Source organism: Takifugu rubripes, chromosome 11 (assembly GCF_901000725.2).
Source record: "Takifugu rubripes chromosome 11, fTakRub1.2, whole genome shotgun sequence".
NCBI classification, from domain to species: domain Eukaryota; kingdom Metazoa; phylum Chordata; class Actinopteri; order Tetraodontiformes; family Tetraodontidae; genus Takifugu; species Takifugu rubripes.
Genome location: NC_042295.1, coordinates 10252041 through 10358087, shown reverse-complemented (window position 1 = coordinate 10358087; position 106047 = coordinate 10252041). Strand labels below are relative to the sequence as shown.

The 106047-nt window shown below is 45.1% G+C and overlaps 6 protein-coding genes across 18 annotated transcripts; 4 read left to right on the top strand and 2 right to left on the bottom strand.

Annotated features, from left to right (window-relative positions):
• Window positions 1–2681: 2681 nt before the first annotated feature.
• Window positions 2682–4921, top strand: LOC101069609 (zona pellucida-like domain-containing protein 1). Its single transcript, XM_029844149.1, has 10 exons — window positions 2682–2807; window positions 2892–3115; window positions 3205–3389; window positions 3476–3548; window positions 3621–3718; window positions 3781–3861; window positions 3948–4119; window positions 4204–4306; window positions 4649–4675; window positions 4794–4921. The coding sequence occupies exons 1-10, from the start codon at window positions 2708–2710 to the stop codon at window positions 4919–4921; spliced, it is 1191 nt and encodes a 396-aa protein (XP_029700009.1). The 5' UTR covers window positions 2682–2707.
• Window positions 4922–5334: 413 nt separating this feature from the next.
• LOC101069836 (synaptotagmin-like protein 2) lies at window positions 5335–17222 on the bottom strand. 5 transcript variants are annotated; one of them, XM_029844258.1, is made up of 20 exons: window positions 17060–17222; window positions 15895–16083; window positions 14952–15112; window positions 14689–14800; window positions 13635–13680; window positions 13450–13552; window positions 13052–13370; window positions 12784–12986; window positions 9457–11553; window positions 8695–8784; window positions 8570–8620; window positions 8375–8469; window positions 8192–8296; window positions 7718–7878; window positions 7528–7630; window positions 7295–7456; window positions 7131–7215; window positions 6945–7041; window positions 6658–6863; window positions 5335–6583 (listed from the first exon to the last, which is right to left on the bottom strand). In XM_029844258.1, exons 1-20 carry the CDS (start codon window positions 17218–17220, stop codon window positions 6435–6437), a joined length of 4695 nt encoding a protein of 1564 aa, XP_029700118.1. In that variant the 5' UTR covers window positions 17221–17222; the 3' UTR covers window positions 5335–6434. The 5 variants fall into 5 exon arrangements, with proteins under 5 accessions (XP_029700118.1, XP_029700121.1, XP_029700119.1 ...); XM_029844261.1 differs by having other exon boundaries at window positions 16855–17221; XM_029844259.1 differs by having other exon boundaries at window positions 16948–17221.
• A 709-nt stretch (window positions 17223–17931) lies between these two features.
• Window positions 17932–28230, bottom strand: picalmb (phosphatidylinositol binding clathrin assembly protein b). 6 transcript variants are annotated; one of them, XM_029843825.1, is made up of 24 exons: window positions 27678–28230; window positions 25788–25930; window positions 25631–25706; window positions 25445–25547; window positions 25102–25195; window positions 24896–25007; window positions 24719–24825; window positions 24591–24632; window positions 23898–23909; window positions 23373–23458; window positions 23135–23258; window positions 22922–23055; window positions 22735–22835; window positions 22432–22584; window positions 21976–22059; window positions 21313–21405; window positions 21064–21174; window positions 20719–20832; window positions 20597–20627; window positions 20408–20507; window positions 20264–20323; window positions 20019–20123; window positions 19632–19737; window positions 17932–19299 (listed from the first exon to the last, which is right to left on the bottom strand). In XM_029843825.1, exons 1-23 carry the CDS (start codon window positions 27805–27807, stop codon window positions 19645–19647), a joined length of 2208 nt encoding a protein of 735 aa, XP_029699685.1. In that variant the 5' UTR covers window positions 27808–28230; the 3' UTR covers window positions 17932–19299; window positions 19632–19644. The 6 variants fall into 6 exon arrangements, with proteins under 6 accessions (XP_029699685.1, XP_029699686.1, XP_029699687.1 ...); XM_029843826.1 differs by lacking the exon at window positions 19632–19737; XM_029843827.1 differs by lacking the exon at window positions 21976–22059.
• Window positions 28231–32110: 3880 nt separating this feature from the next.
• On the top strand, window positions 32111–45485 carry zpld1b (zona pellucida-like domain containing 1b). 2 transcript variants are annotated; one of them, XM_029843830.1, is made up of 14 exons: window positions 32111–32387; window positions 36094–36404; window positions 36544–36710; window positions 36967–37042; window positions 40153–40325; window positions 40907–41127; window positions 41211–41392; window positions 41572–41644; window positions 41902–41999; window positions 42275–42355; window positions 42529–42700; window positions 42787–42883; window positions 43840–43869; window positions 44036–45485. In XM_029843830.1, the coding sequence occupies exons 5-14, from the start codon at window positions 40199–40201 to the stop codon at window positions 44206–44208; spliced, it is 1254 nt and encodes a 417-aa protein (XP_029699690.1). In that variant the 5' UTR covers window positions 32111–32387; window positions 36094–36404; window positions 36544–36710; window positions 36967–37042; window positions 40153–40198; the 3' UTR covers window positions 44209–45485. The 2 variants fall into 2 exon arrangements, with proteins under 2 accessions (XP_029699690.1, XP_029699691.1); XM_029843831.1 differs by lacking the exons at window positions 32111–32387; window positions 36094–36404; window positions 36544–36710; window positions 36967–37042 and adding an exon at window positions 39787–40056.
• A 975-nt stretch (window positions 45486–46460) lies between these two features.
• Window positions 46461–50208, top strand: LOC105417072 (zona pellucida-like domain-containing protein 1). The gene is made up of 10 exons (XM_011608515.2): window positions 46461–46576; window positions 46718–46938; window positions 47022–47206; window positions 47277–47349; window positions 47429–47526; window positions 48579–48659; window positions 48740–48908; window positions 48990–49095; window positions 49398–49418; window positions 49596–50208. The coding sequence occupies exons 1-10, from the start codon at window positions 46480–46482 to the stop codon at window positions 49730–49732; spliced, it is 1188 nt and encodes a 395-aa protein (XP_011606817.2). The 5' UTR covers window positions 46461–46479; the 3' UTR covers window positions 49733–50208.
• A 25380-nt stretch (window positions 50209–75588) lies between these two features.
• On the top strand, window positions 75589–104126 carry LOC100049638 (neurolin-b). Of its 3 annotated transcripts, XM_011608492.2 has the most exons (16): window positions 75589–75882; window positions 94262–94368; window positions 94602–94818; window positions 94898–94962; window positions 95367–95454; window positions 95571–95735; window positions 96658–96782; window positions 96883–97015; window positions 97201–97313; window positions 97402–97528; window positions 98396–98517; window positions 100586–100718; window positions 101291–101320; window positions 101744–101852; window positions 102438–102573; window positions 102653–104126. In XM_011608492.2, exons 1-15 carry the CDS (start codon window positions 75822–75824, stop codon window positions 102538–102540), a joined length of 1698 nt encoding a protein of 565 aa, XP_011606794.2. In that variant the 5' UTR covers window positions 75589–75821; the 3' UTR covers window positions 102541–102573; window positions 102653–104126.
• The last annotated feature ends 1921 nt before the right edge of the window (window positions 104127–106047 follow it).

Below are 106047 nucleotides of genomic sequence, written 5' to 3'. Positions count from 1 at the left end.
CAAAAAACAAGACAGCAGTAGAAAGTTAGACATGAGACACATCCAGGCAGAGGGTGTGTAATGCTGGGGGTGGGGGTACTGGGGAAAACAAGTGTTCCGGACTGTCTGCAGCAGAGCAGGTTGCAACATGGAATCCCCCTTCTGATACATATATACATTTGAATGGAATCATTTAAGGTCCATTTAAAAAAGATTCGGTCCTGAAAATGGGAGATGTTTCGCACAACAGAGCCGTGTTGACAGAGAAACAGTTGACGATTCATCCAGTAGTTGGTGAATCTATTTGATCAAGTTTCACTCTGTCTGACGCATGAATGATGTTGTCTGCACCTGTCTTAACTTTCATTTTTTAAATTCTGACCTAAATCTGCTTCAGGCCTTTTATTACTCTTTGTCCCAGGGTCGGCTAAATTCGCTGCCTTTGGGTTCCAAAGAAATATGCCACCGGTGACGCTGATGGCACAGCTCCCAGCACAAAGGAGAGATTAAAACTGGCATTTGACATCGGATGCCTCTGAAGCGATTTATAAGGCAGCTTTATTTCAGGCGGTATCCTCTCGGGGGCTCGCGGGGCTCGCCTTTCGGGGTCCGGCTTTCAAGTGACTGAGCTTCACAAAGGCTCACATGGGTGGGTCTGTAATTCAGCTGCCGCACAAAAAAGACACAGAAATTTACAGTTTACATCCTGAGGCCATCGGACAAAACGGATCTTTCACAAAAGTCGCACCGTGTGGGACAACAGCGAGACTCTTATCACATAAAACGATCTGAAGAAAAGAACATTTCTGATCGGCTCGCTAACCTTTTCTTTCATTGGGATATGAAAAATAAAACACTACTCATGCATCGCAGTTTCCTATGTAATGCTCACCCTGCCGGTGACACAATGGCCACAATTAACACACAATTATCCACATTTAACACCCTGACGTATACAATTACATCATGGCTGCAGGTTGGCGTAAACACCACGTTAATTTTACCACATTTAACTCTAACAGCTACTGGATTCACTTGTTCAGTAATGTTTGACTCAAACCTGAGGTTCGCGTACTCAACTACCTTATATGCCCCCAAAAAACACTATCCAAATTCTTATGTTGCACTCCTCGAAGACAGAAGTCACAATTGAAAGAGAATTAAATAGAAATTCATACAAAAGTCAGCAGTGATGAACAGTAAATTGTGGCCAACAAACAGAATGTCCAGGGTTCAAACAGTTCTTTCTTTTAGGGAATTTCATGGATTAATACAGAGGTGTCAAACTCAAATACCCAGTGGGCCAAAATTCAAAACTGGTCATGGGCCAACATTGACATTTATTGAAAAAAATCTTCCTCCAGCTAACACAGAACCTTTTGATATATATGGACCCAAACTAGTTTTGCTCAACAACTGAACATGGAACAAGCAAAGCTTAACACAATACAATATATAATTTATTACTGCACACATGCAAAATTGAAACACATATCGCTGGCATTCATTTCTTCTCTTTTTATTTTCAGCCTTCTGAATTAAATTTCAATAGTAATCTTTTGCCATTGTAAGTAAATTTTCATCTCTTCTACTTTCAAGATTCAAGAGTACTTTATTGATCCCAAAAAAACGTACAGCACTGTACAAAATTACCCACCACCATTACACACCATTAAACCTATTAAAAATAATAAAAATAGAATAAAATAAGAAATAAAATAGAATAAATTAAAAATAGAATATAAATATAAAATTTATAAAAATGTAAATAAATGAATAGATGGATGAATGAACTGAATGAATGGATTTCTGGCGCCTTTGAGTCATTTCCAGGTGTTTGTACTTGTCTTGGTCCGTCTTTTACATATCTAAACAGATATTCTGCCTCCTACCTGTTCAGAAAGTTCCTATTATCTGCCTTTCTTTTTACCATTTTTCAGTGGGGGTAGTGCGGTGCCAGAATTAGCATTAGCATATAAGGTCGCTTTGACTACTTTCTCTCGCTTGGTGGTTGGCAAGCCAAAAATTGGTGCATTACCACCACCAACTGATGTGGAGTGTGGATTTTAACACAGGAGAGCATTCTGGTATTTGTAGTATTAGCACATACACTTTAAGAGATAATACTGGCGGGCCAGCTCTAATAGTCAATTGGTATTGCTTCACGGGCCAAATATAATCACATTGCAGGCCAAATTTGGCCCACGGGTCAGAGTTTGACACCTATGGATTAATATATAAACAACATCCCGTAGTTATTTTCTGTGATATTAGTCATATATTACATTGTCAGTATAAATAAACAGGTTACACATTAATATGATTGTCCAGAGACTGAATTCATTCAATTTAATGATAATAAAAGTCCCACTAAATGACGTCTGTTGTCAGGAAACTGGAAAGTGTTCGTGTTTGCTTAATTTAGATCATAGAGGGCTTTTATTTAGACGGAACCTGAGAGATAGACAAATGATGATGTTTGTGCAGCTCAGGTTGCGGTATTATCCGAGACGTTTCCTCACACACCCCTGTGGGAGACCAACGTATAAAAGGGGAGATTCGGTGGCCCGTAACAAGACGTCAAATGAAGACATGAAGACTTACAGGTGAGTCTGAACAATGACTTTATAACCAAGAAAACAGGTGCGATCACTGATTAAAGCATTTAAAAATTGGACTTCAACCACCTCCCCATCTGCTGCTTCCTCACAGGTCCACTCTCAGAACCATGAGGCTGGTCCTCCTGGTGTACCAGCTCTGCCTGGTGTTCAGAGCTGAGGCTCAGCTCCCAGACGCTTGCACCAGCAGTAATACCAACAGGGCTCCAGGTCAGTGTTACCTCCAACCCCCTCCCCCCCTTTGGGCCTCCTTTCCTCTGTCTCATTCCTCCTGGTTCCCCGTGTGTCCTGCAGAAAACAGTGACATCAGCGTGGTGTGCGGGACGCAGTACATGGACCTGAGCATCTACATCTGCCCAGTGTATCACGCTCGGTACAACGAGTCTCTGATGGCGGTGAATAACGTGGACAGACCCGAGTGTTACGGCACTGCTGTCTGGAATGTTGACCCCCCTCTCTTAACGTTCAGGTTCCCCATTAATGAGAGTGCCATCGCATCCTGCAACAACACGTTTACGGTATTTCCCAACACTATTTTCAGTGAAGGTGCACTTTTCCTTGAAATATGTTGATTCCATCAACTAACACACGTCTCGATCTCCAACAGACAATCAACAAGGCCGGAACAGGGCAGTTCGCCGACTTCTCCAACGTCCAGTATGTCAACATCTCTGGTGTAATCAACTCCATAGACCCCTCCTCGGGCATGATCACCTACAGCCCGCAGATCCTGTACAAGTTCTCCTGCCTCTACCCGATGCAGTACCTCCTGAACAACACCGAAATGGCAGTGTGAGTACAGGCGTGCTAAACGCCGCCTCCGTCTATGCAGGTCAAAGTTTCCATTAAACTGGGTGACTTTGATTTTCACCGTGCAGGTCAGGCATAAGTCTCGCCATCAAAGACAACAACGGGACCTTCAGCAGCACGCTCAGTATGGAGCTCTACCAAGTAGGTCTCCGTACCCCTTACGCGCTTGCCTTGGATTAGCGCAGTCTGATGTTGTCATTTCTCGAACGACAGGACCAACAGTACCAGCAAATCCTGAGCATCCCACCGACGGGGCTTAACTTGAAGACCAAGATTTACGTTGCGGTCGCAGCGACCAACCTCACAAACAGGTGGGTTAGAATAAGCGCCTGAATCAGACAAGACAACGTCCACCACCTCTCTGTCGCCGAAGGTTCAACGTGCTGCTTGACCGATGCTACGCCACGACGAGTCCGAACCCCAACGACGACAAATACTACGACCTTTTCGTTGGGTGAGTCAGAGGATCGCGATGCTCCTTGCGTTGGGTGGAGCTTCCACGCAGTCACGCTACACCCGCGTCCTTTCTCCCGCCCCCAGATGTACTCGCGATGCGCAGACTAAGCTGGAGCAGAATGGCGAGGCCCAGAGCGCCAACTTCTCCTTTGAGGCCTTCAGATTCGTGGAGCACAAAAATCAGCCCATTTCCACCTTCTACCTGCACTGTATCACCAGGCTGTGCGAGGTGTCCTCGTGCGCCAGCTTAAAGCCGGTGAGTCGCTGCGGCCCTGAGAAAAACCACGCTCGCTTTCACCTCTCGGGTCGGGGGTTGACTCTCGCCATTGATTCCACGCAGAACTGTCCAACGTCCAACAAGAGGAGGAAGAGAGAGGCCGAGGATGTTTCAGCCAACACCACAATCACCTCGCATGTCATCATCGTGGGAAAACGGAGCAGCGGTGAGTGTTGAGGTCTGAAAAAACAGGGTTGTGGATTACAGAAGAGTCCATCAGCCTGATTAAGACTGCAGGGTTTTTCTCATATAAACAGATACATACATGTGGATAAAAGCTTTGTACATACACAATATAGCAGAGCAAACATTCTTTTTGTGGAATGAAGTTGTTCAATAAAAGGATAAACGAGCCCATCATCATAAATAGCATTTTTCAGCACCACACCAGATGTGTGATGAGATTAGTAGCTTTATTAAGACTCCAGGGTTTCAGAAACTTTCCTGGAACATTCTGGAAAATCACTCAAGGTCAAGGACTGACTTTATTGTGATTCACCTGTTTCAGATGTCCAAACCTTCTCGGCCTCTAACGGTAAGGCTCCCGGCTTAATCGTGGTGTTATGTCACTTATGAGTAACTTTTCCATCCATCTGTTGAACCACATAAGAAGCGTCATTTTCTTCAACATATCCTTTTCTTCCCTAACACAGGTGCGTTGGATGAAGGCCAGTACAACAGCCCTTTGGTGGCTGTGATCGTCTGCATCGTGATCCTCACGATCTTCGTCCTTGCCATAGCTGTTTACTTTGGACTGTACGTGAGACGGAGAAAGCTGTAACACGATCGACAGCAGAGCTTCCTCGATGCACCACATCGTCAATTAACACGTTGTTCTTCATTTACAAACCAGCTTTATACACAGGTAGTCAGCACTTAGCTTAGTTTGCTTTCTTGTTGATCATGTCACAGCTGGGATTAGGTAATTGGGATAAAAATATGGTTAAATATTACTATCAGTGAATCTCAGTGAGGACTCGGAATTTGTTGCGTAACTCTGTAGCTGTAACCTAATTACCCAGGGCAACAAAGTTGTGTTTTTTAGGTGTGTGTTTTGTGGGTTGTAGACATCATCACTAAGAAAACATGTCTTAGTTAAGGACCATGCTGTCATAATCATGCTGAAGTATTATTATTATTTATGATTAGCAAAAATGTACATATTTCTAAAATTACGCATCATGACTAATGGATTAAAGACTTTTTTTCTTTTATTAAATTCATCAATAAAACAAAAATTAACTTTCTAACATAGCAAGGCACTGACTCAAAAAATAATATAGCTGGTAAAGGTGAAGTTGCCCGGTGCGCCGACATTGCTCTTTATAATCATGACTTTGTATTTGAAAACATAATTAAAATGCATGAGCAACACTGATAACAGCATGTTTCACTGTGTGTCATCTTTGGACCAACACAATCATACAATCTTCCACTTTGTCCATGTAGCGTGACCAATTAAAACAATGTTAGCCTGAACATACAATATTTACAAATTGGCGAGGTGTTATCTTCATTTGTGTATTGTGGCGTGTTGTTAGCATAGCCGCCATGAGTCAGTTAGGCATTTCGACTCGATCAAACACGTTTTCAACAATTTCCGCACATTTTCAATAAAGAGAGACTAAATTGATATTTGTTGTGACTTGACGTTAGACTATGGGGAACTGCTATTCATCCCAATGAGCTGAGATCTTTCTACACCTTGACTGGAGTCCACCTGTGCTATGTTTTCCTGTTTGGATCTTATTTGGGAGGACACACACCTGTCTATAAAAGGTCTAACAACAGCACAACAGAGCGATGATTTCAAAGTTCAAAGCAGGAGGTGCAGATCTGGGGAAGGTTCCAAAAAAGGTTCTGCTGCAACGAAAGTGAACTGGAAGAAGTGCAGACAAACCAGGACTCGTCCCAGAACTGACCTACTTGCTTTTATTTTTAGCACAATATAAATTAGGGGGGAAAAGTGAGCAGGTTTGGAGACTGCGAGCTAGAGCCAGTTCAATAAAGAAAACAAAATATGACCCAGTGTCTTTGTGCTTAAACACCAACAAAATGCATTGAAGTTTTAGCACAATAATAGAAACAGCGCTTTCACGAAGCTTTCCACGAAAGTTTAAAAAACACACAGAAATTAGTGCTATTATCAGCAGCTTTGTTAAAAGAGGATCCTGATTGTCTATCAGCGGTTAAACCAGTTAATCTGACATGCATATCGGTGGACTTTGGGAAATGGTGAAAGTGGCCAGAGAGAACCTTTAAATGTGCAAAGGTAATGCAAAAAATAAAAAAAATCATTTAAAAGTAGCTCTGGCGGGGTTCAGAATCCTCAGGGGGAGCACATCCTCCACCCACTCGTTCGGGGTGGACTTCATGCGTTCCCAGAGCGCCACCTCGGAGGGAGTGGAGTCCATCCAGTCCACCAAAGCTCCGTAGCTCGTGCCTATGGACAAACACCAGGAATTCAATAAATACTTATATTTCCGGTTCATTTATCCAGGTCAGACAATTCCCGACCTGTGCCGATCCCCAGCCGCAGGCCGCCCAGCAGGTTGGTGGCTAACTTGTCCCGGTCCCACACGGTGAGCTCCACGCAGGCCTCCGTCAGGTCGATGTCCCTGATGCCGTCATAAACCATGGTGTGGTTGAAGACCGGATCCACCGCGCGCCGCACCACACGCGTCTTCTGGCGGCTCTTCCTGCTGGTGTCCGGCAGCACGAAGCTTAGTGGGGAGGGAAGAGTCAGAATCCCGTCAGGAGAGACGATCGGTCGACGTTTTCGGGATTTTTGGAAATCTACCTACCACTTCACGTAAGGGTTAATGGTGGCTCTGATGAGAGGCAGGTCCCTGCACTCCTTCACCCAAATGTGAATCTCTCCGTTAAAAAAATGCGAAACTCCTTCAGATAAGCCATGAAAGGAACGACAGGACAATTTCAACATTGGTTTTGATTGTTATTGAAGCAAGTGGGCTCATTCGAACACAAACCTTCGCTGTGGCTGATCTGCGGGAGGTAACGGATGGCCAGCTTTAATTGTCCTCGACCAGAGGCCGCTGCTAGATTTGGTGGAGTCTAAAACAGACAAAGTCAACGTTAAACGAGACGCCCTTTTGTAATCTGCTGCCTGCCTTGTGTCTGTGAGCGTTTCTACCCGTGATTTCAATGGAAAGTAGTTCATCCGGGTGTGGCCAAAGTCCCACTTGAACAGGTCCACGTCCACCTCGCCCAGGAAGCTGTTCCTGCCAAACGTGTCATGATGCCACACGGACAGAATGAGAGTCTGTGTCCTCAGGTACTCCATGTTAACGCGGTACTGGGGACACAAGAACCACTCAGCTGGTTCTCATGAACGGGAGAAATGAGCCTGTGCGAGCGGATTCTTACTCTAAGGATCTCGTTGAACGTTGGGTTCAATGTCTTCTTTTTTACAGACGTTTTCCTCTTTCCCAGGTTAGATTTGTCAGGAACCAGGTAGCTTTTAACGTATCTTGTAAGGCAAAAAAGAAAGATGTCCTCATGAGAAATACACACCGTAGATGTGTTACAAAGTGTCTCTTTCTGCCGTGTCACTCACGGGTTGGAGCGGCCTTTCTTCAGGTCTGCGGCGGCCAGGTCTTGACACTGAGCCACAAAGATGTGGAACTCTCTCAGCTTCTGTATGTAGTTGATGGAGAACATGATGTTCCCCTGAACCTCCAAATCCCCACCGTACATGGTCATCATACTTCCACTCAGCTTGAGGAGAGATAAGTTTACACATTAATGTTGTCATTATGGATGGTCCGAGTTGTTGTGGGCCATTTATATCAATATTGTATGTGTTTGTGTACTAGATCAGTGCAGAAAATTTAGTATGACCTGGATGTTTTGGATGAATTACGACAGATTTAAGAAAAAGCAAAAGATGGAATTGGTGGTTAAGTTAATAGCAATAATGGTGTTATTTAAAAAACTAAAAAGAAAACCACACATTGCATCAACAACAGATTAATTTTAGATGCCAGCCAGCAGTGCTTGTTAGCAGAGTCGCGTTTGCAAGGTAACATACAGACGACAAGCCAGAGGAGCTGGTGAGGTTAGTCAAAGAGCCGCCTTTGGTTAGTTGCCCGCTGTGGTAACTCTGGTCGCTGTTGGAGTCAGTGAACGCGTCGTCCTGAAAGACAGAAGTCCGCTTTGGGTGCGAGAATGCGGCGGAATCTCAAACGAACGGGAGTGAAAGTTACAGATTTACCTCCTTCTGTAAGAACAGAGGGACCGATTTGCTCATGTTCTTCAGGTGGTCCTTATCTGAGAATAAGGAGGAGGCGGGCGAAGGCATGGACGAAACTGGGGATTGATTGATTAGGGAAACGTGTCACTATCAAACTCGTCACTGCACATTTGAGTGATGAAAGCAGGAGCACGGAATGGGCTGATGGGTTTTTACCATCACTGGCGCCTCTGATGTCAGCAGTGGTGTCCTGCCTTCTTTCTTGTACTGGAACAGACCAAAAGTCGGCTCAAAGCAGCAGTGACACACAATCAAAATGGAGACGTGAAGGACGTGCAGACCTGGTGATGCCGTGAGGTCCTCCAAACTTTTGCTTCGTGTTTCTGCTCGCATAAGTGCTTTCCTTACTGGGCTTAAAGTGTCATCCCCACCTACAGTACATGTAAAAGACAGAAAACACTCAGATTACCTTTTCACAGTTCTTTTAATGGTCGCTTGGTATCAAATATTCACCATTGACCAGAAGCACGTAGGCAGCGATTAGCAACGCTACAGTTTCTACTTGAGCAGCTGCTGAAAGTACCAACTACTCATATACTTGTTAGTGATTCTAAGGAAAGCCCAGAAATTAAACATGGGCAGGTGAACACAGGTGCGCACACTGTTCAGAGACATTTGAACAAATAAGCTGACACGGACGTTGCGTCAAGGACGTGGCCATAAATGAGTCACAAGGATGACAAAAGTCTGCTATCAACAGGTGTTGAATTACCCTACATATGTGAGCACTAGACTTCATTCGCTGCTTTGCTAATGTCGACAATCATTTAAATCTTGCAGTCTGCGTCATTACCACTAGGTGTCAGTAACTATTATTTTATAATTTAAAAAAAAAATCACTTTTGGTATTTTAAATTAACTGTATATGTTCCTTATTTTGTATCCTATATTGTCCAAATTAATACATGTCACTGCATAGAAAACACAATATATACATGAATAAGTATTTCAATCTCACTAATTTGGGGGGGGGGGGGGGGACTTGTATTAGGGCTTCAGTTGTTGCATTATTCTTCCATAAATTACTAAAATTGAATGCTCACGGTCAGAATATTTCTTGGAGTTGGACCAGGAGTCTGATGTGCTGCTCAAAGATGAATCTGGTCCTGTGTCTGAGCTGTAGTTTGCCCACAGGGGGCGCTGCGTCACCTTGGTGCTCTTACGACTGTGCCACCCCTCTGAGCTCACAGGGGTGCTGACATGGACCGGCCTGCCCGGATCAAATCCAAAGCCACCCTTTTCTCCTTCATCCTCGGGATTTGGGGCGAGGGAGGCCTGGAAGCTCGCCTCGTCCGTCATGCCCAGGTAGTGGCGGTAGTCGCTGGGAATGTACGCTCGCGCACGTGGTGTTGGGGTCTCACTCTCCTCTGGTGGCTTTCTTATGGTGACGTTTTTTTGGCTGTACTGCCTCCGATTCCTGCTCTGGGGCTGAGAAGGGCCCGTGTCCATTTGAACTTGATCGTTTTCATCCAAAGCGGACAGAGCGAACATGCTGGCAGCACGGCGAATTGAATTTGCGCGACTGCTGGAGGCCTCATAGCTGTCCTTTCTGCTCCTATGGGGGCGATTCTCTTTTCCTAAAGTGTCTTGTCGAGGGAGATCCCTTGAGCCTTCAACTGTTGACACACCCTGAAGAGTAGGAGACAATTTGGCGGCCACGGGTCTTGTTTTCGGCTGAATCTCTGGCTCTTTGCGCCTAAAATCCTTGGCTGCAAACTGGATCTTTACCGTCTCTTTCCTTGCAGTGCTTTTGGGTTTACCAGAAGTAGCTTCATCCCAGAAGTCCCGCAGGCTGTTGAATTGCGTCCGACTTGTGGTCAGGTTAGCAGATTCTGTCTCCGTGCCAACAACATTTGGATTAATCTCCTCACTGCGGTCACCATTCCCAAGAGCGGTCAGGTCGTACTCGGACTTTGTGAATCTTTTACTGACTTTTGACTGGCTCGGGCCCCGGGTGACATTCCTGCTGTAAAAGGTGGGCTTCCTCTCCTGCTCCCAGAAGGACCTGAGCTGCTTTATCTTATCTGCAGAGCTCTCCTGCTGAGGCAAATCTTGTACGTTTCTCTGAGGACTGTGACCTCTATCGTCGCTATTCCAACTAGCATCTTTATATAGACTTCTAAATGTTTGTGTTTTGGGTTCGATCAATGCGTCATTCCCACCTTGCGGGTTATCCACATACGACTTGTTTCCGGAATAAGAGCCCGGGCTGTATCTCGTTTGGAGATCTGCCTCCGACTTTGGAGTCCTGGAAGATTCATCTCGCAGTTGGATTTCTGTGGATTGGGAAATTCTGTCAGGTCTTGGGTTTGATGTAGACAGACTTTCAGTCTCTACACTCAGTCTAGGATGGAATATTCTCTCCTGTCTAGGTCTGGGTACATTCACACTCCCGGGATCCGAACCTCTTCTGTCGGCCGCTTGGGCACCGGCTTCTAAATCGGAATAGTTGCGATAGTTCCGAGCTGAAGTGTTCGGCCCGTGTGCCTCCTGGCTGCTGCTAGAGGGGGACGTGTATTCCGTATCTGTTTGTGGACGGACAACCGCACGTCGCTCACTCTCACCCTTGTAAATTATCTCCCGGCTGTACCTTCCGGGTTCCGAGGTCATATCCATTTTGTTGCCCTCGTGTCTGTCTGACAGGCGAGCAGGCGTTTGTCCTCGGTTTTTGGACATCATTGACTTGATAATAAGTACTTTAGGACCTATTTTGTGCCTCTCCCAAACTGACCTCAGATGTGGAACGTAGACCTGCTGCTGCGGTTCCTCTATTTCAAGCAGCTCTGAGCTGGCTGACCTATGAGCAGCTCTTAACGCTTTCGCCTCATTGATCTTTTTCTGCAAGAGCTCACTCGTCCCCTCGCCTTCGTTTAGGAACGAATCTTCGCTTCTTGACTTGCTGACCACCACATTGTGGTCAGAGCCCATTCTAACCTTCGCACCACCTGCCGAGTTTAGCCAGTCGCTGCGGTCGGTGCTGCGACTGAACCAGTCCAGCACCTTCGCGATGGACTCCTCGTCACCAGTGGGACTGGTGCTCTGCGTGGTTAGTGTAAACACGTTTTTCTGATTTGATTTCTTCATTTGCTTGTCTGATTTGTCAATGAAGTTGAGATCATAGGATACCGGAGGATCTGGATCTGAAAAGAAAGGCGTAAAAAGAGAATTTGGTACTTGTGCTTGAGCCGTTTACCTGATCTCTCAGGTGCCAAATTTATTTATTAACATTATTTTAAATTTTATTTAAGTGCACATCTGCATGTCAACCTGAAAACAATGGTAATGTTACCATGCTGCAATAGTCTTATAAATTATGATTTATGGACCATTAAAATTCAATCAAAAGCGAGTCAAGGCCCCTATTTTGCATCAAGCTGTAAACACAAATTAGATCTGGGTCGGGCGGAAATAAAATCAATTTTGCAGGGATTACATCAGCAATTAGCGTATCGTTGGACGGAACGTTGAAGTGACACCAGAGATTTCCTAAGTCAAGAATTTCATTTGTTGATTAACTAAATTGGACAAAAAATAAAAAAGAACTGATTTTGTTTAATCTCACTTGGAGGCTGCTCATTGTCCTGTCCTTTATGTCAAAACCTTAGTTTAGATTTGGACAGCAGAGACACGATCCTGGTGAAAGTTCACAAAGGAACATTTAGCATTTGACGCTAAGGTTGCGTTGAATACATTTTGCCTGCGTGCGCCAGTTGCAGTGTCTGCGCACGTGCGTGTTGTTGACAAAGCTCCCAGCCAACTGGTGGCCTGTTAAGAGTTCATTAGTTTTCCACACAGCTGCGACAAAAACATATTTATTTGGCTCTATGTGGCTGAATTCTCCAATGTTTGCTCTGTTGTTTGAGCGGTGTCTTGTAAACACTCATTTCTTATATCCATATCTCTGTTTATTCTGGGACTTTTTCAGTTTGTTGTTTGTGTTTTTCAGTTTCGGGTTTTATTTCAGTCCTCCTCTGTCAATATCGTTTCAAGCCCGTCCCGTTTGTCTGGTTTCAGGCGGTTTCGTCCTCGCCGCGCGCCTTTGCATTTCGGTCTCGTTCCCTCTGTTCGGTGCTGTCCCAACCTGTGTCCCACCTGTGTCCCACCTGTGTCCCACCTGTGTCCCGCTGCCCCTCCGCTGTCTCCGATCAGCTCTGAATAGCCTGTCTCTGTTGTGCGCTCGGTGGAAGGCCATATAAGAACGCCTCAGTCTGTTATTAATTCTCATTTCAAAGCAGGTGAATGCCGCTAGCGTCTGCATTGCAGCTCTAAAGGTTCAGCACATTTTGTAGATTTCTTAAGTTAAAATTTGATGATCAGATGTAACTACGAATATTAAAGTAAACAAAAGTGCTCCTGCATGCGAAACTCACCTGCGGTGCTCTGAGGCAGGCTCAGCTCATCAGGTCTCCCTGCTGGTCCCGCACTGTCTCCTCCTCCGACGGTGTCCTGAATGCTGCCGCTTCGGAGGACGTCACTGCGCAGCGCCGCGCGCTCTCCCAGACGCTCATCCCGTGGTTCTTCCCTCCTTTCTTCGAGGGCCACGTCAGCATCGCTCCCGCTCTCTGTGTCTGAACTGAAATGTCTTTGAGTTAACGAGTCGTCAAAGCTTTCGGGGAGGCGCTCGGAATTTTCACTGACCTGTCCATCTTCTGGGAGGGTGTTCCTCCGTATTTGTCTTCACTGTAAACAGGCTGATCATCATCATTCATAGGCTGCTGGGGGCTCTCCTGGGGGGCAGCTACTCTTTGGGCCAATTGGCGCCTCTGTCCTGGGGAGGGGACAATGGAGGCTGGGCCGACCGGAGCGTCAGGATCGCTGCTTGACGGGTGTCTAGAGAGGAAGGTCCTCTTCCTCGGCACCGGCCTGAATGCCGGGGAGGAACCTTCAGATGTGCTGGAGGTGTCCGAAGTCTGACTGAAGTCCTCTCCAGGGTTGCTCCTCAGCAAGGACGCGTCCGCTGCAGGGAGAGTTATGTTGCACATTCACACGTGTCTCACCGACTGACGACTCTATCTATCGGGAAATTCAGTTCCAACCTGTCTGGGATAATTCCGGCTTCTGACAGGATGTCACGAAGCTGATGTTGTCGGGGGCCTCATAAATAATCATGGAGCCCTGGTTGAAGGGGTTTTTCCTTTGCTTTGAAGGGAAGACGACAATGAACGATGATGCCACAGAGAAAAGGGACCAAAAAAAAAGCACAGAAAAAGACTGATAGTACCATTCTTGGAGAGAAGATGGGACTTTTTTTCTCCTTCTCCAGATCACTGAATGGAGACAGAAATTCACACGTTTAGAGCCGATCAAGCGCTCCGGATCCATGTGACTCGTGCGAGGCAGCCGTGGCGCCACATCACGACTTTCAGCTGCATGTTGGTATTTTCGCCGCCGTGTTACTGGATTATAATTGGCTGATAACTGAACAAATATGTGTCTTATCTGCCCTCCACCCATGTTAAGCCTGTGGGTGTCACCTTTGACAGCACGCCCTCGTCCCAGTCCCGCATCAGTAAAGTCACTCGGTCACCTTTCTTTCAACTTCGTAGCATCTCCCACCTGCCTCCATCTCTCTCTTCTAACAGGTCGCACCCTTACTGCCGCTCCCTTCTCTTTGCCTTATCTGATCCATGAACTTTTGCACTGGTTCAAAATTCTGGCCCCCTCCACCCGCCACATCACCCGTTTGCTGCAGCAGCTCCACTGGCTTCATATCAAACAGCAGATCCATCAACAACCTACAGTAGCTCATTAGCTTAGCCTATCTTACTGACCAAACACCCACCCGTTGTCTCAGATCCTCCCCTTCCTGCCAACCTGCTCCCTTGACCATCATGGGGTCTAGAGCCTTTGGGTGCTCCGTCCCCCCACCTCTGAATGTCTCACCTTCAATCCCACCTCCAAACTGATCTTTTCCACCAAGCTTACAAGAGCTATTTTAACAGGACTTTTTACTCTATCTATTTATTTACTGTCTCTATTTATTTCTTTATATTTATTGTTCATTACTGTTTCAGGTAAAAGAGATAAAAATGACAAATATCCACTCATGGGTACAACCTGAATACAGGCCCCACCTCAGAACGACCTGTTCCTTCCAGAATTGAAACTGTTGCTTCCAATTTGGAAACAAGAATGTTGCATATTGAGTTAAACACTTTTGCTAAACCGCCGCCTCGGCCACATCCTGCATTGTTAGGAGCTGCTCACTTATCGCCGCCTATATTTACACAGGCGAGTCACAAGGCTGTTTGTGAAGCTTTGCAGCGACGGCGTACTTGATCGTGGCCAGCTGCAGGTTTTCCAAAGACCGGGCTGGTTTCGGTGGAGTGCCAACTTTCAGACCCGAGCTGCTGGGTGTTGGTGACCTTTTGCTTAGAGGGGACCCATCTGCATTGGTAAAACAGATTAAAAAAGAGGAAATAAGACGCCTCACACACACATATGGCAGAGTTCAGAGGCAGAATGATACAATGGTGGACCATGACAGGATTATGTACTCTGACATAAGCACTGTGTCAACAGTGCAGAGTAAACACACCAAAAGGAGCCGTCTGTGCTTTCATGGAGGCTAAGATGACTTCCGAGCCGTGGATCTTATCCATGTGCCGGCGGGACTTGGCCTCGTAAAACCACTCTCCGCTCAGATACTTCCACTGGGAGTCCGGCTTGGAGCCAGTGTTGTGCGTTTTCTCCAGTTTGCTGGAGGGGAGAGAACAAAGCAAAACAAAAAGTAATTTTAACTCTTGTCTATTTCCCTTTGATCGGGTGGATTCAAACAACGTCATGCAAATTCTCTCCTCTCTTCTGTTCTTTGAGTTCTTGGTGTTTTTTACACTTCCACAAAATTCTTCAAATTAAGGACAATCATTTTACAATTGGAATCTGTTCTATTATGTGCCAACACACTTATTTCTTGTAATCCTCAATTCCGGATATCAGAGTCACATTATGGAATTAACGGTTGAAATTTGGGATCAAAAACAGGAGGACAGATTGAAATGATAATCTAACTGTTGTGACGTCTAACCAGTGAAAAACAGCACGGGGGCCTCCCCTGTCAGCTTAACGGTGCCCTTTTTGTTGACTTCCAGAGCTGCCAGCAGCTGTTTGGGGATGTTTCGGTCTGAAATTAAGCCTCGAATGGTTCCCATTACTGCCCAGTGTGACCAGTGTGTCTGGAAGAGGCTGGAATTGAATTACGCGGCTCACGTGGAGGCGTCTCGGCGGCGTGTCTGTGCAGCCAAACTGTTATTCTATTATGGCCCGATGCTATTTTGGCCTTCGCATTTGCCGCCACACAAAGGATTCTTTTCAACCAGAAAAAGGAAACAGGCGACATTTGAGCCAATGTCATTAAAATGATGCTCACAACAACAGCGACTTTTTTAAAGGGACTGATGGATTATGGGAAATGCGTGATGCTAATTAGCCGAGCAGGGACACGTCTCTGGTGCCGCTCGCTGGGGGCCCGGTTTTTCTACCTGACTCTGTCGTCCTCGGCCCTCTTCAGCTCGGCGTCCCGCCTCAGCACCGTCATGATGGCCCCCTGCTCCTCCTCGGTCAGGTGGCTCAGGTCGATCATGGCTGCTCGCCCTCGTCCTCCCGCCTCCCTCAGCAGGAACGTGCAATAACGCAGAGCGGCAGTAAACGGCGACCAGCCGAGGTCCTCGCTGTGGGAAGTTAAAAAAAAGAATTTCCCCAGTGGTACATGTCAACAAAAAACCTTCCATTTTTCTGTATCATGTCAAAGAAATCCTGCATTTTTATATAAACACCCAAATTATCTCAGTCTCCACTCGACCTATGACCCCGGAATTCATTTTATTCTGAATTTTATTCTGAATTTCATTGAAAAGCTTCTCGTTCTGTTCCCCGGCAACCCTCTCAGGAAACAATATAACCTGCAAGGGTATTTACTTAATAAGCATTTGTTTTTTGTAGTAGACACATAAAAGCCTGCACAGGAAGTCCTGATATGTATCATGTGGCTTTTGTGTGTTTACTAAAAGATGCGCTTGGTAAATACAGAATTTTTTCCCAGACAGTTTGAGAATTTGTCATGTGGATTTTATTTGGTGTCTTTATGGCATGTTTAAAGGATTCTGGAAATAAACCATGTTGCGTCTATTTTGAAACGCTTTGTCTTTTCTTTCTTTCTTTTTTTGCTGTGATTGATCTTTAAACTTTCATTGTGTCCAAGTTCATATTCACCGACACTTTGTGATCTGTGTATTTATTCAAACAACACCTTGGAAGCACAAAGTCTGTGAAACATAACATCCAGCAGTTAGAGCACGAAAATCATTCAGAAATTCCAAAAACATACATCATAAATTTGACCGCTCTGTATACGTTTCTTTTATTAATTTATTTTATCTTGCACCCTTAGCAATGACTTCCTTTAAATACCCAGGTTATGCAAACGTCATTAAAATCGCTACCTTCCTTGGAGTGACAGCCACTTCCTCCTCTCTTCCTCACAGCTCCTCTTTAACTCCCATTTGCTCCTTGTTTTAAAATGTTTAATGGCCTACCTTCACAGGACTCCTGCAGGCTTCCCAACTAGCGCGCCCATCCCGCTGTGCGGGCGCGTTCTAGGGAGAAAACAAGATGGAGAAAGAACCAGGGGGACAAAAAAGTTTTCACCTCCTCCACAGGTTGGCGGCTGCCGCTGCGGGATGCATTTGCGCAGGTCTTCTCGGGTTAGGGTAAGACGTGAGGAGGGCGGGCTCCGCTGGTGGCGATGCTGCTGCGGCTGCTGCTGCTGCTGAAGACCCTGGTAGGGGAGCAGGACACGGTTTAAGCATCTTTCCATCGCTGGCTTGCTGATTTTGGGCTGGTGCGATGATGCAAAAATCAAAAAGGTGGGATTTTGATATCATATTTTATACAGAGAGCAGCGCCTCATAGGATGCAATGACACGAAATGGCCAGCAGAGGCCACCCGGGAGATGGCTGAGTGTGTTTGACTAAAGGGTGTGAACGGCCCTGCAGGCTCCTCTGCACAGTATCAGGTTAAGGTGCGTGTTTACAGTTCAAATACTGCGTGTGAAGCTGTTTGGAAGACATGTAACGTGGCATTCCGGAACTATGTTCATAATACAGCCTGAATATTTAAATTTACAACCAACTCTAAAGTTTGAATCAGGTTTGTACGATAAATGTCATACATTCTGCAACCAGGATGCTTTATCCAGTATATACGTGACTAAAGATGGTGCTTGAGTAATTCAGATCAGATGCAAAAAACCCTTGTGATCTTTACTCAATTTAGCCAGCAAGAATTACAAACTGCTGATGATTTTAATTATTATTTAATTAAAACACACATGCAGCCGACCAGGCTCACGAAACTGGTGAGTGGATTTTTGTTAGTGACCATTAAGAAAAATAATACATTTCTTTCTTTCTCACTACATCTCATTTATCCTAACCCCACCCTTAAATTTAACAAAAAAAAAATCCCAAAATGAAATAAGAGTGAAAACCCTCTGAGTAAAGAAAAGACGCTGAAGGCTGGTTTGTGGAAGCTGCTCTTTATTTGTAAAAGAAAGAAAAAGACCTCAGCCGTTGCTACACTTTCTAATGACATAAAGAAAAGACCTGCGCAGACGAACGCAGGCGCCATCCTGAATCCGAACTTAGGTAGAGTCAAATTTGAGTGAATTGCTTTCATATTTCAAACATCTTTCGCTTCTGTACTCAAAGAACAGTCTGTTATTTTATATACACGGAGCGCCGATCAACAGCGCTCCTCCGCTCCACAACCTGCGCCTCAGACCGTTTTTTACAAATTAATTTACATCAACCACCCCCCCAACACACGTTACTGTAGCAACACTCCCCCACCTCCACCCCGCTGAGGAGCCGCAGCGTGGAAAGATGTGTGTAACATGAAGACAACTCTCACATTCAGAGTGAAGGCAGCCCCGATCGGTCGGAGGCGTGCCGAGCTTAAAGCAAAGGAGCCCGCCACCCGTGACTTCTGGTTTCGTTGGGCTTTTTTGTCCTTTTTGTATCGACTAGACGGCGAACCGATCCATGGCAGAAAAACTCTAGGCACAGAACCGACTATCGTGACCTCTTGGACTTTGTTACAAAAAAAAAAACTTCCTTTAACACAAAACTTTTGGAATATTTAGTGCTCTACCATTCAGCTTAATAGGTGTTTATATAATAGCTATTTTAAACTCTACCTGTCGGTGATATTCTGAGACCCTTGTTGGTCCTGAAGCACCCCCGCGGGTCCTCAGTGCTGTGTGGATTTTACATTCCCGAACCCCCCACCAGATCTTCGACCATTACTCATAAATAAATACAAATAGCACACAAGGAATGTCTACTGTAAACACGGTAAAAAAGACACAAACTCAACAGGTGTAAACGTCATTAGCATCATTACTTCGTGACAGTTCAGGTGTAGGTGTGTGTGTGTGTGTGGGGGGGGGGGGGGGGCGAATGAAGAGATGGCTGGATCAATAAAGGGAGGAATCGCTCGGCTTTTTCTCTTTATCCCCTCCCAGCTGAACACCCAGATTTTCAATCCAGCCATCGCATGAAGATGGAGTGTCCGAATATATAACATCGACGTTTGCCGGCACCCACGGTGGAAAAGAAAAACCTTTAGAGGAGGGGGGGTTGGACAGCGGCGCCACTCTACAAGTTACACAATTATGGGCACGAGCTCTTTGCCAAGTTTTTAGGACACATTTAGCAGGTTTTGTGACAGCCGGAGCACCGTCGTCCCCTCGATGCTTCTTAATTTTAGGGGGGGGGGGTTTGTGTAAAAGTTGCTCTGAAGAGTTAGACTGCAACCAGGACAAAGCTTTGCTGCTAAGAGCTTCATCTCCCGAGAGACACTTGTCTTCAAATTACATGAACTGCATCTGCAAGAAAGACAGGGACAACATTAGCCGACGGCTAAAATCGTTAGCTGAAGAGGAAAAGTCTAGCTGGAGCTATTTGTTTAAAGCATTATTTAAACAGTCAGGGTGCTTTATTTATAGCTTCATGTGTCATTAAAAGATTAGTAAAAATTAAGTTTAGCTGTCATATCAACTGTAAGAAAATAGAGGCCCAATCAAGTAGCACGGCCAAACAAAGGGGTCAAAAATAAACACAAAGGATGAGGGCAAAACATGTAGCTTACACAAAAAAGAAATTAAAAATAGGTGTGTGACACGTGCACGTTCACCCGCGAGCAAAAAGCATGCTGTACCTAAAGAGACGCTCTACAAGAAATCCTTGAGAGAGAGGTGTGCAAACGGGTCCTGTCCAGGGGCTCGGAGAGGACTCTGGCTGGAAGGACTAGAGGCTGCAGAGGGCTATTTAAGGAAGAGATACAGGAAGGAGGAGGAGCAGAGGAGAAGTCAGACAGTCAGTACGGAGACTGAAGGAAGGCTGAGATTAGTCCGGAGAAGCTGATGTTATGGAAGAAAAGGCCATTCCAGACAAGCTGATGGAAATTCATTCCAAAAACTCCAGGTCAAAAAGAGCAACGTGATCCACAGTTTTAATTGGTTACACACACGTATGCAGATGCCTGAGGCCGTTTGCACAACGGGAAAACTGAAATGGGATGCTGGCGTCGCCCGGTGCCGCTCACCTGAGCACTGGACACGGAGCCGAAGGGGTTGGGCGGCCTCATCACAGGCTGGGAGTACATCATGGTGGGAGGATTCATCATCCCCAGAGAGCTCATTTGTGGAGGCTGGGATGTACAGAGCCAGACATCACATCAGAAATGACCCAATAATTCCATTTATTAAATCATTTAGCTTAAACAAAACACTTTATTTGGTGCTCCAGTAAAATATCTGTACTGGCTGAGGCTAGAGTATTTCCACTGACCAGGCCATATCCCATCATGCCTGTAGGTGTGGTGGCAGGGAAGCTCATGATTGATGGTGGCTGGAGGCAGAAACGGAAGGATTCATATGACGACTTAAAAACAAGCAGTTTTATACATAAAAATGGTAGAAACGCATGAATCACCATGGAGACAGGGTTCCAGGTCGTGGTCGGGGCTGCTTTGGGCTGCCAGTTGGTGCCGCCGGTCATCCTCTTCTCCCCCGGCTGGTTCCAGTGGATGTCGCTGTAGATCAACACATACTGGCGTCAAAAAACTGCAGACCCCAAAAACCTTCAGTGGTTTCAGCAGAACAGCTGAGATTCCTCGCTTACTTTTTCATGGAGCCGTTCCCAATGCCGAGGTCTGGAAAGTAAATAGAGTTACCGGTCTGCTTTTTCAGGCCTCGGTGCCCTAAACAATGTGTGCTTTCATTAAAAACCAGCGTCCAACTCACTGCCGACGAGGTTAGCCAGGGACGAGTCAAGGTCGTCTGACACCAGCTTCTCCGGCTGCCCGGGCGGCTGGTTGGATCCGGCCATGGTCGGTTTCAGGATGCCCCCGGTAATATCTGAATCGTATGGAGAACATGAAACGGTGCTCAGACACAGACACAAAAATATCTGTTATAATATTACTGTCAACAAAAAAAGATCTCCAACTAACGTACTTATATAGGAACATGATACAGACTATATAAGTGCAGATGGTTCCGCGTCTAGCCGATTTAGTTCCTGCTACTGTGCCATTTAGGTTTGGGAAATGATTGGCGGGTCCTGATAAAAACCACTAAATCAGTCACCTTCAGTACTGAGGCAGTTGCTGCCTGAGGCTTTGGCTCCAAACACCGACTCAAAGTCCACCTGGAGTCCCCCAGCAGACTGCTGAGGCGGCGCCTGTGGCGCTGAGTATCCTTCGTGAGGAGAAAATAAAGAAGCTGCTGTCGTTACGGAGCTAAAGAAAGCAGGCTGTTGGAGGAGGCTGGTGCATCTGGCACCGCTGTGTGTGACGTTCAGCAGCCATATTTGGTATTAGGGAGGCAGTTTGGTACCTCTGAATAGACCAGCTACAGTAGAGGGCTCTGTGGGGAAAGGAGCCTGGTGCGGGAGGTGCTGGGCGGTGGACATTGGACCACAGAAGGAGTCTGACACCATGGGAAGGGACGAGAGAGAGAGAGAGAGAGAGAAAAGGGCATTTCAAGGTCATTCTTGAAAACCAGTTGAGATATTATGCCAGTGCAGACAGAAAGAAACTAACATTTGTGTGTTTTAGGTGAAAAGAGTTGCAGAAAAAAAACTTTAAACGACTACCGTAGCTATGAAAAGGAAGGTTTTAAAGGAGCACGTTTGACATTCTGGAGGAGTGTGAGACTGCAGCTAAAAAGGATCCATATCAAACGTCTGCCTATATAAAGCAACGCGGTGATTAGCTTAGCTTAGCTTAATGACTGGATACAGCCTTCCAGGCTCCATCCAAAGCCAGCACACCTCACAGATAGACTTCAAACTCATCTATCACAGGCTGATATATACTGTAAATAACACAGTATACTCCAATCATTTTACAAAATGCCAAACTCTCCCTGTCCACCTAATATTCATCCACGTTTCTTTAAACAGCAAAACAAAAAACAAAGCCCTGGGAGTATCTGACAAGCTCCTATGTTTGCCAGTGGTCAGGAAACATAGGCTGGGATGGTGAGCCATCATAGTACCTGAAATGGAGTGTTCTATCCGCACTGTGCGTTTGTAATTGGCTGAAACTGTTGAGTTTGTGTCAATAAAGGGATTGTAACGATCTGGAGAATCAAAAATAGTGTTGGTAAAAGGAGAACAGGTTTCAACTTTGAAGCTCTGTAGCATATTTGAATTACAACATCAAACTTATTTAAAAAGATGAAGCGGAGCGGTGAAACAAACAAATGAGGCATGGGGTCTAATGTTGAGTCTTGGCTGACACATAGAGGGAATTAAGAAGATTCCTACTGAGAAATGCAAAACACCCTGTTTTGATTATGAGCTACAAATGAGGTGTTAGCTGGGTAAAGAACCTAAGAGGCATCAGCAAAAAACAACACGGCACAGACACACATGCTAATCATGCTAACAGAGAAATGAACAAGGTTCTACGAGGCTATTTTTTTGTGAAAAGAACCAAAATGATCTGTTACCACCAAACATTTCATGAGAAGATGTCCTAGAGGAAAAGCTAACACCGTCTGAAGACACGACAGGTAAGTTAGAGGCATCGACAACGAGTTTTGACAGGAAAGGGTTAAGGTTGGGCATGGAATCGTCCCCGGCCTCGGCAGAGGTGAAAGGATCTACGCAGGCAGAAGAAAAGAGACAGAAAAGAAAAGGGTGGAGAGGAAGAGGTGGGCGTCAGAGTCAGACAACAATGGGAGAAGGGCGAGCATGCAGAACAGGTCACGAGTCCAGAAAGGACAGATGGTCAGAGGTGGCCGCTCTCTTACCTGTCCACGCTGTAGCTGCGGGAAGCCCCGTCGAGCCGGGCTGCATGGAGGCCTGGAAAGTGGACTGCAGGTCGAAAAGGTCGCTCTGCATCTTGACTGCACTGCAGAGCAAAAGAGGGTGAATCTAGAATTCTAAACGCACACGCAGACTATTCTCAGTTATTTGGGACTGATGCTGGATCAGTACCCGTTGGAGCAGCTGGGCGTAGAGAAGAGGTCTATGGCTGGTGCTGTGCTGATGGTGCCCCCGCTGGAAGAGATTGGAGATGTGTCCGTGGTGGAGAAGGAGGGCCTCTTGGAGAGCTCCTTGAGCCTCTTTTCCTTAGAAAACCAAACACAAACGTGCGTTTACCAAATCGCCCTCGGCGTCTTTGGTCCCTGCAGGCAAAACTTAGAGCACCTTCAGCGCTTTGAGTCGAGCCTGCTCCTCCTCCAGGGCTGCCTGCTTCTCCCGTTCATCCACTTTCGTGAAGGACATCCCGGTGCTGGCCAGCGATGACACTGCGTTCGACAAAGTGCTGGCCCTGTAAGGAAGAAGTTCTTACTTTTCCCAGCGTTGCAGAAATAAAAATACAGCCTCTAAGATTCCTGGTGGAGATAAGGGAAATGGTGAACCGGTGACGGAGGGATTAACGAACCTGCTGGCTGCCGTCGAGTCTTTGACCTTCTTGCCCTCTAAAGATGCCAAGTGCTGCTCGAGAGCTTCCAGAAGGCTACTGGGAGCCTGTTGTGACAGAAAACACACTGTCAGCAAATACCTGCGGGGTGGACAATGGAGCTGGAGTCCACACGGAGACCACAGAGGACAGTGGTGGGCAGCAAAGATACAGATGAGGAAATAAGCCTCAAACCCAAGATGTGGGGGTTGAATCTCACAAAGGTGGCTGGCATATTTAAGGGTTTTGCTTCCCTACTGCTGATTTAAGACAACGATTACACTGGATGGAGCATTTGTGTGGGATGATGTAGCGCACCACAGCATATTCACCAAACGTGAATATCGCCGAAGCGGTGGCGTGAGCACAGCAGGGCGGCCGTTTGGGTTCACAGCTCGCGGCGAGTGTTTCTATCCCCGAAGTTTGGGCCACCACAGAGGGGACGGCATGCAAAAGGACAACACTGAAGCAAGTCACGGACAAGAAGAGTGAAAGGAGAGTACTTACACAAACTGTGAACTGATGTGGAAAGATAAAGGGGGGAAATAGAGAATATAAAGGTGGTGACAGTCAGAAGGGGAATGCAATTCAGCGGCAGGTTTTCAGGCGCGGCTTATTCAGAAAACATCTAGCTGTTCCCTGTTTTTAACTGGCTGCTGGGCTGTGGAATTGGCCCCAGACTACCATGACGTGGGGGCTTTAATTGGTGATAAAATCCCTTTGGTGCCAACACCGATGGAAGTTTGTGCCAAAGCCGAGCACACGGACACCACTTTAATTAGAATGTCTTATTCCTGTTTTATTGAGTCTGTCTGGGCCTTTTCTCTCATCTTATCGTTAAATACAGAAACGGGCTGGTGCATGTAATGAAAATGTGCCTCTCATTTGCAGAGAGTCTGAAGATCTGCTTGTATTAGCATACAGATAAGTGTTTTTTTAAAAATCGGTGCATACGTGCCGCTGCTGTCTCCTGTAAATTTGATTTACTATGGAAAGGAGGGGGAAGAGAAGAAGAGAAAGAAACAGGAGACAGGAGACCACCTGTTGTGGCAAACATGCGCATCATGCAGCTTGTGTTATTTCAAAGAACATTCAGGGGACTCTTTTGTTTTGCTGCACAAACAGATAAGAAAAGATTAGAATTGAAAATATGAGGAAGAAGCAGTGGAGGGGGGAAAAAAAGCTTGGATTTGAGCTCACCTGCGAAAGGTCCGGGATGTCTCCCCGATCGATGCCCACCTGCTGTTGAGACAAGAGAGAAACGCTCTTCAGCCGGGGGCGCCGCTGGCGAGCCTGCGCGGCGGCAGGGAGAAATCGACCTAACGTACCTCGGCTACTTTGAGGAACTCCGATATCCGAGTCATTCTGGTGAGGAACTTCTTGTAAATGTCCAGACCCTCTTTACACTGAGTCTTCTTCATGTCAAAGTATTTCTCTGTTCGAGCGACATAAGCCGTCACACAACGTGCGGGAGACAAGCGGAAGATCAAAGGTGGAGGTCCTACCCAACAGGTTGATGATGCCTTCGTTGTAAGCAGCGAAGAGCCTGATGGAGTCTTTGAAGAGGAGCATGAAGGCTGCGTTGATGACTCCGTTGGTCAGCTCGTTGGCATTGACCTGTGAGGGAACATCCAGATATCTAAAGGCTCCTCTCTGGAGATTCTGCTGACAGAAGAGCAGCGAAACGTCTGAAATCCAGCCTCAGACTCACGTTGAAATCGAGGAGCGCGTCCATCTGGTTCTGAATGATGGGGATGGTCTTTAGCAGCTTCTCCGTATTCATGGTCCTCATCACGCCATCCACTCTGCACGGAGAAGAGACACGACTGAGTGATGATGGACGGACAGAGAGGATTAGAACATATGAAACTATTAGCTGTGGCTTAAAAACAGATCCTCAACGCATAAAAGCACCAGAAATGTCAGCATGTTACCGCGGATTTCTGTGCTGATGGATTCCTTCTTCGTTTTGTGTAGCTCGGATATACATGATTTATTTTTTTAGCGTTACTAATTGATCACTTTTATTCACCGTGATGCTGTGAAACACTCACCCACGTTTGACTTTGGTGAAGTCGAAGGCGACCTGTCTGTATGACACAGCCTTCTCATTCAGGTATCGACTGTACCTCCTGATGAACGTGGACATGTCGTAACCTGGCAGAGCAGTGACAACAACTCCTTTCACGCCAGGCTTCTGGATTTAAAGCCACCGTAAGACAGGCCGGTCAAGTATTTACCTTGTAAACCGCTTTTGTCCAGGAAATTACTGAGGTTGAAGAGTGTATTCCTGGAGGCCAAGTACTGGACAAAACGCTACAGAAGGGGAACAACGTTCAACGCAACAGGATGGCGTTAAAAGGCAGAAAAATGTAAATAATGTCTCGGCGGACTCACCTCGTTACCATAGACCATGAGATGGTGCGTGGTGATGAGGGACTTAAACACAACCACCCAGCTGGTGTTGGTGGTCCTCTCGAACAGAGAGTCGGCCAGTTGGGGGATGTTGACGTTCATCTCGTTAGTGCAGTGGATTAAATCTGGAAAGGAAGCGAAGAACAGGAGAGAAATTACGCCATCAGCACCAACGCTTAAGGTTGTTGCCGTTCGCTTCCACTTACACCAAAAAATACATACAACAGTGATCTGTATAATAGTAAAAAACACTACAAGGAAGCGCGCTGACTCCGATTGCGGCCTTTTTCTGAGCACCTGCACGGAAAAAAACCTCAACGTTAAAAAAAAAGCAACAACCGCAGCCTCAGTGGAAACGGATACTCCTCACTTTAATCATTAATGCCAACAAAACACGCTTTTAGGAGTGCAGGATGTTTAGACGCCATCCGTCCCTGGTCTGTCCCACTTCCTCCAGTCATATGCTCAACCACATGACGGTTGAACGACACTGGTGAAAGCGGAGCTAATGACCCGCCATTCACGGCCCCGATCGGGACGACGGGGGTAACTGGGCCTCCCTTTCTGTCCTATATATGACTTTTCAAAAGGCGGGGGACTTTAAGTAGGACAGGACAACCTTCCGGAGCAGCAGCGGCGGTTAGCCTGGGCGGGTGGAGAGCTGGGCAAGAGATGGCGAAGATGACGTCCACGGTGGAGAGGCGAGGAGGGAAGAGGCGGAAGACGAGGGTGGAGAGCATGCTGACAGCGCTGTCATGTTATAATCACCCTGCTGAATATTCAGAGGCCGACATGAATGACTTCTAATTCAATCATTGATGTGACAATGCATTATGGCGCCGAACACCTATTTTAGGTCCTGGGTCCTATTTTCTTTTAAGAAGCCTCCATCGTAGTTTCAGACTGTTAAGAATGACTTTTTCTTCCCTCTTACAAAAAGACACCATCTTTAGTCAATGGATTTACTCCATCACAAAGTCTTGTGTGGGTTCGCCGGGATGCTGTTTAACATTGTTACGATTATTTAAAGGGGGACATCTCGAGCACAAACGTCCCATCAGACATCTGACCAAATGATCCGGCCGTGTTTTACAGCCCACATTTGCGCGAATACAACTAATTCAGATCTTCTTTGATACATCATGTGATGAAAACCTGCGACGTTAACCTGTATTTTGAAGATGCCCCATGACTGCACCCATATGATGGAATCAACTCCTACTGGAATGAGCGGATCGATGCACAGGAATCTGCTGCTGCATCCCCTTAAGTACAGACAGACACAGTCTCCTGGGGCTTCCAGTGCATCAACATTAATGATCGGAGGATTCCTGAGCTTGCATGAGTGATGGCCTGGGAGCAGCCGGCTCTGCCTGAGCCACAGCGGCCTCTCGCTTCGGCATCACCGTCAGAAAACACCCTGAAACAGGCACTCGTGCAGGTGCAGGTGCACACAGTTGTTCCTGGAGCTGCTGGGATGGGGAGCTTTTCCCTTTTGTATGCCAGTGAAATCACTAGCCTGATTGGAGGGACTTGACATTTTTCACTAGAACTGATGGAGGAAAGGGGAAGAACAAAAACCACACCATTAAACACGCTATTTGGGAGCAAACCGTGGTGAGAGATGATAATAACTCCGTGATTAAGAATCAATTACGTCTTTAAACCCCCTACAAAATACACCTACTTGGTGAACCGGGCCTGTCGTCACTGTTAAACAATATAATCTCCCATTAGCATGTTAGCCGAGCCTGAGCTATCATCCAGAGGCTTCGAGGCCTTGTAGCTCCTCCATCGCCATAACGCCGTGATTCTTCCGCCGTTGTAACCCCCCCGAATCTGGAAAACAGCCTTTTAAATAAGGATACTCACAGTCCAAATGCTTCTTTTTCGGGCCCATGACTTCGTGAGTGGTGGCCTTGCACACTGTTTTGGACACGGCGGATCCCGTTACACTGTGCTGGGCAGCGGTGATCCGGTCCGTAATGCTCTGCCCCGACATCTTCTGCTCCCTGGACGCAGCGACAAAGGGGGAATCTACAGCCTCGCCCGGGCTTCTCTTCTGATAATACCCCGAAAAAGCCGAGAATGGAGCCTCCGCTTGGTCCGCGAACGTGTCGGATCCCCCCCCCCTCGTTCCCCCGCCTCGGCGGAGACAATCGTCGGGCTATGCGGGAGCAGCACCGGCGGAGGGCGGAATAAAGAGCCCGGCAACAGCCGCAAAATGTGGGATTGGTTCCGCCGTCAAAGGTGGATCAGATCTCGGGGATGCCGCGATGGCGGAGTCCGCTCGCTGACTCATCCGACCCGGGCGTCTGTGTCGCTCTCATCCCGATGTGGCACACCGGATCCCTGCTCCCTCTGCCTCCTCCTTCGTCTCCTCCTCCCGCTGCTGCCGCTGCCGCCGCCGCCGTGGGAGGAAAAAAAGGGGGGATAAACGGAGGAGGGAAATGGCGGGCCTGCTGGATCAAATATTCAATCACAGGAGTGCAGGGTGGCCTGGATGCGAGGATGAGGGAAGCAGGCCGGAGAGACTGAAGCAATGAACCGCAGCGGTTAAAAAAGAATCAGTATCCATCGGTGCACAGCTGCCATGGAGGTTTCACGGCGCCTTCAAAATTAGAACACTAATTATAACACTGTAATAAAGATTTGACATAAATACTTTATAGCATCCTTCAGTGCGTGAAGGGTTCCAGACACCCTGAATATTCTCAATAGCAGCCCTGTCTCTAAAGGAGCTTTACAGCGATATTAATGTGAACCCACCGAGGCCAGATCTCAAGTTTAATCAGAAAAAAAGAGGTGGCACACACCAGAAATTGCAGCAATTTTCTTTGAGGGACTGCATTCATTTTCAGGGTCTTGGAAGCTTTTGAACTGAATTAAAGTTAGCTGCAAGGCAAATGAGAATAATTCAAGGTCCAGGGTGGATTCCAAGAGTCTGGATCAGGTGTTTAACAGATATTAAAGTGTCAGCATGAAGTCTAATATGTTCTAAATACGTGTGAGGGAGACTGTGGGAGGGAATAAAGAAATCCATGAGATAACAGAAAAGACACGTTCGTGGGGTGGAAAGGTGCAAACCACAGCATGCCAGGCATGATTTAGCACACTTACACTCTTCATCCAAAGAATATTTTCAGTTCATCCAGTTCATTCATTTTCAGTTCAGTCTTTTCTCGCACACCAAAGATGCACATATCAAAAGTCAGGCACACAAATTTAAATGTTGAAGTGAAGTGACAGAAAATTACCCAAACTTTCACGGCGCCAAATCTGGTTTTTCCACTGAATAAACCCACTGTCCCAGTTTAGACTATTTAACACTATTGTATTTCAGTTGTGAATGCAGTCAATTCAAATCTGCACCAAATATACATAATCAAACGCAATATAACTTGCTGGTATTCTCATCCAAATTATCATTTATTTCCAGTAAATTACAGACGTTTATAAAGTCATAATAGTAAATAAATGTACAGCTTCCTCTGTAGTGTAGTTCGCATTGTTGGCCACGCGGGGGCGCTGCACTGCCACGAAAGTCAACTGAGTCATCCTGACGTCAGATCAAGCTCTGCCATGACGTAACAAGACTGACTCATAGTTTGTATTAAAAGTGTGAATCAGTAGCTTAAAATTGTAATCTTACAAACATTTCAAAGCAAAAAAGGCTCACTAACCTTTAGAAATGGCATCATTTTGTCTGAAAATATCTATAATTAAACAATAAAAATGTGTAAAGGGAAATTTGTAGGCTTAAAAAACAACACAACATAAACAATAAACTCTGAAGTAAGCGTTAAGGACATCCTATTTGTTAGTCTGATATTTCCCCTGTAGAGATTCTCAAAACTCGATATTTCTGAACAAACACAGGGTGTTCCTCAATCCGCTGATCTTTTAATCCAGGATCAGGTTTTATTTATGCAAGTGGATCCTTTTATTTCTTTTGTTTTTGTTTAGTTTTATTTTCTCTCACACTTGAGAATTTTCTGGCAGACCATTTCAAGAGAAGCAGGCTTATCTTTGTACCTCTAAAGTGGACTTGTGCATCCGTATATGTAGCATCACTAATCTGTAGACTGCTGCAAATTTAATCCATGGCAACAAATGAACAACTGTTTTCCCTCTGCACGTTTATCCTTGTTTTAAGGGAGAGGGGGGGGGGGGGAAATCAATAGGTTTGTGTTCTTTTGGAAACATTACTCACTAGGGATCAGACTGCAACACGGCTTTTGATGAGGGCTTTGCTTTCCCGCCGGAAAAAAAAAAAAAACCTGGAGTTTCAGATTACTGCTGCACTCCCACGGATTTTGCGGCATGGAACAGATTATGTGATGGGGATGCGTGTTTTTCTGGAGTTGAGACGTTCCTGGTCGATCAGATAAACACGTCTGTATCAGGAAGACCGAAGTGTGCGAGCCGTTAAATGTCTCGGAGAATAATGTCCTGCAGCATCTTGCTAGCAAGCAAGAGCTGCTGCTGCGGGGCCACAAAGGGCGACCACAATGAGGATGATGAAGATTCCAGTAAATAAAAACATTGTGACATTCGAGACACCGAGCATTAAAGATGCACATGTATGAGGGGCCGTCTGGGACATTATTAAGAATTACCATAGACACACACTACTGAAATGGTCTCACAGACACAACTAAGATTTCACTGTAACCAGAAGTCATATCAGTAGAAACAGAGGTCAATTCAGTAGAAACGGGAGTCATTTCAGTAGTTTTAGTAGAAACTGAAGGCGTTTCAGTAGAAAGGGAAGGTGTTTCAGTAGAAAGGGAAGTAATTTCAGTAGAAAGGGAAGGTGTTTCAGTAGAAAGTCATTTCAGTAGAAAGGGAAGTAATTTCAGTAGAAAGGGAAGTCGTTTCAGTAGAAAGGGAAGTCATTTCAGTAGAAAGGGAAGTAATTTAACTAGAAAGGGAAGGTGTTTCAGTAGAAAGTCATTTCAGTAGAAAGGGAAGGTGTTTCAGTAGAAACGGAAGTAATTTCAGTAGAAAGGGAAGTCGTTTCAGTAGAAAGGGAAGTAATTTCAGTAGAAAGGGAAGTCGTTTCAGTAGAAAGGGAAGTAATTTCAGTAGAAAGGGAAGTCGTTTCAGTAGAAAGGGAAGGTGTTTCAGGAGAAAGTAATTTCAGTAGAAAGGGAAGTAATTTCAGTAGAAAGGGAAGTAATTTCAGTAGAAAGGGAAGTCGTTTCAGTAGAAAGGGAAGGTGTTTCAGGAGAAAGTCATTTCAGTAGAAAGGGAAGTAATTTCAGTAGAAAGGGAAGTCGTTTCAGTAGAAAGGGAAGTAATTTCAGTAGAAAGGGAAGGTGTTTCAGTAGAAAGGGAAGTAATTTCAGTAGAAAGGGAAGTCGTTTCAGTAGAAAGGGAAGTAATTTCAGTAGAAAGGGAAGTCGTTTCAGTAGAAAGGGAAGTAATTTCAGTAGAAAGGGAAGTCGTTTCAGTAGAAAGGGAAGGTGTTTCAGGAGAAAGTAATTTCAGTAGAAAGGGAAGTAATTTCAGTAGAAAGGGAAGTAATTTCAGTAGAAAGGGAAGTCGTTTCAGTAGAAAGGGAAGGTGTTTCAGGAGAAAGTCATTTCAGTAGAAAGGGAAGTAATTTCAGTAGAAAGGGAAGTCGTTTCAGTAGAAAGGGAAGTAATTTCAGCAGAAAGGGAAGGTGTTTCAGTAGAAAGGGAAGGTGTTTCAGTAGAAAGGGAAGGTGTTTCAGTAGAAAGGGAAGTAATTTCAGTAGAAAGGGAAGTAATTTAACTAGAAAGGGAAGGTGTTTCAGTAGAAAGTCATTTCAGTAGAAAGGGAAGGTGTTTCAGTAGAAAGGGAAGTTGTTTCAGTAGAAAGGGAAGTAATTTCAGTAGAAAGGGAAGGTGTTTCAGTAGAAAGGGAAGAAATTTCAGTAGAAAGGGAAGTAATTTAACTAGAAAGGGAAGTAATTTCAGTAGAAAGGGAAGTAATTTCAGTAGAAAGGGAAGTTGTTTCAGTAGAAAGGGAAGTAATTTAACTAGAAAGGGAAGTAATTTCAGTAGAAAGGGAAGGTGTTTCAGTAGAAAGTCATTTCAGTAGAAAGGGAAGGTGTTTCAGTAGAAAGGGAAGTTGTTCCAGTAGAAAGGGAAGTAATTTCAGTAGAAAGGGAAGTCGTTTCAGTAGAAAGGGAAGTCATTTCAGTAGAAAGGGAAGTCGTTTCACTAGAAAGGGAAGTCGTTTCACTAGAAAAGGATGGCGTTTTAGTAGAAATGGAAGGCGTTTCAGTGTTGCTGGAAGGCGGGCAGTTCAGAAGAGGAGCTCGAGAGGACATGGCATCTCAGGAGATCTCAGGTGGCTTAAGCGAAGCTGCCGCCCTATTAAACAATATCTTATCATCGGCGGAGACAATTCGAACATTGTCTAATGCAACCACAACCACGCAGCAGTCACATGCTACCTCAGGCTGCGACACGGTGGCAAGTCGCCTGACAACGCTATTTCCATCTCGCAGCAGCCGCTACAGCCAGTTGCTGGCCCGGTCCGGACCTCCATGCCGCCTTATCAAGTTCAGCACAGCTTTGGCACATGGACAACAGGCACAAGGAGAAGAAGGTGAGGTGGATATTTCCCTCTGTATTGCAAGTCCAACTAGCATATTTTGCTGCTATCTGTGACTGAGGAAACATGGACAATGTTTTTTTTTCTTTTTCTCGCTAACATTAAAACACATGCACGCTGCAACCAGGCTAAACTTTTTATAGAATGATAAGCAAAACTCAGGCTAAGGAGATGAATAGCCAAGTGCAACAGCTGGTCTTTGGAGCTGCAACTGAGTCGGCTGGAGAGCGCTGTTTTTTTCTGTCCTTATAGGTGAAGCACATGTGAGGGTGTCAGTGTGGGATACATTTGTTGTCTGACTTGCCCTATTGGGTGTACCTCCCTAGAGGAGGCCACCCTTTGTTATCCTCCTTTTTTCTCCGTCAAAAAGTTTGGTATGTATCTTCTCCTAGACGCTTTGGTGTAGAGACACCAAACTTTCCTGGAACCGGGTTAAATTATGAAAATCGGTGGCTATTACTTTTCTTGTAATTAGTCCTGCAGGGCAAATATATACTTGCTTTCAAGGCCTTAAAATCCCATTGTAACTAATAGGAGAGGTCTGGAAAGGTCATGGAACTTAACCCCCAGTTTGGGGGCATTTCTTTGGCACCTGGAAATGTCTTCTCAACTGCGGGAGACCACGTGACCTAGAGCGGAGCAGCAGAAAAATTGGAAAATCTTTCAAACAAATCTCCATTACTCTGTTCCGGAAGCTCCTACATTGATTAAAAAAAAAAATATATATAAAATACATCATCACAAGCCTTGACTAGCTCGCAAACATCCCTTCACGCCCCATAAAACGAGCTAGAGTGCTAATTGGTCTGCTCAAATCTCCTATTAACTCAATGCAAAACAGAGTGGGGGGAAACGGCTCGGAACCGACAAAAGCTTCATGTTTAACTTGTCTTTTCTCTGTGACCGGGTAGGCTAAAATTATGAAACTTCATATGGATGTATTTCAAAGTCTTGCGGTTCTAACGAGCCCTACCTCGAATAGAATTGGATGGTGTTAAGTGGTCCAAATCGGTGTTTGATACGGGTGGTTCTGATCACGAATCTGCGTGTGGGGGGGGTAAGGGTGGAGCAGCTCACAGCCAGTGGGTATGGGAGGGGGTTCAACAGGCAGACATGGGGTGTGTGCGTTTTTTTTTGGGGGGGGGGGGCAGGGACTGGCCAGAGGGTGCCATAGGCACAAACAACAGTCAGGATCCGTCCCGCCAACCGAAGGCGAAGGGAGGCTACTCTCTCATCCACCGGGGTAAACTCCAATATACAGGCACTGAGCCGGGGAGCAACGAGGATTGCCACCCCTGCCCGTTGCCTCTCACCATCGGCAACTCCAGAGTGGTAGAGAGTCCAACGCCTCTCAAGAAGACTGGTTCCAGAGCCCTTGCTATGCGTTGAGGTGAGGCCGACTATATCTAGTCGGAACTTCTCAACCTCACGCACTAGCTCAGGCTCCTTTCCCATCAGAGAGGTGACATTCCATGTTCCTAGAGCCAGTTTCTGCACCCGGGGATCAGACCGCCAAGGTCCCTACCTTCGGCCGCTACCCAACACACAATGCACCCGACTCCCTTGGCCCCTCCTGCAGATGGTGAGCCCACAGGAAGGGGTTCCCATGTTGCCTCTTCGGGCTGCGCCCGGCCGGACTCCATGGGTAGAGGCCTGGCCACCAGGCGCTCGCCAACGTGCCCCCCCATCCCCCAGGCCTGGCTCCAGGAGGGGGCCCCGGTGACCCGCATCCGGGCAAGGGAAACTTGATACCAATGTTGTTTATCGTGATTAGGGGGTAATGGGCTATGCTTTGTCTGGTCCCTCACCTAGGACCTGTTTGCCATGGGTGGCCCTACCAGGGGCATAAAGCCCCAGACAATCGAGCTCCTAGGATCTTTGGGACACGCAAACCCCTCCCCCACGATAAGGTGGAAGCCCAGGAGGGGTTCTCTATTGTAACTTGTTATTTAAACATTTTCTATGTTCCTCATCTTCCTGTAGCCTCCAGTTCCTCATGGCCTGTGGCAATAAGCTGGTGTGCCCTGAACTCCAAAAGGGTCAGGAGCTGAATGGAATTCTTATCCATAGGATTTATAAAACTAAAGCTCTTTATGTAAAACCATCTAGGATGCTTTTGGTAAGTTTGCCTTATTATTGGTAATGGTAATATATAAAATGTTTACTGTTTATGGGTTTGGCAGAGCCTTTTTTATATTATATATATATATTACACATTACGCTTACACCCCGGAATGAGTAGAACCATTGCCCGGGACAACAAGGTCCGTGTCAGGGGTTGGGGAACCTGATGTCAAATTGGCTACTGGAACAAGGCATTACTACGGGAGTAACCGCAGCGAGAGAGGGTACATGCAGAGGATTTGGGAGAAATGGGTGCTTTGAAACCCCACCCTCACTGACTAAGAAGCAGTTTTCAGCTCAGTGTTCAAATATCCGCAATAAGAAGTTGCTATCACAGCCATAGATTGATGAAGCATGGCGTTGTGCCTTATCCATGGTACAAATATTCTACGGCAAGGGGGAGCCAGGACGCTAGGTCAATGGGGGGTGGTTTCATCATCACCCCCAAATATCGAGATTGGGTACAAAGCCCCAATGACAGACAGACTTAATACAAGGGCAGCTGACCTGAGAGAGAGAATAAAGAAGTCCTGGGACTCAACTACCTCCCTGCCAAAGCTAACAAACAAAGTACCAGACCAATCTCTACTGGAGGACATGAACACGGCACTGTCAACCATCCCTAGCACTATCATCATTGAGACCAATCAGCTGATGTATGCAGCGTTAACAATAATCCTACACAGGTTTGGCTATAAGATGAAGAGCATGAACAGTCAGAAGGAGCAAATGACCCCATGGATGAGAAGGCTAGAGGCAAAAATCATGGTAGATGATGGCATATATATATAGCCTTCTTTTTCTGTTTCAGGATGACAGTGAAGATGCTAACCGACTTTCATCCAACAGTACCCATTCAGCATCAAAAATGAATACAAGGGCTAATAGTTGCATTAGCAGTGATGATGAAGATTGCCCTGGCAAAAGCCCCAACAGCGACGAAAGAAGGGACTGGAATCCTAGCACCAGTGGTCCTAATAGGGTGGGCCTTGCAGGGAGTCATGGTATTCTGCCACAAGTGGTCCTGATGGAGGGGGCTTTTCAGGAAGTGATGGTATTTCTGGCACAAGTGGTCCTGATGGAGGGGGCTATGCAGGAAGTGATGGTATTGCTGGCACAAGTGGTCCTGGCACAAGCAGCACAAGAGGCATGAGTGGTCCAGACTGCTTTGACAGATATAATAAGGAAGCAAGCAGTCTTGATCAGGACAACTACTCTTCTTATTTAACACTTGTGGCTACCATTTCTGAAGATAGTTCTGAGGATGAAGGATTACGGCAGGCAATAGCTGCCAGTATGGAGAGTCACATGTGAGTAGTGCACAAAGATTATGAGTTCGAGAAATAAGAACAACCTGATCATTGAAATATAGACTGTTTAGTCCGTACATGATGTTAGAATATGGGTAATTTAACAATTAATGGCTTAAATATGGGTGGCTAGTTTTATTACTTGTGTAATAAAATGTTTTAAATTAATTGCTTGGTTATAGACAGCAATTTCTCAAAGTACAGGTTGTTAAAAATGATGTCACATCACTGCACTTCTGATAATTGTTTTGTGTTTCTTTTCATAGTGTAGAAAATGTTCCAGTTAAGAAGATACTGATGGAACTGGCTGGCAAAATCAATGCAAAGCAGCAGTGCAGATTTAACATAAATAGATCTGCTGTCTGGGAGGGAGCCATTCGGGGATTCAAGAGGTTGTCTTATGAGCCCAACCTGATGATGTCTGTAAAATTCTCTGATGACATGGGAAAAAATGAGGAAGGAGTTGATTTAGGAGGTCCCAGGAGGGAATTCTTAAGGCTCCTAATGGAGAGCATTGCGAAGTCCCCCATGTTTGAGGGAAAAGAAAACAACAAAAACTTTGCTCTCAACAGCATTGGTACGTATCCCCCCTTTTAAAAAATAATAATAATAAAGCCATTTTTTTTCGATCCGGAGCTTTATATGCATTTTGGACTGATTTATAATCTAAATTGTTATAATACCCTCTGTTCCATTTTTCCTCTGTTGTTTTGTAGCTCTAAGAGAGGACTGGTACTACATAGCAGGCAGAGCCATTGCAGTAAGTTTGGTACATGGTGTTCCCCCCCCAAACTTCCTGTCACCAATAGTATTTTCACAACTGGTTGATGGTTCAGCAAATCCAGTCCTAGCTGATGCAGACCTCTTGGAAAAAGTCAAAAAGGTCAGTTGCAACTCTCTTCCACAATGTCAGGAACAACAGGTCCACTCGAGAGTGACACAGTGCTGAACTCTTGTATTCCATGCTGTAGATCTTTTAATTAGTAGTCAGTTGTCTTGGTTGCTGTTATCTCACTCACTTTTCGAGGACTGCCTGATCCCGTGAGATTTTCTTAATGTTTATGCCACATTCTGTTCATTTCTATTCTGTCCTGAATTTCCCCTCGGGGATCAATAAAGTGTCCTCCTTGTGATGCCAGGTATCTGAAAGCACAACCATTGAGGACCTTGAGAAGTCGGAACACTTAAAGCTCTGTTATTGGATAAGCACTGCAGGTATAAAATAGTCTGGCTGAAGCCATCAACACAGCCATGCATGACAAGATGCCACCTAACTAGCTTGTGGTTTCCATCAAAATGCCTGTAGGGGACAGCATAGATTAAGAATAATATTAAATAATTAATATTATTTTGATATTAGTATTTTCCAGCAGATAGATACTTTATTGATCCCAAGGGGAAATTTAGGTAGCAACATTGATAGCAGGCATAAACGGTATAAACATAGGATACTAAAAAAGGTACTAAAAAATCAAAATCAAAATACATATGCAGAATAGGTGCATAGATGGTGAAGTATTGTCATTGGATGCTTGGTGAAAGCATTAGATGTGCAAGAGTATACACAGGTGCCATATATAATAAAATAACAATATATGGTTATGGCCATGCTGGACTTTATTGTACATTATTTTTTGATAATGTGGCATGGCACCTTTACTTAAAAAATCATATTGGGAAGTCTTTCATCGTGAGCTTACTATAATTGATTGGGGGACCGAACACTGTAGGCCCTCCGCCTTATAGCATGACGACGTCTAAATGATCGCCCAATGGGATCCCCTCAATACAAGCTGTCTCTGACCCGCCAGTGCTGGATCCATAAGTGACGTGATCTCGGGCTTCCAAAGACATACGTTTCCCCTGCATTTGGAGTATTCTGTAATATTACAGTCACAAGGCTATCCAGTTCTTGATTTGATATGACTGCATATCTTGATGGTTCAATTCCCAGTATTACTCTGTGCCTATGCAGAGTTCTTCTACTTATCCCAAAGCAAGATGCAATTCTCTGCCATGTCATGCCAATGGACACACAGTGAGAAATCTCTTCACTGGTTATGGTGTATCTGGGACGGCCGGGGTGACCAGTGAAGGTTATTGGAGGTAACAATATATTTGCATCAGCAGACCTCCGTCTGCCCTCATGTTCATGAAGCAAATTGCGAAAACACCTGTGCAGTGATCCCAGTAGGTGACTGACATCTCTATTCCAAGGATCATATCTGGTCACAGCAGCATGAAGAGCAGATATAGTTCTTGTATGGTCATCAAGCATTCTATAAAGCCTTTCCTGGTCAAAATAATTGGGCTCATTTCTCTGAAGCAATTTAATACATTGCAAAATCTCAGTATTGTGTGTGAGTGTTTCAATAGTGTGTATGAGAGCATTTCAGTAGTGTGTGTGAGAGCGTTTCACTAGTGTGTGTGAGAGCGTTTCACTAGTGTGTATGAGAGCATTTCAGTAGTGTGTATGAGAGCATTTCAGTAGTGTGTATGAGAGCATTTCAGTAGTGTGTGTGAGAGCATTTCACTAGTGTGTGTGAGAGCGTTTCACTAGTGTGTGTGAGGGCATAAGATTTCCGTAGTATGTATGAGAGCGTTTCAGTAGTGTGTGTGAGAGCACAACATTTCAGTAGTGTGTGTGAGGGCGTTTTACTAGTGTGTGTGTATGGTCATTCTGAATAATGTCGGCCCCTCATACACATGCTTCCCACAGCTTGATTCCTAAAGTTATAAACACGTGTCTATACATCAGCTATATAGGTCATTTAATGGGTGGGAGGTGTAAAATAAGCAGCATGGTAACGGGATGTTTTCTTATTGCGTGTGTGGCCATCTGATCCCTTTTCCTCTCAATAGTGCTTGTTTACGTGGAAGGGCTTCATATTTGATTTCGGCTCTACCTCATCAGAGTCGCAGGTGAGCGGAATTGAATAGCGTGCAAAACACCTCCTGTCGGGGGCCCCAAGAGGCCCCGGATCCGGATCTCGGTCTGACACGTGAGGCCTTAAGATCCAGCACAGGTCTGAGTGGAGTAACGCAACCACAGGAGGTGTGTAAGATCCACGTAACTGTATCTGAGATGGGATGAGAAACGGTATACAACCAAGCACATTTCAATATAGAACAGATAAAATGGGTTTACTGTTCGATTGTTTCGACTTTACTTTTTGCAAGATATAACAGGAAAAAATTTAAACAGGTAGTTGAGAAAATAATTTTTGTGTGTGTCCCTGACAGGCTGAGCTGTTTGGCTTTGCAAGCACAGGACGAGAAGTTGAGTTGTGTTTCCTGGTAAATCTCTCATTTCCATCTATTTGGTAAAATCTTGACAGCCCGCTGATGTACTGTTAGTTCCAGAGGTAACATCCTGTCCTGATGAGCTTTAAAATGTTTGGGTAATTGGGGAAGTGTGGAAGACATGAGCCGAAGTTGTAAATCAAAGAAAACACTGATTCGGTGCCACATTAATGATGACTTTGGGTTCAGTTGCTAGCAGAAATCAAACATGTATTTCTCATTAATAACACCTGAAAATGAACAAATGCACTTTTCCCACATTTTTAACACTGAAACACATGCTATTGTTAGCATAGCACAGAACAAATTGGTTGCGTGTAGAATGGTTTATTTTCTGTAAGAAGCCATAAAGCCAGGCTGTATCTGTACCTGTGAATGCAACATGGACCAGTGAATGTCCTCGCTCTAAGTGATGCCTTGTGCATCAGAATTACCCACACACAGCCCTGCATCAGACCCTTTTATGTCCATGTGAATGCGGGCCGCGGCAACAGCTGATGACAGCTTAATTCCCGGGGCGCACCCCCTCAGCCGAGGCCCGCGTTTGTGCGTGCTGACAGACGGAGATCAGGCCGGGGAGAGCCGAGTGGGAACCCTCCGAGCATGCTCAGGTTTCTGGGCGCTGTGAAAAGATTTGTCTGCCCCATTCAGATCTGATAGAGTTTCCCATGTTCTACACTGCAGCCAGTGTTCAGATAAAGATCCACTCTATCTTTCTCATCTGCACACACATGGTGGAGACATAAGGTTGGGACCTCCAGCCGAACCAAGAGCTCAACAGCCAAGTGTGTGCGGCCGATATGAGCTGGTAAGAAGCGGTGATCTCGGTTTAAAAGGGGTTGCATCAACACAAGAGACTGAGGTAAAAGGGTGCGAGGTAAAAAAAAAGCTCTTTTGGAAGGGAAGGTCGAACTACTCTGATAGAGGTCAGAGCTCACAGCTACAGAGAAGCAGATGAACGTTACTGTCGAAGAGGTAATTTGAGATAAATGCTGCTTTTTTTGGGTTGTTTTCCCCACCAGACACACTGCAGAGGAATGTGATTAACACAGCTTCGGACCTCTCGAGATGGCAGCAGAAAAACCCGAGATGACGCGACTGTGCTTCGTCCTCCTGCTGATGAAGAGCCTGGCTTCAGTCTCGTCACAGTTCAACGGATACAACTGCGACGCCAACTATCACAGCAGGTTTCCTGGTGAGAAATATTCACTTTTCAGCCACCCTGCCAGGGTCAAACGATTTAATTAAAAAGCAAATGTCAGGATATTTTCAATATATCCTCAATGAAAACATGTATAAAGTGACTTGTTAATGCCAATTGTATCGACCTTAATGAGGCCTTTGTTGTGCGATTGTGTTCATTCCCTCAATAAATGTTGATTAATGCATTTCAGGGACAGAAATCAAAAGCTTTAACTGCTTCATTGCTCAGAATTTATTAGCATAATTATTTCTGATGAATTGATACGATCAGGAGATATTTTTTTAGGGATTAGGTGCCATGCAAATAGGGTTATTTCGAAATTACAGTGCACATTAACGCCTGTAGAGACAAATCACACATTTTCTGTCATGGTATATATGAAGTGCTAAAATTCACAAAATTGTCATCAAAATTCCAATTTGATCCCAATCATGTAATCAGGAACTTTATTTTCTTCATTTTCTTGTCAATCAAAATGATTAGTCTGCTTCACTTCAGCTGCATTCAAATCAAATCGGAAATTGGAGAGTCCCTGAAAACATTTGTGAGAATCTCCCATGCTTCCCCTCCAGGTGAGAGAGACATCGCTGTGTACTGTGGGGTTCAGACCATCACCTTGAAGATCAACTACTGTCCTGTGCTGTTCTCCGGCTACACCGAGGTGGATTTAGCCCTGAACGGCCGCCACGGCGACACCCAGTGCCGTGGCTTCATAAACAACAACACCTTTCCCACCGCGGTCCTGTTTAGCATCAGCCTGAGCACCCTGGAGGCCTGCGGTAACAGCCTGGTGGTAAAAAAAACAAACACTCACGAACACACAAACATGTTTTTTTTTTTACAGCAGAGCACAGCTGAGGTGTTTTTTTGTCGCAGGTCAGTGCGCCCTATGGGAGCAACGCCTATGGGAACATGTCTCTGGTTCAGATCGGGAACGTGTCAGGATATATAGACACCCCTGACCCGCCGACCCTCATCAGCTACCTGCCTGGTCTGGTATACAAATTCAGCTGCAGCTACCCGCTGGAGTACCTAGTCAACAGCTCCCAGTTGGCCTCGTATGTGGCTGCACGACACACTCATGCATTTTATCAGAGAAACACGGTGATTGCCTTCCTGCTTCATTTACATGCATAAATCTGCTACAGTTTGAAAAGCACGGCTAGGTGACATCTGAATGTGCACTTCAGTTCAGGAGGCAAAGAGCTGAAGCGGGATAAATGTGTTCTCTCCGCAGCTCCTCTGCCGCCGTTTCTGTCAAAGACAGCAACGGCACATTCGTGAGCACGCTGAGCATGATCCTGTATAATGTGAGTATGGAGCTGACTGCCAGCAGCACGTGCGCTAAGCCTGGATGTTAAGATGTGCTGATGCACTCTGACAATTCACGTTTCCACAAAAATGACTCAGGAATGCAGAGAACCTATTGCGTTTAAGGCATCTGCAGTACTGGGAAATTAGCATGCTGCTATGGTCTTTAAATATGGGATTTAATGACAGTCTTTTGAATCTACCCCATCCGTTTTCCTCTCTACCCCCCCACCACCACCTTTCCCGATGCTGACAGGATTCAGCATACGGTCAACCTCTTTCCATTCCAATGGCCGGCCTTGCTCTGAAAACCAGAGTTTTTGCCGCGGTGAGGGCTACAAACCTGGACAAACGGTATGGCAGAAGTTCCAATCATTTTCCGCAGCAACCTGTTGCTACCCACCCATGAGACATCTTATTGTTGTCCTCACTGAAGCAAGTTCAGTAGTCCCACAGACATTTATACAGATCCAGCTCTCTTTTCTATGCTTTGCTGATGTTTATCTTGTCATTATGTTATTATTTTTCAAGGGCGCCAGTCTGCAGCGGAGAAAGCCTCGATCTGAGCTTTTCCCATGTGCAGTTCGACCCTATCCTCCATCCCATCTCACAGTTTTGTCCCTCTGCAGGTGGAACATCTTGATGGACTACTGTTACACAACCCCCTCCGGGAATCCTAATGATGAACTCCGCTACGACCTTTTCTTTCGGTAATCTGCCATTTTGTTCCTTCTTTGAGATTCTGACTCGATAAACCACAAAAGGGACTCATTATCCATTCAGGCTCCTCAAAATGGCTTCTTCCAAATGAATGCGACTGTTTATTCCCCCACCTTCTTAGTACTTAAGCATCACCATGAGCCCATCTGTGTGTTTTCTGCAGTTGCAGTAAAGACCCGCAGACGACCGTCTTGGAGAACGGCGTGAGTCAGACGGGGCGTTTTTCCTTCGAGGTCTTCCGTTTCGTCAAGCACCGACACCAGAAGATGTCAACGGTGTTCCTGCACTGCGTCACCAAACTTTGCCGCGCGGATGACTGCATCCTGCTCATGCCGGTAACCTTTTTTTTTTCTTCAAACCAGCCAAGCTGTGTTGACTTGTGACGTCAGCCTGGACTGACCTGTTATGATGCATCCGGCAGATCTGTGGGCGACGGCGCAGGCGTGAGGAGGCCAGCCCCCCGCCAGGAGCGTCTGGGAACGCCCTCCTCACCGCAGGACCCATCATCACCAGGAGCGGTACGAATAAACGATTCCAAGACCGGTTGCACTCGCCTGAGCACAAACCTGTAGCCCCATTAGTTGGAGGGATCCCTGCCAGCAGATCTGATCCGGTTCTGAGTCACCACGTTGTGGGTGCTGAACAGCCAAATCCAGAATAGTAGAAGTAGTCTGGCAGCGAACTCCAGATTGCTGCAAAGTATCATCACAGATGCTGTTGTGAGCTCCAACGCACGCTTTAAAATTGAGGCTGCGGCACGATGCAGCTCACAAACGTCCTCAGACAACACGCGCGCAGCCAGACGTGCAGCCTGAGCTCTTGCTGAACGTCAACACGGCCCAGGATTGAGAGGGTATCTGCAGATATCTGGAATAAGAACGCAGCTGGAATAATTCTAGCGTGCAAATCCATTTCAAGTCAAAATTGTACCCACAGACGGATGCCTTATAGGGTTTTTTATTTTCCTTTTTTTGACGATATGTTTGAAGAAACGGGCCGTATCATTATTACCGCTTTATAAAGATTAGAGAAACGGTGCTTAATTGATGCATAATTCACAAGTTCAGAACAGGGAAGCACATGAAGATCATTCAATACTTCTTCATGTTTACCAGTAAATTCTAAATAAATTAGCATGTGACCTGTAGAGCTGCTACTCAATTGATATTTAGAATGTCAGAAGACTTTTTTTAATTCATCTCGAGGCATTTACATGACCATTGTCAATTAATCTTGCTTCTTTGCACAGATGATGAAAGTCCAATAATGAATGACCCTTAGATTGGATTAATACGATTTTCTTTCTTTAGATTTTACCCCTTTGGGTGAATGTTCTGGCTTAAGCCACTTTTCTTCTGGCCTGTGCTGCATATGAAGTGGAGTTATAAATAAACTGAAGAGGCTGAATAATTGCATTTAATGCAGCTGCGGAGCCACAAATATGCTAACAAACCTCTGTGAAATCATTTTTCAGACGAAAACCCCGTCAACAATTCTCAGCTTGGTAAGTGTGCGTAAGAATTGTCACTTCACAAGTTTATGATAATTGACAAAATCACCAAGCATGTTAGGAGAAAAAAAAAAACAACAAATGAAAAAAGATGGACGCAAAGTCATGTAATATGATGCCGGCATGATTAAACGTGAACTTTCAACACTACATTTCCCAGCCTCCCCTGCCAGCTCCCAGCCAATGAACCCAGTGACCAGCTCCCTGATCTCAGGTGTGGTCATCCTGGGCGTGGTCGCCGTGGCCTTCTTCCTGTTGTCGCTCCACCTGCTGCGGAAGCCCCGCCTCCAATCAATGACATCATCAGGTCTCTGGAACCCCACCTTTAAGTGATTAAACATCAGTGTGGGTGACATGTTGGGAAAATGTGTCCCAAAATTCAATTAAAAAAAGGTGCATGTGTGCATTTCACCATGCACAAATGATTCAATCTCTGCACTGTACTGAATTAGGTCTTTATTTATTGTTTTAAGATTATAGATGTTGTTTTTTTAGCTTTGCATTTATAGCACTGATATAGACATAACTGTAATAAAATTTAGCATCAGCAGAAAAGAACAATCTTTAGTTAGATAGAATTTGTTTTCTCAAGAACATTTGCTCAGTAAGATTGCTTTATTTCCACTGTATTTATTTTCCCCTTTCACATTAGTGCTTTTGTTTGCAGGCGGGTTTGACTTATTTTTATTTGGTGTTGACAAATGTTGTTTAGAAAAAATGAGAAATATCCAAAATGTGATGTTTGTTTTTACTTGATTGTCATTCTGAGAGTGTGTAGCGCTGTGAAATCATCACATATAGTTTTTATCGTTTCATTCAGCTATGTTAGCTTAGCAGAAGGTCTGATTAACATGAGCTGTGTGATTTTACACCATCTTCAGTCTGTTATTGGGAAAATATCTTAACCTTTTCACAGCACAGCTGCTTTCTCCTCTCCCCCTTCATTATGTTTAATTCAGTTAATTATAGGAGACGCTTCACTTGCTGACTTGGAAAGATTCTGGAACTCTTCCTTAAGTTTGTAATTAAAAGGGCCATAATTGGCAGAGAGCAACATTTTTGTGGTACAAACTGCATAGGTGGAATTTTCTACCTAAAACTCCTCTGAATAAACACAGATTCAACAACAATATGTGCAATTCGAAAGTCCAGCAACCATAATTACAGATGGTGTGTTCTTTTCACAGTCTGGGTAATTGAGTAGATGATATTTAGATTTGGATTTCTCGTGCATGACTCATCAAACTAGACTGGCCGACTTCCTCCTTTGATTTTAGCAATTATCCTTCAAACTTTTCCAAATGTCACGGCTTCGGCAGTTTTCAATCTCCAGGAAAATGAAGAAAACAGCAGGCCCTGCCAAAGCTCGCTTGATGACTGCCAGAATTAATCTTTCAATTTCTGTCACATTGATTTTTGTTCTTGTTAAGATGACCTATATAAATGCCCGCTGGTGGCAGCTTTTCCCTGAGCTTCTGTGTTTTTGTGACCCAACGGGGACCTGCTGCGTTCTGCTCCCTTTATTGCTATAATCCCTCGTTTCAACGGCCATTCAGTCACTCTTGTGTGCATTGAAATGCAGCTGTGAATAGAGGAATAAATCATAAAGCATCACCATTAAGTGATTCCACTTCACTCCCAGTGAAGTCAGACTGATGCGTCTGTGGGCAAGACGACCGAAGGCACCTTTACATGACACCGATATAAAAAAAATAAATCTTATCCGATACTTTTTTGTTTACGTGCTGTATGTCTGAAACCGAGATGCTGAGGCGTCTCTTCCCAGGTGGCTCATTTGACAGGATCAGATTTCCAACTGTATTTTGGTCATTTTCTTTAATTTAAGGCACGACATTAACCTCATTTTAATGGTTTCACAAACTAATGGACACACCCTGGCTCAATGTGCATCTTGCATTATTTGTCCTTAAAAGAATGAGGATTTTAGGTGCGGCAAAACTGTCAATCTTCAAATACCCAAAAATCAATAGATTTCAGCTCATACTTTTCTCGGCCAATTTGTCAGATTAAGAGCAATTAAGGTGACTTTTAACTACTGAAGTCCTCAGTAGACAACAACACCTCCTTCCTTTATTGTTTGTGGTCCGCATTGAAACCCTCATCCTCTCCTTTCTTGAGTTTCATATTATCAGCTGAAGGGATTTCACAGACTTGCTCTCAAAAAGGTGTGTGGTCATTGTTGGAGCATGTCACTTTGAAGAGGCCTGTGTTGAGTTTCCCCATTTGCCTCCAGGAGACGACCACAGAATTCAGCCACAAAAAAGGGAATTAGTTTACCAGCCAAGGGAAGCAGCCCCACTATGGTGGAACTAACTCTCTTTCCGTCCAATCCAGATGCAAGGTGGTGACCACACGCCACTCAGGTCCAATATATATAAGAGGTGTTTTGCTTTCTCACCCTAAACCTGCAAAGAGACGAGGAGGTAAGATCCAGGCAGATCCTTCTGACTGACAGCTGAGATTCAGCTAAATCATCTAGTTGGATATTTTAAATTTTTTTTTTGCAAAAATGGGCAAGTGGATTGGACTTATTTCTGTTGGCTTGTCTCTGTTTAGCTGCTTCACACAGAGCAGAGCAGTGAGATGGCTTTACTCTGCCTCCTCATCCTGACCGCCGTGTGGATTGTGGGCCGAGAGGCCCTCAGCATATCGGACTGTGGGGCTTACGCCAGACGACCAGGTAAGACCGCAGGGGCCAAACAGACTTGTTGAGGTTTGGGTAGGAGAGCCAGACATTTATGGATGCTGTATTGGCTTTTAGGTGAATTAATAACATGCTTGGAAGAGGTTAAAATGTGTCTTTCCATGTCGTCGCCATGAGAATACACCGACATCGCCGTGGTTTGTGGCACGTCCACCATCGACCTGGCCCTTCAGATCTGCCCCGTCATTTACACGGGATACAACGGGAGCCTACTGATCCTCAACCACATCCGGGACGACCCCAACTGTCACGGCACACTGGACACGTCCGTGGCGCCGCCGGTGGTGAGATTCAGCTTTCCCATCAGAGAGGGAAACGCCTGCGGCAGCAACTTCCTGGTTTGTGTGGTAGCAGTCTCGGGGGGGGGGGGGGGTTCTGAGCATGTTGGCTGTAGTCGTATATCTGCTGTCCAACTCTGCAGACCACCAGCGCACCGGGGACGGGAATATTCTCCGACTTCTCCAACATCCAGTCAGTCAACATCAGCGGGGTGATCCGGTCACATGACCCCACCATGGGCACCATCACTTACAACGCAGAGCTCATGTACTTCTACTCGTGTGCTTACCCCCTGGAGTATCTCGTCAACAACACCCAGCTGGACGTGTAAGTGTGAGTGGCGTCACATGACTTCCGCTGGCCTCTTAAGTGCGACCGCGTCGCTTCCTCCCCTCAGGTCGTCCTCCTCCATCGCTGTGACGGACAAGAATGGCAGCTTCATCAGCACTCTAAGCATGTCCCTCTACCAGGTACCAGCCTCCTCACGAGCACGTCGTTACCCTGCGGCGTGATTTACGTGTAACAGCTGCCGTCCCTCCTTTTCGCCAGGATATATATTACACCAAGCCCCTCGTCATGCCACCGCTGGGCATCGAACTGAGAACAAATGTCTACGTCCAGGTGGCCGCGTCCAACCTGACGTCCCAGTAAGAACAATTATCAGCATTTTAGACCTGGACCTGCAGACATCAAACTATTGATGTTTTGTATATTTCAGTAGAAATTTTATAATAATAATTTACTTTGCGTCTTCACTTTTAAGCCCCTGCCAGGTATAAAAGGAGTAAATTAAAGACTGAAAATGAGTCCAAATGCGCAAAATTGATTTAGTTTCTGCAGCATTAATCATCACATGAACTCTTAATATTGGGCTGCTCTTTAAATAGCTCATTAGTCATCAGATATAGGAGCGTATTGCAAGATTAATCACATGCATGTTGGATGAGGCAGTCATTATCTCCCATTTTGGTTAATTCATATCATCGGGTCCAATTATAACGCTGGTATTTCAACAAGGTTATAAGAAACTGTCCAAAACCGACAAATACAAGCTGGAGGCTAAGAGAGAAGCTGCAGTTGCAACAGGAATTTTGTTTATCTGTCATATGTACAAAAGAGTTGTTGTTACTTCTTCTCCCTGACATGGACAGTCTCTTTCTGGATGTTAGATTATATCGTATGCTTATATTAGATTGAGCCTTGCTCTCAGGCTTCTGATAATTAATGTCCTGAAGGTTGGCTTGGAGCTCTCCGTGACTGTATCTTGTTTTCCATTCCTTCCATAGACAAAGCAGTAGTGAAGGAACAAAACAAGCTGGATGATTCTGTTGTATCCAAGGTTAGCGTTCTCTGTTTGGGATAGCTGGTACGTGGTCGTAGCCAGCCACTGGCCTTCCACCTCTCTTATGCCTTGTACTCCAAAAATTATTTGAAACCTGCCTGGAAATAAATCTGTGGCCCAGCCCTGCCTTGAGGGTTCGGTGGCATTTTCTCTGTTGGATTTGAGTGGTTTGATAAATTCAGGTCCAGTGCGGGTGTCCTTCATGTATGGATGAGCGGCTGCCTTTGTTTTTATTTCCTACCTCTCCTTTAGCCTCTGACCTCATTGCTCCATCTTGATAGATTGCAAAATTTGAGGACTCCACCTGTGACCTGGAGTCTCTGACTCGGTGCTGGGGACCTCATTCTTTTTCCACAGGTACTTTGTGCTCCTGGACCGATGCTACACCTCTATCAACCCGCATCCGTCCAACTCCACCTTCTTTAATCTGTTTGTCTCGTAAGTCAGCAAATCTTCTCCCTGGATTTCTCCTACACTGACATGAATGCGCACGTCATGAGGTTCCCCTTGGCTGTCAGGTGCTCCATCGATCAGCTGACCACGATGCTGGAAAATGGAGACAGCCAAAAGGCCCGCTTCTACTTCCCCGCGTTCCGTTTCATCGAGCAGCAGAATGAGACCGTCTCCACCTACTATCTGCACTGCATCATCCGGCTGTGTGAGCCCAGCACCTGCAGCACCTTCAAGGTAGGGGGCAGCCCTCAGGCGGGCTCAAATCTCACACCTGAACGTGCACGTGATCAGTTAGCATTGTTGCTTGATCTGCAGCAATGCACCAGTCGGAAGAGGAGGAGTGCAGAGACCACAGTTGTCCAGAGTGGGGTCACTGACACCTCTGTGCTCACGGTGCCAATAAAGGCCAAGACAGAGACAGGTACGAAGTTTTGTTGGCACCTCTGCGAGAAGGAGTCAAACTAAACTAGCATTGTTGTTTCATGCAGAAATTGCCATTTACAGACACAACAATAACTCAGACAGTCTGTAGAAATAGATTAGCTTTAGCATTCTCTGTCGCACAAAAGTGTTTTCAGGACTTTTAGCTAATTTGAATGCCGAAACTTTGGCTCACTTTTTTTTCTTTGCATTTGTTCATCATATCTATTTTTCAGTATTTTCGAAAACACTTCTTCCACCACCCTCTTAATGGAATACTGACTCTCTGTTTCTGCTCTTCAGCCTCTCTCTCCAAAGAACAGGGTAAGTATGGCTTTTATCCACTCGAGTATCATGAGAAGAAGCCATTCACAGTTTTTGCTAATTAAATTCCTCCAGAAATGAAAAGCTTGTCTTATCTGCTGCAAGTCATAATGCCTCTCGCTGGAATTAAGCACCCCGTCACAGTGTCATTTCCCTTCTTTTTTTTTGCACACGCAGCATTATCAGGAGACCAGTCCGCCAACAAGGCAGCTTCTGTCGGCCTCGGGATCATCGTGGCTGTCCTTGTCCTGGTGGGGGTGGCTGCCATTTTGACAGCGTTGTCGCTTTATCGAAAACTGAAGCGACTCAGCTAGCAGGAGCCTGTATTTACAGGCGAACAGAGGTCGGAGAGGGCCTAAATGACACAATGAGTTTGTACGGGTTGACATTCACGTATACGTAGAGCTCTGCAGTGCCCGATCAAAGTATCGACTGAAGCACTTAGTATTTATTTCCAATCTGTCACAGACAGTTAGCAGCTACTGAAGGAGACGTCTGCATTAAAACATGGAAGGAAGAAAGGGGGAGAATAAAGATAAAACTTAACTTAATAACGGCCATTTCCTCAAAGATTCAGCTAATCTGAAGTTAAGCAACGAATAATAAACTTTAATCAATTCATTTCTGTCGGCTTCTGCATCATCGAGTAAACGCCCACCCTATTCCAGTGGGTCTTCCTTTTGCTTCTGCACAGATCAAAGTTCAGGGACCAGATTTCCCTGCAAGCATAGAACAGACAGATTGTATGTTGTATGTAGAAATGCATGTGTATTCACTTAAAGTCTAGACCCTAAATTAGTGCCCTTTACTGCAACGATGCCCAGCTAGTAGATATCTGAAGCTATTTATTTACATTGTTTATCTGGGTTATATCAGCACTAAGTAAGGGAAGTCATGGGGGGGGGGGTTTAAAACCTGTTATAATATGCAACCGACTGTGACGATGCTCTGTGTATTTCCAGACTGACAGACTGCTGCTCTGTATTTTTACAGAGTGTGATTATTAAATCCCTGAAAAACAAGACGGTGTGTCTTCCCAGAGAAGCTAACCTGCAGGTGCTGTGGGCAGCGCCTCCCCAATCCCCCCACCCCAATTCCACCCCCCGCGTTTTGGTATATGTCACGGCTCCTGAGTGCAGCAATGCAATGAAAAAGATTTGTTCATCAAAACGAGCCGAACTGGCACATGCCATGCTGGTTTCAAATGCAAATCGCACAGAAATAGAACTGCCCCATGTGGATGTGTGCATTTCCCACGCATGCTGTCGACAGTCTCCCCCAGCTGGGGGGCCGATGTGCTTTGTTGTAAAGTCGGAACAAAGTTTGTGTGGAGCCGGGGATGTTTTTATAAAGACCCGCCAGTAGAGGGTGTCTACTCACCACTTTCTTTCTTTTTTAACCTTTATTTTGAGGCTTGCATAATTCCAAGCTCACCTGTCAGTGGCTCATATCAGGCCTGGGCTCATTTTTACGAGCCTGTTTACTTCTCCTCGTGTCAAAGCTGTGAAGGCCAGCGAGCATCACCGGCTCTGTAATTCCAGTCCAGCTTGCAGACGGTGAGATTAATGATTTTGCTGGGGGCCCAGTAGAGACGGAGGTATTTTCTCCTCTTCACAGCTAACCCATCAGCTGCCTTGACAAATGATCTAATTAGGAGTTTGGGCAGTGTTAAGTAGGCCTTGACTCCACGGCTAGACGACCCACTTTGCGATGCGGATAAATCAGCTGGGATGCAGGGCGGCGTTCCATTAGGACTGCAGCGACTGTACGCTCGGGACAGATCCGCATTTTATGAGTTCTCCTGTAATTTAATTAAACCGGCAGGGATCGAGGCGTGTTGTGTCTCTCTCTAATGATGTGGACATTAACCCTTGACCCCTGTCACTTTCACACATTTGAAGAGATATATACAGTCAGTCCGATGCGCTTCCTGGTCCTGGTATCTAATTGTTTATGTCTGACATCACAGTCATCTTCAAGAAAACTCAAAATCTGTGAAAGGAGTACTTGTTCTGTCATTTCCAATTTTGAATTAGTATGCATATAAGCCCGTCAGTGTGCCACATGTTAAGTTAAGCAGACAGAGAAATTAATGGAAATCTGATGGAGCAGTTATAACTGTGGGAGGCAGAAATAAACTGCCGGAATCTTGTTGATAAGCTGATGTGAGGGGCATGGGAAAGAGAAGGGGGGGAAACGAGTGTTTTATATTTACCTGTGCAAGACACAGGGTTGTGCTTGGAGTACTGATGAAGGCCGGACCGGGTCAAGCTGTTTAGAGCCGTCACACTGGTGGGGTCCAGTTTTTCCATTAACCTCCATTAATGAGAGGGAGGAAACGGCATCCACACGTCAAATTGGAAGAGGCAGGAGAGAAACAAACACAGTTTGTCGAAGATAATTAAAATGCTGCATATTGAAGGTACTGAGACATTTCTGAAACCTTTTCTTTACCTCTTTGCCTCCTGTTCTTATTCAATTATGTTTATTCTCTTGGCTGCAGCTTGTCCCATTTTGCCGTAAACATCTTCATCACCTACACAAACATCTTCCGACATTCCGACATGAAGAGGGGCAGATTAGTCTTTAATTTACGGACAGCAAATGAATGTATTCATCAAACTGTAAAAAAAAAAATTGACATAATTACAATTTAAGGAAATCGTATGTCAACTATAACAGTAATTTCTCTCCCTGTGTCTCTCTTCAAAGCTGGTTGCACAATAATTTCCCCCTAATCGTGCCGTGTCTTTGCACGTGCTCGTGTAATTTACCATATCTGTGTCTGTCTATCTCTTAAAACTACAGAGTAAAATATGGCTTATTACTTCGGCCTCGACAATCTAAAGCTTTAGATGCGAGAACCTGCTCAAACATCAGAAATAGTTTTCCTTTGACTTCCACAAAGACTTGGCAAGCTTTCCTGCAGGGCGCATCTGTTCTTCACGTCATACAATATTAATACCAAGCACGGTGCGTTCGGGTGTAAGTAAGGTGTCGGCGCAGCAGCCTGTGTTGTTTCACTCCTGTGCTGAGAGCAGACTGGACAAGGTTAACTGAAAAAGAACAGGCGGAGTGGGTGTTTGAACTCGACAAACCCTCTGTGCCGCTGCGCTCCAGAGTCTTAAAAAAACAAGGTTTAACATGAAACTGAGGCAGATCAAAAGTTGGAACGTATGGTGATGCTAACACACCGCGGCTGAAAATCTTTAAAGGAACTTGAGAAATGTTTTATTTTTGTCCTCAAAAAGGATCAGCAACTCCGATCCAGAAAGAGGCTTTCAACTTTCATCAGATTTATTTAACTGAAGTGATTTAACTGGAGTAACATTTTAAGTTAATCTAGGTTCGGCTTCAGTAGTCGTGAGATGTTAGCACAAATAGCCAAGTGGGCCGTTTTGTGAACAAACCGAGCCAGAAAATCAGGTATAAATTAACCTCAGAAGTGTAAATTGTGTTGATTTATGTGTCTGCATGAATATACAGTTTCCATGTCAATATAATGCTGATTGTTTTGAAAGCCGCACATCATAAAGCTCCGTCGGTCTCAAAATCCCATTACAAACACATCAGGGAGCCGCAGTGAATTACAGGTTAGATCAGCACAGCAGGGTGCCAGGAGGAATTATAGGATGGATTACCAAAAGACAATGTTTAAAAACAATGCCCCTAGCACAGCTATTAACATTAACATTAATGTGTTTCCATGGCGACGAGAACGGTGACTGAAGTTACAAGGTGGCAAACCTAAACTGGCTCACTGATGCTAAAATGCTCCAAAGGCAGCTGCGGGGGCGGCCGGCGATGTTTGCGCAATAATTTCATCTGCTGAAACTTTCAGACGTCTCTCGATCGCCCGAGAACCCGACTCCACACAGGCGGGGGTTGGTTCAGGATATGTGCTGTCTGAGGGCAAACAGACCTGAGGTTGGGCTCCCTGTGCAAACTTGCTCCAGGACAAAGGTCCGATCCCTGATAAAACTGGAATAATCCCATTCCGGATGAACAGATTAAGTTGTTCTCTCTAGCTGCTCGTTCAAAATCCTCTTATGAGTTTCGGAATATGTAGCCTGGATGAGGAGGTGATTCTTCAAGCAGAGCCGGCCACCTTTGAGATGAGTATTAATGTTGCATTAATCCCCCAAAGCCTCTGCAGATTCTGTTTTTCTCCCACCCTCGAACGCATCATCCCTCAATTTCCTTTTGTAGAACTCAAGCAATTCCTGTTGTCATCCTGGATTTTTCTTCTTCTTTTACCAGCGTTGCGTCTAGTTAATTCCCCTATATGGAGGCCCGCATCACCTTGTTCCACTTCATCTTAACTTATTTGTCAAGCTGTCCATCACTCTTTCCACCGGGGGCCACTTGTTAATGATTGATGCGGCACCTCTTAATGTGATGGATGAATCTCCTGCCACGTGATGGGACAGAGGGTGAGGCCCCCACACCTCCACTGGCCCTGCTTGATGTGAGGGAGACACCCACCTTGTGTCCGCCGATTGGGAGGGAACAAAGGCTCATTGAATTTAGGGCCCATCAATAATGCACAGCTGGGAGGACCTTTAGCTGCTGCAGCAACTCCGAAAACCCAGTTAATGACATCAGCGCGCGCATGTAGCGTTGTTTTATTTAGCATTGGCGTCGCTGATGTTTGGGAGCTCTCTTTGATTCTCAAGAGGCTGCAGCCGTCACCAGAGGAAGCGTCAAACGGAGGAGAAGAAGGGTGCTGTAGTTTGGGATTTATCTCTAGTGTTACACACTGCCAATTTAATAAAAAGAGAGGTTTCTTCTTGAAGCCGAAACAGGCTGGTGACTCTGATGTTTGAAGAGTTTGTTATTACATATTTATAATTAAAAATTCTTGAAAGGCAAAGAAGAAAGGAAAGAAGCAGGAGATCATTAATTCACAGATGCACAACGCTGCGAAAGAATGAGCTTCACACATGACGCGAAGCATAAATCCACTGATCTTTTCTCAAGATGTGGAGAATAAAACTGGTCCAAATAACACCCCCCCCCCCCCCCCAACACACACACACACACACACTCACACCTTTTCTGGTCTGATATCTGGCGTGTAGTCAATGGTCAGGGTCATAGCTTGGAGATAATTTTGAATCTGATTTAATATCATGAATATTCACAGAAGAAAAATGGAAATGGAATCATGGCCAGGGCTGTTACCTGCTTTTCTCCTGGTTAAATGCTCAGATAAACACAGACTAGAAGAGAAAGAGGAAGGAGGCAAAACCGACACCTTTTTTTTAAGCTGCTGAAATTCTTTTGGGTCTCTAGACTTGGGGAGGGAGGCATCCAGTATATATTAGCATAAGCAAAGAGAGATGTCAGGTTTGATGCTGATGGAATCCTTGGGTGTTTTATGCTGTGTGCGTGTGTGTGTGTGGGTGGGTGGGTGTGTGTTGATAATAATAGTAATACTGACAGGCAAAAGTTTGAAAATTAGGCTTCTTTCCTGAGCTTTCGTTGTCATGCTAGCATTAGCATTAAGCAGAGATTGTGTTTCTTGTGAAAATGAGAGAGATCTAGCAATTAATTAAAAAAAAAAAAAAATCTTTCTGGCTGGGTTTAGAAGAGTCCACTGATTTACTAAAAAAAAAAAAGAAAAAAAAGAGGAAACCGAGAAATGTTCATGCTGGATCAGATTAAAGAGCCGTTGTGGTCGATCTGGGCTGTGTGAGGCTTTGTTATTCCGTAAGAAGCTCATGCATGAGGGAAAGCTCCTGAGATCAGCAAAGGAAGGGAAAAGAAAGGGTTTCAACGTGATTAACGGACAGGAGCTGTCAGGTGGGCAGTGGGCAACATGCATTTTACAGCACTGCTGCAAATACCAGTCAGGGTTCACGTCGATTCCTCGTCCTAATGATGCTTCAACTAAAAAAAGGCATTGTAAAAAGAGCAAGAGAGAGGTCTTAGAACTGTATCTATCATTTCTTAAAATGCTAACTGTGCGCAAAGACAGCAAACTGTGACAAATGTGCTGCGACGCCATTCTCAACTTTGCATGGTTTTCCTGCTAAAGCCGCGCTCAGCAAAGCCGTGACGTGAACCGAAGGCAGAGGCCACCTCACCGTTTCGCAGGTGACGACGGGAAATGTGCTGCCTGGTCGACGGAGCGGGGATTCAGAGGGAAAAAGGATGGTGTTTGGATCTGAGGCGTGTCAGGGGAGAATCGGTTTCTTCATCCACTGGCTGCTAAATGACAGTCATTTGTCACTTTCACTGGTGGTTCGGCGGGTGGAGATCATTTCTGTCTTCAAATGCAATCGAATGATTAGTCAGTTGTGTTTTAAGGACTCGCTGTCCTTAAAAGGACGGATGCCCCCTGAACGCCTCCCTGGTGAGGTGTTCAGGGCATGTCCCTCCGGTAGGAGACCCCCGGGAAGACCCAGGACACGTTAGAGAGACTATGTCTCTCTACTGGCCTGGGAACGCCTGGGGATCCCTCCGGATGAGCTGGAAGAAGTAGCTGGGGAGAGGGAAGTCCGGGCTTCTCTTCTTAGGCTGCTGCCCCCGCGACCCGACCCCGGATAAGCGGTAGTGGATGGATGGATAGTTAGAGTAAATCCTTCTTCTCTCCCACTTCTGATGCCTTTAATGTGTCGATATTCACACCTGTTGGCGTACAGGAGCGCCGTGGCCACTTTGCCATCGTTTTAACCTGACACCACCCAGTTGGATGGGGGGGGGGGATTGCACTTTGCACCAGCTGCATCCCCCCAGCCTCCAATGGTCAACGTTTCCTCCCATCTGTGGTCACTAGGGAGCTGCAGGGATTCTGCTTCATAATTCAGGAGCCAGACACCCGGAGAAAGAGAGACAGGGGTAAAGGGGGGGGGGGCGGGATGCTGGCACTTTTCATCAAGCACTGGATCACTGGCTCTCAGACACAGTCCACACACACACACACAGGGTGTGGAGGGTGTAGGAACTGGAGGAGGCTATGAAAAAGTCATACAGTGCATGAAATTCTACATTTTTCAGGATGAACACGAGAACTCCTGAGATGTAAAGGTGTGGAACCCAGCTCACGGTCCTGGATAAACCCTGCTGCACTGGCCAGGCTTACACTCCAACGCAGCCGCAGCAAATGTAAATTTGGAGGCGAAAGAGACTTTAACTACGCGTTGTGTGTATGGGATGCCGTCCAGTGGTGGTAAAGCCTCGAGTCACGGGTCGGATTCGTTCAAGGCAGAAGCACAAAAAGCAAACCAGAGAGCTACTGTCGCTGTTCAACGTGGCTGTATGAGAAATTGCACTGAGGCGTAAAGGAGGTCAGAGTTGTCCTGCCTGTGAGACTGCACCAACGCTGGTAACAGCACACCACCGACCTCTGTGTAAGAGCTGGAACCCAGTTTTTAGATGGAGATTATCTTTTCTAGCAAACCCCAGAACTGAGATTACAACATAACCGCAGCAGATGGCAGCTAACTGCTAAACAATAGCAACAGGAGGCTACAGCACCCATTAACTGGGGAGAAGCTCCTCCTCCCCACGATAAGGTCGACGATTATAATCGTGTACTGTGGCCTTAGCAGGCCTTAGGCCTGTCAAGCAGGTCCCCATTGCTGCCAGTAGCCTGAGCAGTGACAACAAAGGTGACATGGAACTATATGAATGCCACTGAATTTGGCTAAAAATCATGACATTTTCACCTCTTTACAGCATTAAATAACTAAATGACATAAAACTGAAAAAATGAAAACTGACAGACTGTACTTTATAAAACGACTTTGGAAGGACCATTTATTATTCTTTTCTTGGGCCAGATTCCCATTTAATATAATGGAATGATCGGAGGGTTGTACTTTGAATGCAGCCTTCGGTGTTCTAATGTTTTTCACCTTCGTACTCGGTGATCGCGACCTTGTGACTGGACTGGAAGAACAAAAGCAGCATGTCTGCCTGGTGTAATTTGAACACAGAATACCAAAAATATCCGGAGGTCTCACTTCTGAATCTCTCTCTGCTTGTACAACACAACATTGGAGACTGTCCTGCATTCAAAAAAAAGAACTTATGATTTGTTTCCTTATTGTGGCTGCTAGCTTATTTGCATGTAAAAAACATAGCTAAGTAGATCAGGCTGCAGATAACATGTGAACCTAAAATAACGATTTGTGTACAAAGAAAAAAAAAAGCTGAGGAAACCTTGCTGTTGTTGTGGAGAGAATTCTACAGGGAGAACAAAAATCAATGCATCTGTCTGCAATCCCAAACTAACACCAACAGAGACGGGCGCTAATGCAGGAAATTAGGCTCATCAGACGGCTGGAAGAAAGTGCTCATGTGGTCGTGGCGGGACACCTTGTGGCCTTTATACACGGAGAATCGTCTCCTGAACGAGTGAAGAATTTACATAAAGGACCAGAAGAATCAATGAAGCTGGCAGGATTCCACACTGATGAAGGATCTCTGCCAGCTCCGCAGGGCCACTCTTAGGTCCACGAGGCCTCGGTGTGCATATATAGATAGATAGATAGATAGATAGATAGATAGATAGATAGATAGATAGATAGATAGATAGATAGAGAGAGAGATAGAGAGAGACAGAGAGAGAGAGAGAGACAGAGAGAGAGAGAGAGAAGCCAAAATACGCGCAGCTGTTTGCAGGCCTCCTTTCGTCCTCATAGTAGATAGATTTATAAATTTGGCATTTTTATGTACCTGATAAGAATGAAGTTACAACCAGGGGACGTAATAACTCCAAGAACATCACGGTTCATAGATCAACAAAGTAGAAATGTTTCTCTGTGCAGCAGCAGGAGGGGGAAAGGAAACACATTAAATTATTTGATATAACCTTTAGCAGAACAGGATGATGAATTGCATTTTTTCCTCTTCATTTGTCTCTTTTGTCTTCATCAGCATTTTCTCCTAAACGTTTTCTCATTTTTCTCTCTGATAGGCTGTGAAGGAGCGCTTTCCTGACTTAAAGGGACAAACATTGACGTCTCCTCTGCGGTCCACCTGCAGCATCTGTCTACTTTTGTCTCACTTGAGTTGGTCCCTGTTTTCCTTTCTGCATCGTCCATATGACAAATGCAATGAGACCTATTCTGACAATATACGACTTCAACCCCCCCTCCCCCGGATGTATATGACTGTATAAACACAGCGCTCTTTGTCTCTCCACAGCTGTGTTTTTATCCTCCATGTATTTGTGTCTGTTCTCGCGGGGGCTTGTGTACTTTTACCGAACGCGAGCGAACGCAACCTCTTTGAAAACCATTGTTCAATCCACCGAGGGAGATGATTACATGTTGTGTGAGCGTCAGAACGAACTCTCACAGCCCCCCCAGAGTTAGCTCAGTCGCTCTAATGGAGATAACGCCATGGTGGGGGGCAATTTTTACCATTTATTCAAAATATTCCTTACTGTTCTTTCATCCTACGCAAACAGCTTTTACCTGGTCACTGCCCCATGCATGTGCTGCTGCACTTTACATGAACGCAGCCGCGCAAACAGCACTTTCTTCTCGCCGTTCGGGGGCCAAGCCCGCGTCTACGGCCTAATGCACCACATACTTATCTCCCTGAAAAGCCCATCTGCTGAGCCATCAATCAATTCATTCATAAATAATCACTTCCTTATATTTCTCCTTGTAATGCATGTTTGCAGGCAGCACTTATTATAAAATCTATAGGCTGTCAATAACTGTAAAGTACGAGAGGAGAGCCTCTTGTGTTTAGTCCTCCAGGAAGCTGTTGATGGGCAACATGGGTTCTCACAGATAGTGTGTTTTATCTCGCGCGTGTATAATATAACTTCTAAATTATAATCTCGATTTGCCAAGCAAAACTTGACACGAGTGGAATAAAATCTACATCTCATAAATATGTTTATGGCGCCGCTGTCGTATTCAACCCAGCCGCGGTTTGCCGATAAACAATGTCAGTATGTTTGTGTGAGGACTGTTTTCAATCCAGAGGCGCCGTGATTAAGGATGTGCTACCCTCCCTCTTGTTTTCTCAGCCTTTTTAAGATTCTGAAACAGTGCAGGGTCCCCCCTCGTGGGAGTTTCTGAGCAGGGAACCCAAAACAGAGCGGCTCCCATGACACATTTGTTCTGGAGAAGAGTCTTATCCTGGTTTTTTTTTAGGGGCTGGAAGAGAGATCTGAGATCTCAGCATCTGTTCAACCAGCCTGGCACCGCGAGTGCTGGAGGCAAGGCGCATCACCGGCATTTGATTAAAGATTTATAACCTTTCAGACGCGTATTCTCTCAGTTTTAGAGAAGCGCGTCTTCCGCTGGGAGCTGTTTAAGGTAAGGGAGTGGTCTCTGTGTCTGTCTCAGGAGTTGTGTGCCTATTTCTGAGCGTATCAGAGCAATCACTATAGACGTTCTCATGTGCATTTAGTGGATCTAAAGTTCACTTGCTGCAGCGAGCGAGGCTGTAGCTGTGAAATGTTTCCATTTTCTCCCCCTGAGACAAAGGACAAATCATCACAATTTCAAAAATCACACTGATTGTAACATTTTGGATTATGCTCAGTGAATGCATGGCTGGCCAGGGCTCTATTTGCTCTCTATTCTGAGCAAGTGGTTTAAAAGCCTCCTTTCGGCAGATTTGCATGTGAAATGGGATGGCATTGTGAGCCGTGGTCCAACGTGGAGTTATTCCCTCTTCATTCCATCCAGTACAAAGACAATCACAATATTGTACCTTTTTAGGTGCCATTTAAATAGTGGAAGCCCCATCGAATGCACTTCTCCAGGCGACGCTAGCTGGCGGTTTATGTTTCAGGTTGTGTTAAAGGTTGGGGAGCTGTGGGAGATCCATCTGCACACTGAGGTGCAAATAGCAAGCGTTTCAAACCTTCATGTTGTTGAGAAAATGCTTTATTTTAAAGCAACAAAAGAACTAAAGTTTAGGCTTTGGAGCCTCTGATCATACTTCAATAGGCCAGCCGCACGCTAAGGCTGAAGCACAAGTGCCATCTCTGCTGTCACGCTGTGTCAAAGGAGCCCGATTGCAGCCCGATAAATCAATGTGGCTACGTAAAACGCTAACTCACCAAGGCTGAATGTGAGAGTCATTGTGATCAATGCCCACAGCACGACTCACCACAGTCTGTGCAGTCAGGAGCTTTTTAGGTGGCTGGGGAGGAAAGAGGACACTGCAGGAAACAGCACAAAATAGCCCAGACACATCCAAAAGAGCTACGCTAAGCTAAAATTGATCAGCATGGGAAGCAAACTCCTGCGTCATCACACCACAAGCATTTACCCATTTTGCAATGAACTCTTGAATGCTTATTTTTTGAAAAATGAATGTACTGCCATCCTTCCTCATTGTTGATGATGCTCCAATCATTCTCCGACATCGATCCGTCTGAACTCTGCTTATAATGGCTGAGCAAGTTAAGGCTATCAGATAAGTCAGCTCCTGTAGCATTTTTATTCAACAGTTGCCATGGCCACGGGACGAACTGTGTCGTGCTGAAGAAAAGGCTGGACCTTGGTACTGCAGTGACAAACAAGAATACAGGACTCGAACCCCTGCAGTGCTTCTGTCTTCATGAAGGGCTGACCTTTTGTTCTCTACGTCCTTGTCCTCCTTTTAATGACCGGCTGGTCCTGAGAAATGAACCCAAGATGTCCTGTGACGTGCAGGTGGTAGACAGAGCAAGAGTACACCTGGAGGGAGGGGGGGATTCAAAGTCCACAGTGGGATTTGAAGTGAACTGGTTTACCATTATCACGTCACTAGACAAAATAGGTCCTCCTCCAGTCTGGGGAGGGAGGCGTTGGGGGTTATTACGGTGATGATTAACTGAGGTTAGACTGCAGAACGATCAAGAGGCGGTGGAGGATCAGCGCTGCAGATCCCAAACAAACCTGTAACACGCCTCCCAGACTAATGGCGTGCAGGAGGCGAAGGTTGTTGTGATCCACCAGAGTGGGTTGTTTCCGGGCCTGCCTGTCAGTCAAGCCGTGCCCTGCAGCTCTGGACAACACAAGTCATTTTAATGAGGCTCTCTGTCTGTTAGTCAAACAAGGCCAGCTTGTCTGATTTACAGAAGAGCTGCGCTTTCATAACAGGTCAGCGCGAGCGATCGGAGCGTCTCATCATGCCGAATAAATCAGATCCTCCTTTTTTGTCCCCCCAACACTTCTGAAAATTGCACATGTCGTTTCTGCCTGATTCATCGTTTCTAAGCGAGAGACAAATGTGCAAGTGTTCCATTACTCAGGAACCGCGATGGTCTCGCTCACAGGCGCATCATTGTTGGTCCACGCCGCCTCTGGTAATGGAGGTCCCCCCTCTGAATTGGAGGGGGGACCAGCTGCTGGGAAGGTCGAGGAGGCCACCTCTGACCCCCCCTTAAGAAGAATGTGGTAAGGGTGCCTTGTTTCAGGCGGGGGACAGAATACCAGAAGGGCAAGCGGGGCCCCGGTCGTTAAACCTTGGCGGTAAGAGATGCCACCCTGGGGATCGTTTATGGTGGATAATATAATGCTGCATTTCCAGAATTGATCCCAATCTGTGTAAAAGGCTGGAGAGATTTAATAAAGGCTACACAGTGTTAACAGGAGAGCATGCAGGATAGAAATCTGAGTCCACACACACACACACACACACACACACACACACACACACACACACACACACACACACGTAATGAGTATCACTGTGACAACGGCGGAGGTTATAAAACATTTCCCTCTGATTTGGATTTGTACCGCCGTCCTCTGGGGGAAACTATTCTGGCGCCCTGCTTAATATTTCCGACTGCCTCAGCTGCAGGTTCTGTTTTTATTTTCTTGTGCACAGTTTGAGACCTCAAAAAAAAGTGTGTGTGTTGGGGGAGCGGGTGAGTAGATGGATGGGGAACAAGGTGCGGGGCTCGTTAATCCTGCGAACGTCCCCCTCCAGATAGGACATTTTACAGTAGGACAACATCACACTTGGCCTCGCTCAGCATGGGCTGGAGAGGCTGGGAAAGCTAAATCTAAAGGGATGTAAATAAATACAGCGGCAGCTCCGGTCTGTCATTTGCATAACCTTCAACTGACTCTGGATTTTTTTTTTTTTTTTTTGTAAACACAGGCAACAAGAGACGGAATAAAATTGCAGGAAGAGCTGAGAGGCAGAGTGGTGTCCATGTTTATCTGTGTCAAATATATCACAGCGTGAGTCTATTTGTTGCATTTATCCTTTTATTTTTAGGGTGTTATCATAAACAGGACATGTCCAGAGTCTGTTAAATGGCTGGATTGTTTGTCGCGCTTGTATTTGTTCAACCAGGGTAAAATTATTATTCTACACTGGTAGGTCCTTTTGTGGAGCCACATTCCCTCTGCAGTAATCGTTGCTCTTCTGTCGAGATCAAGTCTGCAAAGTAGTGTCTCCGGTTCAAAAGCGTTTACTGGGTCTGGCAGAGAGGCTCCAGGAACCCAGGAGCTAATGCCATGGTTGCCCATGATAATTAATGGGGTAAAATGAGGTGAAATGCACCCTTTAAAGCTAATGCAAGCCTCCGAATGGATTTACGACTTGACTGATCTTCTCCGATGAGGCTTTAAGGTCAAAAAGATGGTCAATGCCCACACGCACACACGCCCCCACATGCACACACAGAGGGTGTTAAACAGGCGAGATAAAGAAGTTGTTCAGCAGTTATTCAAAAAAAACTTTTTTATGTACACACACAGTGTTCATTTTCAGTTTAAAGCCACATTACTGTGATTAAAAAGTGACTTTCTTTTCTACGCTCAGGGAAGCGAGCGTAACGAGGCAACTCACCGGAGGCTGATGAAGTCAGTAGCGCTCAATATCAATACACACAGACACCCGCGTGTAAACAAGGCTGACATCTGGAGTAATTGCATTACCCACCACCTCTGTGCAAATCAAAGAGCGGCCTGTGATCAGCATATGGAACTGACCATCGTGCACATACCTTGGGTGGCTGCTTACCAGTTCCTCAGGAAACACACAAATTATTCTTGTGTTAATTCATCTAAAAGTTTAATATGATCTGAAAATCCGATCAGCTATAAACGGAATATGTTGCATTTTAACATGTATTTACACTGAACGTAAAAGTTGTGCAGCTCTGCACCAAAAGGACCACTTTTAACAGGAAGTGAAGCTGAAGCAGCAATCTATAAACGAGTTGTTCCAGCTGTCAATCCCGGGTCTTCATTTGATTCGGGTTCACAGCCAGCAACAGCAGGTATGCGTGACATTTACAGCGTCTGCAGTTTTAACCTAAGAACTAATTTTGTCCAATTCCTTCACTTCTAATCCCTCCATGAGTGCATTGGAACTTTCTAACTTCTCCGTTTAAGAGGGCAGCAAATGAGTCTTGATCTGCAGCCCTGGCGTGTGGGAGCAGGCTCAGTTGTCGGTTCACTAACTACACGAGTCCATTATTGGGTGTTTTGAAATAATCACTGACGGGATCGGAAGGATCAGGTGGTTCAATGAATCAGCTCAAGCTGTAGCACTGACTGGCAGCAGGCGGTCACACATCAGAATAACAAATACTCAGTTTACACGACCATAAGAATCTGATGGATTTCTGGATTATCTCTTTTTTCAAGCGGTCTTGTAAACTGCATCGCGTAATCTGATTTAATGAGTGGAAGACAGACGACAGCAAAAATGGGCTGCAGCAGCAGAAAAGTGGACAAAAGGACTCTTCTAGGGTGAAGACAAGGCCCATTTTGGGTGTTACGCCACTACATTCGTGGGTTGTCTGAATAAAAACTGAAATGAACGTGAACAAATCAGATCTGCTCGCTACAATTATCTGATTCCCATTAGTGAGATGTTTTTGGTCCAGCAAACAGGCTGAACGATCGTCTGGTCTCCCAGCGTGTGTGTATAAGCTCACTTTCAATTACATCTTGGCAACAATAAGCCTCTGGACTGGAAATACGATGTTGTTTCAGGCTCTTGTGATGGCCTCATGGTAATCTGCATTCTGCCTACAAGGTGTCATCCAATCCAACACACCTTGAGGTGCCTTTACTTGACCTGCTCAAAAATATCTTTAGTAGAATTTCAGGGTAAAGAAAGAGAAGTGATGGCTCCATTATCCCACCTCACATAATGGTTAGGTGTCAGACCCCCCAGTATTACTGTCCTCCTGCAACAATGGTGATTATTTCCCTTAAAACCGAGTGTGAAATACTCACCGAAAAGCTCGGAGGCATCAGGTTGCCGTAGATTATTACCTCTTTTGAACAAGCAGTAGAATTTTGCATCTCAACGATCTGAAGGGTGGAAAAAAGAGATAGAAAATAACAGAGTGCTGGAAGAGAGGAAATCAATCCACTATCTCACAGCGCAATAGGGAAAATAACTTGTAAATAATAGCAAAATATACATGATTGAGAGCTAATGGGGTGGATGATTGACAACTGCAATTTTGTTTCTTCAGAAGCCTCTATCATAACGCGGGTACGTGCAAGACAAGCTCATTTAGCATGAGTACAACTAACCCTGACGCTGTAGTGTGTGTGTGAGGTAGCAGGCACGGCAGAGTCACAGGATGTGTAAGTAGCCCATTAACCACAAGAGCTGCAGAGCCACGCTCCAGACAGATAATCTTGTTTTTCCTCTGCAAATGCATTCGCTTGTGCTTAATTGCAGCAAGAAAAGCAGCCTGAGTGGATCAAAATCCAAATTTGAGCAATCGTTTGGGCTGCTGCTGACCCCTCGTACATTTTGAGGCTAATCCTGTTAAATTAGCGGCTAATAAATCACGTTTCGGGAATTGCCGGCGCAGTAAACATCTGGCCCAGAGCCGGGTTTTACATTCAGAGGCGTGTAAATCAAACCCTTCCTCCTCAAGTCACTGGCTTTTAAAGAACAAGACCGCTGAGTCGCTTTTTGTTTGTTTTTCAGAGCTTGGACGGTTTTCCCACCAAGACTTTGAGATTTGCATGGCTGGCTCAGACACTGCAGATACTTTCACTGCAGTGGATGATAAGCTGCACCTCCTGATACAGGCTGACAGCAGCCCGACAAGCTAATAATGGTTCATTGGGGCATTTAAATTTCCCTTTAATATTTTCCATTCCGGAGCAGCAAAAAAAAAAAAATGCTCCACGTGTTTTGGCAAGTGCAGAACGTGTCAGCTTGACTGACAATTTGATTTAACAGGATAGTTGGATGGGTTGCTGGCCAGATCCCAGAAGACATTTGCATTAACCTGATCTACACAGATAGTGAAAAAACAAGAAAAGAGGAAGGAGGGGCTAATGCTGCTCTGCGAATGACCTGAAAATGCCTCACTTAACCAACAATCCTCATCCTCTCATGCTAAGGAAAGCGTGTTTCTGCACCTGGTGCTGCTGATCTCAACGATGCTAATAAATACCGTAAGTGAACAAATCAGCCCTGCAGCTTGAAATAGATTTTCCTGTTGTGCACCTACAATAAAGGTTACCCTGGAAATTGCCTGTTTTTCTATGTAGTTTGAGGCCTCGCTTCACCAGGAAATGCCTGTTGCATATTGAAATAATCTCACAAAGACGGACAGAATATTTATGCAAACCTTGTCATAATTTGCATATTATGGAGATAAATGTGTATCAAGAATTATCTTATTTGATCTCCAACTGTGCACAGTGCAGACAATCTATTACTGGCGATAAGGGACTGACTGCTGTTTGTGATTTGATAATAGGAGCTGCAGCAAAATGTCCAATGAGATGTCAAAATGCCTATTTCTTTTCATCACTGGTATAAACAAATTACCTTCTAAGAAGTTGTTGGTGCAACTCCTAACAGCTGTATATCTATAATTTTCTTGAATTTAAAAAAAAAAAAAAAATCCTGTCTCCATGGAGCATCTCTGGGTTGAATGGTTCACCTAGCTAATCACCATATGAAATGTGGACAATAAAGGGGCAAATTTGCTGCCAAGACTCTAAAATGAAGCATAGAGAAGGCAGCAGAGAGGGAGGAAGTGCAGATATTTTGCAGCTAGCGCAGGTGTGTCCATTGATACGAGGCTAGTTTAGCTGTTATGGGATGCTTTCATCATCATGCCTCATAGAAATGTTGGAATCGGTGACTAAAATGTGAGTGGAATCATTCAGCCTTTGCTTTTGTTCGAAAAAGCCCCGAACACAGAAACAGAAGTGCGCCCTAAAGATAAGTCGGGCACCTTGGTGACACCCAATGCAAACGTAACAGACGTGTGGTAATCAAAGGGAAGGACAGATTCCAGATATGTGCTCGGTTTTGAAAACGGCGGCGTCGCCCTCAGGCAGGTTTCGGTGTCATTTGCATTCTGTTAGAATGAAACAAAACCAAACACCAGGCGCTCCTCCACTGTGAGCTGTGGCAGCATCCAGCTCTGCACCTCCCCGCCGCTGCCTGAAGTTGCATTGTCATGGACGCGGTGTAAGGGGAGGGGCGGCGGGAGGTGGTGGTGGTGGGGGGGGGGGGGGGGGGGGTGACCAGAAACAGAGCTGATTGTAATGGTAACATCTGTTTGTGTGGAGGTGCGGCATACTGTAAATGTAGGTGGGGGTTAATGGCGCTCTCTCGCGCAGATCTGTGCTGGCGAACGTTGCTTTGCATTCAGCCTCGAAGGCAAGAGATAAAATCAGCCCGATGTGACCCGACAAAGAGGCCACTTCTGCCGTCTCAAACTTTTAGAAACCCTTGCCCCCCCACCCTATTCATGCCTCCATCTCCTCCGTTTAAAAAGTCTTAATCAGATTTGTGTGTCGGGGCAGTCGAGGGCAGGGCCTGATTCACCCTGTGGCTTTGGACAATGGGGTGCTTCACAACAACGGGGGGGGGGGGCTGACACCTGTAAGGTGCTTCTTTCACACCTTGCAAACAAGGTATTAGGAAGTCAGTAAGTAAGCAAACTTTGCCTGTGTGGCAGCTTTCGGGACGGGAGAGACAGAGTGGTTTCCACAAAAGAGGCCAAAGAAAGGGCATCAAGATAATGCAGGAAGCAGCTTCAAAGGTGCCAGAATAAATCCCAGTTGAACCCAGTGTGGATGAAATGGCGGCAGAGATATGCTGTGTTCGCTGTTATCTCCTGTTGCCATTTATTCGGTTTGGTTTCTCACGGTCACACTAAATGCTATCAGCAGCTGGTAAAATGGTCTGTCAAAGCTGGGTGAGTCGGGGATCTGCTCCATGATTACTGGAAGCTAAGAATGCTCTTTTACTTAATACAAGCAATCGGGAAACTGGACAAATTAACTAGCACCAGATAGCAGAAATGCTAAAAAAGCCACACCGATCTGTTCACAACGGCTGTAGTAATGAGCGGTAAAGCTGCCTCGCCACCCGGGGACTTGTAATTATTGAATCCCAGCCAAAAGGTTTGGGTGTGACACCAGAGAAGACCTGCACAAGTCTGGAGGGCAGCGGAGCGATCGGGAATCCGCCGTCGCCTCGTGGTAACAGATACATTCTACTGGATGGGCACACTTTCATAAAAGGTCAAGGGAAATAAATGTGCCTGCAATCTGTTGCAAACCAGCCCTTCCAGACTGAAATGCAAGCTAACGAGATACAATTCCAGATTCGCTCCAGGTCAATTGGGAAAGAAAAGAGTCCACAAATAGAAGACAGATTCAGCTACAACCAGGAACCATCCAGCAACAGCTCCTTCCAAAGAAAAAAGAATAACTCATCTACAATTCTGACCATGATAAAGTTACTGCACCCCTCAAAAAAAAAAAACAATCCTACAATCATTTATCATTTCTGCTGTCTCTAATGAATTCACACATGGGAGTTGTGCTCTTTCTCTCAGTTCTGCAAAGCATCTGTCAGCATATTGCAGCCATTAATAGCAAGAATCTCCAAGAACATGACTCACATTGATGTAATTGGCTGTGAAAAAATACTTGCAAGAAAAATATGTTGGGTTTTTTTTTTTGGTTGAAGTTTTTCTTTTTCTTTATTTTTTTGTAATTCTCCCATCAGGTAGCCGAAAGGAAGAAGTTTTTCTGAGTTAGGATAACGTGTGGGTTTTGGAGTCTAGCCGAGCAGCCGTTGGATGAGAGCCAGGGATAAAGCCTGGACTGGCCGGTCCATCACACACACACACACACACACACACACACACACACACACTCCAATCAACCTAATGTTCATGTCTTCGGACTGTGAGAAGCAGAACAAGGAGATGTTTTTTTCCGAAGGTGGAATTCCATGTTGGGATGTGTAAACTATATTACTTTGCATTACTCGCTGAGAGGAGATGTAGAGCATTTACAAGCTTTCCTTTGAGCTCATTCCTCTACTGGTAGTAGCTACAGCTTTAAATTCTCTGGTAATGACAGGTTATGGAATAATTTAGGCGGCATTTCATCTTGAAGCCGTGACAACAATCACCAACCTGTGACATGTTTGTGTATCGCTGTAGGAGATTTGAATCCAAACCAGCAGAGAACTTGTTTAGACACAGTCCACAACTTCATCAGCTAGTTTTCCGACTCTTTGTTGTTCAAAGCATATTTGAATGAAATCAAAGACTTCCTGAAAACGCTCCACTAGTGTCAGCAGCAAAAGACAGACAGTTCGTCCTCTCTTTCCACTATAACAGGAGATTTCATCTTACAATCACAACTGGTCCTGTAAGTATTTCACAAACAGAACATGAACCCAAAGACAGGGTTGCAGAACTGTTTCAAAAACTCCATTTTTAGAACTATTATCTCAGGATCAGTCCAGAATTGTCAAAGCGTGACGCTCCTGTAACTTTTCATCTCCTCATTATTGATGTTCCTGCAGCAAACAATTTGTCATTTTGTGTGGTGATAATCAGCATCTGTCCTCGCTGTCTATTCGAGCCACCCTCAGGTGTGCATATAAAGGCTGTCAAAGCAAGCTGCAATTAACTGATAAACCGGCAAAGTCTCAGGCTCAGGTGAGAAATGAATAATAGCGACAACTGACAGAGTGTGGAGCTGCAGCAGAGCACTCTCTTTTTGAATTACGCCTCTGCCGGTGATTTACATCCCCGTATGTCTGGATAACGGACCCAACCCGCCGTCCAACCAAGCAAACTTTGATTTTGGAGTAACAGCAATGCGGGAGGCTGCAGGCTGTCAGCGTTTCACCTCCAAGGCACCAGCCTTGGCTGATTGTCAGCGGCAGGTTTCATAACCATCATTTCTGCTGGTTTGGATTAAATTATGTGTGTTGCACTCTCGGTAAATACACCCACCCCCCTCCCGACATTCAAGTCATCACTCTTGACATTCCGGGCTGCAACAAAGTGCCTTCGTCTGAATGCGGGACCAAATTAAATGTTTCATTCACAGGAAAGTGCCTTTGTTCGTGCCACTGTACAAATGAGTTTTGTGTGCTTCCCCCTCGAGACGACATGTTGCCATTGTTTTGTATCGTCTTGCTAATATTTGTTGAAAATTGAATCCTTATGTTGGAAGACACATCCACGGCAAAGAGAGATACCCCCCCCAACACACACACACACACACAGAAGAGGCAGAAAAAACAATAGCAAGTGAACGTGTGAGTTGATGTGGAAAGCTATGGAAATGTTCCTGAGCGCCATCAGTGTATCGAATAGTCCATAGTGACCATTTGTGAACTAAACGAGTATCGTTTTAATGTGAATCATCAAATATAAAATTGTTTTTTATTACTTCAACCAAGGAGGTTACGTGGCAGACGGGGGTTTGTTTTTGTCTGTCTTTTAGCAATATAACTAAAAAAGTTGTGAACTGATTTTAAAGAAAATTCAGGAAAATGTTGATCAAAGAGCAGTTGATTGAATTTTGGTGATGTTACTGATTCCGGAAGGATCTCGACCTTTGACCTTCCAAAGATCCAGATCAGAAAGCCAATTAATATGTTATGCAACCTCATATTACTACTACCTATATAGATATTTAAACTAGGCTATGGGTGTAAGTCACAAAATGTGAGGACATGAGCTGCTTGGCAGAGGTCTGTGCTTTCAGGTTGCTTTTTTCTTGAAATATATGCGGAAAAATGGTATGGTATTTTATTGTTTCAACTCATAGTCATGTGGATTGTGGGTTCAAACACAATGCCTGTAATGCACCCAAAACCAGTTGTCCTGCCAGTTTTGAGAGAAACCAGCATGGCAACATGGCTCATTTTAATAACTTTGTAGGTTATTAAATATTAGAAGTGTAACTCAGCCACCAGCAAGTAAATACTTTTTTGACATGTGACTGACAGACTTTTGACAGCATGTTGAGTCACTGCGGGTAATGCTGAGTACCTGTTTGAGTACCTGAAGGCTTTTAAGGTCGCAGGGCCAAATCATCATCCAGGCTATTTTTAGTTCAGCCCACGTGATGATCTACAATATAAGAGCAGAGGAGATGGTTGTGACGCAAATTAGACACATTTTCTCCCAAAAATCACATAACAGAGTTGCAACCAAGTAGCAGCAGAGATAAGAACTTTATATTCCACAATCCAACAAAATAAGATTCAGGCACCAGATTCAGGCACCAGTAATGGGGTTCATCAGTCAACACAGCAGCTCTGAATTTTAGATACTGCCACCTCATAGCGACACCGTGGACATTCACAGTCACACTAACAAGGCCTCCCCAGACGCATTAAGCAGTTAGGGGAGCCATGGGCTCTCCTCCCCCAACCCCCAAATCTCTGCAACTGAATTCCTGGTGCCGGGTCACCTTCAGAGGGAACCTCAGAGCTGTTTTGGCAACAAGAACAGCACCAATAAAATGGTCACTCAGTTGGTATTGAAGATGCGCCTGATTGGTGCATTCTCATTAATGGGCCGGGGCAACGCGACAGAATCAGCGGCAAAATTGGCGCTGGCAGTCGGAGTGCAACAAATATATATTGAACCGTGTGACCTAAGACAAAACTAATGAAGATCAAGTATCGTGCTTCTAGCCTGTTCTTGTTTGTGAGGAGCGTCTCGTGCACAAGCAGCTCCAGACAAAACGCGTTATAATTATTGTTCGCATTGTTGCCATTTTAGGCAGCAGTGATCAGTAACCTGGCAATGCCAGACAACAAACGGCGACTGATAGGCCGCAATAAAAGTGACTTATGGACGATATGAACGGCTCAAAGACAGTGATCCATTCTTCTTCACTTTGTGTAAATGTGCGGATTAGTTGGGAAGGAAAGTTAGGCTCTGCAGAGGACAATGAAATCGATAAAGCAGAGACTCCTCGCAGAAAGAGCGGTAACTCCACATCGACTCCTGCCTGCTCGCACACTCAATCAGATTAACTAATGAAGCAATTATCGATCCACAGTGGGGCCGCTGGCTGGCACAGCGTTGACCATTAAGTGGATCTTCCCCTCCCCGATGATGCTGGAAATGTCAGGGTCACTGTGTTCGCTGCTTGACACAGTTTTCCGAAGTCCAATCTGTTGAAGACTAATCACTCGGCTGCCTCCCTGGAGGAGCCACCAACACCTCTATGAGGCAGTGGAGAAATTTTTACCCCCCCCCACACACACACACACACAAAAGCCTGGAGAGGAGGCAAATTAACCTGTGCCATATGCGCCGCTTCATCTCGATGGAAACGAAGAGACGCCAGCTGACCATTTTTATGACTGTGAATGAGTCGACTCTGCTCAGTCTGCAGCCCGACAGCTGTGCTTACTGATGTTGTCTCTGTCCCGCTGATGAATCTGGATTTGATTGTTTTTTCTATCTGTATGACGTCTGTCTTAATTAGTCCAGAACCGCGCGATGAGAGAGCGAGGGAGGGAGGACTTTTTAAAAAAAAAATGTTTTATTTGTGGTGGTTTGCTCGTGTAGCTGGACTCGGCATGTATTACTCTCCTGTAATCATGGTACAAGCCTGCGAATGACACATAATACCAGCCTTCACTTTAGAAGGACTCATTTTCTGACCTGGATGTGTCACTCGGTCATGGCGCCATCGCCAGCACAGGTGTGAACGTTCGCGACTTTGCTCTGCAGCGGCAAGGAAAGAAAAACCACCATAAATTTCCATCTGGCAGGAGAGGACGGCGCCCCTGAGGGCTCGTGGCAACATCGGGTTTCTGGAACTTCTTCGGGCTTGTCGTTGGAGAGCTTTCTGACATGTGACTGACAGACATTTGACAGCGTGTTGAGTCACTGCGGGTAATGCATAGTACCTGTTTGCCACCTGAAGGCTTTGAAGGTTGCAGGGCCAAATCATCATCCAGGTTATTTTTAGTTCAGCCCACGTGATGATTTACAATATAAGAGCAGAGGAGATGGTTGTGATGCAAATTAGACACATTTTCTCCCAAAAATCTCATAACAGAGTTGCATCTTGCTGGAGCAGAAAACAGTCTTCAATCGCAGTGATATTTTGATCACAGCTTCAATGCACTCTTTCCATTATCAGGCTGATTGATCTCCTGGGAGCGCTTGTTTCCGTGCCGGAGCTCTCTGCTTAATTCCAGCGTGTAACAAGTTGCGGCGCAATGCAAACGCTGTCACCTTGGAACCGATGGTAGCCATGGCTAGGAGTTTTCCCCCCAGAGCTAAGACTTCGCGGGGAAGTCCCCCCGAGGATGAGCACAATGACGCAGGAGTGCAGTCAGCTCTCGGCAGTCAGCTTTATGTTCTTCCATATACTTTCAGGGCTACTTTCATCTTTCATGATGTCAAACTTAGCATGCACATCAGAAGTGGAAGGCAGTGTTCTGGTCCGCTGTTTGTGAGCGAGAACCGACTGGTTTGTTGCTCTACCCCACAGCGGAGGGGCATCAGAGTGGCAAAATGGCTGCAGTGGGGTCAGTGACTGCTTTCGCTCCATGTTTCTTAAACAGGGGGACTGTCTCCTACTATCATAAGGGAGTCCGCAGCAGCCGTTCCCTCCTGCCAGCGAGGCTCTGTGGGCACATCCATCTCCAGCCACTCCCTGAGAAGCTTTCTTTCCCCAGGTGGTTAAGAAGCAAAGGCTTGTTCAGACAAAGTCCGTAAAGTTCTCTGACTTCCTGTACATAAAAGTGGTGTGTCAGGTCTGCTTCAATGGAAAGAGACTGTGGAGTTGGAGGGACACCTGCCGCTCCATGAAATAGAGCTCAGATAAGGGGACCAGCTGACCCCCAGCTAGTAAGCTCTTCGTGACTGGCCAAAAATTCCTTGGTTTGATTGGCAGAGAATAAATTACAAGTTAAGAGAAAACGGTTTGCAGAGAGGGCTGAAACAGTGTTATGCGCTTATAAATATAGATTCACTTCTCCTTTCTCGGCACTTCAAGTGTGACGCGATGGTATTTCACGAGTCCGTGCGCACTTTCTGCACGGTGTTCCTCATCCAAAACGAACCTGAGCTGCAGCTGTGGGTGAAGGGAAAGGTGACTCTGTGAAGGTGTATCTGTCCATTCAGCTGGGTTTTTCACACAAAAATATGAATTCAGAGTTGTTCTTCATTACTGGGAATTTTTCCATCACAGTCCTTGACCAGTTTCATTTGAAATCCCAATTACGGCACCGATGTCATTGTTTGGTAACGCTGCAGGCTCGGTCATCACTCAGTCTCATTTATTTTCACCCACACGGATAAAAAAAAATATCTACTCCCCCCCCCCCCCCCCTCTCTCTCTCTCTCTCTCTCTCTTGATGCACTGAGGCAGGAAAAAAATATTACTTTGCAGTTAACTTCTAATCAAATTGCATTAGGTTTCCACAGCCCGTGCTCTGGCTCCATTTGCACACACCATCATGAATTTCACACCCAGCACAAGGAATGCTGGCACGTTCACCCCAAATGGTTCTGTCGGCCTGGAGACACGCTGTACGTGCTCAGTTTGGGGTTTAGGCAAGTGTGATCATGGCACTGCATGACTGTGTGAACGTCATGTTTTGCAGCCAGTGAGAATTTAATGATACTTTAAGCATCCTGATGTCTTTTGATGAATTCGACGATGGACGCAGTGGAGCTGTCACAGTTTTTCTACGTTGCAGAGGAAACAGCGCCCTTCCGGGTCACGAACATCACGAGCATGCATAAATTTAGATACTTACTGACACTGCCCAGGATCAAACAGACAAGGAAACGCTCTGGCAGTGCAAAGGAGCTCCCTGTAATTCCAATTATTTACGTAGTCATTATATGGATATTAATTAAAACATGGATGTGCTCTGTGGATTAATTGAAAAGGAGGAAATGTGAGCAAGAGTTTTAATATTTAATTTTGAATTAATTATTTAGGTGGCATTCTTTTGTGGGACTCAGTGTGTGGGCGCCATTAAAATGAATCTTTCTGTATTTTGTGTATATATGCATATTGAGGGGAAGATAAAGAGCCTTTGTTTTCAATGTACATAGATGCACAACTGGACTAGAGGCGCTAGATCTGCACAAGTGCAGATGTGACGAACAGTGGGACAAAACACAAAGGAAATATAAAGTCAGCCCACACGCAGCTGACACATGCAACAGATCAATAATTAAAGCTAGGAATAAGTGACCTTATATTACTCAGTTATGTGATCCGACTGCTGATACATGTCACTCTGCAGTTTTAGATGGTTCAAAGTAATAAGCCTATAAAACGTCAGTTTCCTCAGCCGAATCAATCGATTAAAATGAAACAAAAAAAACCCGCATGTCATCTCATCGTGATCTCAAAATCACTTTGACTCCTCGCCTTTCCTTCATGCATATTTCACCATGAAATGTCACTCTTTCGTGCCAGCTTCCTTTCACTGTTGTATTTAAAACCTTTGTTTGCTGCATTTTTGATCTATAAAGCAGAGAAGAAAGGTAAAGTTCTGCTGATTTTGTTTTAAATCATCTACTGAATGGCCTCTGAACCCTCACCTTGGGCTTGCGACAAGTTTAAATCACTAATCGATCAAGTACAGACACGTCTGATGGGAGTCCCGTAGGCGGTGCCTGGTGATATGCTGTGTAAAAGCAAGCGTGAGGGGCAGCTGGGTGTGTGCAGAGTGAGGGTGCCTGCTGAAAAGAAGGGGGTGGAAGATGAAATTGAAGGGGGAGAGGGTAAAGTGAAGGGAGGGGTGAGCAGAGAAGGTTTTAAGAAAGGACGTGGTGTTGGGGGTGCACTTTTGTGTGGGAGGAAGAAGAGAGGAGGATGGGGGGATGGAAGGTGGGGGGTGAGAGGAGGAGGAGGAGAAGGAGGAGGAACAAGAGTAGAGAGGGAAGGGAGGGTAATTCAGGGGCGGAGCTGTGGGCAGCCTCCCCCGCCCTCGCCCTCGTCTGCGTGCCCCTCACAATTACCTGTTCCACCAGAGCTGATGTGAGCGCACGCCACGTTGGGTAAAGATCCAAAGCTGAAAACAACTGCTTTCCCAGCACCGCAGACGGAACCACACCGGGACGGGTTTGGCGTCCTAATATCCATTTAAGACAGCATCAACTTAACCAAGCGGCTCAGAAAAGCCCCTGAAACCAACTGCGCCGACGCTCGACCGGAGAGACTCGCAAGGATGCACTTGTTGTCCGCCAGCTGCGTGTGCGCACTCCTCGTCGCTGCGCTCCTTCACCGAGGTAAGCTTTTGTCCCACTCGCGGCGCGGCGCGGCGCGCCTCGGACGGCGTGCGTTTGGGCGCCCGAGCCGCAGGTATGACTGGGGGAAAGTCCAGACAGGTGCCCCTAAAACTTCAGCTCCACTGATCGATCCCGATGCCAGAGAAGCGGACTCTGGTGGCCCCAGTCCAGTGAGCGTAAATGCGCACTTCTGCCTCTTATGTTCCGCTCCGCGTGGATGTGCTGGAGATGCCGGAACTATATATTAAAGTAATCTACCAATCAAAATCTGGATTTTTAAAAATAAACCGATATTTTTAGTAGCGTTTAAAGGAATGTTTCCTTCCCATTTAGTGAAATATTCCTGAGTCGTGATGAGTAAGAACAAACAGTTCGCTTAACTTTTTTAGTGTTTGAACTCTTATCTCACTAACAGGTTATTATCACATACCTCGGTCTTGCTCTACTTTCACGTGTATCAACTGCTAAATTGGCATGAATGTGAGCCATTGTGCCATCCCGATGGGTGAGGCAGATGGGGGTAGTCATCACTACCCAGTCCTCATGTGCTCGTGCCATGATGTCATCATGATGCCACATTTTGTGTGTGTGTGTGTGTGTGTGTGTGTGTGTGTGTGTATTCTATCTTGTGTGGGCTGGCTGATGAATACTGTCTGATTTACTGTGGAGTACTTAGAAGCTGTCTGCCGCCCCTAAGTAATTACATATATTTAGACTCATTTGTGAAGTGGAAAGTCGAAGTAATTAAGGTTTTTTTCCCGTTTATTTTCGTTGATGTAAATGCACCTTCTTTGCATCAAACAGTGGTTAAAAATTGGGTTGTAATAATTGATTGCACCGTCCCCAGGGACAGTTTCAGAATGCTAGGCTTTTTTAAATGAAAAAAAAAGAAGAAGCACTTTTTAATTATATGACATTGTGGCGTGGCTCCGTTTTCATTGTTGTCTGCTCAGTCTGGCCAACAGGTAGCAGCACCATGTGTGCACATCGCTCAGTGGGGCTGTTAAGAATAGCTGCATCTCAGAGTGCACCCTTTGGAAAAGGAAAAGGGGTGGAGTGTTTGAACTACTAGCCACCCTGTCACACCACAGTGGCGCCCGTTGCTGTGAATTAACACCACGCAGCACCTTTCAGTCATGCTCAGGTGGTTTATTTGAGAGGAAACGAAGATCCTTCTCTTCTCCATTATAACACTGCTGTGCTGCTACGCTGCTGTGTGCTCGAGTCTGTGCGAGAGGCCTCTGAGTTAATAATGAGTTCAGACTTTATGGCCGTCCACAGGCAGACGTGCTGCCACAGCTGACACTCCAATCGTGTGTTTGCTTACTTAACAGATGGTCAAGATCTTCTCCTTGTTCTTGGAGGGGGACGGGGGTTAGTTCTCGAGGGTCTGCAAAACAGTAACATTTCACTCCCCTGGTCTGATCTCAGCTCCGAATCGGGCAGAGATGGTTGACTGAGTCTGATACTTGCAGGGCCACATCGAGACATGTAATAAAAAACAGTCGCATGCTTATTACATTAAAACGGGTGAAAACGCCTCCTGGGTATTCTGCCAGACCCAGGCTAATATGGCAGCAGCGATAAAGAAAAACAGAGCAATGAAATGCTTCTAAGGAAACAGTTCTGGAAGATGCACCTCCTTTTTTTATTGTTCACTTCGGTGTCCCCACCCTTCCCCCGCTGCCGCCACCACCCTTGGCCCCCCTCCTGAGCAGACGCCCGCACTCTGTGTCACAGCTGGCATTACTTGTAAAACGAGTGGGCCTCTCCATTTTGCTAATGGACTAATCTCTCCCGACATGTCACCCAATTTCACCTGAGATAGACTCGCTCTCCTTTCTTCTAAAAATGAGGTTTTTTTTGTTGTCCCAGCTTCCCACGTGATGGCAGCGAGGGGGGGCGCGTGAGGAGAAGAGCACTTGTGCTGCTCCGTGTTCCATTTCACACACACACACACACACACACACACAAACAAAAAACCCAAACAAAACACCTGCATCATTGTGCTTTTCCACACGGCGTTTGAAGACTGCTCGCAGTTTTTGGTGCTTTAAAAGGAGATTTCTTTGTGACTTGGACAGTATTGTATTCCTTCATGAAATATTCAGATGCGGTCATGGAGGAGTAGGGCAACTTGGCCGAATCATGTATTTGAATAAAAATGCGGCACCTGTAGCTGAATGTTCTACTGTAATCCTTCTTTTTAAAAACAGTTTCTTTTAGGTTGAAGCTGAAATGTTAGCTCTGGCTGCTGCCTCTGCAGGATAATCATCTGGTGAAATCAGCATGAATAAGTAAACACACCAGAGCAAAATATGGGCATCTGCAGAATCTGAAGTTTCCAAACGTTAATCTAACGCAAGAACCGGACCTATTAATCCAGAGTTCCTCTCACTTATTACAATAGAATTGCTTTATGGACCAAAAAATGGGATGTCTACACAACTCATTATCTCGCTGATGCCTAACACATTGTCGCCGCTCATAATGTGCTTCAGAGGCCTCTGAAGGATTTTCAGCCCCGTGTCTGAGTGGAATCCAGATGAAGACTTTTAGTGCACTTGTGTTTGAGGCCTTCGCTTTTGAGCAACAAAACGAAGCAGGCGGCATTACTGTGTGGAGAATAACTAAGGGACTCGAGAAGAAGTGGATGTGGAGGGCCTGAAAGGGAGAGTACTATAAATTAAAGCAGAATTAGTGTGTGTGTGTGTGGGGGGGGGAATCCCAGGGTCACCACCCATCAGGGGGTGCGGGATTTCTACCAGCACCCCTAGCAGGAGCAGCAGCACCAACGGTTCATGGCCTAGATGCACACTTAATTAGTTACTTTTGTAGCTAAAACTGCAAGGCAAAGTGAACATCGGGATGAAGCTTTGGATAACAAACTGAGGTGCGCCCTAAAAATGGACTCCGAATATTTTTTTCAGGTCTTTGAGGGCATCTGCACGGGGATGAACGCCATCCCGTCTCATCCTTGAGCTCTACAGTTTACAAGCAATTAGGCAGAAGCACCAGCTTGTCCCCGGAGAAATGATGCTTATAACATATGCACCAGGACCATATGGTTACTTTAGAACTGCTCCTGCACAGTAGACCACAGATGATGGAGTGAGAATGAGGGAATAGCACAAAACTTCTGATTGGAAACGAGTCAAGATACTGTTGAGGTTTTTTGTGGTTCAGCTTTCCTGCACCTGTCACCCGAGCACACCCCCTTGTCTCCAACCCACCGGGACAGTAAACAGGTGGAGGTGTATGCACAGAAAAGCTGTTCCGATCACTCACTGTGAGCTCCAGTGGGCTATTCAAAACCCTCACACCCTTTTTTTCATTCTATTTCAGCTTTTTTACACTTCGCTTTGTCATGGCTTTCAGATCTTTAGCTCGCTTTCAAAATCTCATTACCAGGGAAAATTTCTGTTGAAAATCGTAATGACGGAGATATTTCGCGCATGTCAAAGAAAACCACGCACTCTCACTGAGGAGGGGTGCGGCTGGCTTTACATTAGGGAAATGAAAGTGCGCGTGTGGCAAAACTAATCTCCGGCAGACAATGACTCAATGGGAAGGAGGGCCTTTGTTTCCCTGTGACAGTTTAACATACAGGATTATCATTAAACAGCAGCGTGTAAATCTTGATTGCACTCGGGCGATTAGCTTGACCTGTTTTAGGCAAAAGTTAGATTTTTAACAATCTTGCCTAAAGTTGTCTTTCTAGATCCATGCTGAATGCATCACCTGCGTGGTTGCTATTGCCTTTCAGCATGTTCCGTGCTTCTTAGTATTTGTGCATAGGTCTTCTATCCCCCTACTGTGAAACAAAAAAAAACATATATGGTTTATTTGTTAACCAAGGGGAGGGACCCTGTCTATTGTTTGAGCAGCAGAGAAAGGCTTAGCAACAGGGGAGAGATGACTGTGCAATGTGGTGGTGCTTCCTGCTCTATGCAGGAGTAAACCCATTGAGATGCGTGAAGGTATCCGTGGTTTTGGGGAAGACCAACAGCATTCTGAAAATGGGCAGCCCTTGTTTTGGAAGACAAAAAGCAAGGGTAGTTTCTCCCTTTTGTTATTGACTTGCCCACCCCCCTACCCCCAATCCCAGCTTTGCTTTCACTGGATTCCTGCGGACTCCTGCTGACTGTATTGTGAGGCTGGCTCTTTTTAAACAAATGAGCGTATGATAGTGACTTCTTGCTCCCGCTCTTGTCTTTGTCATTAATATGGAGCAGCACACACCCCTCTGAGAGGGCACAGGAGTAGTTGCTGCCTGTCCCAGCACTTCCCGTGCACAACCTGACTTGGCGGTGGGGTGGGGGTGGAATCTCTTCCATATGAAAAGCCGGTTGCCACACCCATGGTTAACAGGCCCTGGATCTTTGTTCAGATCCTCCATTAGAGTCATCGCTCTGGTTTAATGAATTCTCTGAGAGGCATCCATTAACTGTGATGGTAATCATTTGTCCTCTGAGAACATTAAGAACACCGTAAAAGGGGCTACATGAGTATGAAAGCCAGTGGGGCGAGCACTTACATCGCCTTTGTTTGAGTGAAGAAGGTTTAATGAACTTTTTTTCTTATTAAAATGCGTGTTAGAGTTTAAGAAAAGACAAAGCAGCAACTCTTCCGGGGGCATTGTTAGGAGGTCAGCGGCAGATCTGTGATATTAATGACCGCCCTCTCGTGAAGTTTTTATTTATCCCGTTTTTGAGGGAATGATTTGCTAATGAATCCAGAGTAAAACTTATATATTTCATATATATTTCTGTCTTTCATGGCAGCTCTTCATTCGCAAGGTCTTTGCTGCGGGCCTCAGCACAACGGCCTTGTGTCTCTGGTTGACCTCAGCGCTCACATTCTTTGCCATATAAAAAGCCACTTCTTTGTGTTTTGCGCTAGTGCTCACCACCGTTTCCTCAGAGACTGCAGCAGCAGACTGCACTGCCTGGAGCTATCTTTGATTACACGCCGCTTCGGTTGAACTTGCAGGAGACAGGAGTCCTCATTCAGGGAGACGCCCTATTACAGGAGATAACCCGAGTATCACTTGATTGGAACTAAAAGATGGTGGTTTGTTTTTTTTTTAGCACCTCTCAACAAATCAGGAAGATTAAATGGTTGGTTTGTCTCTCTGGGTCATCAGTGTATCAGCACTCTTGGGATTTTCCCCAGAACATTTATAAAGTTTCCCAAAATGCTGAGGGGAAAAATGTGATCTTCACGGTGGATGCCTCTGGGCCACATTTTGTTTACATTTTTATATTTTCTTTGATTGATCGGGGAACGTTAAAGTCTGAGAAGGTGCCTATTGATAAAAACTGCTAGCTAAACAGCTGTAAGTAATTTAATTTACCCACTCCTTTAGGATACCAAGAGAATCTGTTTTTATTTAAGGTTGTTACTGTAAAAGTTCTGTATGAAGAGTTGAAATCGACTGTATGTTTGACTGTATGTCCTGCTACCTGTCCCAAAAGACATTATTGCACTCCAGTCCATGACCACAGTTGCAACACCCAGCAAGATTTCTAAGAACTTTACTTCTTTTTTCTTTTTCTTTTTACTCTGCAAGCAGTGGAAGTCAGCTTTGTGTGGTAATTACCCTTCCAATGATGTCCCAGCTGATTTATGACTCAGCTGCTGGATGCTGCTGGAGACTTTGTTTTTTTATGTCAGGTGTGCAGCTGCTCCATGACCGGACCTTACACGGAAGATCAGGAGCTGCATAGATGGTAATTGGATGAAAAACTTAATTTCCTAATGGGACATTTTAAGGGGTCAAGTAGCCACGGAGACGGTGGTGGTGGGGGGTGGGGTTCCATTGCGCCCTGCATGCAGCTTAAGCCACTGATTTTCATATGCTAAGACTTATCGTCTTAGCATAAAACCTCCAGATGCTGAGCTTTCTCCTGTGTCAACTGTAGTGTGGTTGCAAAAGGACAAAAAAAAGCAGGTCTGAATTTCCAAGCAGGCATTCTAGACAAGGTCCTTGTCAGATTAAATTGTCTTTCCGTGCCTTTCAATCAAGGCGAGGTAAGGACGCAGTTAAATGAACTTTTCTGTGTTTAATTCTGTACCCCCGAAGACGCCACAATCCATTACGCATCTGTTAATTTTCCACTTCATACAAGTTTGAGATACGGAGGAGATGACACATAATTTCCTGATGTAATGATTTTGAGTACATTTGAATGTGCAAGGTTATACAGCCAAGAGTATGGCACTGAAAAATGGATGTCATTTTTCTTTCTCTTTTTTTTTTTGTCAGTGCAGTTAGAGGTGCTGAGGCTAAAACGGATTTTCTGCTCATTTCCAAGGAAATCTCAGGATTACCTGTCTTATTGTGGAGGGCTTGCCACAGCAGGCTCATCTTCACACAGCCAGGTGGAATGGATACACCAAAGGGAGACAAGGTGTCAATGTGCCAGTCCCAGAATATTTACTCAGAGTTTCTCCCAGCGGGTTTCTTATAATTGGCCGACTTCTGTTCCATTTTTGCTCAGGGTGGCATCTCTTCAGTGACGTCCTGTCCACGATGATCTCAATTTGCAATATTTTTAGTTAAATTTCTCTTTGCTAATTGATAAACAGACGGTTAGTTAATCTCCACACATGTCCCGTGTGCAGGGCTGCAGGTCCTACCCCAGCAAGGTTGCGACAAAGTTAATTTCTGCCGATACTACTTTTTTTTAATAATGCAAAAAAGATTCCGCATTGTCCATGTTTACACCAGGAGGCATCAAAATACTGCATTTTAAAGTCTTTTTACCCCCCTAGATTGCAGATATTACAAGAACAGCATCCGTCTGTTGATAACCTCGTATATTTTTCTATCAAAGACAGAACAAAGGTATGTTTGCGATTATTACTGGGCCTCATGCAGAATCAGCTTGAGAGTGTCCAGTGCCCACTGGAAGCCCTGCCCAGTCTAGACACAGACACGGAGGTGTTTCAGGGTGATGTTTTCTTTTTAAATAATCGCAAAGATTAAATTAATTACCACGAGCTACTGGAGTCGAGCCTTTTCTAGTCTTTCGGGACTGCCTTCGCCTCAAGGCCCCCCCACTTTTTGTCTGACCTGACAGCAGCAGCAGCTCATTGTTCCAAAGAGTTTCCGAGCTGTGTTGACTTAGTTTCGCTTGAAGCGGGATCGCCTGCGCAGAACATCTCCATGGAGATTTTAACTGCTGCCTTCTTCAGGCCACATTGCAGTTATTTCTGTAGGTAAAAGAAGACGGGGTTGCGGCAGACTGGCTTCCTATCGACATGTTTTGTGTGAAGTTGCTTGTTTGTCTGCTGTTCTTTGTCTTGAAGATCTGCGGGGCTTCTCCTGCTCCCAGTCTGGGTGTACCATACACCCCAGAACAGGCAAAATGGGAGCGGTTAGAGATGTGCAATGCCAGCATGGATGGTTTAAAGCACTTAGTTTGATGTATGGCTTCTGCTAATGCCACAACAGAAGAAGAAAATGTAATAGCCACAGCTAATGAAATTGTTATGCCTTAAATGACCCGTGTCCCAACGATAATGGTGACATATGCTGAATTACACAAACTGAGAGTGGTGATCTCATTTTATAGGAACTAAAAACAACAAAAGACCAAGACTGAGTTTGTTGCAGCAGTTTATTCTATTATGCATCGGTGTGAAAAATTGTATGAGGACTTAAATTGAAAGTTTTCCCCCTTTAAAGAATTGAATGAATTCATCAGTCTGCGTGGGGCCATCGGAATTCACGCCGGCGCAACCTTTCAGATTTATCCTGGTACATCAATCTCAAGGTTCTGAGCATGGAGGAAGGCCCGGTGACGTGCCAGAGCCTATTAATCTCCAACCTTTCACAGTATTCCATCAAAGCAGACGTTGGTCCACGGGTATTATATGTTAAACCACAGAGATTCGACGTGTAAGCGGGTACATAATCCTTTGTATGTATTATCTGCATTCCATGTATTCCTCCCACCCGCTCTCTGCTTCTGTTTAGCCAGCAGAGGCTTTAGGACCGTCCCCCCTCCCAGATACAGAGGCTGAAACAGGACAATTTGAAGCTGCCGTGCCCTTTTAATACCAACCAGACTGGGTGACTTATTGTAACGAGGAGCACTGCCTGCGTTGTTTCACATAGAACGGTCAGTAGGTCAGGACTGTCATTACGAGTGCGCAGCGGCACCAATGACTCTTGGCCCAATAATGCGAACGTGTTGGGCCTGTCACAGCAATTACCGTGAGCCGCGGCTACAACAGCCATCTGCAGGGAACAAATGAAGATATCTACCTGTTAATATTTTCTGTTGTTTACAGCACAACAGGGCATGCATTATTGATGCAACTAGGTGGGTGGCGTGCAATAAATTGAGACAGAAATAGCTAATGCACAAGTTTTTCCATTAATCAGGGTTGTAGCGTTGGGGAAAATATGAGCGGCACAGAGATCGGAAAAGCATCTTAGGATTGGAAAGTGGAATCAGGATAGTGTGTGATTGATTCGTCTTGTCTCCCTTTCCTATTGCGATGCGTTCAGGTACCCGCTGGATTGGTGTCCTCGTGCAACCTGCGGCGGTGTTATTGTCATACAGATAATAGTAAACACATCTGCTCCCCCAGGAGCGAGGGGCTGCGAGATGCCAGGAATATTCCATCATGAGAGGTGCAGGGAGCACAAAAAGGGCGGGGCCACTGTGTCAGGAACACATGCAGAGCAGGCAGATGGGGAGGAACCCGAACACAAAGCTGATTATACATGGGTAAACAGTGAAATCTGCGCCTGCCAGCTGGGCTAATATTTTAAAATTAAAGAAATCTTATATAATGTAATAGTCTCGGGAAGACGCTGCTATAACCTATTCTCTAGTTTACAATCCCTTTACCACCATCTCAAAATGAAACAGTAGATGTGACAGAGCACAGCTTTTAGAAGATTCTGGCCTTAAACGGGACACTTTTTGCAATTTCCTGTTTTTCGATTTAGTGATACATTATACATGCTTGAATGGTAAAAGGAAAACATAATTACAGTATGTAGTTGAAAACCATCAGCATGCTGTGTTCAAGGTTTTTTTGCTGACAAAATCCAAAACATATTCCCAGTTCTTTTGTGATAAGGAAAGGGTTTTTCAGACAAGTTTTAATAATGTTGCGAATGTTATTTAAGCAAATGTTGTTGTATGTATCAGTCAGGCTGCTGATTTCTTGCATTTTGGTAAATTAAAAAAATTGGTTACTTGTAGCTGTATCTGTTCATTTAACGTAATCTGTAATTAGAAAAAAAAGACATTATTCTAATCTCTTGGTTATTAGAGGTCCTCAATCATGTTTCATTTTGAATGCATCTCTTCTACAAAGATACACTCAATTGTGAGCTAACATTGCTCATCAGCATTCAGCAGTTTTGACTTAAATAAGGCACAGAATCAGGAAATCTTGAAGCTTCAGACATTCATAACATAAATAAGTGTCATAACAATTAATTAACCTCAAAGACAGGCAGCTTTTTCCCTTATCCACCACTCAGTCAAGGAGATGCTCCCGTCGGTGCGCCATTAACACCCGAGACCTTTAAGGTCACTCGGAATTGATCACGGGTCCAAGCAAGGAGCAGAGGGGAGTTCATGAAACAAGTCTGACTTTGCCGCTTCAGGCAAAGAAGACTGGAGTGTTTGTGTCTGTATGCAGAGAGGAAAAAATATCTGATGCTTCCTGCCTGCTGAGGTGCCTCTTGAAGAGTGCGGACCCAACTCTTTGATGTCTAGAAGGTTGTTTTGAATGTGTCAGGAATATTTCAAAGCTGACTACTAACTGATCTCCCCGAAAAGTGTGTGTGCATGTATATTTGTGTTTGGGTGGTCAATGACAACCAAACGCCGCAGTAATCCAGCGAGACTGCAGAGGCTCCATTAGAAGCCGCAGCGCCATCTGTGCTGAACTTCTTAAAGATTTCTTTTTATTAGCCCGTAAACATTTATGATGTTGTTGGTGGAACTGCACTTTTCAGACCCTGGTTCTTATGCCTCCCCGTTGTTGCCAGTGGGGCAGGGTCTTTTCTGTAATTACAGAAAAGAGCCAAAAGAAACAATGTTGACTGGCAGAGAGAACGTACACACGTATTGAAGATAAAACCCCAGGAGACCGTGTGATTGGATACCTCTCATTGTGGCTCTAAACACGGATGGACGCGGCTGAAATGTTGCTAGTTCGCTTGAAAATCCAGACAAACCCCACGAGCCTGATCTAGCACCGCGGGAGGCTTGTTTATCGCACCCCACCGTGTACGTCAGGCCAAGCATCTCCGAAGAAACAAAAACATGCTGGAACGTAGGCTATATCAGTTCAGCTGAAATACTGCTGAAAACAAAAAGTGTTTCTATAGTAGCGCGATCAAAGTTCAAAGCTTCGGCGATTAGGAGCCGCGGCACCGCCTGGGTGTGTGAGCTGTCCGGCGGGGCGTGCGAAACAAATTCAATAACATCACAAACCCTCAAGTAGAAGCAAGTTTCTTCAGCGTATGAAAAAGTTCCCGCGTTTAATTATCAGGATGTTATTAAGAAAGAACAAGTGGCTTCTAATGGCACTTTGGAATTAAGTGAATTGAGAGGGAAAAGGGCCCACAACCAATGCTCCCCGCCTCACGAAACCAACATTTAGTTTAAAAAAAAGTCATTTCAAGAGAGGACTAAGAGAGTACTTCTAACAGGACCGTACAGAAAGGATTTGTAAATTTTTGGTGGCTTTTATGTGTTTGATTGGCTTGTTTCCCGCTAAAGACGATGAAGTTAATTCCAGCAGCTGCCGTGGTGCAAACACTGCCCACCCCCTAATTGAAATGCATTTTATCTCTTCCGCGAGGGAATTCAACTCGCTATGAAATGATCTAATATTTCCCACTCGCCCCATGACTCGCTCGGAGGAAATTACTTTAAACAAAGCGATCTTGTGGTGATGCGTTATCTCCTGACAGACGGAGCAAGTCACCGTGACCTGGCCGACTCCCCCAAGCTCCCTGCAGTCACGGGCGCCGACAGGGATGACGGGATATCCACCTTGTTCACTGATAAAGCCGAGATGTGGGGGTGAGGGTGGCTGTTGGGGAGTTAGCAGAACCGAGTCGGTGCTGCAGTGTTGGGTCGACTTATATTATGAGGGGTTAATGGAAGGAAGTCGTGGGGTTCTTCTTTGTTAATGGTCTAATGTTGCCTTTAATGGCATGTCATTAATGTAAGTCCTTGGCGGATATTTCGCTCTCCTGTGATCAGCACAGCAGCCTTCTTCTGCCCCTCCGGTCTTGTGACCCGCGCCCCTCAAATACATAATTCAGGATAATAATGGACGGGATTCTAAGTGCACTTACCACCCGATCACTCGGGCTCCTGTGGCCCCCGCGGCTCATCCGCCGACACAATTTATGACGGCTATGGCGGCGAGGTTTTACGCACATCCGTGCGGTTGAGTCCATAGTGGAGCGCATCTCAAAGACTAATGACCGTACCGCAGGATCGATTTCAAACCTTATGGTGAGTCATTTAAACTGATAATCGCCCTCCTTGTAATATGCTTTTATCTTTTTCCACTTGCTCTGCGAGAAAAAGAAGATGGCTGCGTGGTCCTGCCAGGAATCAAGCACACATTGACAAGAACCGACCCCTGGCTTGACCCCTTTCACAGAAATAATTCTCAGGATTCTGTCTTAAACACACCAGCTAATCGAAGGCCAATTCTTGTTCCATGTGCTTGTAGTTTGCCAGAGTCCTGTTACTTAATCGACGTGCAGAAATTCAGGCTGCTCTTGTATTTCGTAAATAGCTTCACACATCTGGTGCCGAAGCATTTATCGTTGTTCCCGATGTCCTCCATTCTATTGTGCCGTTTGGCCCAGTGTTTTTCTTTTTACCTCGCACAATGCATCAAGCAGACAGCGTGACGCGAGGCTGAGTTATTACAACGGCTTTATTGAAATTTAATGGAAACTTTACCAACTAAAACATCAAGAGGGGGCATCGGTTTTTGATGCCAGTCTCTGAGAAACAAACACTTTTCTCATTACTTAAATCCAGCACAGACAATGAGAGGAAAAATGAAGTTCCTCTGTCAGCGTACATAAAAATGGGTCTGTTTTTGAGCCACGCGGCAAGATTGGGGGGGATGGCAGACACGCCATTATTCCCATCTCTAGATGAACATCCACAGCTGAGAGAAAGTACTTTTGCTGGTCCCCGTGGGCTGTTTTAACAGTTATTCTGGGAATTATGGGAACAAGATGATATAACCACTTCTCATCAGACTCAAGAAGCACCCAAAGTTGATCTAATGCTGTCTCAGAATCCTTCTTCAGCTGGCCTAAGAGGGTTTTAAAACAAGTTTGGGGTGGCCTCTGGGGGATCAGGGTTGTTTTGGAAACATGACTATTTCTTCAGCAGTCAACCCATTCATCGCATTATTGGCTTGCAATAGTTAAAGGCAAAATAAATCTTTTCCTCCCCCTTAAACCTTCCTCTCTTTCATTGTCCTTTCGTCTTGACGAAAGGCGGAAGAGGCAACCCGATCCCTCAGCAGCAGGTCCGGGCAGGTTCTTAGCTTTCTTTGGGACAAGACTGAAACCAGAGAAAATTGAACCGGCACTTCCAGTCTGGGGCAACAATAGGAGCCTGACAGGTGGGACTGCAGGCAGTGCATTAGCTCTGTTCCTTCCTGCTGTCATCTGGAGGTGTCTGTTGACCACACATGATGCAGCAAATGAACATTGTTTTCTTTGCCCGAGGGTGAGTCAGCCATCTAAATGTCAGGCTAAAAAGAAATATGTGTTTTCACAGCAGAAACCGATTTTTATCCTCCCAGAGGGGAGTGTAAAGCAGGTTAGTTTACTCATTTCGCCAACATATGAAGGGCACTGATGGTTTTGTAAAACCTCTTGCATGCGTCCTGTCTCCTTGTCTCATTTTCTGAAAAGCCCACTGTCACATGATTGGCTATTTTATTTACCAAGCGTAGTCGGTATTGTTGATTTGGCTGCGCAGTGGCCCTAAAATGTCTTCCTGCAGCTGAGGGTGAAGAAGGAGAGCCATTATGCCTAATAGACTCAGGCTAACGGTACTCTATTGTATATTTTATGTTACCCCCCATTTGCTGTCCATCCCCTTCCTTCGCAGAAACACAGGCTCACTTCGCCCCGAGGTAACAGATGTGGATGTGTTCAACGCTGAAAACGCAAGAGGTGTTTTTCTGTTTGCTCGATGCTCTCTGGCTTTTTGGGAGCTGTCAGCCGAAGCCCAGAACATTCAATTACCGAGCTGAAATTAGCCTACAGCGTGTGGGGATGTTCTCTTTTATTTTTTCCTGAAAATAAAGGGATTAGATTTAAGCTTTACAGGACAATGACTGTCAGCAATTATTTAATAGTTAGTTCCAGAGCAACAATGTGTCATTTTTCAACAATTGTACTGCTGCCGTCACTTGGATCACTACTGTGCAGTAGCTGTAGCAGCTAAGCTAAGGGTCAAATTGGTCATCCTGCTTCCCCCTTTTTAGTGATAAATATTAAATTCATAGATATTAAAACCTAAACATCCATCAGGGGCTTTGTGTACCCACAATTGAATTTTCCATAAGGAGTACCGGTAACTTACCTCCCACTAGAGGACACTCAAGAGGCATGTGATTCATGCTAACCATAGAGCTAATTAGCTAATAATAATCGTCTGTTTGTAGTGAGTTACAAATGAATAAATCAGACACATTCAAAAACACTGTCTCTATCAAATGAGATTCCACTAAAAAAGAAAAAAAAACAGTGACATATGGGAGTTGTGAAGTTTTTTATAAACTTTTGTCAGTCATAATACTTGAGGAACCGGTAATTTTGCTAATCAGTGCAGCATCTTAAGGTAAGTTGCATATTCACACTCTAACTAGATGTTTAATCAGTTGGACAAATCTAATGATCACAAATAATGACAACAAATGACCACCCAAATTATGTAAGGTAGCCAAAAGTGTTTATGCCATAGATATTTGAAGTGAGGGGAATCATTGGAAGTTTGGGGACACACAATATCGCATCATTTCACAAGATAAATGAGTCTCTTCTCGAGACTACTCTCTTGTTGCGCAGTGCAACAGCTTAGTCCCATATCAGTGTCAGAAAATTTCACACACGTTTTTTAAGGTTCTAAAATTAGAAAACGCGTGAGAACTTGAACAGTTTTTCACATGGAACTCGTAGATAAGGCTCCGCTGGGGTGAAAAAAAGAGATTAGCCTCGCCTGATTTGTAGGAACAGCCAACATCGTCAGAAAATGAAGCCTTTGTCCTGAAGTCAGTCTGTCCAAAAATGGATAATTTCACTCTACATGACCTTTCTGGAGGTCAGAAAGGTGCAGAGCAACAGCTTGGTTGTTGTTGGACCACAGAACAGATGGTGGGTGATAAAACAGAGCTGAGAAAATGGATTGAAATGTACTCGTATGGACAGTATCACTTAGGGTTGCTTCCTTCAAGCCTAAAGCGTTCAAACAAATTGATATCGGTTGACTTGACCCTTGAGAGCAACCAGCTGCCACTGAGATGGTAGCATGGCACGGGGCCATAAAAGGATACAATCAATGTATGTGCATTTAATGAAATGAGATAGAATAATGACAGCAATTATAATAATGCGAGGCTAAAATGTGACAAAAAGTGACCACTCCAGCATATAGACAAATTAAACACAAAGGACAATTTTCTCTTTGTACATTTCAAAAAAAGGCAGAGTCATTCCGCAATGGACAATGTTTGCAGACAAGCTCTTGACAGTCTGGTAAAAAAAAAAAAAAATACAAGCAGACAGACAGGCAATTACCCATGGCTGCAGGAAGTAAAAATTACAGAGCACCCGATGTCGACATGCGGACTGATGTCTCAGACATAAAGAGAAGTTACGAGTTCCCTCCCGCACATCCATCAGCGCAACGATTATGTCCCTTTCACTTGAGAGACAGATGCAGATCGTTAGGACGTATCTGTGTGTTTCATTTGAATCCCTCTCTGAGGTAGCTGCCCCAGACCTTCGTCAGCATGTAACGCAATTCAAAAGGCATTCAGCACGGAGCAGCAGTGACGGAACTGCCAATACGGCGGCACATAGAAAGATTAGCAGCTTTCTGAGACTTCCTCGCGCCTTTCCGCATGATAACACCGTTTCTCTTGGCGGCAGGCATTGAGAGATAAGATGACCCACCGCGTTCAATTTTCCCGCACTTTATACTGTGCAGCGTGCCAAATAAATACACAGCATTTGTTAAATTATGGGAGCAAAGACATTACCGAGAGGCTGAGCGTCACGCTAGGTTAGGCTTCCTTTGATTCCCCTCCTTCTTTGGCGAGCACGGTTGACTGTAATAATCTCGCCTTTCCTCAAGTATTATTGATCCAGTCAAAGTTCCCCCGCCTGCTCCCATCACCGCCGAACTGCTCCTGCAGCAGAGGCTATTTGCCATCCTGACTCTGTGGACGTGTGCCACGGGATCACCGTTCACTGCACAATCCTCATTTCCAGCACTTAATAAGTTTGGGCCTCCGCTTCCTCGCATCGACGTGCACCCACGCCAACGCCCCGCCAGTACGTAAACGAGAGAGCGCGAGGTAAAATAAAGGGAAAAACACAGATGAAGGGAGTTGTGTGGGGGAGGCGGCTGATTTCCCGAGCGAGCTCATATCCGAGCCGTTGTCGCCTGTCTCGGCGCCGGGACAGAAGCGCCTTAATCAGGTACATGAAAGCGTTTCCCGTGGTGCCGAATCCCGACTGTCGCTCACCTGTCGTCTGCTCGATTTACCATCACCTGAGAAAACTGTCCAGCCTCGCGGTTCCAGGAGCGACGGCTGTATGATACGATGTCAGAAAGAAATAAATAGGATGTATTTTTTGGCCGAACCGCATTAGTTGGTGCGTTTGGTCACATGGTCTGAGCTCAGGCCTGCCTGCAATGCCTGCATAACACCAGAAACGTAATCAGGTTTCTGGTGAATGGCGGCAGTATGGATTCGATAGCTATCAGAGATAGAACCGTTCGTCTGGGGAAATCACATCATTTTAGCGTCGTAGAGCCTTTAAAAGCAGGAAGAGACGTTCCTCGCCTCACGTAATGATATAACGCTATCTAGAATCCCAATGATACATCCCGGCACGGGAGATCTGCTGCGGAAGCTGGCCCGTCATTGTTTCATCGCCGCGTTGCTCAATGACTCCAGCTGAATTTACAAGGCCCGGGAGGTCAAAGGTCATCAAAGATTTTCAATAGCACAGCGGGGATGCGGATGCCCACCCGTCAGAAGAATCCCGATCCCTTTTTATGCGTGGCGTGTTTGTCAATGCAGAGTTCACCTACTTCTGTCGCAGAGGATTACCTTATCTCGGTAAGCAGCAGGAGCTTTGTCTTCTGTAACACAACCCGTGTGATTAGCGCTCATTGTAGCACGGCATAAGCCCCCCTGATAAAGCCTCTGCCTTAATGCAAACTCTTTTAAAGTTCTCAGGGAGCCTGAGCGCCTCTCTATTTGAATATTCAAAAACCAAACTCGACGAGTTTTGAAATGTAAGGAGACTATTATACAGCAAGTGCGATAACCTTTCTGACGCTGCGGCATTTGCAGGCTAACCTGAAAATACCCGAGACATGCTGGAATATTTTCTCACTGGTTTAGGAGAACAACTTGTTCTTGAGGAGTATAGATGCTGCCATGTTAGCACTTGATCTGCTGAAGCTCAGGGGCTACGAGAGATTGTAAAAACATACAAGAGCAAATACTTGGTCTTGTGATTGGACTTAACTTTCAATTTTTTTGTCATGCCGCCTGGAAGAGTGAGGTGTGGCAAATCGTGGCTAATAAAGGAGGGAGTCATTCTAATAAGGCTGTAGATCACAAAGCCTGTCTGTGTTTGGTGAAGAATTCCTAGTTTTGCTGTCAGCAGATGAAACGTGTTGTTGTTGTTGTTGTTTTTTCTCCGATGCTGTCACCGTTAAGTGTCGCCCAACCTTATTTAAATGTGAGGATTGTTCCTTTGCTGGCGACAGCTTGCCGTGTCCCTGCTGCTCATTTACGGAAGATGTCATTGGGTGGATTACTCCCATAAGCTGTTTTCGCCTCACAGATAGAGCCTTAAAAGCCTCCATCATCATTGCCGATACAGTCCGATACCTTTTTAATGCCGCCTGTGTTTCAAATCCACGTTTCTGGGGTCGACAGCTGCAAAAAAAAAAGGGAGTTGATTGTGCTACCTCTTAAATGTTGAATTATCCCTTTGAGGTTTGACCCAGTGGCCACAGGACGACAAAACCATGCCAGGAAGCAACCAGTGCAGAAAATTCAACAGAAGGGAACGTGCGGGAGGCATCCTGCTGTTATTAAAGGCTCTGCTGTTTGTCACCGCTTTGCAGGCCCTGCTTCAATGGCAGGGTAAACTCGTTGGTCCGGTCTGGATCGCATTCCAGGGCCAATATTTTTCCACAGCGGATTGAAGAGAGTCACAGTTTGAACTTGTTGAGCCAAATATTTGATCATTTTGAGCATCTTTTGCTCATCTTATCAGCTCCTTCAATGGTTTTCATGCGGTAAAAACACGTTGAACAATAGAGTGTGTGGGGGGTGGGGGGTTTAGATTTGTGCACCTCGGAACTTTCCCGCTCATCCCTGTGCAAATATGCCCCAAGGATCCCTGCGGTCACTCTGTTCTAATGTAAACAAGGGTAACCATAGTGAAAGTGTCTGCTTCCACTTAAATGAACCCTCCCGAAAAAACATCTAGGCAGAAGAAAAGCCTTAAATGTCTGATAAATCAGGAGGAGGAAATGAGAATAGAGGTACTTCTGCGGTAACTAGAACCAAAATGTGCACAGGAGCCGTATTTACTACACTGAAACGAGCCCGCCGCTCCTCTTGTTCCTTCACTTCCTTGAACCGGTGAGCTGTTTTCGAGTTGTTGCAGCTGTCACATTTCCACACACCCGCTCATGCATATACCTTGACCCGGGTGTCAGGTCTCAAATGTGAATCTGAATACAGAAAAGAAGTAGAGGAACACATCATTGTCTGTCAGACTCCACTTCCCCTAAGGCCCTCTGGCACTAACCGTTCATCTTGGTCCATTGAGATACTTGTGTTCTGCCCTCCCCCTCCAAGCACGCACACACACACACACACTCAGGCACTTTGTCTCCATGGCAATGTTTTGCAATGAAATTTAGGCCTTTTTTTCCTTTTTTATTATTTGGGAGCAGCAGAATTAGCAGAACTCTATTAGAAGTGCTGGCATTAACAAACAGAAGAGAAAGACATTGAGGCATGGTAGGAAAATGACGCAAAGCTGCATTCTCCGACCACCAAGTTGAGAAATGTGCCTTTGTCTCTGCAGCCAGCAGTTTGGAGACCATCAACGGCCTTTATGGCGGAACTCTGGTCATTCCCTGCAACACTGGAGCCATTAAAGCGGAAGACATCCTGATCACCAAATGGAAATATGTAAGTCGCAGGAAAGGTCAACAGTTACTAAAACCCCTTTGAAATCCGTCTGACACCCACTTATCTCAGAACCACGCCCCGTCTGAGTGCACGGGCTGCACATTAGAGCATGCATCCGTGCTTCCATGCGACACTGAGGATGTTCAGCAACACTTTGCATGCTTTGATTTGTACTGGAGGCCAGCATCATGTGTGGCAGGCGTTAAATAAATCCACTCTGTTCTGTTTCCAAGGACAAAGGCGACGGGCTTGCAGGAGACCTGCTAGTCAAGCAGAGGGACCAGAACACCTCGATCATCGCCAACGATGAATACAAAGGCCGCGTGAGCATGGCGGCGAACTTCAGTCTGCTGCTGTCCGATGCCAGGCTGACCGATCAGAGGACGTTCACCTGCATGGTGGTGGCTGGAGCGAATATCGTAGAGTACCCCGTCAACATAGTGGTTTATAGTGAGTACAAGCTGCCATGTGGCAAAAGAATTGTCGATTGGAACACAGCCCTCATTACCTTCTTTGTCATCTTCTGCAGAGACGCCCACAGAACTGAAGATTTCTGACAAGGCAGAGGAACTAGAGATTGGCAAGCCCACCAAGGTGGGTGTTTTTAATGCTAAACGCTGCTACTACCTGCACAATTTTAAGCATCTCTAACATCAAGGGAAAACCCTTGGGTCCCGAGGCAGAGTAGAGACCATGTTACTACTGCAATGAGCGCTTTCAAGTCATTCTCATGAATAAGTTAGAAGGTGCACACACACACACACACACACACACACACATATGTGCGCTACCAATGCAATTAAAACACCCAAAGGATCTAAAGGGGTTTACAGATGCTTTAGCCATTTTGTGGTTGCATAGTGAAACTGCTTAGTCTTCAACTGCTGGAGAGGAAGAAAAGTCAACCATATTCAGATGTTTGGATGTTTAAAGAGTTTAAAGTAAAGATTTAGTCCAAAGATGTGAAACGTGAGTGAGCCTTTGTTTTCGTTCCGCAGCTTGCGACATGTGTTGCAGCAGAAGCAAATCCAGCTGCAAATATCACGTGGCTAAAGAACAACACGCCTCTGGTGGCTGATGGGGATGGTATGTCTTTTTTGGTTGAGTTGGTCAGAATTGCCCTGTGATTTTTCTTGTCTGTGGTTTTCAGCATGTTTTTCTTTTTTTTGGTTTGTTTTGTATTGCGTTCATTTCCTCCGTAGGGACTTCCATCCACGCCTCTGTGCTGGTCGACCCCATCACCGGACTGTCAACAACTTCCTCGGTTCTCGAGTATTCTGCCAAGAAAGAAGACACAAACGCAGAGTTCACATGCAGGACCGTGGAGGACGATCTGGTGTCCCAACCAGTGACCTTCACCATCACCTGTGAGTCACCACATCACGTTAACCACCTTTACTGATTTGGCTTAGCTTATGTCGGTCCACACAGTGACGCATAAAATGAATATGGGCCTGCAAAAGGATAGTTTTGGGCATTCAAAAAACCTCATTCCACTCTGGGGGTCAGTGCTATTATAAGATTGATACCACTGCAATTTTAGTTCAATGAGTAAGAAACTCATGGAGCATTTTTAGTTTATCTTAGCTTAGCATAAATTAATGGAAACAGCTAGCTAGCCAAATAATGGAAGGCAATTAAAAGCTTTTTCATCAAGGTGATTGTTATACATGTAATTTAGGCATGTTGAAATGTGAAGCTTTTGTGCATTTTGGCTTATTGTTAAAAAGAAAATCATTTTTACTGTGTGAAATGAGGAATAATAATGTACCGGCGTTTTTGGACTTGTTGGAAGCTTAAAAAAATATATTTTTGAACAGAAGCGAAAATGTGGTACTTGATATAATCCAAACGCTAATGTGATACTGGAACAAATGAGGTTTTACGTGGCAAATTGTGAATTTAAAAACCAAGACCTACCTTAACATGATTAACCAAGTGCTACACGTATATTTTTCAAGCATTTAACAAACAACTCCACGGATTCAGGCAAGTAAAGACTCTGGAGACCGCTACCTGTCTTACTTTTCAGACTATATTAGCAGTTCTTGTTATTCCCAACACTTCCCGTACCTTTGGTGGTGACACAAATGTGTCATTCTCCTGACATTTATACCAAAAAATGTTGAAAAGCGCTGGAAACCTTTCTCAGAGGAAATTTTAGGTGTGATTAAAGGCACTGTTTGACTCCCTGTCTGAGAATATAACTGCCAAGTCCTAGACTGAACTTTAGGACTGTTAATTGTTAGAGCTCGGAGTTTTTCTGACGTTTCTTTGTTTCCTCTGCAGACTCCACTGAGAATGTTGTGCTACAGGTCACCGCTGTGGACCCCCTTGTAGAAGGAGACAACCTGACCCTGAAATGTGTGGCCGATGGTAATCCAGCCCCCACCAGCTTCAACTTTCATCTCAAGGTACTGGCTTCTCAGAAATGCCAAGAAACCTTCTGAATTTCCGTGTCTTTGCATGCACAAGGCAGCCTAAACTGATCTTTTTTTTACAATGTCTCCACAGGGTGAAGTGGTGAAAGTGGAAAATGCAAATACCTACACCATCACCAATGTCACGCGTGACACTAGCGGAGAATACAAATGCTCTCTCGTTGACAACCCGACAATGGAGGCATCCGAGGAGGTGGTGGTGAAATGTAAGAGCGTTGAAATGATTGTCGACACTGACGTTATTTGTGTGTTTTCCGCATTACCTTGTTCGAAGTGTTGTGTCATCTGTATAGTCTAAGTGTAGCTTTGGCTGCCAGATTCTCTGTATGCTAACAAGCAAACTGTTGAGGCCTGTCAGTTGTCTGAAACATCTTTTTGCCCTCGCTTGCAGACCTGGACGTCATTTTAAGCCCCTCTGGAACAGTCGTCAAGAATGCCGGCGAAACTTTGGATCTCGGCCTGCACATCGATTCATCCGAAGCAACAAAGGTCTCGTGGACAAAGGTAAAACCTCTTTATGCAAGAGACGTGTACAGGAGGGAGGAGGATTGGCGTAGCTACTCACACAACTGACGTGCTTTTGTTTGGACAGGATAACTTTAAACTGAACAAGGAGCCCAAATTTACAAAGGTGACTTACTCTGACGCTGGACGCTACGAGTGTGACGTGACCATGGGGCTCCTTAACCAAAAAGCTTCATTTGAGCTGGTTGTCGAAGGTGAGATTTCCACACAAATTCAGGTTTTGGGGGGGGAATTAAGCAATAAAATCAATTCCAATACTTTATTGATATTGAAAATGGTGGGCAACATGTAACTTAGTGTGTCAGATTTAATTTTTAAAAAGCAGATTTAATTTTTAAAAAATTACCTTTTAATCAATGCAACACTTTAGTGTGCGCCATGTTTGGCATTATTGCTGAAACACAACACGACAGATGCAGGACGTAATGTGAATGAGGATGAGGGCATTAAAAGCTGAGAAGAAGCAGAATTCAGGATAGCAGCAGTAAATGACATGTTCAGTGTCATTGTGGGAAAAAAAACGTGCGCTGTTTTACACATAGTCAACCTAATTGCCATTCAGCAATATATCTGCAGAAATTATTAACGTCTCGCCCTTGTTCACACGATATGGCACCAGTGCTAATAGGTGGGGGTGCATTCAGGGGTAGTAATCAGGCCCAGGATTTTCAATGGCTGCACAAACAGATAATCAACAAAGGCACAAGATCGGCCTGCTGATCGTTGCTGTAGCTTGTTCCAACATCTGTTCAATTCCCAGCTGTAACTGAAGATTGGCAGTAAAAAAAAAGACATCGATGTCTTGTGTTCAATCTGAAGGTGCTGAAGCTGTAATTTTCCTATTGTGGATGTCTTTTTATCATGCAAACTATGCAATTGTGCCCTCTCAGCAAATGACAATACACCATCTGTGGGTGGGGAAACTGCTGCCTGCGCTTTTTGATGCGTCGCCCTGGTCTGAACACTAGGGGGCGCACTTTATAGTGAGATGTCCGACATCAGAGAATAAACCACAAGCATTTCCAATTCAGGTGTCTCTGAAATTTTGCATCCTGTTGCAGGTGCTCCGGTTATCCGACAGCTGTCCAAGCAGCGCGGCGACGACGGTCAGCATAAAGTCTTGGTTTGCGAAGCCGAGGGCTCTCCGAAACCATCCGTGTCCTGGAGCATCAACGGCACCTCGGTACGCACACAAACTCTCTGTGATTGAACAGAAAGGTCACGATTCTCATGTTTGGACACGATCATCTTTCTTAGTCAGACACGTCACATCTGTGAAAACATGTAGTCAGGAAAGCCCTTCACATGAAAGGATACGAAAACAGTTCATTAACTAAACTATGTGAGGGATGCATGCAAAATAGATTCTGTTTTTGGTAGTTTGATCATTTATTTATCTTGTCAGTGTCACACTGGGAGCAGCTTCACTTTTTAAACTTGTGGAAAAAGTAAGGCCGCAAGCTAATCAGTCATACGAGAGGTTCATCCCTCACGTTAAAGGGATGACTTGAGAGCATTTAACATCAATTAGTCATTTAGACTCAAGACTTTTGCGGTCATTATACACAACACAATATCACATCAGGAAAAATATAGTTTTCGGCTCCCCGAGCTACTAACTAATATCTGAAAAGTTCATGAATAAGTAATCACAACATAGAAATAAGCACTTTGAGAAAAAAAAAAAGAAAAAGGTGGGATGAATGCAGAGGATGAATTCAGGACTTTTACAGCCCGAGGTAGCAAGCTGCTCCTCAGTCTGGGGGTACGGTGACGGGTATCCTCCCCAGATGGTATCAGACTGTGGCGGCGGCTATCTTTTAGCTTCTCTGTCTGGCCAGCGAGAGCTCGGCGTCACTCCTGCAGCTCCTTCGTCCGGTTTTCCACGGTTGCATTTCCCAGGAGCCGACCTCCATTCAATCAAACTCAGGTGTCCCCCCCTGAGCCGCCCTCTTGGCTCAGAATTGTTTACAAAAGCACTTTAAAAGTTAGATTCCCTTTGATTCAGGAGATTTGCAGCTTGCTGTTACCTGGTAACAGGAATGAAACTACAGCAAGGTCTTCTTGACTGTGTTCCATTGCAGTCATACTGTTCAGAGTCTGATGGCGAGTGTTGCTGACAATAAAGCTTATTACATTGTGTAGGCAGGGTGTTTGGAGACAGAAGATGAATGAAGTCAAACACTGTTTGGTTGAACATTCTTAACATCACCTTTGAATAGTAACTGCACGCCATGTCCCCCCCCCCTCCCCAAACACATTTAAAATGCTGGGAAATACCTGTTTTTGTCGAAATGACTGCTGGATGTTTTCGATTGCATCGGTTGAGTTCTGTCTGCTGCGGTTGAGTGGTCGAGAAGAGTTTTGAGCTGCTCTTAGAACTCCAGCAGAACTCTCTTTGGGAATATTCAGCACACTACACAATAGGTGTTGAAGTTCAGAAAATTCACCAGGGCCTGCAAAAGCATCTTTACTTGAAACAAACCACTGTTTTTTGCTGGTGGGGAGACGGATGGTGCTTTGTTTTCGCCTCTCACGCCTGCAGTGGTATTACCAACCCTCTGTTCCCTGCTTTGTTTGCTTGGCGTCTCTCCTCCAGCCATCAGGTATTTCCCACTCGCATACACACTTCTGTTTGTGTGATTAAATGTCTTATTCCAGTCTTTTACACCCACCTGTGATGAACATAATGCTTCTTTGATTGGAGCCTTTTCTCCTTTGTTTTGGCGTTCTACCTGTGTGCACGCTGGTAGCAGAACCACTCTGGGATGCCTTTTGAATTGCATATGAACCTTGCGGGAGAGAGTGTGCAGGAAGGAGGCCCTTTTCCCCCCAGTCAAGCCTCAAAATTACCCTCTAAATGTGAACACATGTGCAATAATTACGCGTCTGCAACGCTGCCAGAACTCTTTAATGTTTGAGATGCCCAACAAGGTTTTTTTTTTCTTTTTTATCCCACATGACAGTGACAGAGACTCATTACAGGCTCGGTTTAAACAAAATGCTACCTTGGTTTTTATATGCTGAGGATGTGAAACGGGTGTTGGCAGGCTTTCTGTTGGAAATTGTCCAGTGAGTCTCTTGTCCCAGAGGCACACGCCTTAACCTCAGTCTTCCATCGATCCAACATCTCCCCCTAGCGGTATAAAACACACATTTTACATCCCCCTGAATTTTAATTTTTTCTTTTTAATTCAGAAGAGAAATCAGACATGTCCGCTCTTGACGCGCCACTTTGTCTTCTCATGCAGCTGGACGAGAGTCCCTTCATCAACGGAAAGATAACACACAGGATCAAGGTTGTGCCCACTGCAAACCTGACTGTCTCGTGCACTGTGTCCAATGATTTTGGCATGGACACCAGAACTATAAATGTGTCATCCCGTAAGTACAAGGAGGTAGTAGAGTCTTCTCACCTCTGCTCACCTCAAAGCAAGTCAACGATCTGCCTTTTTGTGCGTCCTTTCTCCTCTGCTCATTAACTGTCTGCATGTCAATTTTACGCAGAGCTTCACTCAATTTAACACACTTTGCTGTGGAGAGCAGCTAATGTCATTTATGAATATTTTGCAGCGCTTATAAGCCCTCACGTTACACCGTGAAAGCCTTTTGTTCTGTAAATTCTCTCTAAAAAGGAGCGTTTCTTCTTCGATTGATGACCCCTTCTTTCCCTTTCGACCTGATGCATGCACTTTACACTCTGTACACACCACAAGCGCGCGGTGTCGATCCCATCATTTGCGCTCACTTGCTTCTTCATCCCTGCGTGTTTGCGACAGCATTTCGCCTCTTCCTTTTACCTCCTCCTCCCTCTTTCAGTATGTGTTGGGATGCTGGGTTTAATCTATTCCCTCTTTATCTGCATGCAGTAGTAGAGTAGAAGTAGAGTAGTGATCAAACCTGTGTTTATTTTCTCCTTTTGGTTGGACTTAATTTTATTTTATATCTGATTTCAGTATTTGAGGATGTGAGAGTGGCTAAGCAAGGTAAGTCGTAGCAGTCTTCTTGTTTGTAAGACACGGTGAGGGTGGGGGAGGGAGTAACAACTGTGGGACGGAATCATACCTAATTTAACGAAAGATATAAAGCCTTCTCCACGCCGGGCGGTGGAGGATCAGTGTGTCCGCGTGGATAAAATGAAGGAATTAGAGGAGCAGGGCTACCAGCATCCTGACAGAATGTCAGCATTGTCCATAATCCCACTGGCCGGTGAAGAGTCATGAATTAACAGTACCTGTCATTAACCTTTACTTTAACCATGTGCAGTGCGGATGTGTTCACTCATCAATGCATTTCTTGCACAGAGTAACATTTCTCTTCCTCTATGTGCACGTGCTTTTGCACGGGGGTGTCGCACTGAAACATGCGTGGACGGCTGTCTGACGTTGACTTTTGCACTTTTGTTGCAGGCCAGACAGACGGTGATCAAACCAGGCTGGTAGTTGGAGTTGTAGTGGGCCTCCTGGTCGCCGCAGTGGTTCTGGGCCTGGCGTACTGGGTCTACATGAAGAAATCCAAGTATGTCACCTTAGAACATCATGCTGGTTCTGATTTATTTTTTAATTGTTTGGTTGTTTTGCTTTCTTACATCAAATGGGACAAGTGTCCAGATATGTTACTGATGATATTTTAGTTTTTAATTGCATCAGGAAAATTTTCTGTTTTGCTGACAGTTTCCCCAAGTTTAATCCTTAATTGGACGGCTGACTAACTTTTTTTTTGTTGGATGTGAAGCACAATTAAAGTTTCACATGATAGAAATAATGAAATCATTCATATTCTTCTGGAGAGCTGTATGATGCAGTAGTATTTCAGTAACAACTCAAATATAACATAAATTGGGGGATGTTTGTAATTTGTCATATTTTTCACATCTGATTAAAATTTCACATTCCTATCTGCTGGTTTAGTATTTCTAGTGATACACTGCAATAGTTTTTGTTACTTTCAAATCCATCAGAAAATGATTCATTTCTTTTTCTTTAGATTTATTTTTAACTGGAACTACTACATATGGGTATTCCATAGCTTTTCCTTTTATATTTATATGTTTTTTCAGCAATAAACTGTAAAACGAGAGTTCCAATCGTTCCTTCTGTACAGGCAGGGAAGCTGGAAGACAGGTGAGAAGGAGAACGGCTCATCCGAGGAGGAGAAGAAGCTGGAGGAGAAAGTGGAGGAGAATAGCCAAAAAGCTGAGGTGTAAAGAAAGAGCAAATGTCCTGTGGGAATGTGAAAGGTATGAAAGTTCAACATTTGGATTTGGCGTCTGAACCGAGCGGCCTGTTTTAAAATCACGTCTTTGCGTCTCCTTCCAGTGAGAAAATGGAACTTTTGCACATTTCTCTTCACCTCAGACTTTGGGGATTCAAACAACAACATTTGTACATCGGGATGAAGATTCGGCTTCAGGGAGAATTTTATGGAACCGCATATCCAACCCCCCACCATCCCGTACCCCGTAGCGTTCCCTGTCTGCCCCCCCACCCCCCTTCACCCCTCCTTCACCCCTCAATTCCTTTTAACAAAAAGTGGCTGTTTGTGATCTACATAACTTGTCTGCACTACTGATACATGTGTAAACTTGTCTACTATTACATGTTTGTTAGGATGAGCTTTGACAACCTGGGAAAATGCAGATTTCTTTTTTTTTTTTCTGGACATTTTGTTCATCCGTGAGAAAAACCACTAAAACCAGTTGCCTTTGCTGTTCGGGATGGCTGCTAGGATGCTATTAGATGTGTGGTTGGCTCTCTGGAACCGAGAGGCAACACTGCTTTTGCGTTGTTGTTTATTTTATTTTCCACATCATTGTAGTTAAAAAAGAAAGAAAAAAAATCTGCTTTCAGTGAATTTGTGTTTTCAGTTCATTCAAGCCAGTGAAGAAAAAGAGAAAAAGGTCGCTGAAAAGGAAAGTCTGAAAGGGTTAAAGGGTATTTAGGTATACTCGGCGTTGGAGGGCGATATGATTAAATGGTGCAGGAAGTAGCTGACGTGCCACATAGTTCTTTGGTGTTCCATCATTGTTCCTTTAATGTTCTTTGATTGCGTGTAGGTTTTGCAAAGCTCGTTCGTTTCGTATCAACTTGTACATCAATATTACCACTGTAGGATAAAAACAGGTAGATTATTGGGAGAATGTGCAGCTCGACTGATTGTTTGAAATAAAACCACTCTATTGTTTTTGTAGCTAGGCAAATGAGGCTGCAGAGGTGATTCATCCGGGCTGTAAGTGAATGTTACCTGCTGCAGGATGATTGTTTTTCCTGTTTTGTGCAGCTGAGAACGGAAAGGACGCGGAATTAGCCTCCATTGTTTGTCTTCTTTTCAAGATCTACCTGTAAATGCTTCACTTTTTTTTTTTTTAATTCCACGTGCACTAGGCCTCATGTTTTCATGGCAGAAACACGCGCAGCTGCAATAGAGTGCAGGATGTAATTGTGAAGTGTAAGGTTTTATTTGTCTTTGTTTTTCTATTTATATTATTAGCGATGAAATGACCCAAAAGGCAAATTCAGTGCTTATCACATAATTAATATCTGGGAGAAAAAAAAAAACAGCTTGCAGAATTCACATGAAAAAAGTAATTAAGCTGGTAACTGAGTCGCTGTATACGTTTAGCATGTGATCGTGTCAGACCTCCAAGCTGCTGATTTCCTGCCTGCCTCATCTAAAACATCAAATTGGAAGAACGACCAAAGAAAGTGAACATTGCCATGCAAGTATTGTAAATATCTGATGTTTGTTTTTTTGTACTTTTGTTTAAAATAAACTGTACATTTGGAAAAGTTATGGCCACTGGTTGTTAATGGAGTTGCCGTTGTCCTTTATATTCAAGTGAGGAGAGAGAGTTTCTGTCCTTTAAAATAAGAGATAATCTCTATTGAAATCCAAGATACAAAAACAGGATTTTAATGTGTCTGTTACAGCATAAAAAATGTAATCTTTCAGAATTTGCAGGTCTAATCTGAGATTTGAGCAAGAACTTGCGTGAGCAGCTCAAGAAGGAATGTTTGACCTCCCTGGGAGGATATTTTGGGCCATTGCTGAACAACCCCTGACACCCCTGTCACAACGATAGCTACAGTGTTAGTCATCATCTTTATTAGCCGGTCTCCTCTTAGGCTGTGTCACCCAACTCCAGAAAGTCTGAGTCAGAAATGCAGCTCTGAATGTCAGCAGCAGGGGAGCAGCCAAACTGAGCTTATACTGCCGCCTGGTGGCTGCAGAAAGAAGTAGGCGCCCAGTAAAAAAAGAGAAGAAGAACAGAAACCCCCTTTTCTCCTTAGCAGACCAAGTATGTCCGCATGATCCCATGAGTCGGTCGACTTTTAAAAGCAACGCTTAAACACTGAAAATATGAAAATGAAGGAAAGTTGCATTTAGGGAAAAAATGTAGACTCAAAAGATGAAGAAAAAAGGGTTCAGGGTGCCTGAAAAGGATGGATAGAGAGAACTCGGCCACCGTTCTGGATGGGAAAGGTGAAAATCCATTGGTATTTTGTTGCTCCAGAAGGATTTTGGATTGGATTCACGTTAGGGAGACTTCACAACCAGCACGTAAAGAAGATTTTTTAAGAACATCATGTTTACGACTGTGTTGGTGCTGTTTCCATAATGCACCTACTGCACGATCACATGTGAGCTCAAAGATGGTAAGTCCCAGTGAGTGACTATAAAACAGGTCATTCATGATATTCTGCGACATTCGATTAAAAATGAACGAAAGGTTGAGCAGACAACCTGACATTTCCAAGCAGGAGGCTCTGGAGCATAACTCAAAACACAACAGAAGCCACTGAATGCCTTTATTTTAAGGCTAAACTAATCCCAACGCAATAAAAATGTTGCATAAATCAACCTGTTGTCCTCCTCAGGGAAACACACTGCCGAGGTGCAATTCAGACCACAGGCGGAGGCTGGTGGAAAGAACCCATGGACACTCAGGGAGAACATTCCAGGGAATGGGGAGGTTTTTCTGTGTCGATCTATGTAACACATAACACATAGTTCATGTCCATGAAGGAATTACCAGGGTGGGATCTGTCTCAAGAGGAGCGATGACCTCCCAGCTTATCGTGAGCCAGAACCCATTTGGTTCTACTCTCTAGTCTGTATTGTTGGTGAAGGTCACGCCCTTGGTGGCCTGTTGCGTAATGTTAAAAGACGGAAGCATTGCTGTGTTTGACCCCAGATCCAGTTGTTTCATCCAGTCAGCAACACACCCCACTTTAGATGGTTGGACACAAAATGGCGCAGGAGGAGGTGGAAGTGAAATATTCACATAGACGTAGGAGGAGGTAATAAGGAAAATCTAGTAACCAATATAGAAATTGGCCATCAGCTTTTTGAGATTTTGTTCAAGATACTGTGGGGGGAATTTGACAAACTGGAGATGACCCAACACAGAGCCCTGGGACTGCCAAACCACCCATGAGAATGAGCTTTGAAAAGCAGCACATTGTCCCAAGAAGAGAAGTTTGCTTTTCTGATTTCAGCAGGGCGACTGAGAGCTGTGAAGGAGGCACCCAACGTACCACCTGTCCTTTCAGATCATTGTTGGAAGGTTAGGACTACCTAGGTAAAATCATAAATAAAACAAAAAAGGAATAAAGTGTGACACACGCATGTACTGTGTGTGTCCAGGACATAAGCAAGTAAGTGTGCGTGTGTGTTTGTTCCTTTCGGGTGCACGTTACCTTTCTGTAGGTTG

Coding starts and splice junctions, on each gene's coding strand:
- LOC101069609 (XM_029844149.1), top strand. CDS start 2,708: ATGAGGCTGGTCCTCCTGGTGTACCAGCTCTGCCTGGTGTTCAGAGCT. Junction 3,719..3,780: donor GCGACCAACCTCACAAACAG/GTGGGTTAGAAT, acceptor CTGTCGCCGAAG/GTTCAACGTGCTGCTTGACC. Junction 3,862..3,947: donor TACTACGACCTTTTCGTTGG/GTGAGTCAGAGG, acceptor TCCCGCCCCCAG/ATGTACTCGCGATGCGCAGA.
- LOC101069836 (XM_029844258.1), bottom strand. CDS start 17,220: ATGCTTAAACCGTGTCCTGCTCCCCTACCAGGGTCTTCAGCAGCAGCA. Junction 15,113..15,894: donor GCCGAGGACGACAGAGTCAG/GTAGAAAAACCG, acceptor TCTCCCCTCCAG/CAAACTGGAGAAAACGCACA. Junction 11,554..12,783: donor CCTGCCTCAGAGCACCGCAG/GTGAGTTTCGCA, acceptor CTTTCTTTTCAG/ATCCAGATCCTCCGGTATCC.
- picalmb (XM_029843825.1), bottom strand. CDS start 27,807: ATGTCGGGGCAGAGCATTACGGACCGGATCACCGCTGCCCAGCACAGT. Junction 25,707..25,787: donor TCATGGTCTATGGTAACGAG/GTGAGTCCGCCG, acceptor CCCCTTCTGTAG/CGTTTTGTCCAGTACTTGGC. Junction 24,826..24,895: donor AGGCATCATCAACCTGTTGG/GTAGGACCTCCA, acceptor TCGCTCGAACAG/AGAAATACTTTGACATGAAG.
- zpld1b (XM_029843830.1), top strand. CDS start 40,199: ATGGCAGCAGAAAAACCCGAGATGACGCGACTGTGCTTCGTCCTCCTG. Junction 40,326..40,906: donor CTATCACAGCAGGTTTCCTG/GTGAGAAATATT, acceptor CTTCCCCTCCAG/GTGAGAGAGACATCGCTGTG. Junction 42,000..42,274: donor GCTACAAACCTGGACAAACG/GTATGGCAGAAG, acceptor GTCCCTCTGCAG/GTGGAACATCTTGATGGACT.
- LOC105417072 (XM_011608515.2), top strand. CDS start 46,480: ATGGCTTTACTCTGCCTCCTCATCCTGACCGCCGTGTGGATTGTGGGC. Junction 46,577..46,717: donor GGCTTACGCCAGACGACCAG/GTAAGACCGCAG, acceptor CGTCGCCATGAG/AATACACCGACATCGCCGTG. Junction 47,527..48,578: donor GCGTCCAACCTGACGTCCCA/GTAAGAACAATT, acceptor CTTTTTCCACAG/GTACTTTGTGCTCCTGGACC.
- LOC100049638 (XM_011608492.2), top strand. CDS start 75,822: ATGCACTTGTTGTCCGCCAGCTGCGTGTGCGCACTCCTCGTCGCTGCG. Junction 98,518..100,585: donor GGAGCATCAACGGCACCTCG/GTACGCACACAA, acceptor CTTCTCATGCAG/CTGGACGAGAGTCCCTTCAT. Junction 101,321..101,743: donor TGTGAGAGTGGCTAAGCAAG/GTAAGTCGTAGC, acceptor CTTTTGTTGCAG/GCCAGACAGACGGTGATCAA.